This window comes from Schistocerca serialis, chromosome 4 (assembly GCF_023864345.2).
Source record: "Schistocerca serialis cubense isolate TAMUIC-IGC-003099 chromosome 4, iqSchSeri2.2, whole genome shotgun sequence".
NCBI classification, from domain to species: Eukaryota; Metazoa; Arthropoda; class Insecta; order Orthoptera; family Acrididae; genus Schistocerca; species Schistocerca serialis.
Window position 1 is genome coordinate 690,875,922 of NC_064641.1, and position 117,283 is coordinate 690,993,204.

The 117,283-nt window shown below is 41.8% G+C and overlaps 1 protein-coding gene across 1 annotated transcript; it reads right to left on the minus strand.

The window, feature by feature from the left end:
- Positions 1–15,968: 15,968 nt before the first annotated feature.
- On the minus strand, positions 15,969–116,605 carry LOC126473189 (probable cytochrome P450 6a13). Its single transcript, XM_050100083.1, has 6 exons — positions 115,967–116,605; positions 84,989–85,313; positions 36,164–36,404; positions 32,473–32,694; positions 21,643–21,891; positions 15,969–17,483 (listed from the first exon to the last, which is right to left on the minus strand). The coding sequence occupies exons 1-6, from the start codon at positions 116,287–116,289 to the stop codon at positions 17,299–17,301; spliced, it is 1,545 nt and encodes a 514-aa protein (XP_049956040.1). The 5' UTR covers positions 116,290–116,605; the 3' UTR covers positions 15,969–17,298.
- Between the last annotated feature and the right edge of the window lie 678 nt (positions 116,606–117,283).

The window sequence follows — 117,283 nt, forward strand, 5'->3', positions numbered from 1 at the left end:
ACATTTCCATACATTTGTTGGTTAGTGTCTCTATTATGCCCATCGATCGCGTCACGTCGCTCTTTTCAGACCTGAGCGCAGAGTGAGAACGTAAAGATGCTTAGAAAACAGTGTCTCCCGCCAGGTACGAGTGCCTGTGAGAGATTTCGCCTGATTTCATGCAACCCACGCAACATGACTGTCGTGCATTTCCGTCTTCATAGCAGTTCTCGGCCGCACACTGCAGGGGCTATGAGGACACTCCTGCAACGTTTTCGATGGGAAGTGTTTGATCACCCACCATACAGTCCGGACTTGACTCCCTCTGATTTTCGTCTCTACTCACATGAACCACTGGCTATGAAGACAACATTCTGGCACAGACAACAAGCTGCAGCCAGGGTAGAGAATCGGCAGAAACTACATGCGGCTGCCTTATGTGACGAGGATATTGGAAAATTGGTAAAATGTCACGACCTACGTCGCAGTCGCAGCGGCAGGACAACTGAACTGCTTAATTATTCTAATGTTTCAGCGGTTGCACACCGCAATCGATACAACCGCTTACACTAATTAATATCTTCAGTAATTCTATATTTATATTCTGAACTTATATCTACGTTTTTGCAACATATCCACGTTCATCTTGCAAATGTGCCTTTAAAACGTCCTACTACCAGCACTGTCATCAGGTAAAATCAACCACTGAGCAAAACTGTACTGTTTAAATGCCTCCGGTCTCTTTATAATTTCGGATATCGAGACTTCAGACTGCGTGGATAAAATGTCACCAAAAACACGATCGCTGCGTGGAGTGGAAATAAACATGTAGCGCTGGTCGATGGGTGCCACATGACTGGATCATATGAAAACTGAACACATCAGAATACGGATGGGAGTGGCAGCAACCACCTATAAATTAAGAGAAACACACGTTAGGTAATATGGCCGTAACGCCAGAAACGACGGCAACGATTTAAAATGCATGCTATTCTGACTAGGGAAGAAGTAGTTCCGTGGACTTCCGAAAAAACAATGATTACCCAGAAGCAAGGAAGGCATAGCAGCGAAAGGCGTCAAACCGGAGGACGTGCAAAAGAACCAAGCCATCGTGTCCTGGATCACTGATTGATATCCATTATAAAGAAAGGACTAGAAACAGTGTAAACGTAAAGCAATCATTAATTTGAAAACTGTTTTGAACAGTGCAGTTAGAGGGGGGCCTACTGTTTAACGTGGATTCCGATCCACGGTGCGTCTCGGCATTTTTCACATCAGCAAATACTGCCAGAAGTGAAGGAACTGACAGTCAAAAATCCTGGGATTAACTGGAAATCGAACCTGTGACGTTTGGATCTGTAGTCTAGCACTGTACCATTTACTTTATTTTATTTCTATCATTGAGCTACCCTAGAGCTAACTGAAACGCTATGTTGCTGCAAGGAATTTTCAACACCAGCCTTCTAATCACTTATTTTCTACTGAGACCTACTCGATCAATTTTTACTGGAAACAATTTCCTCATAGGCAAATGTATAATATAGTATGTAACTGTTTCATTTGTTCCTTTGTTTGTATACCGATCCTATTCTCTTAACTTCCGTGTTTGTATGTATAGCAATGTGGACGTCCTGTCAACAGAACAATGCAACTGGTATGCTTGCAAAAACGCTATCTGGTGAAATGAGTTGTCAAATCCATCTGTAATTGTTTAACTGCGTTCCAGTTGACTCTAACTAAAAAATCTGAAAACCTAGAACTGTATACTAAAGAATCTATCATGTGAAGTCCTGCATTGGGCAGTGTAATAAACAGCGCTGCAATGTGTGATGTCATAGTAGGTGTCTTGCAGTTCCAACATACAAAGTTAACAGAGTAAAGAGCCTGCATAAAATTCCAAATCGAACTTTGAAAGAATAAATATTCAAACTCTGCTGTTAAAATAACCTGCAAATTTACGTACCCAAACTAAGAAAACTTCCCAATATTAAATGACACAAACGAACGTATATCACTGAACTGTAAGTGTAAGAATATGTGACAAAGGAAATGATATCTGAACTAAACTTTAACAGCACTGACCCTGCTGATAGTTTTGAAATCCAGTGCTCGATCGTAAACAATCTTACTATGTCCTAACCGTGATGTTAAACTGGCCCTAACAGATTTTCGTAACTTACCTTCTAGCAACGGGAACTCAGCATGTGATCGAAAGTGGTGAATGTTAGAATGCAGTGTAGCAGCAAACCAGCTAAAGCAAACCTCGCCCAGGTGCAATGTACCGAAAAGAAGCTATGCTGAACGCATCATACTTTTAATCCTTGAGTGCAATTCGGTGACACAGAATTACAAAATAAAACGTTAGTGAGGCGACGGTGAAAGAAACTGAAATTACTGAATAATATAGAAGAGACTTGCATTTAAAAACTTTACTATGAAACTGACTTTTATCAATTACAACAATCTTTACAAAATTCATTCATTATGAAAATACTACTCTGCCATGTAATTTGATAACTGAATGTTAAGGTGGTAATCTATAACTCTGAGTTCAAGCCATGTGAGCAGATAATTTTGCTTAATTTCGTCTCGACAGTCGAACTAACCGACCCGAGTCACTAAACAAAAAAATCACACAGGAAACTTACCTTTTTCAAACCCCTCATAAACTATGCGGGAGTAAACAATGCAGTGATGTTACTTCAGTATATTGACACTTCTAAAATCAATCTTTACAAAAAACATATTTCTAAAAATCAACGTCCTCTGCGTTTGTATCCCCCCCCCCCCCCCCCCCCCCACTGCAACAGCAGGGCGCCAAGGGGCCAGCAAGTGACACTTCCAAGATGAATGCGAATAGTATCGTTTATATTAATTTCTAATATGATTTTTCAAGAGAGAGCGTAAGTAGTGCCATAAAAACAGACAACAACTAAAAACTGACACCAAATTCGTCATTCTGTAGTTTCCTAAAGTCCCTGGGGGGTATGAAACGGTAGATTACAGGACATTTATTTATGATTTTCTTGTAAGGTACGGGTACCTACTGAGGAATGACTTTTTCTTTACCGACAAAAAATTGTCAGTAAACCCCAGAAGACTTACGTTTCGCATAAAGACGACGTATATCTATTCAACTACGTTAAGTTTTGTTCGCTATACTTCCAGCCAAATCAGTGAATGTGTGACGTCGGAAACCCATATGAAACATGATACCTACCTATGTGGAATGTAATACCTACATTATTTAACTTACCAAGTAAGCTACCACACCTATAACAAAAGGGTAAAAGGCACTGAAGTCGCAATAAAACGTCAAAAAACAATACAAGTGTTTCGCAACAGGAAAGATATCAATTCCACAATCGTTGCCACATCTGAGCCACAAACGGCAAGAGTATTCAACTTCTTCATTTTTGAAGCAATAGTAAGTACATTTACAAATATATTTGTTTATTAGAAAGTCGTAGACTCTCCACAAAACATTTTTTACATGTCAAGAAAACTGCCTATCATAATAAGAACAGACAACAACGGAAATAAATGCTTCTCACATGTGAAATGTGTATTTATATTCTGTTGCTGTCTACAGAGTAAGCTGCAATTATGTATACATTCGAAAGAATTTCTTCATAAATAAGATGTAGCTTATGTCATCGAATCAGTGAAATTCGGTTGTTTCGTTGATTAATCTCACTTGGTAATTTAGTAATTCATGGAACGCAAAAAACATAGCAGTTATTTTGTTAAATAATCATAAAAATAAAGAAAACATACATTATCCTTCCGACGCGTGCCACTGTGAGCTTTCTCACCGTTAGGAGCGCTAGTGTCACTCCGGCTGTCAGCTTTAACACCAGTGCTTAATACTTTCAAACGCTACACAGGCAACAATACAACTGACAACCAAAGATCAGATTAACAAGTTTCTATGGGTTTCCATCGCACTGCTTGTACTCAGAACGTCTGAGGCGTAACATATCTACTACTGAAGACTTCTGTCTTGCCCACTGTACAAGTATGAAATACGACTCATCGAATAAAAGAGCACTGACATCACTCCCATCGAATTCTGCCTCACCATCTACTGCCGTCCCACTGTCCTCACTCCCACCCTCAATTACCTTGGCATCATCCTCTACCGCTTCCTTTCCTGGACCCCCCATCTCTACGCAGTCAAAGCCAAGGCACGTAACCGTCTCCATCTCCTCAAACTCCTCTCCAGTCGAACATGGGGATTAGACCCATCCACTACCCTACATACCTATAAGTCCCTCATCCGCCCCATCCTGTGTTATGCCGTGCTTGGAATTCCGCCGCCCCCCCCCCCCCCCTACCTACTACAAATCCCTCCATCCTTGAACGCCATGCAATCTGCCTCGCTTATCACATCCATCTCCCATCCCCCACGCTGATCCTCTATGATTTGATCCCCTTCCCCCATCTCCTCCTGTTCCTTGAATGAATATGAATACTATACATCTCCTGTCAACTGGATTCTCCCCATTCTTTGGTTTCCCTCATCATCTCCCACCCCAGCTCGCTGTTGCACCTGTACCACAGTGTCCTGTCTGGTCTCCCTCTTCACACACTCCATACCCTCGCCCAAAGTGGCTCCCACCAACTCCCCCTCCCAGATAATGTCCTCGCACCCTCCATCTACCCCTCCTTCCAGATCTAGTCCCCCCTTCTTCCCCCCTCCTCCCTCCTCATGGCTCCTTCTCTTCCTCCCCCTCCCTCACCCCTTCCCTTCATCATCCTTTTCCTCTGCCACCCCTCTTCTTTCTCCTCCCCCCCCAGGCTTTTGGCTCCTTTCCTTCTCCTCTCCCCCACCCCCTCCTCCCCCCTCCAGGCTTCCCCTACTGTCTCTCTCTCTCCCCCCCCCCCCCCAACTCTTTCCTCCCCTACCCTTCACCCAGTGATAGCAGCCCCCCCCCTTTGGTGAAGTTATTTTTAACGTTTGTCGTTTTTGTTGTGGTGTTAGTGTTTTCCAAGTGATGCTCGTAGTGCTTCATTTCATCACCGCCAACAGTGCCGCCAGTATACTGCATTGTGTTGCCACAGTGGTGTTTCTTTGTTTTCTCGTCAACCTAAAGTGATCGCTCTCCACAAGTGTGTGTGTGTCTCTCATCTACGTTTTTTCAATCTACCTTTTTATAATCATCTGTTTTTATTCTCATTTTTTCACCAATTTTTACCGTTCTCTGATATATGTTCTTTTCCTCATGTTCTTATTTTTTTGTGCCTCTCTTGGCTGAAGAGCGGCATATTGTGCCGCTGCCAGCCCGCCCCAATTTGGGGAGTGAAATTACAATAAAGAAAAAAAAACTCTCATCGAAGCTACAGACTTTACAAATATTTGAACCCATTATGGGAACGTCAGCAATGTTGTATCGTAATGTAACAAAAACAACCAGTCCAGATCGAAAATGGTTTCTTTTTATGATATGTACTCGGTTTCAGTCATACACAGACCATCATCAGACCAGTGTATCTCCACTGGTGAAACATGGAGACGATGCACAGAGCCGTTGTTAAGTGCTAGAAGCTTCTGTCGTCAGAGATGCTTCTGGCATTTACACTGCACATAAGTATTGCTGTCACACGTACTTAAACTTTGGTGTACATTTCCAGTCACAGCGCCATTTCACTTCTACACTGTGACGCAGCTGTCGTCCACATCGCAGCAGAACTGTGTCTGCATGAGACGCAGAACATGTACACTCTTCTGACAACGCGTCAGCTTGTTATGCAATGGTCATCGCGTGGGACGACATGTGTAGCTTGCTGTATGAAGTCCCTTCGCTGAAAACCTGAACAGGAATAGTCTTATCAAATGTTCTTGAAATTGAAGGACGCTTCTTTCGCTTGTCAAAATATCTCCCCATCAGGAACGATGTAGCCTACCATATCGTTGCCTAAGAAGTTATTATGTTCCATGTTTCCCCGTCGAACTTACGTCATTGATATGGTTCAGTGTATCTATTCAACGAATATGAATTAAAGCTCAAGGAGAATAAATAACAACTTTGAGATTTGCCGATGACATTGTAGTGCTGTCAGAGACAGCAACAGACTCAGAAGAACAGTTGAACGGAATGGTCACTGTCTTTAAAGGAGGATGTAAGGTGAACATCAACAAAAGCAAAACGAAGATAACGCAATGTACTCGAATTAAATCAGTTGGTGCTAAGGGAGCTAAATTAGGAACGAGACACTCTAAGTAGTAGGTGAGTTTTGCTGTTTGGGCAGCAAAATAACTGATCATTCCGAAGTACAGAGGACATTAAATTTAGACTGGCAACGGCAAGAGAAGCATTTCTGAAGAAGAGAACTTTGTTAATATCGAGTGTAAATTTACGTGTCAGGAAGCCCTCTCTGAAAGTTTTTGTATGGAGTGTAGCCATACATGGGAGTGAAACATGAAGGATAAACATTTTAGATAAAAAGAGAATAGAAGCATCCGAAATATAATACTATAGAAGAATGCTAAAGATTAGATGAGTCAATCACGTAACTAATGAAGAGGTGCCGAACAGAATCAGGGAGTCAAGGAATTTGGGGCAAAACTTGAACTAAAGAAGAGATCGGTTGATAGGACACATTCTGAGTTATCAAGGGATCACCAGTTTAGTATTGGAGGATAGTGTGGGTGGTAAAAATGGTAGAGGTAGACCAAGAGATGAATACAGTAAGCAGGTACAGAAGGATGTAGGCTACAGTAGTTATTCGGAGATGACAAGGCTCTCACACGATAGAGTAGCGTGGAGGACTGTATCAAACCAGTCATCGGACTGAAGACCACAACAACAACATCCTACGAACCCTCAGAAATATTGTAACTGAATTTGACTTGCGACACTCATTTTGATGGTGACCCCTATTGCCAGAAAGTGTCCATATACTCGATTCATAATGAGCCTGTGACACTTGAGATGCTGTGTCCGCCGCACGACTACGTTAAATTCATTTGGCACTGTAGACTGTAGATGAGCAGCAGGTGAAAACCCTCTGTGATATATGACGTTTTGGCCAGTCAACACATGGTTCTGTGTCGCACAATACATACGAGAGACGCGAAGAGTGTAGTAATGCTCGTGTGCGGTGGCTTTTTCCGGTTTATAGAATTACTCGGTTGTTGAATGTTATATCAGTGATATGAAGGAATACTGTCAATTTTATGTAAGTTTATGTGGCAAACTTAAAAAGAAGGAAAGCCGACCTTCCCGACACGCTACCAAATTAAAAATATTAAGGAAAAGTGTCTACAGACAAAGATAGTACCGAGCGAGGTAGCGCAGTGGTTAACCCACTGGACTCGCATTCGGGAGGACGATGGTTCAAACCAACGTCCGGCCAACCTCATTTAGGTTTCTCGTGATTTCCCTAAATCGCTTCAGGCAAATCCGGGGATGGTTCCTTTGTTAGGGCACGGCCGTCTTCCTTCCCCATCCCCTACTCAGATGGGACCGATGACCTCACTGTTTGATCCCCTTCCCCCAATTTAACCAACCTCGCAACAACGACAGCACACACGCACGGATCTCATGAGAGCTCAACAACAATAAGAATCTCTCGTTAACAAAGTTAAGAAGACCTACACTCACCAACACTAAAGAAAAAATTTACCTAAAAAAAGTGGAGTTTCTCTTATTGTGAGCCATGGACGATATAGAACATCGCCGCTTATGAGATCAGAACGCTTTATAATACAGTAAAAGTCAAAGTTCCACATTCTGACCCTCGGCAGGCTAATCGGTCCTGACCGAACGCCGTGTCATCATCTGTCAATAGCGTCATCGGGTACGATATGGGGGGGCATGCCGTCAGGACACAGCCCTCGCGGTCGTTGTCGGGCTTCTCGACGTTTCCACCTCTACTAAGCGGTCGAGTAAATGTTGTGTTGGCCTCAGAAGGCTCAGGATACCCCGTACCAGTCCTCTCTCGAAGGAAAAATCCCGGACAGTACCAGATATCACACCCGGGTATCCAGCATAGCGGCAAGCTGCGCTGATCATTTCTTTCTTGTCATTCTTGACGTCATTTGACCTGGGCGGACGTCACATCACATCCCTGCAAGTTAACCGCTGAATACTTCACTCAGTTTACGTCATTTGACCTGGGCGGACGTCACATCACATCCCTGCAAGTTAACCGCTGAATACTTCACTCAGTTTTTTTTTTTTTTTTTTTTTTTTTTTTTTTTTTTTTTTTTTTTTTTATTACAAAGAGCAGCCAGCCTTCTGACCGAAGACGCTGAGCCTCCGTGCGGGGACCACTCAGCTACGGAGGTGGAAACATGTTATAATAAGATATAGTAAATACACATAAATACCACGTGTTTCTCACATACATCACACAAAGCAGAAAGCTTCACAACATGAACTACACTGTAAATATTTAAAAAAAAAATCCAGGAAAGGTGATGCTATTCCTGAAGTAGCGGAAAGCTACAAAACCGAGGGAAGCTCAATTCCTGTTACTGGGAAACCAGATCCGTCGACACATGAAAATACTCAGGATAAAAATATTCCTAGAAAAACAAAAAATATAAGTATCGTAAATAAATTTTTAGGTTTTCCTGCATCAAATTTCTGTCCAAAACCATTTAAATGGTGGCTAACACAGGGATCGTATGAATAAGGACCATAACTAAACTTTTAGGGTTTCATGCATGAATCTGTAAAAACGGAGCCCTTATGGGATCGCTTTTCTGCCCGTCTGTCTGTCTGTCCGACTGTTAGGAGCCCCTTTTCTTAGGAATGGGCAGACGTATCAAGTTCAAATTTATGTTACTTACTAAGGTCCATGATCCCTTGGTGGTGTAAGAAATTGAAGCTTATAAGTCAATGCAATCGAAAAATACGTCCATTTACGTTACATATTTTGATATTCGCAAACTCATCCATCAAAACCTATAGGATACTGCCCTTTGGCCTAGAGTCATGAAATTTGCCAACGTTTATTTCACATACGACTTGAAACGCCATATTTATACGCTGCAATCGCTCCTGGGTACCTGATGGTGGATAAATTCCGAAACGCGTCATGTCAGCAATAAAGTCATTCCTTGCCTCATGCTTGACTTTTACCATTAAGAATTAATGGTCGTCTGCCTCCTGCACGACTTTATGTCACATTTACATTAATGAAATTAAAACGTTCTTGAAAATCTTAGAATCCTTGGGACCAATATCCTGCCAGTATCAATGGCGTAAACAGGTAAAAATCGACGGAATTCTCGATTCCCGAAATCGATGGACTGTCTATATACGTAATTAATTTTGTACGGAAACCTCAGTGGGTGAGTCCTACTCATAGCTGCCCAGTTGTTTCTCTTAATGAACTATTTATGCGCTCCACCATTATTTAACAGAGTAAGACCATGTAAAATTAAAAAGAAGCATTAAAATATGCGAAACGAACGTAATTGATAAAACATGTCCCTAATCATCAAAAAGGGAAGATAATTCTATGTCGGTTTTGGTGCGAAATATCCTCAAGCACACCATTTGTATATTCAAGCTTTGTAACAAAGGAAAAACACTTTCAAATGCCACCAGTTGGCCCACATAAATACACAGTTCAAGAGTCTGAATAAAGTCCTAAAAAGGGAACGTCATAAATAACTGACTGAGCACAATGCATGAATGATAAATCTCGCACTCGTCAGGCTGGTCTAGCCGCAACTTCTGTTTACAACGGACACCAGAAGACTAGGTGGAGGATGGCGATTAATTGCAGTTAAGCGATTAATCGTAAGTATTCTGGTAATCACAGATGCGTCTGTATTCCCTTCAATCACTTTCTACATTACTCCTTGGCTTCCTTTACTGCTCACTTAACATATAGACTGAATAATATAGGAAAGAGGATACAACCATGTCTCACCTCCTCCGAAAATGCTGCCTCCCTTTCACGTCTTCGACACTTACAACTGCAATCTGATTTCTGTACAAACTGTAAATGACATTTCGCTCCCTGTATTTTCTCCCTGATACTTTCAGAATTTCTAACATTATCAAAGGCTTTCCCTACATCTACAAATGTTCTAAATGTAGGCTTGCCTTTCTTCAACCTACCTTGTAAGATAAGATGTAGGTCAGTATTGCCTCTTGCGTTTCTACATTTATCCAGAACCCAAATTGATCTTGCGGTGTTTGCCTTCTACCAGTGTTCCCATTCTTCTGCAAATTATTCGCGTCAATATTTTGCAACGATGACTTATAAAAATGATGGTTTTGTTGTTTTCACACCCGTCAGCAGGTATCTTCTTTGGATTGGAATTATTACATTCTTTCTGAAATCCGAGTTTATTTCTGCTGTATCATATGTCTTGCACACTTGGTGGAAAAGTTTTGTCCTCCAAGGTAATCAATAATTCTGAACGAATGACGTCTACTCCAGGCGCCGCGTTTCCACTTAACGCTCTGTCAAATTCTTCTCGCAATATCATATCTCCCATCTCATCATCAACTACTTCCCCTTCTTTCTCTGTTACATTGTTCTGAACTTTTTCCCCTTAAATAGACCCTCCAGACATTCCTTCCACATTTCATCTTTGATTTCTTTGGTTAGTACTGCCTTACCACCTGAGCTGCTAATAGTAATGTAAAAAATATCTATCCAATATCGACAAGTAACTCATTTAACCAGTAATAGTTAATTTCCTGAGTTAGCTTCCAACAACATCTTGCAAAAATACTTAGATATTAATTATGTACGTGGTTTATAGATCTTATTAACAGTTTCTCTATCTAAATGATATAGAATAAGTCAGTTTGGGGAACATGTATGCATTATTAGATTCAACAGTCACGAACATATTTCTTTCATTCATATTCATGCAACCACAATTAAAAACAATTTTTTATTACAGGCTACAAGTTTTTAAACAAAATTTCGTGTTTAGAATAGAATGAGTTATCCAGAAGAAATGATTTTAGGTTAGGTGTAAAACGTGCTTTGCTACCTTATAGACGCTTCATGTTATTGGGCAACTTATTAAAAAAATTTTTGTACTCTTTCCTGAGCCACTGACAGAATTTTGTGTAATAAAGCTAATTTTTCTTCTAATGTTGTAGGTATGAACATAACTATTGTTGTCAAATTGTGATGGATTGTTTATGCTCAATTTCATCAGGAGTTAAAATATACAGGGTGTTACAAAAAGGTACGGCCAGACTTTCAGGAAACATTCCTCACACACAAAGAAAGAAAATATGTTATGTGGACATGTGTCCGGAAACGATTACTTTCCATGTTAGAGGTCATTTTATTACTTCTCTTCAAATCACATTAATCATGGAATGGAAACACACAGCAACAGAACGTACCAGCGTGACTTCAAACACTTTGTTACAGGAAATGTTCAAAATGTCCTCCGTTAGCGAGAATACATGCATCCACCCTCCGTCGCATGGAATCCCTGATGCGCTGATGCAGTCCTGGAGAATGGCGTATTGTATCACAGCCGTCCACAATACGAGCACGAAGAGTCTCTACATTTGGTACCGGGGTTGCGTAGACAAGAGCTTTCAAATGCCCCATAAATGAAAGTCAAGAGGGTTGAGGTCAGGAGAGCGTGGAGGCCCTGGAATTGGTCCGCCTCTACCAATCCATCGGTCACCGAATCTGTTGTTGAGAACCGTACGAACACTTCGACTGAAATGTGCAGGAGCTCCATCGTGCATGAACCACATGTTGTCTCGTACTTGTAATGGCACATGTTCTAGCAGCACAGGTAGAGTATCCCGTATGAAATCATGGTAACGTGCTCCATTGAGCGTAGGTGGAAGAACATGGGGCCCAATCAAGACATCACCAACAATGCCTGCCCAAACGTTCACAGAAAATCTGTGTTGATGACTTGATTGCACAATTGCGTGCGGATTCTCGTCAGCCCACACATGTTGATTGTGAAAATTTAAATTTGATCACGTTGGAATGAAGCTTCATCCGTAAAGAGAACATTTGCACTGAAATGAGGATTGACACATTGTTGGATGAACCATTCGCAGAAGTGTACCCGTGGAGGCCAATCAGCTGCTGATAGTGCCTGCACACGCTGTACATGGGAAGGAAACAACTGGTTCTCCCGTAGCACTCTCTATACAGTGACATGGTCAACGTTACCTTGTACAGCAGCAACTTTTCTGACACTGACATTAGGGTTATCGTCAACTGCACGAAGAATTGCCTCGTTCGTTGCAGGTGTCCTCGTCATTCTAGGTCTTTCCCAGTCGCGAGTCATAGGCTGGAATGTTCCGTGCTCCCTAAGACGCCGATCAATTGCTTCGAACGTCTTCTTGTCGGGACACCTTCGTTCTGGAAATTTGTCTCGATACAAACGTACCGCGCCACGGCTATTGCCCCGTGCTAATCCATACATCAAATGGGCATCTGCCAACTCCGCATCTGTAAACATTGCACTGACTGCAAAACCACGTGAACACTAACCTGTTGATGCTACGTACTGATGTGTTTGATGCTAGTTCTGTAGAGCATTGAGTCGCATGACAACACAAGCACCGAAGTCAACATTACCTTCCTTCAATTGGCCAACTGGCGGTGAATCGAGGAAGTACAGTACATACTGGCGAAACTAAAATGAGCTCTAACATGGAAATTAAGCGTTTCCGGACACATGTCCACATAACATCTTTTCTTTATTTGTGTGTGAGGAATGTTTCCTGAAAGTTTGGCCGTACCTTTTTGTAACACCCTGTATATCTCCTTGAAGAGATTTCTACAAGGTGCCAGCAGGTGAACAACATATACTATTCTTACTTCTCGCTTTCGTTTACGTAATACTTTCTTTCTAAGTGATGAGCTGCACCAATATTCCATAAGACATTACCGAGCGGATATCTGCGACTGATTCGTTTCTTTCCAAGACTAACAATTATACTAAAATCAAAAGCAGATGAACTTATAGATTGAGCAGCTCAGCAAAATGCTCCTTCTAGTTCAAGTTTCCATCACTATGTCTACCCGACAATTTGGAAAATTCTACTCTGTTTGCGGACTCCTACTCATGTCCTGCAACAATTGTTCATGAGACTATTTGTTGTATAGAACGGAAAATAGCGTATTTCCTCAAATTTATGGATAGCCTGTTTTCAGGGAACCACTTAATAACATTTCTTCTGTTGCTTTCTCTCTACTGGAACATATTATAATACTAGTATCATCTGCAAGAAGTAGCATTTCTACTTGAAGAAAGTTAAGTTTAAGGTTACTCACAAATAAGAAAAATAGGAATGGTTCCAAAATTGAACCCTGTGGGGTTCGCTTCGTGATTTCTCCCTAATCACATTGTGTGAATCATTCAGCACAACTCTTTGCATTATGTTTGTTAAGGACGCTTTTTCAAACCAGCTGTTTGTGAAGCCATCAGTTCCATAAAAACATATTTTTGCTTAGAGAGTAATATGATCTACAAATCAAAATCCGTGTAAAGATCACAAAAACTACCAGCTGGCGATATTTCGGTATTCAGGGCTTACAATAGTTGGTGAGTGGATATATAAATAGCGTTCACATTCGAGCAACCCTTGTGATGTCCAAACTGTGACGTTCAAAGTAAATTGCTCCTTATTAAATATGGGACTGCACTTTATAATACTGCTTTTCCGAATTTCTTAGAGAAAGCCGTCAGTTTGTGATATTGCTGGCTTTAAAGCCATCATATTCAGCTAGAAGAACCTCTTCTCAGAGCAGTTGAGATGGCAGCAGTGGGAAGATGACGTAATGTGGTGTGAGGTACCGGTGACTGATAGTTTATTCGGCACGTGTATCGGGAGAAGGCCTCCTAAATTGTGCTTCTTGTCCGTGATTGGCTGCTGAGTTCGTAAGTGGCACACCAAAATAATAAACTTCCGTTATTAATATTAGAAAAACTAAACAGTGAATTTACTTGCATTTCATATAGAAGCATCTCTCAACAGCAGGCTATTATTCCATTACTTCAAAAGAGTTAATTGCCAGCAGAATAATAAACAATTGCTGAACGAAAAGGTAATCGAAGTTCTTCGGAGATGAAACTTCCCTGGCAGATTGAAACTGTGTGCCGGATCGAGACTCGAACTCGGGACCTTCGGAGACCTTCGGGTCGCGCCTAACTTGGATGGCGCCGGCACGGTAGCTCGGCGTGCTCGGTCAGAGGGTTAGCTACCCTCTGTAATCAAAAACCGAGTGAACGGATCGACAAATAACCTGAACAGCTGTCATCGGACGTCCTCCACGAACAAATTCATCGACCAATATAGAGCAAAATGAGATAAAAAAAAAGATGGCCGGCGAAGTGGTTTGGCCGACCGGAGTGGCCGTGCGGTTCTAGGCGCTACAGGCGCTACAGTCTGGCTACAGTCTGGACAGGCGCTACAGTCTACAGTCAGTCAGTCGCTACGATTGAGACATCCTTTAATTAAAATCATTAATAACTCTTTAGTTGATTTACCTGCACCAACAAATATTTCATTTTGATGGAATTTTGGGTCCCTACTAGGGTTATGTTTGGTAATTAAAATTGTAACTGGACTGTTTTTAGCTATACATTATACATCAAATATTGAAATAGCATTTAGTAGTGTAGTACACATCTGCCGAGACGTAAATAATGGCTGAATTATTCGAACCTTACATGCAAATGCAGCTTCTATATTTTTTGTTTGTATTTATTTACATGTAGGACGAGGAATTTACTACGGATCTTACCGCTACGGATCTACGGATCTACGGATCTACCGCTACGGTCGCAGGTTCGAATTCTGCCTCGGGCATGGATGTGTGTGGTGTCCTTAGGTTAGTTAGGTTTAATTAGTTCTAAGTTCTAGGCGACTGATGACCTCAGAAGTTAAGTCGCATAGTGCTCAGAGCCATTTGAACCATTTTGCAATCGGTATTGGTTAAGAACTTATTTACCAATCTCTGGTTTTCGAGCATGTAATTAAGAACTAGTTTGATAGTAATTACGTAAACACGCAGGTCGTTATTTTGTTTATGCTCTGTGATAGTGTGAAGAATGGAAATTATTTGTGATTCATAAATTGTACTTTCATTGAGCAGTTTCTCGTATTCTGCTAATAAAAAGCGAGTGGCATCCCGTTGAAGCAAAGCAATACAAAATTTAATTATTTAAAGAATGATAGTTCGTCGCTAACAGTTTATTACAGCTTCAAGATGACGTATTCAGGACCTACGCGCTATTTTATGCGCATGGGACAGCTACTATAGAAGACTGCAGATTGGTGAACATTATTCAGAACTTATGCATTCCATTTAGGTCAGTGGCAGCAACTAGACACCTCGTGTGTACTGCAGTCTTAGTACAAGGGAGACTAGTGACACGTCATCAGTGGTAACACAGAGGAGGTATGAAGGAAGGGAATTTTCAGCGACGGCATTTATGATACCTCTTTCTTTCACTTGCTGTAAGTTAGAAAACTGGAATAACTATTTTAGTATTTCTTGTCACATTTCTTATAAGGAGGTTGAACCACGAAATTTTTAAGCTGTGTGAACAAACGTTCCTGTTCCTGTGATGCACTGCATACGTCACTTGGAACATAACTTATTCAGTTGAAACAACTAGTAATTCTTTTTGAAATTCTATGAATACCATATAACCCTTGAGTTTTAGAACTTTTATGATTTTAGTAATTTCAGTGAGGAATGCTGCTGCTACTTCTCGTTGCTTAATGTGTTGTGAATGATATTTTTCAAATACTCTCTTGCTTCTTCAACTCAACCAATTAATTATGTTTTTGCTGCTACCGTGAGAAAGTGGCTGTTAAAAGTACTCGTAACTTGCTGTCAGCCACAACATTGCCATTTATTGTATCATAATCGTCGTTCTTCGCAGCTGCAAAATACCTTGCTTGTAATACTGTAGTTGAAATAACTAGACCGATTATCTTAGATACATAGTTAGGAGATAATAATCAGCTATTTATTTGGAACAATGGATGTTTGTCAAGCTAAGCAAATGTTTCTTTGCTTTTTTATTTTAAAAGACAACAGACAAGTAAAGAAATCTCAAAGTTCGATTTCATAACATGTTTGGTATACAGTAATTTGTACATTTTTCCTGGAAGTGAATGAGTGTTAGCGTGGAACTTTTATCTGCTGTATTTTGTGCTGTCTGCTTACCGTCTACTTCGGCTGACTATAGAAATCTAAATTTAGAACATCTTAATCGTGTATGGTTCTGTCATCACAAAATATGTTTATTTTTCTGCTTCTCAAGTTTCTTTAGCAGTAGCTAATATACCATGCAACGTACCGTGGGCCTATGAGAGCGGTTCTACAAGTACCCGTGTTTTAAGATCGTGTACCGCCATCTGTTATATGGTGGTAAAGCAAATTACATTGATTCATGGGATAGTACGGATTTGGCACACGTTGCGCTACGTGGTTCCCACCAAGATGGAACATTGTAATATCGTTTAATCCTCAGCTTTTTATTTTTGCATGGCAAAAGACGTGCGAGATTAAAGCGAAAATGGATTATGTTTACGGTAGCAGTTGCCATAGGTGAATCGAAGGGAACGGCAATGTCGCGTGACAAGCTGGCGATCGGTACCGCGACTGCTGACGGTGGACAACAAACGGCTGCCGCTTTCAGTTTCGAAGCTGTGTTTCGAGCAGTTTTTGCGTCGAGCTGTCGCCGTCTCTATGAGGCCAGGATTTATCATTATACCTCGTAAATATAACAACCATCAAAACAATGCGTTGCTTCCGATCAATATGTTCCGAAGAAAGAGAAGAAGGCCCAGTCGGTCGAAAAAGTGACAGACGATTTTTTTGGGGATACGAAGGGCGTCATGCTCACATGTTTATTCGAAAAGGGAAAAAATGATCACTGTAAAATACTACAGTGAGAAATTCGAGCAGTTCTATATTGAAGGATATGTGGCCTTGTTTGGTGATGAAGAAAGTGCTGTATCGCCACGACAAAGCGCCAACACATTCATGTAAAAGAATTGCGTCACGAATTGCCAACTGTGCCCCGTCGACTGCATCCTTCAACCCTCTTCCCTGCGCCTCCTCCACGAATTCTCACGACCTGGATCCCGGCGATTTTGTCTTGTCCTCATACATCAAAAAACGACTCAGGGGGATTTCTTCACACGAGTTCTAAATAGGTGAGACCTTGGGAAACGTATACATTTGTAACAGGAGCTAAACTCAAAGACATTCTTAGAAAAAATGGTGTCTGTGTTCCTAACACGGGTTCTTATTGCACCGCTGTCGTAACTCGTGGTTCCGCAAGAGAGGTTCGAAGGCCCCTGTAACGCTCTGGGCCATGTTCCGCATTCACTGGAGAGGAAGCCACGGTCGGAGGCTGACGCGGACCCACAGTCCCCCTGCGGGTCTCGCCAGGAGACTGTGAGGCTCGAAGTCAGCTGGCCTCCCAGAAGACCGGAGGCACGGCCGGAACTCGAAGCGAGACAGCAGCGCCACCAGCCCTGCTTTCACAACCATCAGTGCGAACTTTTGCCCTGCGAACACAAGGAGTGCGCCCATTATTATAGCATTCCCTAAAAATCAGAAACCTGCAATCAGAAAAAAATGCAAAACCAGTGAGAAGTAAGAGTACTGCTGTTCTAAATGTCAAAGAACATGAAACGAAGGCATTAATTGGTAATAAGATGGGGTTTCAGCCTATCGTTCATGTTATTCAGTCTGTACACCGTGCAACCAGTAAGGGGGGAAAGAAAGGAGAAATTCTAGAAAAAGTTCAGAGTGGAGAATAATTGAAATTTTTAGGTTTGCCAATGGCGCAACGTACTCGGCAGATCAACTGAACGGAATTAACAGTGTCTTTAAATACGTTTGTCAGTTGAGCACAAATAAAAATAAAACAAGAATAATGGAATGCAATGGGATTTAGTCAGGTGAAGGTGAGGGAATTAGACTGGGAAATAAGACATTAAAAGTAATAGAGAAGTTTTACTGTCTGGAGCCAGAAGTAAAGAGGATACAGTTAGTATTCTGCCATTAGCACGAAAAATGCTTTCATGAAACAGAAAACATATATTAATATTTACACTAATGGTCATGAATTGAAGATAATGCTGATACGTGGTGAAACAACGCTCTGGAGGGCGGTTTGCGGGTTTAAATCATCTCGGAGTATGACCATACGTTGCCTTTGACCTGCGGTCGTCCCACGGTGGCGCTTGGAGCATGTTCATGTCAGAGTATGGTGCAGCGAGTAAGTGTGCAGAATTTTTCAGACGTGCTAATGGTGACTGTTGTTGAAAATGGCTCAAAGAACACATATTGATGACATTATGAGGGGTAGAATACTAGGGTGACTGGAGGCTAGAAACGGGCCCTCCCTGTGCCACAAAGTGTGATCACAAGATCATGGCAACGATTCCAGCAGACAGGAATCGTCTCCAGGCGCTACAGTGCGGATCATCCACCGATATCTCACCATCAGTGCCCACAGACGGCCACGGAGTACTGCAGGTAGCCTTGCTCGGGACTTTACCGCAGCCACTGGAACAGTTGTCTCCAGACACACAGTCTACAGACGACTGAACAGACATGGTTTATTCGCCCGGAGACCTGCAAGGTGCATTCCACTGACCCCTGGTCACAGGAGAGCCCGTAAAGCCTGGTGTCAAGAACACAGGACATGGTCATTGGAACAGTGGTCCCAGGTTATGTTCACGGACGAGTCCAGGTACAGTCTGAACAGTGAGGCTCGCCGGGTTTTCATCTGGCGTGAACGAGCAACCAGATACCAACCCCTTAATGTCCTTGAAAAGGATCTGTATGGAGGTCGTGGTTTGATGGTGTGGGGTGGGATTTTGATTGGTGCATGTATACCCCTGCATGTCTTTGGCAGAGGAACTGTAACGGGTCAGGTGTATCGGGACGTCATTTTGCACCAGTATGTCCACCTTTATAGGGGTGCAGTTGGTCCCACCTTCCTCCTGATGGATGATAACGCAAGGCCCCACCGAACTGCCATCGTGGAGGAGTACCTTGAAACAGAAGATATCAGGTGAATGGAGTGGCCTGCCTGTTCTCCAGACCTAAACCCCATCGAGCACGTCTGGAATGCTCTCGGTCGACGTATCGCTGCACGTCTTCAAACCCCTAGGACACTTCAGGAGCTCCGACAGGCACTGGTGCAAGAATGGAAGGCTATACCCCAGCAGCTGCTCGACCACCTGATCCAGAGTATGCCAACCCGTTTTGCGGTCTGTGTACGTGTGCATGGTGATCATACCCCATATTGATGTCAGGATACATGCGCAGGGAGCAGTGGGGTTTTGTAGCACATGTGTTTCGGGACGGTTTTCTCAACTTATCACCAATACCATGGACTTAAAAGATGTGTGTCGTGTGTGTTCCCTATGTGCCTATGCTATTTGCGCCAGTTTTGCGTAGTGCCACGTTGTGTGGCACCACATTCTGCAATTATCCTTAATTTATGAGTATGAGTGTAATACGCATTTTTAATGTGGTGAAGTTTTTGGTACCAACAACACCAGCGCTACACAACAAGGACACGACATTAAAATTCAACAGACAAGTTGGTACACACTTACATATGGAAACGAACTAGCACAGAATTCGTAACATTCTTAACAATCGAGGACTAAATTTAGCTTATCAAAGTAATGACTCAATATAGTAATGTTTAAAGAAGTAGGAAGACACTAATGTACAACAAAGATCTGGCATTTATCAACTCCATTGTAACACCTGTGATGCTCTATACTTAGTACGTACCAACAGAAATTAGAAATAAGGTATAAAGAGCATGTATGTATATGGCACCAGCCATTCAATATTTGCAGAACACCATAGACAAGAAAACCACCACTTTGCCACGATAGAAACAGGCATGAAAATTATCAGATTCAGTACTGGTAACAAAAAATTTTTTTTCTAACACTACAAGAAAACGCCGAAATTCAAAAGGAACTCACGAAAGAGAAGCATATGACCAAACAAACTTTAGCAAACAAACGTTACTTAAACCATTATACATACAGTAGGTAAACAACAATCCCTCTGGCTACCACAAATGCAGTATCGCATAAACTAGGCGAGGTACCCACTCACCATCACCCACCATAGTGTCACAGTGAAGAAGATTTACGAGTGTAATAACTTTTAGACAGAAGTTAGGAAGATCATCTCCCCTTTTACACACACCACATACAGTCCGCCCCCGCCCCCCCCCCCCCCTCCGGTTTCACCCAAAAAACCTCTCACTCACATGATTTATGACATATCACCTCGGCCCCTAGCCCTTACAAAAATAAGTAATACGTATATTCACATGCATGCACGCGTACACACACACACACACACACACACACACACACACACACACACACACACACACATTCGCGCGCGCACACACCAGTCAAACAACACACAGTACTCACACACAGAGCAATAACAGACGCTTCCGCGACCACAAAACCTACAACCTCAAAACAAAGTATTTGACGCTAAAATAGATCCATACGGCACGAAAAGCCAGAATTTATTAATTTTTTGTGAAGTTCAGGGTACTAAAATCCAAACCTTGTGTGTAGAAGAACATCAAGTATGAAACATGAAACAAAAATATCGTGACTAATAATAATAATGATTTAATAGTGTTTAATAGTAGTAATTTAAAACATGAGAACTGTTTACGTTCTTAGCAAGCAGATTTGTAAGGAAAGCTACATTGTTGAAATACCACAGAGGATACTTTGAAATAAATTGAAACACGTGTGCTCCAAATAAGACGTTTGCTACAATCGCAAAAGACGATATATTACATGTAACTGGAGACTGTTTCCTCTTCATGTCCTTCGTCCCTTATAACTGCAGACTGTTTTCTGTACAAGTTGCAAATAACCTGTTGTTATCCATATTTCATCGCTCACATCTTCACAATTCCAAAGAATATATTATGGTCAACATTTCTGGACACATTATTCTCTTGCAACACAACATTTGCAAAGGAAACGTGACTAATAAGTTCCAATACAGATGACTTAACTGTTTTAGGAAGCGACGTTAACATTTGCATTTGTCTACTTGTAACCTTCATGTAACTTATTTAGTGAGATCCAATGTAGGAGCAAGGGGAACTCTTTGTTTTCTGTAATGGGAACGCGGTACCATGTGAGAGTTTATTTACGATGAGCCATCACGACTTGGATGTAACTGCGCTGAAGACAGCTGCAGAGTAGGTGAAATCGATCTGTATTAAACACGCTGCCCTTCCCCCAATCTTGGATCTCACTAATACGTTCGTGGAACACGCAGTTCCTGATGGAAAGAAACCTAAACTCATTTAGTGGTATTTGCATAACTTACGTGAGTTGCTCAAAAGAACTTTTTGCACTACGCTTATACCATGCATAATTGGTGTTTCTTCATCAAAAGCCTCTCTCTGCTTATTATTTCGATCATAGCAAACTGCCGTGTACCCGCTTAATGAATGTAAAAGTAAACTGTCAGTTGACATCACAGCAGCTGAGATGAGTGCTCCACCTACGATCTTCGAAGGATCCCATGGGTCTGATGATGGTCATGTGATGTGGCCGAAACCGGTCATCTATGTTCTTGTAACATGCGTGGTGTAATCAAGACTGATTATTATGATTATTATCATCATCTATATACACTCACCCAGACAGGCCCGCGGCCCCTCACCAAACGGCCAGTAGGGGGCGTCGACGACGTCGCCCTTGCAGTTAGCGAAGCGCTGCGGGTCGAAGCGCAGCGGGTCCGGGTAGAAGCGGGGGTCTCTCTGGAGAGACAGCACTGGCAGGTACACCATGGTGCCCTTCTGCAGCACCAGGTCGCTACCCGGCACCTGGTACGTCTTGGTACACTGCCGCATCATGTACATCTGCATCGGGTACAGCCGCAGCGTCTCTGGAAACATTTCGCAATCTCACCGGCAAGAAATTGACGCTGTCGGCGTCATCATCATACATACTTTCTTCTCGACTTTCTCTGCAAAACATATTTCTAGTGATCTGTGACACCATCAGTAGTTTCTTTGCCTTTATTTCATAAGGATACAAGAAAACAGTTTCCGTCAGAAAACATCACACCATCACTGCGTGATACCGCGATGTCTTGATAGTGGCCTGAATTCGGCAGGGCAAAGAGTCCGTAACTTTCGCTCAAACTCGTTAACGAACGAGAATTGCGTAAAGATGGGAGGCTTTCAACTGGAAAAGAGAAATTCTCGGTGGGATTTGTAACTTTCTCGCACTGGCACCACTACCTAGACTGTGTAATAAATCTTGTTAGTAATGTTCATTCTCCCTCGCGAGTGAGACTGAATACCACATACTAATATTCTGATCTGCTGCTGTTATTATGTGTAATCCGGCAAATGGACTGTCCAGTCACTTTAACGCTTTCAGGCTCAATGGATACAATTGTGTACAATAACATATACTGTGTCTTAGCTGGGACAGGAATAATTTTCCTCCAATGGAAGCCTCAGTTATATATTTGTGAATGTTCTATTTCTTCATCATGCACAAGTGCTGCCAACTGTTGAGCATCACTATAAAAATACCAAATGTCAATGTAGCACAACTTGTGACCTCCAGGAAAAACGTAAGTGGTTGCTTAGTTATATTCCACTGAATAACTGAGTATTGTTATTTTGCATGGTAATTAGTGAGTGACCACTTCGTTTATTACATCAGTGAATATTTGTAAATTAGTTATTTTAGTCCATAAGAAGAAGCCGTGTAAAAATTATATTCTGAAAACGGGTACATATTTATGTGCAAATTTTGCATCTAAAATGATCAAAAAATCAACTAAAAGTTTTCTTTCGCCTAAAAGAAGTTCAGGTCTAAAGTGTTAATGTGACCACCGCCTATGATCAACGTCATCGTGCAACATCCACTCACAGACAGCAGGTGGCAACACTGGCCGTGGAGATCATATGGAAGCGCGTTGGGAGGAGGCAGGAAAGTGCAGTCGTTGTCGTTACACGGTAGTGGAGTGATTTATTTGACGTTCAAAAAGGGCATGATCATTGGCTTTCGGGCCCCGGGTGGAAGCATTTCCGAAAAGGTGACGTCTGTAAAATGTTTGCGTGCCGGCCAGGTTATAGTATACTGTGCGGCAAAATGGCGCTCTCCAAAATTTGTTGGGTTTAGATTAGATTAGATTAGATTAGATTAATACTTGTTCCATATATCCTGAATACGACACTTCGTAATGATGTGGAACCTGTCAGGTTAATAAAAGATGTCGGTACAAGATATTACATTACACAAAATATTGCATGACACTAATATTTAAGTTGTTTTTTTCCCTTAATTTATATCTAAAAATTCAGCCAATGAGTAGAAGGAGTTGTCCTCTAGAAATTCTTTTAATTTATGTTTAAATGTTAGTTGGCTATCTGTCAGGCTTTTGATGCTGTTTGCTAGGTGACCAAAGACTTTTGTGGCAGCATAATTTACCCCTTTCTGTGCCAAAGTCAGATTTAACCCTGCATAGTGAAGATCATCCTTTCTCCTGGTGTTATAGGTACGCACACTGCTATTACGTTTGAAACGGGTTGGATTATTAACAACAAATTTGGGTTGTTTTGGGGCAGGAGACCATACAGCAAGGTCATCGATCTCATCGGATTAGGGAAGGAAGTCGTCCGTGCCCTTTTCAAAGGAACAATCCCGGTATTTGCCTGAAGAGATTTAGGAAAATCACGGAAAACCTAAATCAGGATGGCAGAAGACAGGACTGAACCGTCGTCCTCCGGAATGCGAGTCCAGTGCGCTAACCACAGCGCCACCTCGCTCGGTTCAAAATTCGTACCGAGGTAACTGCGGTGCGCAACGGGCCGTAGGTGAAAGAGGTGAACGACGGCCGCGGAGATGTGCAACTGTTGAGCAACTGACCTCTCGGGTGAGCCAATGGGCTACCAACAATGTCTTCTCAACAGTAGCTGAGTGACGTTACTGCATATGGCCTCCGCAGCAGATGCCTGCATTCACAAGTGTCGACACTTGCTCATCGGCGATGAAGGCTGGAATTTGCACACCAATACCAAAAATGGACGTCCACTGAATTGTGACGGGTGGCCTTTTTAGATAAATCACGTTTTGTGCTCCATCGGTCAGATGGCAGCGTGTTCTGCCCTGCAACGATCGTCAAAAAATCCAGGCCGGAGGAGGGGCGTTATGGTCCGGGGATTGTTTTCGTGACATTCATTGAGTGATCTCGTCATTCTGGAAGGCACAACGGATCAACACAAGTACGCATCTCTCCTTGGGGACCATGTCTACCCCTATATGCAGTTTGTTTTTCCTCGGCACGATAGCATCTAGCAGAGGAACAGTGCACTGTGTCACACAGCTCGCAGTTTACTTGTGTGGTTCTAAGAGCATCAGGATGGGTTTATCGTATCTGACTGGCTATCAGACTCCCTGGATTGGAATCCAGTAGAGAATCTGTGGGACCTCATCTATCAGGCTTTTCGCGCGATCTCTCCAAGGCATTTGACTGTGTGGATGATGTCACAGTCTTAGAAAAACTAAGGTTTTATGGAATTGAAGGCTATACACACAGCTGGTTTGAATCACATTTAATGAATAGAAAGCAAAACGTTGTGCTGAATAGCACAAATAATGTTGGGAGGGTGGTAAATTCTAGTGAATGGGAAGCTATCGCAAAGGGAGTCCCACAGGGTTCAATTTTAGGTCCTCTGCTGTTCCTTATTCATGTGATGACTTCACACTTAACGTTCGGCAAGCAGAACTTGTACTTTTTGCAGATGACACGAGTGTTATAATAAATCCCATTCCAGAAAAAGCAGCTGAAGATATTGTTAAGGATGTGTTTCAAAGAATTATGAAGTGGTTCTCAGAAAACGGACTCTCCGTTAATTTTGAAAAAAACTAACTATATCCAGTTCTGTACACCGAATAAAGTAATAACGACAATTGGTGTAGCATATGAACAGGGCTCAGTTAACAGAGTAGATTTCTCCAAATTTTTGGGAGTTCACATTGATGACAACTTGAACTGGAAGAAGCATATTACTGAGCTTCTCAAACAACTAAGTTCAGCTTCTTTCGCTCTTCGTATAATCGCTAGTCTTGGTGATAAACAGATCAGCCTCCTACCGTACTTCGCATATTTCCACTCAATAATGTCTTATGGAATAGTTTTCTGGGGTAACTCACCACTTAGACATAAAGTATTGATTGCACAAAAGAGAGCAGTGAGAATAATTAGTGGTATTCACCCAAGGACGTCATGTAAGCACCTTTTCAAGGAGTTAGGTATTTTAACTGCACCATCAGAGTGCATATATTCGCTAATGAATTTCGTTAAAAATAATCCATCTCAATTCGCGAAGAACAGTGATGTTCATACGTACAACACCAGAGGGAGAAATGACCTTTCCTATCCGTTATTGAAACTGTCAGTTGCTCAAAAAGGAGTACATTATTCAGCAACAAAAACCTTTGATCGTTTGCCCAACAACATAAAGTGTCTGGCAGGTAGCAGATCAAGTTTTAAATCTAACTTAATATCACTTCTTTTGGACAATTTCTTCTACTGGACGAGTTTCCGTTTCAGAAATGGTAAAAAAAGTACCTCTAAATGTAGTTGCATGTGTATAACGAAAAACTTCAATAATATTAATATTAGCACTATTCATATGTGTATATATATATATATATCTTGTAGTTTGACTTGTTCCACGTCATATCGATAAAATAATCGGGAAAATAATCTACGGAACATGACATAACTAAAACTAAACCGGGAAGCGTAGTTCAGCGGGCCTTGGGACTGGAGTTGGCATGGCTCCACATTCTTATCAGTATCTTCCAGAATCTCAGTGACTCTCTCCCTGCACCTCTTGCAGCGACTCACGCTGCAAAAGGTGGTTATTCTAGCTTTTCACAGGCGGCCACAATAATGAAACTGGACAGTATATTATTGTAATGAACCGTTCAGATTAGTAGTAGCGTGACGCCGGTAGCAGTTTCGAATGTTTAATAAACACCATCATGTGGTAGTACTGCATATTGTAAGCGAATATTTCGGAAGTTGTAAGAATTTGTGGTGGTGGTGGCAAGTTCCTATGGGACCAAACTGCTGAGGTCATCGGTCCCTAGGCTTATACACTATTTAATGTAACTTAAACTAGCTTAAGCTAAGGACAACACACGTACCCATGCCCGAGGGAGGACTCGAATCTCCGACGGGGGGAGCCACGCGAACCGTGGCAAGGCGGCCTACACCGCGCAGAAGCAGTGAGTACATGGAACTGGCATTACGTCATAGGCAGCATTACTGTATACTGGGCGAAGGCTATTTCAGCTTTCTCAAGAGTTTAATAGCTATTTAATATGCGACTGGAGTTTTTCAAGTTTCAGAAATACGAACAAAAACGCTAAAGTGACTTAAACAGTAGGGGAGGAACGTTTTAAGAAGAAATTGTTGGTCTTTTTGGAGAAAGCACAATAACATAACAGAAGGATATAAATCAATATATGTGCGGAAGTGGTTTGTATTGTAGCAAACACATTTTTGCATCATAAAGATATACATAAATACACATGGGAAGAACCTACGAGGTATCGTAAATCGATTACAGACTTTTAGTGGGGAAAAGAAGGAAGACAGTACTGGCTGACGTAAGGGTATATAGACAGCCACAGAGCGCCCCTAATCGTCATATGCTAGCGGGGAAAATATGCCAGAAAGGTAAGACCAACTATCACGAAACTGAAGGATGAACTCACAGAATATAAAGAAGGGATGTTTAAGGTAGACCTTCTTAGACAATATATCGTCCAAATGCCATACTAAACTAGGCTCCACGGTAAATGTAACATGGAAATGACAGAAGATCTCGCAACTATGTACTGACTATTGGAAGAAAGTATTTTGGAAGCAGCAAGATACAACCTCGGAGGGGATGGAAGAAGAAATTTGTAGGAGAGTTTGTCAATGACGTAGAAGGCATGAATCAAGAAAAGAAAAAAAAAAAGCATGTGTTAAGCGGTTAAGTGAGAAGACGTCAGAATCAAGAGATTATATGTCAAGATCAGATAATAGGTTAAAATGAGGATCAGGATTTAGAGGAATGAACATCGGAACAGTATGTGCGGGAAAAACAGTAAACGATATAATAAGTCTACTGAAGCATGGAAGCATAAGGAGTTTAAGAACATTATATAAAATTTGCTGCTCAAGAATAGATAAGACATCATTCAACGTCATTGCAGGAAAATAGTTTGGACTAAAAGAGAGAAGAAGTGAAGGTCTTAGAAGAAAATAATATAGAAATAGAGGGGGAGGATGCGAAAGCAGCACGGTCTAAAACAAAAGTAAATAAAGGCCCAGGACCAGCAAATATACGCACGGAATTTCTGAAGTACGGAGGAAATGTAGAGGTAAGACATCTGCAGAAACGTTTTGGGTAAATTGAGGGGGGAACAGATGCACTTAGGGAGGGGAATTTATCGTATATCTCCTAAATATATATATATAAAAAGGTGGCAAGAGGGTACGTACAAATTATAGAGGAATAGGTGTCCCAGCAGCAGCTAGGCTTTTCTCCAGTATTGTAAGTAAAAAAATAGAAAAAGTTGCGTCGGCTTTAAGTGAACAGCAAAATGTTTTTACGAAAGGACGATCGTGTCTTGATGACATTCACTGTGTCAGACAGTTATTGGAAAAATACAGAAATAAAAAGAAAAGCATGTGACTGTGACCCTAGGGTGAAATTATGGGAAACAACGAGACGTATTAACGTGAGAGAAAAATGGATTAACCTGGTTAAAAAGGTATGCAAGAACACAAAAGGTGTGATTAAAAAGGGGAAACAAGTTTACCCGAATTATTGTCGTTGACAAAGGCCTAAAACAAGGTTGTGGAATGTCACCTATTTTGCTTGATATTTATTTGGAACAGACACTGAACGGCTGAAGCAGGAAATGCTCAGGCACGGGTATAATGACTGGTGATGATACCCTTCACTCTCTTTTATTTGCGAACGGCCAGGTAATATTCTCTCAAGTTGAAGAGGACATAGAATACAAGCTGAGAAGCTTAAAAAGGAGTATAGCAAATGGTGTTTGGTAATAAATATCGACAGTATTTGGTGGGATCTGATACAGAGGAAGAACAAAGAAAATACAGTATTCGGCACGAAACTAAGAAATATTTCATAGTGTGATAGAGAACATAGTTCTATATGAAGCTGGGATGAGGTCTCAAACAAGGGAAGTTAGGGAAAAAATTGCTACAGCGGTGCTGGACTGTCTACAGTTGACAAGGCAAGATAGGATACGAAATGAGCAGGCATGAAGGCGAGAGGAGACAACGTGTTCCATAGTAAACACTTGGAGAATAGAGAGATTCAGCGGTACGGCCAAGCAGTGAAAGCCTTAAATATTAGACTCTCTTAGTGAAACTGAAGTTTTATGGAACTGATGACTTTGCACACAGCTGGTTTGAATCACACTTAGAAAAAAAAAAAAAAAAAAAAAAAACAGAATGCAACGTTTGTGCTGAATAATTTAGACAATATCGGAAAGCTAGTAAATATTACTGACTGGGACAAAAAACAATCGCAAAGGTAGTCCCAGGGGGTTTAATTTTGGATTCATTCCTATTCCTTGTATAAGTGAATGACCTTCCACTTAACATTCAACAAGCAAAATTTGTACTTCTTGCAGACAATACGAGTGTTATAATAAATCGCTTTAAAGAGGAAGCAACAGAAGAGTTCGTAATGGTATTTTCCAAAGATTCTCTAAAACTGGACTCTCCCTAACTTTTAAAAGAAGACACATTACATTCAGTTCCATACAACAAATAGAGTCATATCAAAAATTGATTATCACTTGATCACGAGTCAGCAAATAAGGCAGAATGCTCCAAATATCTATTTTTCATGAAAACATGAACTGGACGAAGCATATTAGTGAGCTTCTCAATAATTTGGTTCAGCTACTTTTTCTCTTCGCATAATTGCTGATCTTGGAAACAAACGAATCAACTTCCTGACATATTTTTCAATTTACATTCAATAATGTCATACGGAATAATTTTCTGCGATAAATCATCACCTAGAAAGAAAGTATTGATTGTACAAAAGCGAGCAGTAACAATAATATGCGGTGTTCACCCACGGACTTCATGTAGATACCTAAGCATTTTCATTGCGCCATCACACTACATACTCGTATATTAGCTAATGACATTCTTCGTAAATAATACATCCATAATTTGAGAAGAATAACGATGTACATACCTACCACACTAGGGGGAAAATGAGCTATATTACCCACGGTTAAAGCCCCACTGTTAAAGCTGTCAGTGGCTAAGAGAGGAGTTTAATAAAATTTTTGATCATTGGCCCAACAACGTAAAAGCTGAGAGCTAGGGAAGCAAGTTTTAAATATAATTTAAAATTATTCCCCCTGGATAAGTCCTTATATTCCATTGTTGAATTTTTACTTACAAACTGGTAGCCAGGAAGAAATTAAAAATTAAATTTCAGGTGTAGCTGGATGAGTAGGTCTAAAAAGAATAGTGTTTTCATATATATTAACATTAATCATGTACGCACATCTTGTAAACTGACTCGTTCCTCGTCATTTCAAGAAAAGAATCATTCAAATGATCTATGGAACGCGTAACTAACTAACTAACTAGGTCGCCAAGAAAGATTTGAAACTGGGAGCCACCCGGAAGAAGAATGGGAGAAAAGAGGACGCTAAGATGCGGAAAATACACACAGGAAGAAATGGAAGACAGAAATATAGTGCCGGATGATTGGAACAAATAAGGCATGTGGAGACTGAAAACAGCTAACTCCTAGGGGGAAACGGCGAAGAAGAAAAAAAGAGTCCAAACCGGATAGGGAACACAAGTCGGACTTAACTAGTAGTGAGTGAATCCGTCGGAGAGAACATGTAACTCCGTCAAAAGGAATGTTAGCAAATCCTACACATACATTTACACGTGTACTCTGTAAGCCAACATACGGTGCATGGCGAAGGGTACTTTGTACCAATACAAGTCATTTCCTTTCGCACTCTACGCACAAATGTGGCCAAGGAAAAAAATGAAATGATCGTATGGCATTGTTGGCCAAGATGCCCCATTCGGGTTCGGCTGCCAAGTGCAAGTCTTATTTCATTTGGCGCCACATTGGGCGACTTGCGGCCGATGATGAAGATGAAATGACGGTGAGGACAACACAACACCCAGTCCACGAGCGGGCCTAGTGCCGCAAGCACGTTACCACCCAGCTAAGCAGGCGGACGCGACCAAGGAAAAACGACTACATTGAGGTGACAAAAGTCATGGCAATGTGATAGACACATATACAGATGGCAGCAGTACCACGTACACAAGCTATGAAAGGGCAGTGCACTGGGTGTGCACTCTACTCAGGTAATTCATGAGGAAAGGTTTCCGAGGTGATTCTGGACGCACGCCTTCGAACGCAGAATGGTAGTTGGAGCTTGACGGATGGGGCAATCCATTTCGGAAATCGTTAGGGAATTCGATATTCCGACATCCACAGTGTCAAGATCGTGACGAGTATAACAAATTTCGGACATTACCTCTCACCGCGGCCATCGTAGTGGCCAAGGGCCTTCACTGAACGACCGAGAGCAGTGGCGTTTGCATGGAGTGTCAGTGCTAACAGACATGCAACACTGCGTGAAATAACCGCAGAAATCAATGTGGGACGGACGACAGACGTACCCGTTAGGATAGTGCGGCTTAATTTGGCCCGGACTATGGCTAACAGCACGACATCGACTGCTGCTCCTTCGTTACCACATCGGTTGGATCCTAGATGACTGGAAAGTAGTGGCCTAGTCAGATGAGTTCCGATGTCAGTTGGTGGTATGGTTCGAGGGTGGCACAGGCCCCGCGAAACCATGGACCCAAGTTGTCAGCAAGGCACAGTGCAAACTGTTGGCGGCTCCATAATACTGTGAGCTGTGTTTACATGGAGTAGACTGTATCCTCTGGACCAACTGAACCGTTCATAGACTGAAAATGGTTATGTTCGGCTACTTGGAGACCATCTGTGGTCGCTCAGATGGAATTTCCGTGGATGACAACGCACCATGACACCGTGCCACAGTTGTTCACGATTTGTTCAAAGAACATTCTGGACAATTCGAGCAAGTGATTTGGCTACCCAGGTCCCCTGACATGAATACCATCTAACATTCATGGGACGTAGTTGAGAGGTCAGTTCGTGCACAAAATCCTGCACAGGCAACATTTCCGCAGTTATGGACGGCTACAGAGGCAGTAAGGCTCAATGTTTCTGAAGGGACTTCCAACGACTTGTTGAGTCCATGTCACGTCGAACTGCTACACTATGCCAGGCCAAAGGAGGTCCGACACGACGTTAGGTGGTGCATCGTTTCGTAGGAGCCCTAATTTCTTTTATCTTGTATGTTGGTGGCGGTAGCACCGTTCGGCAGTCTTTTGCCAATGTTCATTCTCTAAACTTTCTCAATAGTATTTCGCGGAAAGAACGTGTTCTTGAGTTCACGGGAAGTTCTGTAACTCTCGTGTCTTGATGTAATACACCATAACAAACATTGCAGTACACCTTAGAATGCTTCAAGTCTTCCTTTAACCTTACCTGATTGGAGCCCCAAACACTCGATCAATACTCAAGAATTGGTCGCACAAGTGTTCTGTACGCAGTCTTCTTTATAGAGGATTGCACGTTCTTAGAACCCTCCCAATAAACTGAAGAGAACAATTGGCCTTCCCTAAGAGCAACCTTACGTACTCGTTCCACTTCATGGTTCTGTCCAGTGTTACGCTTAGTTATTTAATCGACGTGACTGTGTCAAGTAAAACACCGTTACTACTGTATTCGAACATTTTAGAATTGTTTTTCCTACTCGACACATTAACATACATTTTCTCATATTTAGACCAAACTTCCATCCATAACAAAAAATCGAAATTTTATCCAACTCATCCAACGTGCTCCTAGGCTAAACGACGACACTTTGCCGTACACAACAGCGTCATCTGTAAACAGACACAAATTGCTGGTTTCCCTGCCCGTCAGGTCGTCTTTTACATGGAGAACAAGAGCAGTCTTATCACACTTGCTTCCCTGGGTCTATCGTGACGATACCTGTGTTTCCGAAGAATACACGCTGCTCTGGACAACGAACTGGGTACTCTTACTTTAAATCGTATATCGTATATCTGACAATATATTCCGTATGCTCAGACCTTTGTTAATAGTCTGCAGTGAGGCACTGTGTCAAACGGTGTCCAGAAATTAAGACTTTATACACTCTGAACGTTGCCCTTCACGCAAAGTTCGAACGATATCGTAAATGAATTCAGTTTATTTTAGGTACCTTTATTATTTTCAAGCGCCTCATTAACAAGTAAGACTTTCAGCCCCAGCACATTTATGTAGATCGAGGTTGGTAGAGAACAGCCACTGACCTGCAATCAGCATGTCCAAGTAGGTCATCTCCTGAATCGCCTCGTAGGTCACCTCTCCCCCGTGGCGGGTGAGCACCGCGTCCACCTCCTTGCGGGCAAGCGTCTGCATAGCTGGATTGAGGGACAGCTCGTGCAGACAGAAGCTCATGGCCGACGAAGTCATCTCGAAGCCCATCGTGAACGCCATCATCATCTGCGACACCACCAGGTTGTCTGTCACCTCTGCAACAACAGCATAATCTCTAGTGACCTCTTGCATCACACATGAGACGTCGGTTGAAATTACATTCATATGTTGTATTTCGTACAAACGTCGACTGTATCTTATTTGTAACACCTTACATAAAGATCATGTTAGCTATTTATCATTCTCATAATAACTGCTAGTTGTGAGAAGCAACCAGGAAAAAAGTCATCTCCTTGCACTCTAGTAAGACTTCAAAAACGAAATATATTTTATTTGTTCAAAAATCAGTGCTTCAATCCGGTTAACAATTCCCTTATACCAGTCCTACTGGATAAAATAATCTGCAAGTAATATTTAATTCCTTAAAGTCGTGTGTTCTTAGGTGTACGACGATGTACAGAAAAGTAATTCCTCCGAATTTTTTACGTGAAAACTCTTAAAGCTTTTTAAATAAAACAAACGTTATGAACGTTCTAAATCTTTATTCTTCATGTCTACATATTTATTTCTCAAATTAGCTTAGCGCCCGCTGATTCGTTCGCGTAGGCTGCATGGGCTGCAGAGATTTTTTTATTATTATGTAATCGAATTTTTATGTTGTTCACAAACTGCAACGCCTTCTAACCTTTTCACTCCATGTACGCATGGACTTTTCCGAATGTCTGACCAAAAAGCGGTTTTGATAACTGGAGTCTAAAGTTTTTGTTAATCATGCCTTTTGCGTTCTTGAGTAGGTATTTCTATAGCAGCTTTCATCCCCTAAAAATATTTCTTTATCTCTAACCGAGGAGTAAAATTCTAATTTTCATAAATTTAGCTTTAAAATTTCCAGAAAAACTGAAACACATATTTTTAATTTCTAACCAATTGTCATAGATGTAGCCTCAAAAATTCTTTAGAAGTTCTTTGGTAATTATTTATTTTCAAAACAACTTCCACCCACTATTTTACCACCATTGTGGTTGAATTTCCAGAAAATGCTGAAACACGTATTTTTTGTAGTGCTTTGGTAATTATTTAGTTTCAAAACAACTTCCACCCACTATTTTACCACCGATAAAAATTCTGACACGTATTTTTTCATTTTCTGACTGAGAAACCAGTTTTCGTATTTCTAGCTTCAAAATTCCCTTAATAGCCTTTTATCCCTTATTTCACCATCTTAGGAGTGGAATTTCGGACAATCCGTTCTTAAACGATGCCTATAGTATAAGATCCACAACCTCTCCAAACTTCAAGTTTATATCCTTAGCCCCGGCCGGAGTGGCTGAGCGGTTCTAAGCGCTTCAGTCTGGAACCGCGTGACCGCTACGGTCACAGGCTCGAATACTGCCTCGGGCATGGATGTGTGTGATGTCCTTAGGTTAGTTAGGTTTAAGTAGTTCTAAGTTCTAGGGGAGTGATGACCTCAGATGTTAAGTCCCATAGTGCTTAGAGCCATTTGAACCATTTTATATCCTTAGCGGTTTGGGCTGGGCGATGATGGGTCGGTCAGTCAGTCAGTCAGGACACTGCCTTTTATACGAGAGAAGAAGAAGAAGACACCGCTTCATTACTATCTAAGTGAGGTGCCGGAAGGTGCTCTTTAAATTTCGGAAACAGGTGAAAATCGGATGGGGCCATGTCGGGACCGTATGGAGGATGATGATAGAAGACAGTGAACCCAAGGTGTGTGATTGTTGTAGATGCCGCAGCACTCGTATGTGGTCTGGTATGTCACGTATAGGGAGAGTGTGCTCCGCGTATGGGACGAACTCTGAATTCGAAACTCGATTACAGCACGCTGTTAATCACACACCTACGTAGTTACGTTACACACTGCCATGTCACACGCTACAAGTCGAAGCTTTCGACCGCCAAAGAGCTGCAAATACGCAGGCATGAAGAATGAAGAGGAAGAATCTTAATAGCGTTTGTTCTATTTAGAAATTTTTAAAAGTTTTCACATAAAACATTCGGAGGCATTATTTTTCAACACGCGCTCGCGAATTTGATCTGCTGAATCTCAGTGACCACACTCATCTCGTACACCAGTGAGCAAATAAAAGACAGTACCATCTGAGCCTGTCAATTCGTGTATCTCTCCTTTAATAATCTATTCAAAATGACCAACATATTGTGCACAATTAAAATTTTCGGGAAGTATGTAAAAAAGTAAATTGATTTACTGCTCTCAAGTCTATTTGATGCAGAAACCGCACTGCTCTTCGGAGTGCTATCTCATGCTAACAGTTCCAACAGTAGTGTCAACAGGAAAGAAAAAGAGAACAAAAAAACACTCAAAATCATAATGACCATAGGCCATGCCTTTCTTCCAAGAGAGCTAGTCTCGTCAAGTGTTCTGTGAAGTTTGGAAGATACTAGATGAGGTACCGGCGGAAAAAAATCTAGTCCAGATCGTGAGCCACCCTTCGATTGGTCAGTCGGTAGGGCACTTACCCGCAGAAGACGAAGGTCCCACTTTCGAGTCTCGGTATAGCACACAGTTTCAACTCGCCACGAAGTTTAAAATCAGCACGCATACAGCTGCAGAGTGAAAATTCAGTCTGGAAACAATTCCTCGGCCTTCCAGAGGTGCTACGCCCGCGAAGTGTTGCAGTAAACTTCAGTGAAGTTTGGAAAGTAGGAGGTGAGGTAGTGGCGAAAGCAAAACTTTCAGGGTGGGTTTTTAGTCGTGCTAGAATAGCTCAGTGGCTAGTGGACTTTCCCGCGAAAGGCAGACGTTCCAAGTTCGAGTTCCGGTCCGGCATACAGTTTAAATCTGCCAGGTAATTTTATATCAGCACACATTTCGCTGCAGAGTAAAAGTTCGTTTTGGATTATCATGCCGGCCGTGGTGGCCGTGCGGTTCTGGCGCTGCAGTCCGGAACCGCGGGACTGCTACGGTCGCAGGTTCGAATCCTGCCTCGGTCATGGATGTGTGTGGTGTCCTTAGGTTAGTTAGGTTTAAGTAGTTCTAAGTTCTAGGAGACTGATGACTTAAGATGTTAAGTCACATAGTGCTTAGAGCCATTTGAACTATTTTGGATTATCATACCTTTACTAAGACACCTTTAAACACCTGTAGTCATTAACACTGTAACAGCCTTGTTGTCACTAGTCGCTCAAAGCATTTGTGTTTTCTGCAACCGAATATTCCTACCATGTCTGAACAGTTCATCCCACAAGAGGGAACCTGATGTCATCGTGGACGAAACATGCCACATAACGCCTGGATGTATGAAAACCCCGACTTAGGTCTACTAACGGATTGATTTGGAAGTAATCAGGTAATGTGTTATACAAGCAAAGTTCTAAGAAATATGTGAAGCAACAGGTTTAATTGTCAGCTTCATCGATTGGAGACCTGCGTTTCCGGAACCCCGTTGACATGAATTTTTATTTTTGTTACTACATGAAGAACCCAGTTCAAAAGTATTGCCCTGTATTTTCGATATACATAGTTAGCCAATTCCCTTATACACAGTCAGAACCCTAAAAACTATCTCCGCTGCATGTACTCACCTATCGCCTCGCCGTTTTTTCCAGATATGATACCGCCGTCTTTCAGTTCCAGCATTAGTTGTACCAAATCTTCCCGATGGATGTTGTTCTTCTTCCTGTAATCTATAGTTTCCATGACTATCCGGTCGAAAAACTCTCTCACTGTGGTGCTGAAGAATTTAACGCCAAAGAAAGATCCGATTCTCGGTAACGTCAAGACTAACAGTGCACTGGAAGCCTTTTTCTTCGTATTCGGAACAATCTGCGAAGAAGAGAAATGTAATGTGAGTGTCCCAGAATAAAGAACGAACACGATCATCTGTGGCGGGTTTCAGGAACCATAGGGATGTACAACTGTCACTTTTATGTATGAAGAATATATTAGAAATAGATGCTTTTTGGCAAGTGGTGTACTTACAGAACTAGCTGCAACTGTTAACGACATGCAGGAGAAAATAAAAATCGAACTTCCCCAGTCAGTGATTCGCATAAATTAGGTTACACATCCTTATGTTACAGGGTATGTTTCTTTATACAGGATGAAGGAAACTGTTCCCACTTCGATTTCACAGCGCGATTCCTAGCACACTAGCAATGCAAAAGCAAGTCCCGTAAAAAGTTTAATCCTGTGCATGTTTCCGGCAGAAAACTGACATAAAAATGGCAGTTTGGTAGGGCCATAATCAGATGCATTACGAGCGGGTTCATTTAAAACGGCGTAGCAGAGCTGCCAGTCAATATTAGAGTCGCACCATAGGAGGGTCATTACAAGAGTTCTGCGTATTGAGCATGCGCGAATGTTACGGTGGTGTGATTAAGTTGAAATTCATATCAGTCGTGAGCGAGACGTCAGGCGTGATCGTCACAAATATGTTTGCTGGTTGGCGTGGCCGTGACGCGAGTGGTTCAGTTTTTAAACGCAAGCTGAAACCGAGTCAGATCGGATTACACAAGGTAACCATCGTTCCTACTTCAAAATCGAATACCAACGTGGAAAGAAACCAACGGACACTTAAACACCGCTTTGAGACGGATATGTGAGAATAAGGGTATCACAGTGGTATGACTGTTTTCGTGAAGGTCGGGTAAGCACTGAGGACGACTCAAGAAGTGGAAGGGCATCAACTGCAACAGACTGCCCCTCTCAACTTATTGTTAATGACACTTTGAGAGAGGATTTGACGAGAAACATGTGAGGAAATTGCATATAGGCCTGAATGTCTGTTGCTTCAGCATACATAATGATAACTGAAAAGTTATAGATGAGAGAAGTTGCTGCCAGATGGGTTCCGCATGATGTGAGTGAAGAGAAGAAAGCAGGTCGTAAAAGAATTGCTTCAACATTATCGAACAGAAGGAGAACAGTTTCTGCAAAGGACTGCTGCACTTGATGAAACCTGGATACGAAATTTTGAGCCAGGACTGAAGTTTCTTAAATGGAAAAGTTAGATTCCCCACGACCAAAAAAATTCCGCCTCCAACAATCAAAGGTGAAACTGATGATGTTCTATGCCTTTGACACGAATAGAGTCAAAGCTACAATTAATCTGCCCTAGGGGGCATCTGTAAAAGGCGCGTACTACAAGCTGCTTCTACAAAATGTTCTGCGGCCGAAAATTCGTCAAAGAATCACCAGCCTTCTCCTCCGAATGCGAAAACATTTTGTTGACACCGACCTACATAGGGAGGAACGATCACCACTATAAAATAAGAGAAATCAGAGCTCGTACGGAAAGATATAGGTGTTCATTCTTTACGCGCGCTATACGAGATTGGAATAATAAAGAACTGTGAAGGTGATTCGATGAACGCTCTGCCAGGCACTTGAATCTGATTTGCAGAGTATCCATGTAGATGTAGATGTAGAAGGCCTGACAAGCTTGCAGCTGGGTCCTTTTGCACAATAATGCAGGACCGCATATTGCCATACCACTGAGAGAAACGCTCGGCAAATATGGATGGGAAATACTTCCCCACCCACCATACATCCTGATATGAACCCCTCCAGACTTTGATTTGTTTTCCAAATTAAAGGAGCATCTCCGTATAAAAAGCTTTGTTGCAGTTGAAGCTTCCAGTGAGGTGAGCCGAGTAATCTGACACCTCAAGAATGAAGGTGCCCTGCATGGAATATAGGAGTTGATAAAAGTTTGAGAAGCTCTCATAAGCTAGAATGGAGATTATTTTGAAGGCCTGTAAAGGTATTTTATAAAAAAAAATATTTTCTTCAATTCTATCTTACAGTATGCAGAACTTATGAAATAACCTCCGTACAATCAAGATGATATCGAAACCGCGAGTCAGATACTTCTAGAAAACGTACAACCTATGAAACGTCCCCTTTTAAACAATTATACATGACTGTGCTTAAACTGACACACAATATTTTGTTAGCGCAACGCAATCTGACTTTCAAAATTCTCTACAAAAGAATGGCCCTGACTAACATTAAACTATACCTTTCACAAATCACTTACCTCACAAAAATCTTCGCTGCTCAAGCTACTGCAATACAGCGAGCGCCACTACTGCCAGCTAAATAAAAGATTCAAACTATGGAAGGCACTAACTACTGATAGGGATAGTTAGCAAATGAAAGATATTAATAGAGAACAAACAATGTATTTACCTTGATATCATCATATATAAATATAGCAGTTCATGACAAATTTCAAATCTCCGCCATCTCTCTCCCCACATCCACCACTGCTGGCGGCTCACCTCCAACATACTTCTTATTTCTCATATACGGTAGCATCATCTTATTGATCATAAACATATCTCAACAGCATAGTACACATCATCGTCGTAATAATATCATAACATCTCAGTCAATTCTCAAAATCGTCGTAGCTTCCTCCAATAATTTCAACTGCGCAACGCTACGCGCTGTTCACAGCCAGCTGCCTAACACTACAATGGCGAGTATTACAACAATGCAAAGCAGACACAGACTGCACACAGCACAGCCAGTGATTTTCATACAGAGGTGGCGTTACCAATAAAAAAACCTAAACAGCCTACTTACACATAAAGCAGAGCAATCAGGCTATACTCTCATGACAGCAATGGGACTTGATTGAGAAGGCCGAGATACGGAAGTAACGGCAATTTTGGATCACTGCAAATCCGAGCGATGTAGTGTCATTCAACTTGGAAAAATATGTCGCGCCATTCGTGCGGCCTTCAGAACGCAAAACACGAAAGCCTTCGATAGGTCGCAAGAGACAACAAGACTCCAGAATGTTGCAGCGATCTTACCGTTCGCGAAAAGTTTAGCGAGAGGATTTTTGGTTCAAATGGATCAAATGGCTCTAAGCACCATGAGACTTAACATCTGAGGTCATCAGTCCCCTAGACTTAGAACTACTTAAACCTAACCTAAGGACATCACACACATCCAGGCAGGATTCGAACCTGCGACCGTAGCAGCAGCGCGGTTCCAGACTGAAGCGCCTAGAACCGCTCGGCCACAACGCCCGGCGGGATTTTTGGCAGAGGTGGGTTCGCACATTAACCATATAAACCTTCTTAAAGCATCATTTGTTGTTCTCGCTACACCGCAGAGCTGTAGGAGGCTAGGACTAACTACCCAGAGCACACATTGCAAGGCGATCTACCTAAGATAACAGAAATCACCGATGACTTTATAACTAAGCAACTATTCAAGATGCTCCATCCATAATACGTGTCACCAACCACTTTTACAGCTTTGCAGTAGGATGTCCCGTCCCGTATACGACACTATCTCGAGATTACACTGAGTTTACAAAAGTCATGGGATAGATCCTAACATCGTGCCGGACCTCCTTTTGTCCGTCGTAGGGCAGAAACCCGACGTGGCGTGGTCTCCACAAGTCGTTGCAAGTATCCTGCAGAATCACTGAGCCATGCTGCTCTGTAGCGATCCATAACTACGGAAATGTTGCCTGTGCAGGATTTTGTGCACGAACTGACCTCTCGACTATGACCCGTAAATGTTAGATGGGATTCATGTCGGGGGATCAAGGTGGCCATACAATTCGCTCGAATCGTCCCGAATGTTCTTCAAGCCATTCAGGAACAATTGTGGTCCGGTGGCATAGCGCATTGTCATCCACAAAAATTTCATCGTTGAATGGCTACAGATGTTTTCCATGTAGCCAAACACAACCATTTCTAGTCAATGATCGGTTCAGTTGGACCAGAGGACCCAGTCTATTCCATGCAAACACAGCCCGCACCATTATGGAGCCACCACCGGCTTGCACAGTGCCTTGTTGACAACTTGGTTTCATAGCTATGTGCGTCTGCCCTCACTCGAACCTTACCATCAGTTCTTACCAACTGATCCCGGGCTCAACCGACCAGGCCAGTCGCCTAGAGTCCAACCGATACGGTGACGAGCCCTGGAGAGGCGCTGCAGGCGATATCGTACTGTTAGAAAAGGCACTCGCATCGATCATCTGCTGCCATAGCCCATTATCGCTAAACTTTGCCGCACTGTCCAAACGGATACCTTCGCTGTACGTCCCACATTGATTTCTGCGATTATTTTACGCAATGTTGCTTCTCTTTTGCATTGATAATGCTATGCGACCGCCGCTGCTCTCGGTCGTTAAGTGAAGGCCGTCGGCCACTGCGTCGTCCCTGGTGAGAGCTAACGCCTGAAATTTGTTATTTTCGGCACACTCTTGACACTGTGTAACTCGGAATATCGAATTCTCTAACGATTTTTGAAATGGAATGATCTGTGTGTCTAGCTCCAAATAACATTCCACAATCAAAGTCTGTTAAATCCCGTCGTGCGGCAACAATCATGTCGGACACCTTCTTGACATGCATCACCTGACTACAAATGATAGCTCCGCCAATGCACTGCTTTTTTATACTTTGTGTACTCGATACTACCGCCATCTGTATACAGGGTGGTCCATTGATCGTGACAGGGCCGAATACCTCACGAAATAGCATCAAACTAAAAAACTACAAAGAACGAAACTTGTCTAGCTTGAAGGAGGAAACCAGATGGCGCTATGGTTGTGCCGCTAGATGACGCTGCCATAGGTCAAACGGATATCAAATGCATTTTTTTAAATAGGAACTCCCATTTTTTATTACATAATCGTGTAGTACGTAAAGAAATATGAATGTTTTAGTTGGATCACTTTTTTCGCTTTGTGATACATGGTGCTGTAATAGTCACAAACATATGACTCACAATTTTCGACGAACAGTTGGTAATAGGTAGGTTTTTTAAATTAAAATACAGAACGCAGGTACGTTTGAACATATTATTTCGGTTGTTCCAATGTGATACACGTATCTTTGTAAACTTACCATTTCTGAGAACGTTACAACGTGATTACCTGTAAATACCACATTAATGCAATAAAAGCTTAAAATGATGTCCATCAACCTCAATGCATTTGGCAATACGTGTAACGACATTCCTCTCAACAGGGAGTAGTTCGCCTTCCGTAATGTTCGCACATGCATTGGCAATGCGCTGACACATGTTGTCAGGCGTTGTCGGTGGATCACGATAGCAAATATCCTTCAACTTTCCCCACAGAAAGAAATCTGGGGACGTCAGATCCGGTGAATGTGCGGGCCGTAGTATGGTGCTTCGACGACCAATCCACCTGTCATGAAATATGCTATTCAATACCGCTTCAACCGCACGCGAGCTATGTGCCGGACATCCATTATGTTGGAAGTACATCACCATTCTGTCACGCAGCGAAACCTCTTGTAGTAACATCGGTAGAACATTACGTACGAAATCAGCATACATTGCACCATTAAGATTGCCATCGATAAAATGGGGGCCAATTATCCTTCCTCCCATAATGCCGCACCATACATTAACCCGCCAAGGTCGCTGATGTTCCACTTGTCGCAGCCATCGTGGATTTTCCGTTGCCCAATAGTGCATATTATGTTGGTTTACCTTACCGCTGTTGGTGAATGACGCTTCGTCGCTAAATAGAACGCGTGCAAAAAATCTGTCATCGTCCCGTAATTTCTCTTGTGCCCAGTGGCAGAACTGTACACGACGTTCAAAGTCGCCACCATGCAATTCCTGGTGCATAGATATACGGTACGGGTGCAAACGATGTTGATGTAGCATTTCAACACCGACGTTTTTGAGATTCCCGATTCTCGCGCAATTTGTCTGCTATTGATGTGCGGATTAGCCGCGACAGCAGCTAAAACACCTACTTGGGCATCATCATTTGTTGCAGGTCGTGGTTGACGTTTCACAGGTGGCTGAACACTTCCTGTTTCCTTAAATAACGTAGTTATCCGGCGAACCTTCCTGACACTTGGATGATGACGTCCAGGATACCGAGCAGCCATACATCAACACGATATCGACCTTTCCCGCAATTGGTAAACGGTCCATTTTAACACGGGTAATGTATCACTAAGCAAATACCGTCCGCACTGGTGGAATGTTACGTGATACCACGTACTTACAAGTTTGTGACTATTACAGTGCCATCTATCACAAAGCGAAAAAAGTGGTCCAACAAAAACATTCATATTTCTTTACATACTACACGAATATGTAATAAAAAATGGGGGTTCATATCAAAAAAACAAAAAAACGCAGTTGATATCCGTTTGACCTATGGCAGCGCCATCTAGCGGGCCCCCTTCAAGCTAGACGAGTTTCGTTCTTTGTAGTTTTTTCGTTTAAAGCTTATTTCGTGAGATATTTGGCCTGGTCACTATCAATGGACCACCGTGTATACGCATATCTCTACCCCATGAATTCTGTCACTTCAGTGTACGTTCCAGAAAGAGATTTTCACTCTGCAGCGGAGTGTGCGCTGATATGAAACTTTCTGGCAGATTAAAACTGTGCGCCGGACCGAGACTCGAACTCGGGACATTTGCCAGTGTACATTCCTTATATGAGGCCGCCAGACTTTCACTTGTTTCCCAAATCGAAGGAAGAACTCCGTGGAAAACGTTTGATGCAACTGATGAACGCGAATAATTAGACAGCTGAACAATGAAGGTGCCTTATCGGGAATACAGAAGTTGTTAAAATGTTGGGATGCTCTGCCAAGCAAGAATGGAGATTTTATTGAAAGGCTGCAAAAGTGTTTTATAAAACAAATTATTTTCTTAAATTCTATCTTACCGTGTGCTGAACTTTTGAAATGACCCTCGTCTGAGGTCCAGAGTCATATTATTCTAGAGTACGTACAACATAAAGTGGAGCATGAATGAATCAGCAGTTTTAACAGTTAGGCGGCACTCTAATGATAGCAAAAGGCGGACATATAGAAGCAGCTGCACTTTCCGATTGCGCAAATCCGGGCGATATACAGTATCATCATTCAACCGGGAAAAAGATGTTGCGCAATTCGTTCGGCCGCAAAACGAGAGAGGCTTCCTCAGGTTGCAACAGAGAACAACTATACATTCACTAGATTAGAATATTGCAGCGGTCCTCCCGTTAGCGAAAAGTCTTGCGAGAGAGTTTTTGGCAGCGGCGAGTAAGCACATTAAGCGTATGAACATCTTGAGGGTAGCATTCGCTGTCATCGCTACAACTGTGAGCCGTACAAGATTACTACTAAATAAATACCCACAGTACCCACTGCCAGGCGTCGTCGGCTGATACTCGTATCCGAGTTTTCATTTCTCTCCTGAGATTTCCTTTGTCACGGTTCAGGCGTGGAAGTGTCGTTGATGGCTTAGCAATCCAATCCTAGCGTGGAACAGGCGGCCACAGACATTACAGCTGATGGAAGGTGGAGGACGTGGCTGAGCCTGGAGGAGTTTACGTCTCCGGCGTTTGTCATTCTCCATTCTTCGACGTTCCAGCTCAAAGTTTTGAAGAGCATTTGAGGTAACTGAGCGCCAGTCACTTCGGTCTTCTGCTATTGTGGACCAGTTACTCGGATCGATGTTCAAGTTTTTCAGATTTTTCTTGTACTGATCCTTATAACGTTTGAGAGGGGCACCTCGTGGCCTTTTACCCGTGCTCACTTCGCTGTACAGCATTTGGCGTGGAAGTCTGTCATTTTTCATCCGCTGGCCATGTACGACCCATCTGAGTTGATGGCCAATGATAAGAGCTTCCATGCTACACATTTTTGCTTTCTCTAGAACAGCTGTGTTGGATATGAAGTCATCCCATTTCAGGTTCATGATATATCTTAGCTTCTGTTGGTTGAAGCGTTCTAGTTTCTTCAGATCGCAGCGATATAACGTACAGGTTTCGCAACCATATAGCAGGGTGGAAATGACTACAGCTTTGTACACCATCAGTTTGGTGTACAGTGTTAGGTCTTTATTCAGGAAGACACGCTTTGTAAGACGTCCAAATGCTACATGGGCAGCACGTAATCTATTCTCCACACCTTTTCCAGATGAGCAGTTAGATGACAGTATGCTTCCCAGGTAATGGTCCACTTGCTCCAAGGGTGTATCATAAATGGATATGCTGAAGTCAGGAACGGAGGAGCCAGGAGTTGGCTGCGCCATCACCTTTGTCTTTGGAATATTGATGGAGAAGCCAAATCGTTCATACGCCCTGCTGAAGGAATCTAGGCGACTACCTAACATATCAGAAACCACAGAGGATTTTATAACTAAGCAACGAGACAAAAACGGATTCACGTAGGTGCTCCTTCGTTGGAGTAAAGGAGTGAAAATCACTTGAAGCTAGATCAGTAGTGTGCGGTGAGCGCTTCATCAGCTTTAAGCCAATATTCTGAATGCACTGCATCGTTTTCTGCTGTATGATGCTGGAAATTATCCTCAAGCAAAATTATTGCTTTTCTCTACCTTGCGATGTCAGATTTCATTTCTCACAGCAGCTATTACTATTTTTATTTGACTTTTAGGCTCGTAATTGGCTTGTAAAACTACGGTACGCTACTGTAGACTATCGTAAATGAACTTAGACTTAAATAGTTTCCCCTTGTAGCCTTGGTCAGTTAAGATCATAACTGTGTTACCTATCGTTAGGTGTGTTGCATACCTATCGGATGATACACAATTTCCATCGATTTTTTTTAATGCGATCAGTCTCTCACTACATTACCCTAGGAACCGGAAGTGGTGAATCGTATACAAATTGAACAAGTATAAATATAAAGAGCCACTTAACCTATGACACATTTTTGTTCTACATTCCACCTGTTCGTTACTTATAAATAAACGGTATTTATAACAAAATTGAAATTTTCAGTGTTTATATTCTGGTTTTATTCGTAAATTGTTGATTTCTAACACGAAATAGTGATGTTGCAGAAAACCAAGTACAAACAAAAAAATTACTACAGATTTATCGTAGAACGCTATAAAATGCGATGTTCTCAAAAAAAATGTATTATTAACAAAACGCAAAACAAAAACATATCAATCATTGCTTCAATACTTCGTGTAGCTTACATGAAACAAGTTTCTGTTATCCATAAACAACATTAACACTTATCAATAACAACAGGAAACTCTTGCCTTTGATCATGAACGTACTACTGACAAGGGGAGGCCGCCAATTGTGAAATTCAGATTCGATTCATACTGCGCGTAATAAAAGCTCATGGCCAGAGGTGTAATGTGGCAAAGCACCAAGATGCACTTCTCAGCCGTTGTCGAGAAAATCGACAGTTAAAAGAAACCGTTCCGGTGAAATACTCTCTACGATTAACAATTTTCTACAATGTCGTAGCGCAGCGGTAAGCGCTCTGGTTCGTAATCCAAAGGTCGCCGGATCGAATTTCGCGCCATGCAACTTTTTTTTATTATTAGTTTTTTGTAATTCAAATATATATATATATTATATATATATATATATATATATATATACTATTAATGAATTGCTTATGCATGTTGGTGAAGGCGGATCGCTCTCCAATTGTACCATGGGTAAAAGTATGGTTAATGTCAATGCTAAAATTAAGTCTACAACGACAGAAAACACATGGTCCATCGACAAGTGCAGTAGCAGCAATATTCTTCACAGTATTCTTCTTCTTGTCTGCAGCTGATGTAGAAAATTCGATGTTCTCGATTGTTTTGTAAATTGTCTGTTTAGAACGGCGACGTATTCTCCTGTAAGGCATCGGGTTCGTAATCCGAAGGTCGCCGGATCGAATCTCGCGCCATGCAACTTTCTTTTATTATTAGTTTTTTGTAATTCAAATATATATATATATATATATATATATATATATATGCTATTAATGAATTGCTTATGCATGTTGGTGAAGGCGGATCGCTCTCCAATTGTACCGCCTCCATTTTTCCCTTTTTTTTTTAACAGGGTGTACCAAAGCTCTCCCGTCCGCACTGATTTTTGACGATGTTATAAGCTGCGCTAGGGACCGCATCTACCTTCTTTCGAAGTTAGCACGCAACTACGCTGTTATGCGGCGGCTCGTTTCGGCCCATTCAACATCTGTCCTTCAAGTGTAACGAGCGAGTAACGGAGTTTATATTTCATACCTGCCACAGTAAATTTGTGTTCGTGGTGTCTCTATTCTAATTCGAACTTTTGACTTAACGCTATACGTATTCGTTTCAGAATATCGTTTCTACGCCTTCCGTTAACTATACGTGGATAACAGTATGAAGATATTAATAACATTTGTGAAATACAACTTTGTTTGCGGAAAACATAATGATGTTCGAAGTCGCCAGTTTTTCCACGACAAACGACTTTCAACAACTTATTATATGCATAATTGTTGCAACTGATTGCCGGGAATTCATTTGAATTACAAAAAACAAATACTAAAAAAAAAATTGCATGGCGCGAGTTTCGATCCGGCGACCTTCGGATTACAAACCCCAGCGCTTACCGCTGCGCTACGACATTGTAGAAAGTTATTAATCGTAGAGAGTATTTCACCGGAACGGTTTCTTTTAACTGTCGATTTTCTCGACAACGGCTGAGAAGTGCATCTTGGTGCTTTGCCACATTACACCTCTGGCCATGAGTTTTTATTATGCGCAGTATGAATCGAATCTGAATTTCACAATTGGCGGCCTCCCCTTCTGAGTATAAAATAACAATAATTACTCAACTTTTTTAATATTTCAACTGTACTTGCACAAAAAGTGATTGCTTAGGTAAAAGCGTAGAAGTTACGTGATCAACTAATTTTTATTGCTTATAAAGTGGAACTTTTTTCAGGGCTATGCACAGAAGACTAACACTGAACGAGTTGTGGTTCTAATTTATTATGTACAGAATAAAAAAAAAACATCAGGCAAACTAAGAGAAGTCGTTGGCTCCCAGTTTCTCTCACACACATTCATTTATGTTTCTTTCCCTGCCAATAGTACAAATAATCCTACCATTTACCACGTCATTTCTGCAGCTTTGGTGGAGCACAATCCTACTTGTAATAAATCAGCAGTGCGGTCTTTATCGCTTAGTCTGTGATCTGTAGTAATGAACCCGTACCTCAATGGTTACTACGTCACTGAAAAAGTTCTTTTCTTTCATCTTCAAAAAATCTGAAATTTGATTTAACAACTCCAAACGCTCCTGTATTTGGTTGTGTCGAGTAGAGAGCTCAGAGGTACACAGAAATACCACAAGAGGCCACCAACATACGGGCACAGCCATAGACCTGGTACCCTCCCAGTCCCAAGCAGCCAGCTCCAGAATGCGCTCACTAATAGGGACTACACTCTGTTTCCGCCCCAAGGCCACCAGCGTTTCAAATCCATCCCCTGATAATTTTGCCAGCCGCCAGATAGAGCGCCGTAATCCGTGAACTACTTTGCTTCCGCTTAGCATTGGCGTGAATCGAGCCAACAGGAACAAAAGGCGATGCGCCACTATCATTCAGTTCTTGCAATTACACAGTACCACGAATTTTGGGAGTTCAGTTCAGAAGACTACAGTTCCGACTTAGCAGTTGCTATTTACGAACGAGTAGGAATAGTTAACTCCGAGTGTCTGCGTAATACTTTCAGTCTTCGTGACTAAATCGTAAACTACCAAGAGACAGGAAAGTTATATAGTTTCATTTTATTAGGTATTAAGTGCCACACATCAAACATACTAATATTTAACAAAACTGTGTATCATCAGTGTTAATAAATGCTATTAGTACTTATTCTTATTAGTCGCAAAGCTCCCAAAGTGGAAGACGCTAAGTAAAGATGGTTCATTTTCCGTCCTTCTTGTTCTTCTGGTTCTTTTTATTTACGCGCTAGTTTTTCATTGTTTGCGAGAATTAAGACCTTCTTTCTTCGCTCCATTTTGTTCCGATTCTTCGGGCTTTTGTCTCTGGTTTAACCTCCCATTTTTCTACTTTTATTCTAAAATTGTTCCTTACGTCTATTTCTTCTTTGGTGATTTTGGCTACTTCCAAGTCCTTTTTAACATTTTGGATCCATTCTCCTCCATTAGCGAGGGCATCTACGTATTTTTACTATTCTTTTTGTTAGTCTGTGTTCGGGAAGCCTCATTACGTGGCCACAGAATTTGAGGCGCCTTTTCCTGATGTCTGTCTCTGTTAGAATATTCTTCAATTTTGGACGTTTTCTGTAATCTGTATCAATTCTCGGTCCATCTTGGTCCCAAAATATTCCTAATTATTTTTCTTTATTTTTTCTTTAGATTTTCTATATCAGTTTTCCTGTTTAGTGCCAAGGTTTTAGTGACATATCATCGATGGTTTAATTATTGTTTTGTAATGCCTAATTTTGGGATTTAAAGATAAGCTTTTTTTATTATAGAGGTTTTGCACTAATCCAAAACATTTACGAACTCTTTATATTCTTTCTTGTTGTGCATATTTTTCAAAAATAATTTCTCCTGGATATTTAAAGTGTGATACTCTCTTAATTTCTCCATATTTGGTTTGTAATTTGAAAATTTCTAAATTTGTTGTTGTAAACACGGTCTTTTCAAATGATATCTGCAGTCCGAGTTTCTCTGCACATTCTTTTAGAGTTTCTAGCTGTTTTATAGGCACCTCACAAGAATCTGCCATTATTGTGAAATTGTCCTCAAAAGCTAAGTAGGGGATTCGTAGGTTTTTTTTGTTCCTAATAAAATTACTTTCCAGCAATTTTCTTCTTCAGATTTCTTTTCCCATTCTTCCATGACTCTATCTAGAACTACACTGAACAAAAAATGCTATAACCCATGACCTTGTATAACCCCAGTTTTTATCTCGAATGGTTTTGAGAAAATTTCCCATAAATTTCACTTTGGATGTTCTATTTGTTAATGTCTGCTGCATGATTTTCTGTATTTTGCGATCTAATCCTTTTTCTTCAAGAATCTCAACTAGTGTGAGGCTGTGGATGGAGTCACAGGCCTTTTCGAAGTCGACAAAGACATATACTGTAGGTTTGCCTCGCCGCATCTTCCTTATTCTTGTGATTAATTTTAGGTTCAAAGTTTGCTCTGGGCACGATCTGTTTGGCCTGAAACCAGCTTGGCAATCTGAGATTTTAGGTTCTAGCAGCTGTTGTGCTCTTTCAGGAATACAAGCTGGCAGTATCTTTCTTGTATGTGACAGGGAGTAGAGAGATTCCTCTGTAATTATTCACATCATGTTTGTCCCCGTTTTTATGTAATGGGTGTATTAAGGCACACTTCCAATATTCTGGGATTTCTTCGGTAACCCATATATTTTGAATAATTCTTACTAGCTCCTTTCTTTAATTAGGCCCTAGGCTTTTGAGAAATTCGGCTACAATTCCATCCTCCCCAGAGGCTTTGTTATTTTTGAGTTTGTTTATGTGTTTGATAATTTCTTCTTCTGTTGGCGGTGTAGAATCGTTTTGTTGCGGGGCTTTGTTGTTGGATATTGGGAGGGTTTCTGTTGGTTCTGGACAGTTTAGTAGTTTTTCAAAATATTCGGCAGGTGCTTCACAATTTTCTTCATCGCTTAGTGCTGAATTCCCATCTGGTTTTCAGAAGCAAAGATTGAGGGTTATACCCTTTAATGTGGTTTGCGAATGTCTTGTAGAATCCATGTTTATTATAATTTTTAAAATCTCTTTCTATTGATTCTAGTTGCTGGATTACATATTTTCTCTTCTCGTGTCTGATAATTTTATTCGAAACCTTTCGTGTTTCTGGAAAGTTTTGGTGATTCTCCTCGTTCTTATTCGAGTTGTATTTTGCGAAGGCTTTTTTGCGTAGTTAAACTGCATTTTCACTTTCTATATTCCATCATGGATGTTTGGGTCTGTTTTGTAACGGTATTTGTTCCTTGGATATTTCTGTGATTTTTGTCTTGAATTTTACCAGTTGTTTGCAGGAGAATATTCCCATTATCCTATTGTTTCTGATTCTGTTAGTTTTTGTAGATTAAATTTTGGAACCACCGGTTGTGTACGTGGTGTTTTTCGTCTTGTGGTGAACTGTACTCGAACCCTCGTGGGTAGTGATCAGAGTCGATATTTGTGTGTTTCTTAACTTGGATATCACTGATCTCTTTTCGGAAGTCACAATATATGGCTACATGGTCTATCTGAAATTCTCGAAGCTGGCTTATAAGGAATTTCCTCGTTTCCTGTTTACTAAATTTCTTATTGAAGGAAGATGAGCTGATTTTCATGTTAAACTGTTGGCAGAGTTGGATTAGTCTCATACCGTTTTTGTTGGTCATTCTGTGCGCTGGGTAGAGGCGAACTGTCTTCCTATTTTTTTTTTTCTAATGACAATCTGTGCGTTGAAATCTCCAATAAGTATATTCGTGTCATTTCTTGGTATTTTAGAGATTCCCAGTTCTAATCGATCCCAGAATTTATCTACATCTTCTTGGTTCTTCCTATTTTCAATGTTGCAAGATGCATGAACATTAATTAGAATATAGTTTTTATTCTGATTTTTAAATCTAAGAAACATTAGTCCTTTGTTAATGGTTCTTACAGACTTTTTAGATTTAACAGCGGATTATTCAACAATAAAGGCCATATCAAGCATGTTTACCCTTCTGCCAATTTTCGTATCAGTTCTACTTTTGAAGAATCCAAAGATTTTGTAAAAGCCTTGTCTCTTGTAATGCTAGGATTTGGATTTTCAGTCTCTTTGATTCTTCTGTTACTGTATGTAATTTTCCTGGTTGTATCACTGTCTGTACGTTTATTGTTCCAAATAAATTTTTGTTTTTGTTTTTGGAAAGTTTTCCAGAGTGCCCCGCCTCACTCACAAATAGTGTAGGCCCGGTCTCCCCAGGATCCGAACGACCGGTTGCCACCTTTTCACTAGATTGGTGGATTTTACCACCTGGGGTAATTTTGTTGTTTCGTACACGAACCACGATTTTATTTGTAATTCATATTTTTGTCTGGCATGTGCCAGTTGATAGGACCGAAGTTTTGTAGCCCTGAAACATGACCCAGCCGCCACTGACATGTGAAACAGACACTGTTGGGCACCGCCACTGACGTGTGGAGCCGTCGTGCCCTTTGGTACTAGTTTTGGTCCACCCCGGGTTTTTTATTTCCCCGGTACGCACCAAATTTGCTGAGCATCCCCCTGTCCGACACCTGGGGAGGCGCCCGGTAGGAGTCTAGTAACTCCCGCGGTTCTAGACGGCATCATGCTGAGAGCTAGTCGCCCTTCAAGCGTTTTAATACAAGTGCTGTACGTACTATGAAAATGAACAGGCTCCGATTGTTTTCGTGCAATGTGCTCTCCTCCTAGCTCAGTGCTTGGATATTTGTTATAACAATTTTTTTGGCCAAAAGTATCCAAATAATCTTATGATGCCACACTTGTGTTACACATATGTGACACATCACTGTAATGTCGGTACCTCACATGCAAGATACACATCATCATCACATCACATCAATGTTTATAATTTCTCACACATCATCATCACATCACATCAATGTTTATAATTTCTGAATGCTCAGATACAACAAATTATTTCTTGCTGAATAGTATCTGAATGATCTGACGTAACGCAATTGTCATGTCGGTGTAACATCGATGTCTCACATGCAACACACACATTGGTACAATGTGATTCCACTGTCCATAATTAATTTAGTGCTCAAAAGTGCCTGTATTGTTTGTCAGTCATGTGCTGTTGCTCTCCATTTGAAACTTCAGCTCTGTAGTGAGGGGATCAAGTGCTGTAGTGAGAAGCAGAGTAAAACAATGGCAATGGTGGATGGGGGGATGGGTGGGTAAGATACTTTTACAGTATAAAATAAGGACGTCATAGCCTAGTCTGCAAAATGTTAGTTGAGTGGCACTAAAGCCAGAAATTGGTAGTATTGGCTGTACAACAGACAAATTGATAAAAAAAATTTAAATTTTGGTAGGAGGTCAAATCCAAAACTTGGTAAATTGGCTGCATAATTGGTGAACTGGCGTCACGGTACTGCAACTATACCACATTTACACTAAAACTGTGTCACAAATGCGCCTCATATGTACCACACATACATCGTACGTACTCTGTGGTAAGTATTTCGACAGTGTAAAAAATAAAGACGTCATACTGTAGTTCGTAAAAGATGTTAGTTGAGTGGTGCCACATCTGGCAATTGGTAAAATTGGAGACTTGTAGGTTGCCAAGTCGTAAATTGGTAGGAAAGACCAAAAATTCAGACGTACCGTCCAAGAAAATAATTGCCATATGTGTAAATACATGCAGTCGAGCTGAACTTAAAGACGCAAATTACGCATTATCAACTGCAACAGATAGATTGCGCCTCTGGCGTCTATAAGTTAAGAGGAATGTACTATGAATCTACACAACTATGTATTTGCACAACAGCGTAAATATAGAGCAAGTGCATCACTGCCTGTAACCTTCCTGTACGTAAGTGTGCAAGTGTTAAATCTATCAAGTCCGTAGTGGCTGAGTTTACGAACGGTATTCCAATATATGTGTTCACACGTGTTGGACTCCCTGCAATACAGGTTGATTTTAAAGGCTTATGGAAGACAGCTGTTTATGAAATACTGTGCTACAATACAATTTTTGTAAATAAATGTATATACAGGGTGTTTCGCAATTCATGTTAAACACATCTAGAGTTTGTAGAGGGGACTTAGTATTTCAAGTTGTACGTAAGAAACCACGTCCAGAAACGTCATCCAATGGCGCTACAGAGTGTCAAAGTTATAGGCGCCGGCACCGGTAAATGTAGGTACAGGGTGGTCGACTTGAAGTTTCGGATGAGATTATCTTGAAAACTACTCATCGGGTAAAAATAGTGGGTAAGACAAGTTGGTGATCTCAAAGGGGGACACCAAATGATACTACACGTGACCTCCAGCCCCCTGTCTCCTTGGGTGCGGCGGGAGGCAGCTTTTAAATTTTAAATGGAAACACCCATTTTTTTAATGCAGATTCGGATTCTCCATAAAAAAAAGGAATCAAATTTTGTCTGAAACATGTTTTTAAACCATTGACATATGGCGCTGAAATCGAGAAGAAAGTAAAATTGGGGAAGAACTCTGATTTATTTAGAATTATCCGAGAAGGACGCATCAGATCGATAAAAAATGTGCACCAATTCTTTCGTTACGCCAAAGTAAGCTATTTTTGTACAAAATGTACTGTGTCCTACTTTTAGCGTTACCCAGGAACAACGACATAAACGTAGTAGAATGATGTTCCCATTGGGTGCTTCGTTAGTGTGAGTCCCATTGCCTCCCACAATTTGGGGTGCTTAATTAATGAAATTAGCCACGAAGAAATTGTTCAAAATTATCCCCATTTGCTTCAATGCATAAAGTCAAAGTTGTCCACAGTTTTGAGCAGCACATCCCGTGGTATGGCCGCACACGCTCTTCGAATGCGTTGCTCCATATCGTTTCTGGTTGTGTACCGTCTTTAATAAACAATATTTTTAAATAACCCCACAAGAGAAAATCAGGAGATGTTAGGTCTTGTGAACGTGGAGGCCACTGAACTGGTCCCCCGCGTCCTATTCACCGACCAGGGTACGGTAATTTGAAAACGTTCCGCACATTTTTAGCATAATGGGGAGCTGCTCCGTCCTGTCTCTAAATCAGCATCTCCCATTAGCTCCAACAAATCATCACAGAGAAGTTATAAATAACATTTCGGTCAAAAAATACGGTCCTACCAAGAAACCGTTTAAAATTCCACACCAGTCCATTAACCATCATTTTTGTTGATTGTCAACGTGTCTGTGACAGTGTGGATTGACAGGGGACCAATAATGACAATCATGACGATGTAACTCACCATTGTTTTTGAATGTGGCTTCATCGGTGAACATAACGTATCTAAAAAGAATCATTGTTACCTCTTATCATTTCCAATGCCAACTGGCGGAAATGCACGCGTATTTGCATATCTTTCGGCTGTGCCTGTGTCAGTAAGATATGATAGATATGATATTTATGTTCCTTCAAAATCCTCAAAACAGTTGGTTTCGGTATTCAAGTTTGTCTCTGAATCGCACGACCACTAATTTCGGGATCCAGTTGAACACAGGCGAGAACGGTAAGGGTACGAGCGTCATTTTCATTGTATTCGCGATGACGAGGTGGACGGTGCATGTATCCATTTCGAGCTCGTTGAGTGCAATTTCGAATAATGTTTTCGCTTCGATGTCGTCTGTTTGGGAAATGATCCGCATACAATTACGCAGCTGCAGCGTAATTGTTACGGCATTCACCTAAAATTAACATCATATCAACAATCTCTGTAGTAGGATAGTGAGCCATGTTTCGCTAAGGAATAATTTACTTTCATCAGTTGATGTTTACGGTTCACAATCTGAAAATGAAGTGACGTCTGATCGTGTTGCACCAGCCTTTATACTGAGCCATAGTTCGCAGTTTGGCCACAGTAACGCCACAGTCGGGTGTGTAATGCAACTGTGAAGAGTTCCCTAACGAGAATTTAATACCATTCCGCCTCCCTCCCTCAAAAACTGTGGCGGGTAGGATACATTTTGAAAAAAAAAAGAAAAAGAAAAGCTTAATTTGGCATAATCAAAGAATCAGTGTACATTTTATATCGATTTGATGCATCCTTCTCGGATCATTCTAAATAAATCGGAGTTCTTCCCCAATTTTAATTTTTCTCGATTTCAGCGCCATCTTTCAATGGTTTAATAAATGTTTCAGACAAAACTTGATTACTTTTTTATGGAGAATCCGAATCTGTCCCCCGCCCCACCCAAGGGAGCGGGGGCTGGGGGTCACATGTACTATCATTTGATGTCCCCCTTTGAGCTTACTAACTTGTCTTACCCACTACTTTTACCCAATGTATATAGTTTTCGAGATAATCTCATGGGAAACATCAGATAGACCACACTGTGTATACAGGGTGATTCCGTAATGATGTTAAAAACTTTCTAGGATGTTGGAGAAGAACAAATGTATCAGTCTGAGTTAACGGTCCCTACACCAGAAGCGAACGAGTCGAAAATTACAAGTGAAAACCGTTTTGATACCTCTGACAGTGTGATACATGTACTGGTACTGTCGGTGCTAATATTGCCGGGTAGGCAACTTTCAGACGTGATAATATAGAACAAAACAAGAAAAAACGCCCAATAAAGATGAACTGTAAAATGCATACCTCAAGATCATGAGCACTTGGTCAATAGAGAAGATGTGTTTCACAGTAGCGAAGATGAAGAAATGCTTATAGCTCTTAAGGTACGCATTTTAGAACCCATGTTTACTGGGCGTTTTTTCTTGTTTTGTTCCATATTATCACGTCTGAAAGTTGCCTACCGGACAATCTTAGCACCGACAGTAGCAGTACATGTATCACACAGTCAGAGGTATCAAAACGGTTTTCGCTTTGAACTTTCGACTCGTTCGTTTTCTGATACAGGAACTCTTACCTCAAACTGATACATTTATCCTTCTCTATCATCCTAGCAAGTCTGTAACATACATCATCAAGGAATCACACTGTGTATACTTACATTTATAGGCGTCAGCCCCTGTAACTTTGACACCCTATAGTGTAGTTGGATGATGTTTCCAGACAAGGGTTCCTATGTAAAATGTGAGCCGGCCGGAGTGGCCGTGCGGTTCTGGGCGCTACAGTCTGGAGCCGAGCGACCGCTACGGTCGCAGGTTCGAATTCTGCCTCGGGCATGGATGCGTGTGATGTCCTTACGTTAGTTAGGTTTCATTAGTTCTAAGTTCTAGGCGACCTATGACCTCAGAAGTTAAGTCGCATAGTGCTCAGAGCCATTTGAACCATTTTTGTAAAATGTGATCCCAGCTGTGCTTGTTACCAATGAACCTGTGTGCCAGCAGTTGAACTGTAGCTTAACAAATTAACTTTTTAGTTATTAGCAGTAAGACACAGTTTACAAAAGAAGCTCTTTCTTTAAACATACACTACATGTAGTTTCAACACGGTAATTGCTGCCTGTACTCCTGTTCACCTCTATTGGAGTCTGGATTATAATTTAAACTAACGCATGCAGGTAAATGGTACAGAACACAGCGTGCATATTGTGAAAATTGATGTTGTTACCATTCGGACATGCATAGTCACAACTCACAGCTTCTGTTGTTCTTGTAGTAATCGAATTAGATGACGTTGTGTGTCCACACACACACACACACACACACACACACACACACACACACACACACACACACACACACCATCAGGATCGGCTTCTATGACCTACACAAGTATTAAACACATATAAGCCGAATTTGCAGGGTGGAATTTAAATGTATGTCTTTACTATAATATTGTCCTATTTTGGCAAACCCAGGAATTCATGTGTGATGGTAGGGAAAATGCACCTACTGCTTTTAAAAGCCAACAGGAAGCAAGAGACTTTTACCCAACTACGGCTCCTATTGGCCCACTCCTGCATAGACTCTAGATGTATCCACCTTTCCAACTACAATTAACATCAGTCTTATATGAGCATTGTTAGCAGCAGCATGAGTGTTAGTATGGAAACTGAAGTCAGATGCAGAGCCATGTACGATGTCCTCTTTGATTATCAAGGATTCCGCATCGCAGACAATCGATTTGTTACAAAGACACTAACGTTTCTGATGTTGGATGACGCTCGAAGTAACGTTATTGCATCTGATGATTTTATTTTGGAGTTGACTAGGCCCTTCTATGAATTGGATTAAGTTCTGTAAACCTGTTAATGGAGAATAACAAAAAATGGGTCAAATGGCTATGAGTACTATGGGACTTAACATCTATGGTCATCAGTCCCCTAGAACTTAGAACTACTTAAACCTAACTAACCTAAGGACATCGCACAACACCCAGCCATCACGAGGCAGAGAAAATCCCTGACCCCGCCGGGAATCGAACCCGGGAGAATAACCACGAGCACAATATGGGCTGGTATGCCACTGGAGACGGGGCAGAATTGCATATGCTCGATCGAGTCGCGTGTCTTCGTGAAGGTCTTGGAGAAAGTGAAGTGAGTTGCGGATTTGTTACCGGAATACTTTGTCTACAATATTGAGGATAAGAGTGTCCCTCACTCCCTGTGTTTTGGCAAATATGAAAAAGTGACTAATGAATTAAATTTGAAATTGTTGGAACGTTGGTGATGTGATCATCACTCGTAATATTTCTCATATGATGGAAATGTAATGTTTCATTGTTTTAAAATGAACGTGAACGAAACAAAATTTGTAATGGTTCAAATGGCTCTGAGCACTATGGGACTTAACAGCTATGGTCATCAGTCCCCTAGAACTTAGAACTACTTTAACCAAACTAGCCTAAGGACATCACAAAACAAAAACTTGTAATGGAAATGGAACACAACGGCCATATTTTCATAGTATTTTTTTTACTCAGACATAATTTCAACGTAACATTTGTGTCATTTTCAGGTCCTGTTTAGCAAAAAAAACGACTTATATATTTATACTGCCTTTGTCTAATAACTTAACTGACGTAAAAAGATTACTACAATTGCTTTAAAATCGTAAAAGGGACAAAACCAAAGTACCCTGTCAGTGAACTGTAAGATGGACAAAACTACATAAGTACATGAACGTACACTGAAGAGACAAAGAAACTGGTATACCTATCTAACGTCGTGTAGGGCCCTCGCGACCACGCAGAAGTGCCACAACATGACATGGCATGGACTCGACCAATGTCTGAAGTAGTGCTGGAGGGAGTTGACTCCATGAATCCTGCAGGGCTGTCCATAAATCCGTAAGAGTACGAGGAGGTGGAGATATCTTCCGAACAGCACGTTACAAGGCATCACAGATATGCTCAATACTGTTCATGTCTTTGGAGTTTGGTAGCCAGCGGAAGTGTTTAAACTCAAAAGAGTGTACCTGGAGCCATTCTGTAACAATTTTGGAAGTCTGGTCCCATTGTCCTGCTAGAACTGCCCAAGTACGTCGGAATGCACAGTGGACATGAATGGATGCATGTGATCAGATAGGATACTTACGCTCGTTTTACCTGTCAGAGGCCGGCCGCGGTGGACGAGCGGTTCTAGGCGCTTCAGTCCGGAACCGCGCGACTGCTACGGTCGCAGGTTAGAATCCTGCCTCGGGCATGGATGTGTGTGATGTCCTTAGGTTAATTAGGTTTAAGTAGTTCTAAGTTCTAGGGGACTGATGACCTCAGATGTTAAGTCCCATAGTGCTCAGAGCCATTTGAACCATTTTTTTGAACCTGTCAGAGTTGTATCTAGACGTATCAGCGGTCACATATCACTCCAACTGCACACGCCCCACAGAGCCTCCACCAGCTTAAACAGTCCCCTTCTGACATGCACGGTCCATGGATTCAAAAGGTTTTCTCCATACCCGTACACGTCCATCTGCTCGATACAATTTTAGAGGAGACTCGTCTGACCAGGCAACAATCATCAACAGTCCAATGTCAGTGTTCACGGGCCCAGGCGAGGCAAAAGCTTTTGTCGTGCAATCATCAAGGATACACGAGTGAACCTTCGGCACCGAAAGCGCAAATCGATTATGTTGCGTTGAATGGTTCGCACACTGACATTTGTTGATGGCCGAGCGTTGAAATTTGCAGCAATTGGCGGAAGGGGTGCACTTCTGTCACGTTGAAAGGTATTCTTCAGTCCTCTTTCGGCCCGTTTGCAGGATCTTTTTCCGGCCACAGCGATGTCGGAAATTTGATGTTTTACTGGATTCCTGATGTTCACGATACACTCGTGTAACGGTCGTACTAGAAAATCCCAACTTCAGCGCTACCGCAGAGATGCTGTGTCCCATCGCTCCAGCGCCGACTATAACACCACGTTCAAACTCACTTAAATCTTTATAACCTTCCATTGCAGCAGCAGTAACCAATATAACAACTGCGCCAGATACTTGTCATATATAGGCGTTGCCGACCGTAGCGCCATATTCTGCCTGTTTACATATCTCTGCATTTGAATACGCATGTCTAGACCACTTTATTTTGCGCTTCAGTGTAAAAACATACGTTAGAAAAATGTATCATAGCAATCATATGTGTGGTTACTAGTATATGCGGAAAAGGTGGAACCTGCTAAGGTAATTACTGGCTTACTTTAAAACTATGACAGTGTAAAACAACATAGTGTCTAACAACAGTAAATTTTGAAAAGGGAAAAATATCAATGTTCATATACTTTTATCCATTTTATGATTCAAGTATCTGAAAAAAAAAATGTGTACTTAAAACCTTTCCATGTATTGATATGTACACTCACAGGGTACGTTGTTTGAGTTTTTTCCTTTTGCGGCGTTAAAGCAGTTGTGGTATTTTATTTTTCCACCGATTAATTTATTAGACTGAGGAAATGCAACAGTATAAGTTGTTTTTTGATACACAGAACCTAAAGATGACCCAACTGTACCGTTGAAACTAGTAGTCTGAGTAATAAATATTTTGAAAATACAGCTGTGGTCTTCCAATTCCATTACTTACACTGTGTGATCAAAAGTATCCGGACATCTGTCTGAAAGTGACTTACGAGTTCGTGGCGCCCTCCATCGGTAATGCTGGAATTCAATATGGTGTTGGCCAACCATTAGATTGATGACAGCTTCCAGTCTCGCAGGTATACGTTCAATCAGATGCTGGAAGATTTCTTGGAGAATTGCAGCCCATTCTTCACGGAGTGCTACACTGAGGAGAGGTATCGATGTCGGTCGGTGAGGCCTAGCACGAAGTCGGCGTTCCAAAACATCCCAGAAGTGTTCTGTACGAGTCAGGTCAGGACACTGTGCAGGCCAGTCTATTACAGGGATGTTATTGTCGTGTAACCATTCCTCCACAGGCCGTGCATTATGAACAGGTGCTCGATCGTGTTGAGAAATGCAATCGCCATCCCCAAATTTCTCTTCAACAGTAGGAAGCAAGAAGGTGCTTAAAACATTACTGTAGGCCTGTGCTGTGATATTGCCACGCAAAACAAAAAGGGGTGCAAGCCCCCTCCATGAAAAACAGGACCACACCGTAACACCACCGCCTCCGAATTTTACTGTTGGCACTACACACGCTGACAGATGACGTTCACCGGTCATTCGATATATCCACACCATGCCATTGGATCGCCACATTGTGTACCGTGATTTTCACTCGACACGACGTTTTTCCACTGTTCAGTCGACAATTTTTAGGTCCCTTACACCTTACACCGGCTTATGATCAGCCGCTCGACAATGAAATCCAAGTTTTCTCACCTCCCGCCTAACTGTCATAGCACTTGCAGTGGATCCTGATGCAGTTTGGAATTCCTGTGCGATGGTCTGAATAGATGGCTGCCTACTACATATTACGACCCTGTTCAAGTGTCGGCGGTCTCTTGTCAGTCAACAGACGAGGTCGGCCTGTACGCTTTTGTGCTGTAAGCGTCCCTTCACGGTTCCACGTCACTATTACATCGAAAACAGTGAACCTAGGGATGGTTAGGAGTGTGGAAATCTCACGTACAGAAGTATGACACAAGTGACATTCAATCAACTGACCATGTTCAAAGTCCGTGGGATCCGCGGAGCGCTCCATTCTGCTCTCTCACGATGTCTAATGACTAATGAGGTCGCTGATATTGCGTACCTGGCAGTAGGTGGCAGCACAATGCACCTAACATGAAAAACGTATGTTTCTGTGGGTGTTCAGATACTTTTGATCACATAGTGTATATGGTGAGCCACTATTGCACTTCCACAAGAAGGATAACTTTCACAAGTTGAATAAAAATGGAGCCGAAAAATGAAATGCTATCTTTCTTTTTATGTAAAGTCACTTCTAGAATGTATATTTTTGCAGAACAGTGCAATCCGACATACACATGACTACTGGTACTTTAAACATCTAGGAAGCTTGTGGCTACGAAAAGAAAGCCTCAACTTGTTATGTAATAACACGATCATATCTGCGAGTCGGGCCACCAACAGTGGTAGTCTATGGAAATTCCTACTGGAGCTGTAACAGTCAATTTCTAGCGGTTAATACAGTGCAATCAATAGCATAAAACCCCTAACAAGAGGCAGTTGTTGTAGTATGTTCCAATAATAATAATAATAACTTTGTAACCCAGCCCTTTGAGATTAAGATACATACGAGTAAAACTGCTTTGAAAGCCACAGCACGAAGTGAGCTCTGCATGCAGCTGGCTGGCACTGCTACTCAGCCCCCTCCCCCCCCCCCTCCCTCCATATCAAGCGAAGAAACACACACAGACGGATAGCACGCATGTCAAGATGACACTCGCCATGGAGTTGGCCAGCTGGTTCTTGCATAAAGCACTCGCAATGTATTCAGGCACGCCGTGGCAAATTTTTTTCACTATACGAATTGTTGCCGGGAATGTAGCCAGACGTGCATGGAGATCTCCTATACCACAAGAGCCTGTTAATGAAATCAGAAAAGCAATAGAAAGCCAGCCAACTGTATCAACTCTTAAGTGTACCACAATCAGGTGCTTCACAAATTAGACCACAAAGATTATGCAACTTGGCAATTTGTGTGATACGATTTCACAGGAGCTGCACACAGTGAACAACTTATGCATCACATTTTGTTTATTGAAGAACAAACATCCCATATCTGCAGAAAAGTTAACAAGCATAACTGCCTCATACGGCGGAACAAGCCACCTCACGCTAGCACTGAATGTCAAAGAGCAATTTATGGTATCTAAGCTTCAGTAAGAAGGCATAGATGACACTGTTGAGTTCCATCAGGATGGAGCACCCTCTCATTTAACCCCTCATAATAAGACTGTTTGTAAATCTCACACTCGCCAACAGGAACAAGTGGGTAGTAGACGTTCAGCAACACTGTGGTCATCATATTCACATGATACTTTTTCTTTATTCAAAGCATAGTTGCGAGTGAATAACCATTAATAATAGTGGTAATAATAACAGTGATACACATGTTACACATAATTTTGACTCTAGGGCAATATCGAACCCCGGTAACTTAACTGATGAATCGATTTCCACTCACTCGCACCATTAATAAGCACTGTATTAAAAAAGTCAGATATGTTACATGTTGATTTAGAAATGACGAACAGCACCCTAACCATATCAGTATTGCTGTTTGATAGTTTGTGTAACCAATTATCTGTCGTAATTGCTTGGAAGCTGGTGGTTTCGGCCCACATCAGTGTGTCCTTAGTATCTCTATAAAAGGAAGTCTCACTTATATTACGTTATTGACTAGTAAAACAAAAACTAATCAGTTTGCAGCGTTTTCGATGACCATGTGTGTCTAAAGTCTTTTATGCACACTCCTATCCTCTGACACTAAACATCTACTGTATATAGGGAGGCAACTTAGCTGCATGCTGTGGTACTTATGTGTTCTTGTGTTTTAATCTGGCGTGGAGTCTTCCTCCAAATATTGCCTCTGATGATTGATTACAAAGTTTTATTTTATGTTTGCTTCCTATGACTGCAGCACGGTTTTATCGCTTAGTGTCATGGGGAAACACTGTATGTGAATTCCTTATGTGATGTGTATAACCTAATAATGTCATAGCATATTCCACAAAATTGTGACGAATATTAACGCTACAGAATAATTTAATGATAAATTCCTAGAAATTATGGGAAAAAAAATGTTTGTTAGTCCTCTCGGCGAATTGTGTGTGACACTGTGCCAACTCACAACAGACATTGTGCCGCTGGCAGTATTGTGAAGAACAACGTTTACCCTCTTTTTATATACAGTGATCTGACAAAAGTTATGTGATAGCAATATGTACATATACAGATGGTGGTAGAATCGCGTACGCAAGGTATAATAGGACTGTGCACTGGCGTAATTCTCATTTGTGCTCAAGGTGAGTCATGCGAAAAGGGTTCCGAGGTGATTATGGCAGCACAGTCGGAATTAGCAGGCTTTGAACGTGGAATGATAGTTGGAATGCGTAGGATATTGCATTTCGGAAATTGTTGGGGAATTCAATATTCCCAGATGCATGTGGTCAAGAATGTGCCAAGAATAACAAATTTCATGCTTTACCTCTCACCACGGACAACGCAGTGGCCATCAATTTATGACAGAAAGCAGCAGCGTTTGTGTAGAGCTGTCAGTGCTAACGGACAAGCAACACCGCGTGAAATAACCGCAAAAGTCAATACGGGACGTACTACGCACGTATCCGTTAAGACAGTGCGGTGGAATTTTGCGTTAATAGTTTATCGCAGCAGACGACGGCCGCGAGTACCTTTGCTAACAGCACCACGTTGCATGCAGTGCCTCTCCTGGGGTCGTGACCACATTAGTTGTACCCTACGCGACTGGAAAACCGTGGCCTAGTCAGATGAGTCCCGATTTCAGTTGGTAAGAGCTGATAGTAGGGTTCGAATGAGGGGCAGGCCCCAAGAAGCCATGGATCCAAGTTGTCAACAAGGCACTGTCCAAGTTGGTGATGGCTCCACAATGGTATAGGCTGTGTTTCCAAGAAATTCACTAGGTCCTCTGGTCCAACTGAACCGATCATTTACTGTAAATGGTTATGTTCGACTACTTCGAGGCCATTTATAGCCATTCAGGGACTTAAATTGTGGATGACAATGCGCGTTTCCACCGGGTCACAATTGTTCACGATTGGTTTGGAGAATAATCTGGACAACTCGAGCGAATGATTTGGCCACTCGGATCCTCAACATGAATTCCATCGAACATTTATGGGACACAACTGAATGGTCACGTCATGCACAAAATCCTGCAGCGGCAACGTTTTCGCTATTAGAGGCAGCATGGTTCAGTATTTCTGCAGGGGACTTCCAACGACTTGTTGAGTCTATGCCATGTCGAGCTGCTGCAATACGCCGTGTAAAAGGAGGCGCACCACTATATCCCATGACTTTTGTCACCTCAGTGTACCACTTCTGTCTCATGCTTATTAGGGTCAGCATAGTTTACTAACTGCACTTCCTTAACTAGAACATAGTTTCCCTGTACACTAGTAGAAGAACTGACACCACCAGCATGTTGTAAACACCTTTTACACTACTGGCCATTAATATTGCTAAACCAAGAAGAAATGCAGATGATAAACGGGTATTCATTGGACAAATATGTTATACTAGAAATGACATGTGATTACATTTCCACACAATTTGGGTGCATAGCTTCTGAGAAATCAGTACCCAGAACAACCACCTCTGACCGTAATAACGGCCTTGATACGCCTGGGCATTGAGGAAAACAAAGCTCGGATGGCGTGTACAGCTATATCTGCCCAAGCAGCTTCAACACGATACCACAGTTCATCAAGAGTAGTGACTGGCGTATTGTGACGAGCCAGTTGCTCGGCCACCATTGACCAGACGTTTTCAATTGGTGAGAGATCTTGAGAATGTGCTGGCCAGGGCAGGAGTCGACATTTTCTGTATCCAGAAAGGCCCTTACAGGACCTGTAACATGCGGTCGTGCATTATTCTGCTGAAATGTAGAATTTCGCAGGGATCGAATGAAGCGTATAGCAACAGGTCGTAACACATCTGAAATGTAACGTCCACTGTTCAGAGTGCTCTGAATGCGAACAAGAGGTGACCGAGACGTGTAACCAATGGCACCCCATACCATCACGCCGAATGATACGCCAGTATGGCGATAACGAATGCACGCTTCCAATGTGCGTTCACCGCGATGCCGCCAAACACGGATGCGACCATCATGATGCTGTAAACTGAACCTGGATTCATCTGAAAAAATGACGTTTAGCCATTCGTGCACCCAGGTTTGTGTTGAGTACACCATCGCAGGCGCTCCTGTCTGTGATGCAACGTCAAGGGTAACCGCAGCCATGGTCTCCGAGTCGATAGTTCATGCTGCTGCAAGTGTCGTCGAACTGTTCGTGCAGATGGTTGTTGTCTTGCAAACGTCCCCATCTGTTGACTCAGGGATCGAGACGTGGCTGCACGAATCGTTACAGCCATGCGAATAAGATGCCTGTCACATCGACTGCTAGTGATACGAGACCGTTTGGATCAAGCACGGCGTTCCGTATTACCTTCCTGAACCCACCGATTCCATATTCTGCTAACAGCCATTGGATCTCGACCAACGCGATCAGCAATGTCGCGATTCGCGATAGGCTACAATCCGACCTTTAGCAAAGTCGGAAACGTAATGGTACGAATTTCACCTCCTTACACGAGGTATCACAACAACGTTTCACCAGGCAACGCCGGTCAACTGCTGTTTGTGCATGAGATATCGGTTGCAAACTTTCCTCATGTCAGCACGTTGTAGGTGTCGCCACCGGCGCCAACCTTGTATGAATGCTGTGAAAAGCTAATCATTTGCATATCACAGCATCTTTTTCCTGTCGGTTAAATTTCGCGTCCGTAGCACGTCATCTTCGTGGTGTAGCAATTTTAATGGCCAGTAGTGTATTAACGTTTGAAATACTTACAGCCAAGAGTCAAACACATGCCTACAGATAACTTGTTCACTACTGGACTTGTAATTTGACGTACAAATACATTATATAGTTTTATTCTACAGCTGGTGGTCATCCATGTTAAACAGTCAATCACAACCGTCTTATCGCAACATATAACCCTAGGTGTCTTTATTTGCGATATGTCACTTCCAAGTGAATATTACGTGAAAGCTGTTTACTATAAGGTATGCCATCGTACTGCAGTTTTGTTGTAACATGATGATGCATGGAGCAACCCATAATACATGCTCCACCATAACTATTATACAGAGGTATTACAACGATTGACTGTACAGAAATGGGTTCTGATTTCCTAAAGACTGAAGAAGTGTTCTTAAGATTTCAGAACATATACAGTTTTCGAAAAGTAGGAAATACCTCGAAAAATATACCACTACTATTGAATTGGTTTACTAACAAATATTTTTTTTTTAACTTTGTATTTATGCACTTCACATTTTTCACCTCCTCATTTATAGGCTTCAGGTAAGTATTTAACAAACGTTACGTGTGCTCCTCATGAAGACAAGAGGCTTTCTCTACATTGTAAAGTATCAGTCATCCAATACATAAATTGATGTACACGCATCATCCATGTCTTTGGCCAGTAGATATGGTACGGTTGTGCCTGGAGCAACCTTGGCTCATAGCCGGGAGGACTTGCTGAGTCACCCTGCGTTCGGGTTGTACTGCAGCAGTGTAGTTGCACCTGGCGCACCTCGTGTTCCACTGCGGCGGTGCGCTCTTTGATTTAAGTTAGCGTATATGGCGACAGTTGCGGAAACGTATGATATCAATTTTTTTACCAGTCTGTTTTCACACAATCATGCGAATGCATGACATCTCCTGGTGACACTTGTATAGCAACACGTGTGCAGAAAGAAGCACCGCACAGTGATTTCCATGGAAATAAGCTGGCGCAAGTGGCAGCTTGCCTAATGATGATGAAATTATTTCTCTTGATACATTTGTATCCGCAGTCGGATGTGTGCACATCCTAGCTACAGCCTATGTATAGCCAGTGCTGACCAGCTCCTACCCATTTCAGCCTGACTGGCTCTAGTCATGAAATGGTCAGTATATGCTGATAGTGGTGCAGCTAATAAGCGCTCCCACTTTAAGGATGATAGGAACCCACCATCACCTCCTCTCGATGATACATTACATGAACATGACTGATAGTGGCAACTAAATGTTCAGAATATACATTCCTGATGAATAGCTATCCATAGCAGCTAGTTATTGTATGGGTCCTTATTGTTGAAATTTGGGGGGAAGGATGACGTGATATCATGGGGTGATTCAACTGCAAAGTGGTACAGAACTTTTAACGAAACCATCATACTGAGCCATTTTTCTGATATGCAGAAAAGAGAGTCTGATAAGGCATTCAGTGGCATAATCCTTCTTCATTTGTGTAGTCACATGTTTGATCCAGTTACTGGAGGGGTGGCACTGGGAGGGGGGGGCCACTTTCACTGATCTCCCAAAAGATATAGCGACTAAACAGGCATGTATTAATGTCCAGAATCTAGATGAGAAAAGTGAATGCTGCTTTGCATGGTCGCTTCTGGCTTGCAGTAGAAATTACTCGAAACATGCACATCGTACAGACACATGTAAAACATCCAATGTCTATAGGTATTATAACTTTGAAGGCATCTCATTCCCCTACACAATCACAGACCTGCCAAAATTCGAGAGGCAGAATTCTAATTACTTGGTTCATGTTTGAGATCTTAAGTGGGCCAAAGTCCTCAATGAACAGCTAGTCACTGTAGAGATGGCTAAGGTTTCATTGGAGTTGACAAAGCCTATGTTTTGGACCTCTTGAAATCCCACATGTAATGATTCCATTATGAGTTTGTAAAACCATACTTCGCTGATGTCAAGTTACTTCATATGGATACAGATAGTTTCATCTACTGAGTGAAACGCAATGATCCATTTGAAGTAATTAGGTACAATCCTGAGGAATTCGACACATCTGGATATGTGGCCGATAATCCTTAGGGGATAGGCCCTCGGAACAAGAAGATTATTGGTCTGACCAAAGACGATATGAATGGCTAGCGGTTTGTTGAGTCTGTAGGGCTCAGATCAAAGATGTATGCAAATCATATAGATGTAGGTGTCACCCAGAAATGGGCTAAAGTTATGTATCGCATTACCTTGCATTCTCTTACAAGTGAAGACTATAAGGAGATTCTTCTCAGTGATGATGTATCTCTGCATATGGTGCAGTAAGTAGTCACTTGGTTGCGAGACTATGAGGTGTATACTCCACTGGAACTGTTAGTTGACCTGTTGTGCCACGATGACAAATACTTCGTCTCTGTGGATGGGATGGGGACCTTCGCATTCTCACACTGCTCGCTTGAGTGACTGTGTGTGCGTGTGTGTGTGTGTGTGTGTGTGTGTGTGTGTGTGTGTGTGGTAGCCCTCTATTCTCATTCATGAAGAAGGTTCCCATTTTTACCTGAAGGGCGTGCTTTTGAAGATATACGCGTTGAGAAGTTTCGCTCTCAATAAATTTCTAGGACATTCCAGGACATTCTAGAGTATTCGAGAGCATTCGAAAACATACCTGAATGTTCTGAAATGTTCCACAATGATCTGGGATGTTCTGGAACATTCGGGAAGTTTCCAGAATGTTCAGGAACATCCCAGAACATCCATATCATTGCGGAACATTCCAGGACCCACTTGTGGGACTACCTATTGGTTGTGGTATATAAGGTAAGGCCTGTCGAAGTTCGAACGTCAGTTTCTTACCAGTGACGAAAGGAGCAACCGAAAAAGTAGTGCACTGAGTGAATAAAATCAAACAGTGGAGTGTGAGTAGTCAAAGTGATACATTGCCTGAATATAAACTGAAAGTAAAGTGTGAAAAGTGTACCTGTTAATAAAAAGTTGATTTTATTTAGTAGACAATATCCAAACTTAAAAGGGAAGGAGATCTTGCCAGTTCTGAAGCAAAACAACGAAAACAAAAAGAAAGCGAAAAAATGAAACAGACGAAGAGCACGAAGCACGTTTAAGTTCCCAACGAACGGCAATAAGCGCCGTGAGAAGCAGAGAAACCGAAGAGCAATGAAATAAACAGATTAAAGAGTCAAGAATTGCTACACAATCTTATAATAAAAGACTGCCAAGTCAAGCCAGCCATGAAAATATCACCATACGAGAAGCGTGGATGATGACAAGTAAACAGCAGAACCTAACAAATGAAGCACTCCACTAAGACCCGACGAAAGTATATAACAAACGCAAACACTTCGTAATCAGAAAAATGGATAACATCAGCCAGACCTGCAATGCGAAAAAATTCAGTAGAGGAACATCAGGATTCTGTTGCATGAATGAAAAAATTCGATTACCATCACTGGGAGCACCTCCGCAGGAATTTTTACATTACATGACCGGGGAAATTCCAGAATCAAAACAATTTCTTCAGAATGTGAAAGCGTACAGCGCCTGTTTCCGAATGACTACTTCCGGTGTCACTACGATCAACACTAAGAAATATGGAATCGATTATGTTTTTTTTCCGTCCAAGGACAAATCTATCAGAGCATGAGATCATTACCACCATACGAAGACTATAAATTTCTGCAAGTATATTTCATCGGAAACGAAGAAACAGAAATTGATCAATGATGCGCAAATATCAATAGATTGGGACGAGAAGTAGGCCAAGATGTACAGAGGATCTTTCACAAACAGGAATTGTAAATTTGTGGTAAGGTCTTATGAGACCAAACTGCTGAGGTCAGCGGTCTCTAAGCTCAGACACTACTTAATCTAACTTAAACTAACATACGCCGAGGACAACGCACACACAATGCCCGAGGGAGGACTCGCCCTAGAACGCGCGGCTACCCCGCGCGGCCTTTCTCAAATACAATGAACTGACTCACATATTCAAATCAGCTCTAGATCGAATGATTTCTAATGACTAAAGTTACAATTCGAGCTGACAAAAGATATGTGGTAGATACGCATGCATGAATGCAAAAATAGAAGCGGAACGGGTGATTTACAAAACGTTGAATCAGAAGAAACTTCGCACGGAAGAATATATCCACCATCGAGATGCAGTCATAAATTACGGAAACGTTAACGACATTGGATCAATGATAATCTCACCCTCACACACATCGGGAGCCCGAGACACTTGTAGGAATACACTCAAGATGCCATGACCTACATACGAAAATAGGGACGACCTGATCTCTTCATAACATTCACATGTAGCTCCTCGTAGCCAGAAAGGGAAGAATAACTAATATACGGACAAGCCTCCATGCATCGACACGATATAATAGCCCGAGTTTTCCGACGAAAACGAATGAGATTTATTCAAGTCATCACAAAATACCACATGTACACAATCGAAAGGCAAAAACGAGGCCTGCCTCACTGACATAATCTCGTATGGCTACAGAATTCATCCCACGGAAATCGACAAAATCATCCAAGCTGAATTTCTCAATCCGGAAGAAGATCCGGAACTGTACGACATAGTGGTGAAAAACCTTATTCACGGACCATGCTGGTCGTTAAACCCCAATTCGCCATGTATGAGTGATGGAAAATGTACAAAGAGATACCAAAAATCAGACGACACACAAACCAGAGTTGATGGCTATCCCAATTACAGAAGACGATCATTAAAAAACTGTGTCTTCTCGGCAAAAATACGAATACAATGCAGCATCGAACTGGAAATAGATAAACAATGGGTAGTGCCATATAACACACTACTTTTGAAAATGTTTCAGGCACACATAAACGTAGAACAATGCAATTCAGTGAAATCCATAAAATATGTCTGTAAGTATGTGAACAATGGCAGTGACATGGCAGTATTTCAAATAGCCAAAAACAGCAAAAAACAAAACATAAACGACGAGATCCTCATGTACCACACAGGAACATTCAACAACAGTTACGAAACAGTGTGACAGATTTTCATTTTCCCACACATGAACGTGAACCAACCAGCAGTACATTTGGAGAATGGACAGAGAGTTCGCTTCACAAAAGACAGCGCCAGAAAAGTTTCAAGTGAACCACCGAAGAACACAGCACTAACAGCTTTTTACCAACTGTGCCAGGCGGATCCATTCACGAAAATATTATCATAGTCGACGTCCTCACCTGTTATATGTGGAACACAACAAGAAAAAAAAATCTTTCAACGACGAAAACAAGGAACTCCAGTAGAAGCTCATCAAGGAATCATGAAAACTGGGGCACTAGACCAGGATCAGAATAACAAAGTGAGCTGCACCATAGTAACAGCCAATCAGATAACGTGCTTGGCCGCAGCTCCTGTTTCGTTCACCGTTGTCAAATCCCTCTGCTGCTGCAGGTAGTGGCTGCTGTAGCCAGCTGCAGACGATGCTCGCCGCCAGTAACGTAAACACTTATGGCCGTTTCGTTGTTATGTCTCAGTGCGGAGAGTTTACACTACTGGCCATTAAAATTGCTACACCAAGGAGAAATGCAGATGATTAACGGGTATTCATTACACAAATATATTATACTAGAACTGACATGTGATTACATTTACGCAATTTGGGTGCATAGATCCTGAGAAATCAGTACCCAGAACAACCACCTCTGCCCGTAATAAAGGCCTTGATACGCCTGGGCATTGAGTCAGACAGAGCTTGGATGGCGTGTACAGGTACAGCAGCCCGTGCAGCTTCAACACGATACCACAGTTTATCAAGAGTAGTAACTGGCGTATTGTGACGAGCCAGTTGCTCGGCCACAATTGACCAGACGTTTTCAGTTGGTGAGAGATCTGGAGAATGTGCTGGCAAGGGCAGCAGTCGAACATTTTCTGCATCCAGAAAGGCCTGTACAGGAACTGCAACATGCGGTTGTGCATTATCCTGCTGAAATGTAGGGTTTTGCAGGGTTCAAATGGTTCAAATAGCTCTGAGCACTATGGGACTTAACATCTTAGGTCATCAGTCCCCTAGTACTTAGAACTACTTAAACCTAACAAGCCTAAAAACATCACACACATCCATGCCCGAGGCAGGATTCGAACCTGCGACCGTAGCAGTCCCGCGGTTCCGGACTGCAGCGGTTTTGCAGGGATCGAATGAAGGGTACAGCCACGGGTCGTCACACATCTGAAATGCAACGTCCAGGGTTCAAAGTGCCGTCAATGCGACCAATAGGTGACCGAGACGTGTAACCAATGCACGCCATACCATCACGCCGGATGATACGCCAGTATGGCGATGACGAATACACGCTTCCAATGTGCGTTCACCACGATGTCGCCAAACACGGATGCGACCATCATGATGCTGTAAACAGAACCTGGATTCATCCGAGAAAATGACGTTTAGCCATTCGTGCACCCAGGTTCGTCGTTGAGTACATCATCGCAGGCGCTCCTGACTATGATGCAGCGTCAAGGGTAACCGCCGCCATGGTCTCCATGCTGCTGCAAATGTCGTCGAACTGTTCGTGCAAATGGTTGTTGTCTTGCAAACGTCCCCATCTGTTGACTCAGGTATCGAGACGTGGCTGCACGATCCGTTACAGCCATGCGGATAAGATGCCTGTCATCTGGACTGATAGTGATACGAGGCCGTTGGGATCCAGCACGGCGTTCCGTATTACCCAACTGAAACGTGATGGTACGCATTTCTCCTCCTTACACGAGGCATCACAACAACGTTTCACCAGGCAACGCCGATAAACTGCTGTTTGTATATGAGAAATCGGTTGGAAACTTTCCTTATGTCAGCACGTTCTAGGTGTCGCCACCGGCGCCAACCTTGTGTGAATGCTCTGAAAAGCTAATCATTTGCATATCACAGCATCTTCTTCCTGTCGGTTATATTTCGCGTCTGTAGCACGTCATCTTCGTAGTGCACCAATTTTAATGGCCAGTAGTGTATTTTGCACTACAGAATGTCTGAAGCTTGTAGTGGAAGAGTGCAAGAAAGTGTGGCCGTTAAACGAAAAGTTCAGCGATCTACCCATGTTTTGTGTGGTCAGACAAATTAGTCTGTATGCTCGGTGCGAAAACATTTCAAGAAAGAGAGAGACAATGGTGTAACTCTATTGCCTCTAACGAAGGTAGTCGAAAGAACTGCAGACGCGTTGAAGATACACAAGAATAGTGTCGTCAACACTTGTAAGGAGAAATACTGGGCAGAAGGAAAAGAGCCTGGTTCATCCAAACTGCAGACACCTGAAAAGAAGAGAAGGGCAGAACCACATGTAACAAACTTGAACTCTTTTCAACAAGATGCTGTTCGTCACCACAAATATGGTTATTACGAGAGAAAATAACACCTAACTATCAAAAAACTGTGCTTTGCTCTTTCGTGAAGCAGAGTATTCATTGGCAGCAAAACGTCTTTGTCAGAGCCCCCGGTTTTCGGTATAAAAATATTAACGGACGGAAAATTATAATGGAGAGAGGTGACATCGTAGCGTGGCGTTGTCGATTTTTAAGAATTATCGTTAAAGTGCATTTGAAGACATTGTGTGGCTCAACGAAACCTGGATAAACGCCAGTCATTCTGTCAGAAGAGACTGGACAGATGTGGGAGTTCTGCTGTTCCGGTGGAAAAGGGCGCAAGAATTGTCTTGCATGCTGGAACTGCTTCTAGTTTCGTGCCTAACTGTCTCCTCGCTTACAGATCAAGGAAAATAAACGACTACCATGAGGAGATGAATCACGATAGTTTTCTGACATTGGGAATTAACACTACAAGAACCTCATCCACAACATCAACTGAACAAATGACTTATTCGTCAGCTATGGGACTACTTCAAAGAGAGTATGAGTGATGACATACTGTACCAAATCCGACATGCTCATCCTGAATTGACCACCGAATTCAACGACGACATCTTCAGTTTCTCATTCGCCTAGAAGATAAATGTTTAGCAATAAACAACCAGACATTAGTACAGCTTGGGATGCAAGCACCACGAAAAGTTGCAGTCAGTGTGCTAAACTTCGAAATTACAAGGGAAAAAGCTACATCAACGAACTATTTCAGTACATTGTTCACAACAAATTACTCCTCAATGAAAACCAAAAGTAAATTTACAACGTACAAAGAAACATGGCAACGCTAAGGACTGCTGTGACACGACTACCACTGGGAATTAACACTACAAGAAGCCTAATCCACAATATCAGCTGAACAAATGACTTTTTCGCCAGCTACGGGACTACTTCAATGAGAGTATGAGTGATGACACACTCTACCAAATCCTGACAAGTAATCCAGAATTGACCACGGAATTCAATGACAACATCTTCAATTTCTCATTCGACTAGAAGATAAATGTTTAGCAATAAACAACCAGACATTAGTACAGCTTGGGATACAAGCACCACGAAAAGATGCTGTCAGTGTCCTAAACTTCGAAATTACAAAGCAAAAAAGCTACAACATCAACGAACTATTTCGATACATGGTTCAAAAGACATCACTTCTCAATGAAAATCAAAATGAAATTTACAACGTTATCACGAACCAGATCGACAACAACACTGGCGGAATTATTTACTTGGACGTACCAAGCGGCACTGGGAAAACGTTTCCAATAAATCTATTGCTGGCGGAAATACGTGCTAAACAAAACATCGCCCTTGCACTAGCATCATCCAGCGTTTCAGGAACAGTTATGGAAAGAGAACGAACGGTCCATTCCGTCCTACAACCACCATTGAATATAGCCGAGGAACAATGCCTGGTATTTAAAATCTCAAGGGCATCTGGACGGGGAGAACTTCTAAAGCCAGCTAAAATTATCTTCTGGGACGAATCCACAATGGCACATAAAAAGTCACTCGAAGCCATGGACAGAACAGTACAAGACTTCGAGAAAACTCTCAAATGACGAGAGGAGCTCTGCTGTTACTCTCAGGAGATTTTCGACAAACACTTCTGGTTATCCCTAAGTCAGCACCAGCAGACGAGATCACTTCTTGCTTAAAAACCATCATATCTCTGGCCACACATTCAAATATTGTGAATAACAAAAAAATGAGAGTTGAACTATCGAAACATAAAGCATCAGCACATTAACAGCTTCTACAAATAGGTGAAGGCATATATCCTACTCACCAGACGACCTGCTTCATTAAACTCAACAGTTATTTCTGCGCCGTAGCCACTGCTAAAGACGATGTCATCGACCAATTGTATCCAAATATTGTTAATAAGAATACCAGTCCAGACTGGCTATTTGAAAGGGAAATTTTGGCAACTAAACATAATATTGTCGTCGATGTCAACTTTAATATTCAGAAGTAAATTCCCGGTGAAGAGAGAATATACAGATCAATTGACTTGACGGTAAACAATGAAGAAAGTTGAACTTCAGTACAGAATTTCTAAACTCTTTAGAAGTACCAGATACCCCATTACACTGCCTTTGACTTGAAAGTGGATTCCCTATCATACTACTCAGAAATCTCAATTCACCAACACTATGTAATGAAACAACGATGTTCGTCAAACACATATAGAATAACATCATCAAAGCCGAACTTATGACTGGAAAGTATAAAGGACACACACAATTTATCCCCAGAATGCCACAGATCTCTACTGAACTGCCATTCCAATTTAAAAGACTGCAATTTACAATCAAATTAGCCTACAGTTTTACAATTAACAAAACACAAGGACAAACTTTAAAATATTGCGACATCAAAGGCAAAGAACCAACAGATCCCAAAATCTACCGACCGATCTGTCTCTTAAACACTCTTGCCAAGGTATGGGAAGTAAAGACTCCTGTGTGAGCGCCTACTATCGCTCAGACGCCTCTTCGGCCTAAGATCCCATCAATTCAGGTTAGGGGAAATGCGGCTATCAGCTTCGCTCTACAATAGCCTCCTCGGCTACTGCAGAGGCAGAGTGGCAGAGTGGAGGGCTGGTACATGCTACGCTGTCAAGAGAATAACAAAGGGATGTCCACAGGGCTCGATCTGTGGACCAGTATTTTGGGATATCGCAATCTAGCGGTGACGACAGGGTAAGAGTTGTGATGGCGCACGCAGGTGACCTGCTTTCAGTGGTGTCAGCCAACTCGAGAGCATCACTAGAGACAAAAGGCATGCAACCGCCTCAGAAAATGAAAAAATGGTGGAAAAAAAAGAAAATATAGCATCCAAAAAAAACTGTATACTTACTGCTCAGAAGGACGCTACAGAGGAACCCAGTTCTAAACCTAGACAATACATTAGAAGCGGGCCACACGCTATCTAGGACTGCGTCTTGACGAAAAACAGATTTCCATCGAACATATCAAACTGACAATTGACAAAGCCTTCAACACTATGCACGAACTAGCAAGACTCAACACAACACAGTACAAGATATCTATCAACACGATGAGGATCTGCTACATTCTGATATTCGAATCCATAGCATGCTTTGCCGCAGGTGCTTGGGGTCACTGACTGAACGGACAGACGAACAAGACAACTGCAAGACGAGGTCAACGTAGTGTACTCCTGAGAATGAGCGGAGCCTTCAACACCACATCACTAGAGGCATTTTTCGTTGTGATGGGAACTTGCCCCATAGATATAACAAATCGTTATAGAACTGCACCTTAATGGCTTGAGATGGGCAGGTTCGATAAAGACACAAAGATTACAGGGACCAACATTATAAACAAAAGACGAATGAAACAATGGCGGATTCAAACATGGCAGAGAGAGTGGGAGGCATCCAATAAGGTAATGTCGCTTGGGAGGAGAAGGCTCGAAGAACTTTTATTCCAAGGCTCCTCCTCCCCAACGACACATTGCATAGTGTTTGTAGTATACTGTACAGGAGCAGTATGTATTATTCGTCTTATTATGTGTGGGCAGAAGTATATTCTCTTTTTTATGTACAGTTACAATCAATGTAATTTATATATCAAATGTATAAAACTAATAATGTAATGTATTTATTTAAGGAATATCGCACTCAAGTAGCAATGAACTGCATTCTATTTCTACTAATATAAATTTACAACCATAGGTTTATTCTTCATGTAAAGGTCAAATTCATTTATTCAAATTGTCAAGTGCTCAATCAGTATATAATCTGTATAACAGTAGGTGTATGCATCTAAGGCATCACACAGAATATACAACTATCAACAACTAGAGAAACAAACAACTACTGAATATCATGTAGTGTCCTGACTTGCGATACTCCAAGTAATAGATCAATACACAGAAACACAACAAACCTGCATAAAAACACACAATTTCAGATGACAAGAGCTCGAGGTTCTACCGAGACCTTCTCACATGAACTAAGTAGAAATAGGCTATTATCAAGCAACAATTTACTTAGTATATATTACACATCCAAATGAGCCTGTCACTTCCATCTGTATATTGCAACTTATTTTTACCACATTATTGTATTACTTTTTTGACATTCGCGTTATATAAATTATAACCTTTTCAACTAGGCAGAAATTTTTATATATAATGTTCTTTATAGAATTTAAATAGCATTAATAACTAAGAATGAAAAATCTTTTCTATTCGATTTAGTAGCATCCATACCACCTAAAATTTCGAGACTGTGGGCTACTCTGTATCACTAAGGAAATAAATAGATAAGTAAAACTCTATAAAAACAATCTCATGAGAGCCCCTTGCCAGGATAATGGTGAAGATGTCAGTGGCAGAGAAGACGGAGATGAAGATCACCGGTATGGTGGAACTCGCGGAAGAGGAAACACTGTTTAAAGGATAATACAGAAGTTACAAACTAAAATCCAAATGCGTTTGTTTCCATATTGGACTGCGTTTGATCAGCGTCTGAACCCCATGTGAAGTGCAGCCGAAATAACAATCTGGGATTTACAATCTCAGTTTTAAATGTGAATTGCCACATGCCATTTCCGCAACAAGAATATCAGATAGTTTATGCATGATGGAAATTTCCCCAAATGGAACTACCCCCGGAGGTAACCTAAAAAGGAAATCCTCCGTCGCTGAAAACGGCGCAAGCGGACCTTCGTATTCCAGTCAGATCGGAATAACGTGCAAAGTGATGAAGTGACAATCTTCTGGAAGCCCTACACGTTAATTAATAACAAAAAGGAAATACTTCTTGGGCATCCTAAACATAAGCTCACTCATGAAAAACGGGGAATTACAATAACTAATTAAAGTATTAGCCAAATACTAAGTACAACTTTTAGCTCTTCAAGAAATTAGATTCACTGATGAGGACCCTATAGCATCAGAGGTGTATAGGATTCTTAAAGGAGGGAAAGGCTTAAACCCAATGGGAAAAGGCATTCCACATCTGGGGGAACGGAATCGTGGAAGCAGAGCAGTACTAAATTCGGTCATAAATTTTAATTCTCCAAGTGAAAGGCTCTGAGTTCCTACTCTGCGATATGCATATAAGTCTTAAACCGTAACAAACTATCATATTCCAATAAATGAGGAAAATAAAAGGAATACAGGAAAAGTTGAAAACTTCTGGAATCACGGGACCACGAAATACCAAAGGTTTAATTGAATAATGTTGGAACTTTTACATAACATAATCAATAATACTGGGGAAAGACTAACAGAACCATGCAGAGGCTTCAGTCTTAAATTAATGTTCGCAACATTTTAAGGAATTACCATGGAAAACTTGGAAGTCAACAAACGCAAACCTAGGAGAACCCCAGATAGCTCTACCTTTTAACAATCAAAAATAAATCATGAACATAAAAGAATGTGTGCAAATATAGCAATCAGTGTCTAATCACAATAAAAATGAAATTTATTCCACAAAAAAGGATCCCGAAACAAGGGCATACGATTCATAAAATTGACACAGAAGTTCTGAAACCGAAGAAACTAAAATTTTAGGAACGGATTACACAAACTGCAAATATATTAAAACAAAATTAGTCAAAACTGTCTTTGAAATAGCATGACTCAAAAGACACGAAAGGCAGAGATCGTGGTATGAACAGTGTGAAAAATCATTACTGCTCAGAAGACAGCCCTGGCAGAAATGGTATTCCACCAGAAAAAGCGAAGACTTCATTAGCTTTAACCAACACAGATGCCAAAGGTCAAAACCGATAGGGGCAGTCAAAAGGAATTTTGAAAGGAATCGTCTATCACTAACTGAGGAAGACTTCCAAAGGAACAACACCAGGAGATTCGACAAAAACGTGATGTGAGCACTTCCCGACATTAGGACCAAGCAAATCCTTTAGGTACTTTAATACCAATAGGGTGAAGAGAGATACCATGACGCTTCTCAAAGAATGGCTTGCCAGACGATGTTGTTAAAAGGCTAAGACAGATAGCATTAGTTCCACCAAGACTTTATGGACTGCCGAAGGTTCACAAGGATGGGGTTCCTTTACTCCTCATTATCAGCAATATTGGTGCTCTGACATACTTATCCACTAAGTACCTAAAGGATTTGCTTAGTGGCGGTCCCCCATCTCTCGCGGGGGTGTTGCCTCCCTCCCCTTCCCTCCCGCCGCAGTGGCAGAAGTTGAGAAGTTGGTGGGGTGTCGAGGGGGGGGGGGGGGAGGAAGTGTGGCGAAGTCCGGCGACGTGCCATAGAGTGGGGACAATCAACGTCTGACCACCGAGAGGTACAAGACCCCGTAGAGGCAGTAGACAGCCCAACATTAGGCCAACAAGAAAACAACTCGCACGCGGAGGCTAACGCCGTCCTGGAAGAACCAGAAGCGCGTTTCCATGCAGAGATGGAGGCACACCTGCAGCGACCTCAAATGGAGCCCAAAGACGTGCAGACCAGTTCACCAATGGGTACCTCGACGGCGTCCCAAACCAGCAACAATTCGGAATACAGACACAATCGCAAATGGGTGGTAAGAATGGAGGTCAACTGTGGAACACAATCAGAGGCAGCCAGAGAAGTCAAAGATCGACTAACCCAATGAGAGATGGTCGACCAAGTTATCGTGACTGAGGAGATCCTCGACTTCTACGATTGGCCTCTGACGCCAGACAATTACGAACGACTGAAGCAGTCATTTGAACCAGACAAAGCGACAAGGAAAGTTAACACTAACCTTCTCTCTGGAGCCCTAATGAAAGAGTGAAAAATACCGACCGTGGCCATGGGGCCAGGGACCCCCACAGCAATTCAGGAAGGGGGAAGAATACAGTCAAGAAGAAGAAGACCCAACGAGATCGGACAAGGATAATGGACAAAAGGAGTGCACTACCAAAAACGTGGTAAACCACCAGCGGCTCTGGCCGAGATTTGCAGGTTTTCCTTAGACCGTAAGGTGAATACCAGGGCTGTATCCAAATTTTCTGCAAATTAATTCCCAGCAGGGACATATTACAAATTCACAATTTTCTTTTTTTCCTTAGCTTGTAGTGTGAAATCTTTCTTCTTGCCAAATTTCATGATTACAGCCGAACGGGAACTACCCTAAAGGTTTTGATGAGTGAGTTTGCAAGTATCAAAATATGTGGCATAAATGGCTGTATCTTTTGATTGAAGTTAACGTTTATTATACAGCCAAACGAACATAGATCTCAGTATGTGACATAAATTTCAACTTGATACGTCTGTCTTTCACTGAGAGAACCGTGTCTTAACACACAGATAGACAGATAGGCAGTCTGGTAACAAATGAAAACATCATGTAATATAAATTAACCGTTTTCGGATTTTCTCCCCTGCCTGAAGTGCGAAGCCTTGCTTCTTGACAAAATTCATGATTCTAGCACAACAGGAAGTGTCCTGTAGGTTTTGATGTGTGAGTTTGCGAACATCAAAATATGACATAAATGACCGTGTATTTTGGCTGCATTGGCTACGAAGCTTACATTTATTACTCCATTAAGTAACTAACGACCTTAGTATATGACATAAATTTCAACTTGATACGTCGACCCGTTCCTTAGAAAAACGGTTCTGAACTGACAGATAGATGGACAAGTGTTCCTATAAGGATTCCGTTTTTATCGATTGATGTACGAAACCTTAAGAAACACATTAGTAAATACAAAATGCACAATTAAAATTTTAGGTGAAACCTCCAAGGCTTTTGAGATCAGAATACGTGTAAGACAAGTAGATGAGTTGTCCCCGCTGCTGTTCAACTGTGTACTAGAAATGGTAATCAGGGAATGGAGGAAAAGAACAGAAGAAGAAGGAATAAAGACAATCACAATTGGGAGAAACGGGGATAATTTTTTGCGAACGACTTTGCTATCTTTGATGAATCTACAGAAGATGCAACAATGCAGATGAATCTCGTACAAGAGATAGCTTCAAAATCAGACCCGTGTATTGTATATCTTTGGTAAAAACGGGAATGTGACGGATGTGAAGGAGATATCGAAATACCTGGAAACTGGTTACACAAGAATAAAAAAATTACAAAATTTAAACCTCCGGGTGAAATAATACAACCAAATTCTTTAGATAAAGAAGCTAACTTAGCAAGGACAAGGAAAATTTAAGTGGTTTTCCAATTAGCAAAAGATCTGTATAACAAGAAATACATTTCCATAAATTCAAAATTCCGGCAGTACAACATTGTCATTAGACCATAGAGCCTTTATGCTCCATAAAATCTTTGGTTATATACAGCCAGACGATTCGGCGAAAGAAAAGAAATAAGGGAAACAATCAAGAATATCTTGGTACCAAAATACGACAATTGGAAATGGAATTACAGAAGTAACAAGGAAGTTCATGAAAAAGTAGAACGAATATTAGACACAGTGAGGAAGATAAGAGCTGTATTCTACGTATACCTAACAAGGTTAGATTAAAACAGAATAACAAAAATAATTTTTAACTTTCTTTACGGAAGCTCAAAAATATCAATGATCTGGATCAAAGAAGTTAAAGCAGACCTGAAGGAAACGAAAATAACGGAGAAAGAAATAGGAGAATGACAGCAGTTCAGACCAAAAACAAAAAGCTTCAATGGAAAATAGAGAAAAAGGTAGGCACAATACAGGCAGAAGAAAGAAGTGAAGAACAAGGGAAAAGAATGAAAAACTACTGTAAAGAGAGAAAGGAGAAAGGAAAGAAGACTTTCATGTGGCCTTTGGCAGGCCAAACCAATTTTAAAAAAAAATCTTTGTAAATATGGGGATGAATCCTTGGAAATAATAAGACAGAAGAAGACCTGAAGTAGTGAAAATTGATTTTTTTTGAAGAAATTGTGGAGCTTCATGGCGATAGAAGATCCCAAATTCAGAAATCTGAAAGCGAATGAAAACTCCCCCGCACATCACTGAAGAGGTGGAGAAACGGGGTGCAAGATGGTACGGGTACGTGGTGAGATTACGGAATGAACAATTGCCAAAAAGTACTATAATGGCAGCCTCCATTCAAGAGAAAACAGGAAGACCCTACGCAGATTGAAAAAGAAATGAATTAGAGGACGATATGCCACGCAGGTTTTTGGAAGAAGGTCAGAGATCGAGAGGCTTGGATCTACATATACATGATTCCTCTGCAATTCACAGTTTAGTGCGTAGCAGCATGTTCATCGAACCAGCTTCAAAATATTTTCCTACCGTTCCACTGTCGTACAGCGCACGGGAAGAACGAACACGTAAGTCTTTTCGTGCGAGCTCTGATCCCTCTTATGTTACTATGATGATGGTTTCTCCCTAGTTGAGTGGGCGCCAACAAAATATTTTCACATTCTGAGGAGAAATTTGGTAATTGAAATTTGATGAAAATATACTGTCGCAACGAAAAAGGACTTTAGTTTCATGACTGGCAGCCTAATTCGGTTATCACATCCGTGGCAATCTCTCCCGTGTTTCACGACAGCACAAAACGCCGTGTCGTGGCACCCTCTCCCCTATTTCGCGACAACACAAAACGAGCTGCCCCTCTTTGCACTTTTTCGATGTCCTCCGTCAATCCTAGCTGATGTGGATCCCACACCGCACGGCAATACTCCAGAACATGGTAGACACACGTAACGTAAGCAGTCTCTCTAGCAGACCCGTTGCATTTTTTAAGTGCTCTGCCAATAAATCGCAGTCTTTGCTTTGCTCTCCCCACAACATTATCTACGTGACCGTTCAAATTTAAGTTATTCGTAATTGTGATTCCTAAGTATTTAGTTGAATTGAGAGGTTTTAGATTTGTGTTATTTATCGTGTAACCTAAATTTAGCCGATTCCTTTTAGTGCTCATGTGGATGACTTCACACTTTTCATTATTTAGTGTCAATTGTTACTATTCGCAGCATACTGGTGTCTTGTCAGTATCATTTTGCAATTGGTATTGATCATTATGACTATATAAAACAATAAATGGCAGCATCATCTGCAAACTAAGACGGCTATCCAGGTCGTCTCCTATATCGTTTAAGTAGATCAGGAACAACAGACGGCTGTAACACGTCCTTGGGGAACGCCAGATGTTGCTTCTGTTTTATCGATGGCTTCCGTCAGTTACTACGAACTGTGACCTTCCTGACAGGAAATCACGAAGCCAGTCGTGCATCTGAGACGATACTCAATATATAGACAATTTGATTAGAAGTCGCTTATGAAGAACGGTGTCAAAACCCTTCTGGAAATCTAGAAATAAGGAATCAATTTGACATCCCCTGTCGATAGCACTCATAACTTCTTCAGAATAAAGAGCTAGTTGTGCTTCATGAGAACGGTATTTTCCGAATTTGTGTTGGCTGACTTATCTTAGAAGAAAGATTAAGGAAAGTCAAACCTACGTTTCTAGCATTTGTAGACTTAGAGAAAGCTTTTGACGATGTTGATTGGAATACTCTCTTTCAAATTCTGAAGGTGGCAGTGGTGAAATACAGGGAGCGAAAAGCTATTTACAATTTGTACAGAAACCAGATGGCAGTTATAAGAGTCGAGGGGTATGAAAGGGAAGCAGTGGTTGGGAAGGGAGTGAGACAGGGCTGTAGCCTATCCTCGATGTTATTCAATCAGTATATTGAGCAAGCAATTAAGGAAACAAAAGAAAAGTTCGGAGTAGGTATTAAAATCCATGGAGAAGAAATAAACACTTTGAGGTTCGTCGATGACATTGTAATTCTATCAGAGACAACAAAGGACATGGAAGAGCAGTTGAACGGAATGGACATTGTCTTGAAAGGAGGGTATAAGCTGAACATCAACAAAAGCAAAACGAGGATAATGGAATGTAGTCGAATTAAGTCAGGTGATGCTGAGGGAATTAGATTAGGAAATGAAACACTTAAAGTAGTAAATGAGTTTTGCTATTTTGGGAGAAAAATAACTGATGATGGTCGAAGTAGAGAGGATATAAAATGTAGGCTGGCAATGGCAAGGAAAGCGTTTCTGAAGAAGAAAAATTCGTTAACAGCGAGTATAGATTTAAATGCCAGGAAGTCGTTTCTGAAAGTATTTGTATGGAGTGTAGCCATGTATGGAAGTGAAACGTGGACGATAAATAGTTTAGATAAGAAGAGAATAGAAGCTTTCGAAATGTGGTGCTACAGAAGAATGCTGAAGATTAGATGGGTAGATCACATAACTAATGAGGAGGTATTGAATAGAATTGGGGAGAAGAGGAGTCTGTGGCACAACTTGACTAGAAGGAGGGATCGGTTGGTAGGACATGCTCTGAGACATCGAGGGATCACCAATTTAGTATTGGAGGGCAGCGTGGAGGGTAAAAATCGTAAAGGGGGACCAAGAGATGAATATACTAAGCAGATTCAGAAGGATGTAGGCTGCAGTAGGCACTGGGAGATGAAGAAGCTTGCACAGGATAGAGTAGTACGGAGAGCTGCATCAAACCAGTCTCAGGACTGAAGACCACAATAACAACATGTGTCAATACATTGACTGGAATACAATCTGGATCGGAGACCATGCCTTTATTAAACGAGTTAAGCTGCTTCGCTAAACCGAGGATATCTATTTGTAAGTTACTCGTCTTTGCTGTTGTTCTTGATACGAATTCTGGATACGAGGTTGTGAGAAACTGCCCAAAGAGCTTAAACGACGCGCAACGAGAAAGGACTTACCATACTTCCAATACGTCGGAACTGCGAGTTAGGATCGTCGATGGCTCCGCACTCGATACCGAAGGCGCACATGCCGATGACGTCAGTGGTAAAGGAGGCGAGCAGATCCCTGAGGGCCAAGTCGCGGCTGTGGCGGCCCTGGAAGGCCGTGTGAACGCTCTGCTGCAGCCGGTCGCAGCACAGCTTCACCAGGCAGAAGTCGCGCCGGCAGCTGCTGTCTGAGAAGGCGGAGGACATGTACAGCCGCATCTCCCTCCAGAGGTCGCCGCCCAGGCAGAACAGATGCTTCGCCAACGGCTCCATCTTGGTGCTCAGAGGGCTGAACCTGCAACACAAGCACTAAGTAAAACTTCTCCTAGGTTTGTTTGAATGGTTTCTAGCTAATCTTTGTATTCAAGTAAAGTCGATGTGTCATATTTCATATCTGTATACTGGATATTTTTTTTTCAGACAGAAGTTTACAATAGTAGATATTATAACATCTATATATATATATATATATATATATATATATATATATATATATATATATATATTATTACGAGTGGAATATGAACGTGTGGAAAATTATGTAACTCAATAATATTCACTCAATTATGTAATTATTTCTTAAAAAGATGATAATTATGTAAAACGGAGACAATATTTGTCCCACACTTCGACCATAGATACTAGTAGACTGGCCTTGCTGTGCAGAAGCTATAGGGCTGGTGTGGCTCCAACATAAACCACGTGACTGTTGGCAAAACGTGGCGGGATTTCAAATCAGCGGTCTGCCACCCTATGTTTGTATCGCATTTTACCCACATTTCTCAGTTGACTGCCAAACGCTTCCAACAAACATTACATTTTTATTTGCGAAAAATTATGTCAGAACTACTTTTGACCTGGATTTGTTCACAGTACCATTCATAAAATCTAACAAATACATCGAAAGCCCCTCTGGTGGGCAGCGGGACGAAATTACTATAAACTATCAATTAAAGTAAAATGTCGTTAAAATTCTTTTGAACAGTAAGAGTGGGCTCGTGTCAAAACTTTAATAATTGGATTCACAGCGTTTTGAGCTCTAGTCACTTATATACGAAAATGGGATATGGGAATTATGTCAACTATAGTTGCCAAAATTGTCGACTTTAAGAGCAGGTCCATTTTAGAGTATCAATTTTAGGTGCACTTCAAAGATTCAGTTCCTACTATTTTTACAAAAGTTTAAACTATCAGTGAAAAAAAAATGATATTTTAGATGAAAGGTGAGACATTGAAGTTCCAGAAAATAATTTTGGAGCCTACATTTATTTAATAGTATTAGAAGGTAGGAAAAAATTCTCTTCATTTGTCGACTATAGGTGCTCTTACCTTATTATAATTTCACTTGTATATACAAAAAGGCGCGTATGTGCAGATGGCTTAAAGTTTTCCGTTTCAGGGCCTGTGTCCAAAGCTGCCTTCGGTTTTCATCCTTAGTGAACCTATGAGTAGGAACGAGAAACAGTTATACTTACTTCTGTAACCGAATTATCACAGATACTTTCCAAAATGTAATATGAGTCTGACTTTACAGGCATCACTTTCAACACTTTAATTTACGTGATACTCTATTTCAAGTGTAAAAACCATATAAAAGTCACGTCAGCAGATTTCAATACACGCATCTGCACTATCATAGAAACACTTCCACTTGAAATGTAATGCCATTTCCCCCGACAAAACGCTGAGTACAACCATAAGCGCAACATGAAACAACCATGTTTTGCCAACATTCACGTGACTTTAGCCCAGAGATGTTGGAGCCACGAAAATAACGTCAGGGCTAGTCTATTATATTTATGGTCGAAGGTCTCACATTCTTTCTTAATCTATGTCATTCTTTTCTTTTGTTTTGTACCCTTTTGTCGTCTTCTTCTGTCGTACGTCGTCGACGCAAGACGCGAATCGATTTGAGGTCTGTTGAATGAAAAACATTTAATGTAAAATTATTGTACTTTTATGTTAATTTGCTGGTAAAAAACAAACAGAGCCAAATGCGTTAAAACTATTTATGATTAATTATTGTAAAATCACTTCCTCTCTTAATTATAATTTTGTATTAATTGTTTTATCATAGCTGCAAGAAGCGCAGCCATTGTTAGTTGCGATTATATAGCAACTTCGTCTGTACTTCTAGTTGAAAATAGCATGGGTTTGTGTTAAACTAATTTACAAAACAATTTAATAATTTTTTTATTGGTGGCATCAATTTAAATGATTAATTATTTATTGAGCAAAGGAAAATCTTAATTAAAAAAGAAATCCTCTATCTTTTGCTGGCCGCCATCTTAACTTTTATCATAGCGTCAAATTTAAATTACTTGAAGCTGCAAACAATATTCCGATGTGTAAGAAATAAATGTGCACCGGTGGTACTGAACTCTATTTATAAAAGAAAAAATTTATCGAATCAGACTGCATTTTCTAAGAACAGTGCTGATGGTATTTATTGTTGGACAAGATTTCATTGCTGATGTATGAGGCCAAAATTAAACTACGCACGAATCACGGAGAAAAATATTTCTGGTAGCATACGTCAGTGTTGTGTGCGAGTGGTATTCTGTGGTTCCCTTTCATGATCAATTTGCTAAGAATAATTAAATCCATCGAAGACAAAAATTACAAAAGCTCTGATGTACGATCTGTAATTTTAGTGATATGAACACAACTTACAGTCAACATTATTACACTACGTCAGGTGGAATTCTTGTGGAATTTGAACAAAATAATTATCCGGGAGAAGTTGTAGTATGAATAATGCGTTATACATGTATATAATATTGTCAGTATCATTTACAAAATCAAATCAATGCAACTGCTAAAAAAACAGAGTGAATTCAAACCGCAGAATGCCATAGAGTATCATATCATCCATATTCATTGCGTTTGTCCATGTTGATGATACGCAAAAACCGCCACAATATGCTGCACCACAGAGGTTCTAAGAGCGAGTAATGTGATCTTTGGTTGCTAGTAGCATTGTCGTTGCTGTAGTATTCTACACCTATGAGCCAAAACATTAAGACCGCCTGCTTAATAGCTTATTTGTTTGTTTTTACAACAAAGTACATCCCCGATTTTGCGTATCAGAAATCCGACAGTTTGTTGATAGGTTTGTGGAGGTATATGGCATTTGATGTTTACACACAGGTCATGCAATTCGCATGAATAATGGGCTGCTGATTTGCATACGCGGTGATGCCTCCCGATAGCGACCCAGACGGGTTCCATAGGATTTACATCGGACGAATTTGGTAGCCGAGACATCAACGTGAGTTCACTTTAATCTTCCTCAAACCATCGTTTCACGGTTCTGGCTCCAAGGCACAGACAATTATACTTTAAATGCGAACAATTTAGGTTAGGCTTTACCGTGACTGTTATCGACATTAAATGAAACAACAAGTTTACTGTTACCAGTCACCGTATACATTTGTAAACAAATATGGCGTCTGCAGATTCCAGACGCCATATTTGTTTACAAATGTGACAGTATACATGAATGTGTTGCGACAGCGAAAGGAACCTGTGACCACTGGAGACAGTGCCACAAGTTCCTCCAAACAATCGTAACGCAACAAACACACAAATGTCATGCTAACTAATATAAATCCACCCGATGATGGAGGTTGAAACCTTTGAAACGCGTCGTGGAAATAATAAAACGGTGACTGGTAACAGTAAACTTGTTGTTTCATTTAATGACACTTATACTGCTGAAAGATGACATCACTGTTGGGGAAGACATCAAGCATGAAGATGGTTTACAGCTGGCGGTGTGTCTTCGATTACTACCAAAGATCCCATGCAAGCGCAGGAGAAGTCTCCCATAGCATAACAAGGCCCCCATTACACGATGCGCATAAACCCCTTATGCACCAGCGCCCCAAGCGTGTATATCTGTGTCTACCGACTGGTTCACGTAGATCTATTACCCCATTCACGCGTGATGTGCCCGGCGCGCATCCGCAGTAACCGGTAATAACGCTAGAAACGCAAATAGGACTGTCTGATCTCTCGTAAAGTTGTTCGTTCTGCCGCGCTAAACACAAGGGGGAACGTTTGACTTATTAGAACGTCATTCGTTCAAATTTTTTATGCGAGTTCAAGGTTCCTATTTAATAAGAAATTGTTTTTTTATCATTATTTACTAAGTAATTGTTGTTCTCTTACAGACTCAACAGTTAGTTTTATACACTCCTGGAAATGGAAAAAAGAACACATTGACACCGGTGTGTCAGACCCACCATACTTGCTCCGGACACTGCGAGAGGGCTGTACAAGCAGTGATCACACGCACGGCACAGCGGACACACCAGGAACCGCGGTGTTGGCCGTCGAATGGCGCTAGCTGCGCAGCATTTGTGCACCGCCGCCGTCAGTGTCAGCCAGTTTGCCGTGGCATACGGAGCTCCATCGCAGTCTTTAACACTGGTAGCATGCCGCGACAGCGTGGACGTGAACCGTATGTGCAGTTGACGGACTTTGAGCGAGGGCGTATAGTGGGCATGCGGGAGACCGGGTGGACGTACCGCCGAATTGCTCAACACGTGGAGCGTGAGGTCTCCACAGTACATCGATGTTGTCGCCAGTGGTCGGCGGAAGGTGCACGTGCCCGTCGACCTGGGACCGGACCGCAGCGAGGCACAGATGCACGCCAAGACCGTAGGATCCTACGCAGTGCCGTAGGGGACCGCACCGCCACTTCCCAGCAAATTAGGGACACTGTTGCTCCTGGGGTATCGGCGAGGACCATTCGCAACCGTCTCCATGAAGCTGGGCTACGGTCCCGCACACCGTTAGGCCGTCTTCCGCTCACGCCCCAACATCGTGCAGCCCGCCTCCAGTGGTGTCGCGACAGGCGTGAACGGAGGGACGAATGGAGACGTGTCGTCTTCAGCGATGAGAGTCGCTTCTGCCTTGGTGCCAATGATGGTCGTATGCGTGTTTGGCGCCGTGCAGGTGAGCGCCACAATCAGGACTGCATACGACCGAGGCACACAGGGCCAACACCCGGCATCATGGTGTGGGGAGCGATCTCCTACACTGGCCGTACACCACTGGTGATCGTCGAGGTTCAAATGGTTCAAATGGCTCTGAGCACTATGGGACTCAACTGCTGAGGTCATTAGTCCCCTAGAACTTAGAACTAGTTAAACCTAACTAACCTAAGGACATCACAAACATCCATGCCCGAGGCAGGATTCGAACCTGCGACCGTAGCGGTCTTGCGGTTCCAGACTGCAGCGCCTTTAACCGCACGGCCACTTCGGCCGGCTATGATCGTCGAGGGGACACTGAATAGTGCACGGTACATCCAAACCGTCATCGAACCCATCGTTCTACCATTCCTAGACCGGCAAGGGAACTTGCTGTTCCAACAGGACAATGCACGTCCGCATGTATCCCGTGCCACCCAACGTGCTCTAGAAGGTGTAAGTCAACTACCCTGGCCAGCAAGATCTCCGGATCTGTCCCCCATTGAGCATGTTTGGGACTGGATGAAGCGTCGTCTCACGCGGTCTGCACGTCCAGCACGAACGCTGGTCCAACTGAGGCGCCAGGTGGAAATGGCATGGCAAGCCGTTCCACAGGACTACATCCAGCATGTCTACGATCGTCTCCATGGGAGAATAGCAGCCTGCATTGCTGCGAAAGGTGGATATACACTGTACTAGTGCCGACATTGTGCATGCTCTGTTGCCTGTGTCTATGTGCCTGTGGTTCTGTCAGTGTGATCATGTGATGTATCTGACCCCAGGAATGTGTCAATAAAGTTTCCTCTTCCTGGGACAATGAATTCACGGTGTTCTTATTTCAATTTCCAGGAGTGTATTACGACACTTGATTACACAGGTATATGTATACCTAAATTTGTGTGAAGGCAGCATTTGGCTTTTTAATGCGGTTTTTCGCGTCATCTCCAGCTCCACCATCTTCCGTCACTATACTACTCAGATACAGGAATGAGTTGACAGTCTCCGCCCGCTGCTCCCCTAGTAACACTGCCAACTGAATTTACTCTCATTTCCTTTGTTTTGCCTATATTTATCTTGAGGCCAGCAGTCTCTGCTTCTCCTTTCAGCAAGTTTAATTTAGCTTGCGTATCAGTCAGCCCTTGAGCTAATAAAACATCGTCTGCAAAATCCAAATCCTCCAGACGTTCATGGATCCCCCATCGGAATCCTCGTCTCCTGATAGCTGAGTCTAGAACAAGTAGATAAAGTGTTGGTGATAAAATGCAAACCTTGGAAGACGGGAGTGTCCACAGTAAACTCATCAATAAGATGTAGAGGAAAGGACATCACTTGGTCACTTATGTGTATCCTGGTTCATGTTCGTGTTAACGTGAATGAGTGGACCCACGTCATGGTGCGAAAAAACCCTGAACGTCACAGAACCACTAGACCCTTCACAATATGCGAGTTAATCGTCTCATTGGTAAGTCGGTGCAGTCGATGTTTTTAGTCATTCGGAAAACACACAATCGCGATGCGTCAGACGACATTAGATGGCTTCAGTCCGCTACCGTCCAGCTTCCGTGTTATTGACCCATTGAACACCTGCATATTTATTTTTGTAGGATACTGTCCTTTGCATGCAATTCTCAACGCAGCGTTCGCTCGGATACTGATTGAGATGAATCTACATTCACTGATAGCAGCAATTCCTGTCGTGCTTAAAACCGATGGGCACTATCAAGGCATCCGGTCTTTGTCGGTTACTGTCTTTTTACGACCATTATTCTTAAACCATGTTACATGGCTGCGAGTGGTACAGCATCCTTTATAAACATGATGGACGGTCAGCGTTTCAAAGAGACCAGTGTGTTCTTTCAAGATGGTGACTATTATTTTTCCCGTTGAGCTTATTACCTAGCGTATCTGATCTAAACTTCTCGCAATGTAACTTTACAACTTCATATTTTTTTATGCCATTAGGCCCCGACACAATTTAAAAACAAACTGCACACGTGCATTATCAACTCAAACCATAAAACGTAAAACATCACCAGCCTGTGTACCCACCGTATCCGAGGTATAGTTGCAAACTGAAAGTCGCAACTCTCACCTACCAACGATAATACACACATTAAATATGTTTTGCATCACCCCAGTTCCCAGAACTCTTGAAGACAGACGTTGACAGTGGATATCGTGTAACAGACACAGTCCCTTTGACTGTTGAGAAATGTCACTAAATCCCTCCAAAGATGTAAACAACCAACCATGAGCAGCGCCTATGAGACGGGGGGGGGGGGGGGGGGGGGTTTGACTGCCGATCGGTTCCAGTCATTCCACCAGGAAGGAGGTACACGGCTCGTGTTGGCTGTAATTCAACCATGCCTAGACGGTTAATACCGCGGTTCGATCGCGTCCGCATTATTACTTTGTGCTAGGAAGGGCTCTCAACAAGGGAAGTGTCCAGGCGTCTCGGAGTGACCCCAAAAGATGTTGTTCGGACATGGAGGACATACAGAGAGACAGGACCTTTCGATGACGTGCCTCGCTCAGGCCGCCTAAAGGGTACAACTGCAGTGGATGACCGCTACCTACGGATCATGGCTCGGAGGAACCCTGACAGCAACACCACCATGTACAATAATGCTTTTCGTGCAGCCACAGAACGTCGTGTTTAGACTCAAACAGTGCGCAATAGGCTGCATGATGCGCAGCTTCACTCCCGAGGTTCATAGTGAGGTCCATCATTGCAGCCACAACACCATGAGGCACGGTACAGATGGGCTGTACGATATGTGAATGCCATCCTCCGATAGATAGTGCAACCATATCGGCAGCATATTGGCGAGGTATTCGTATCCATGGACGACAGTTCGAGGCCCCATCTTGCACATCTTGTGAATGACTTCCTTCAGGACGACTAGAGTTGCCAGCATTTTCTCCAGACATGAACCCTATCGAACATGCCTGGGAGAGACTGAAAGGGGCTGTTTATGGAAGGCGTGACCCACCAACCACTCTGAGGGATCTACACCGAATCGCCGTTGAGGAGTGGGACAATCTGGACTAACAGTGCCTTGATGAACTTGTGGACAGTATGCCACGATGAATACAGGCATGCATCAATGCAAGAGGACCTGCTACTGGGTATAAGAGGTACCGGCGTGTACAGCGATCTGGACCACCACCTCTGAAGGTCTCGCTGTATGGTAGTGCAACGTCCAATGTGTGGTTTTCATGAACAATGAAACGGGCGGAAATGATGCTTACGTCCATCCCTGTTCCAATTTTCTGTACAGGTTCCGGACCTCTCGGAACCGAGGTGACGCAACACTTGTTTTGATGTGTGTATTTACTTATAGCCTAATGCTGAGCGCCAACAATACTACCGTCTGTCACAAAATCTTTGAGAAATTCCTGCCTGGTCCTAGCCCATTCTAACTTAAAACTACATCTACGCTGCAATCTGAGCGGAAATAGCAATGCATGTGAGCAGCTTATTTTGAAGTTGTGACGAGCCCTAATGGCATAACAAAATTTTTATGAATGGTTCTAATTCAGGACGTCTCTAATCCTTACATGTCTGTCGGTATAGGGTGGATTTTTTTTATCTGGTTTCCTTGCTTCTAGCACTGTCCCGAAACATGTTGTGACAAGAATCACACGATTGAGAACTGGACTGAATAACCTTAGGATATGCCTGATATAGAGGCACAATTGTCAAAATTCTGACCACGGTATTTAGTTAGCAAGAGTACCTTTCCATCTATTACAATTGTAACCTCCCCACAAAAATTTAAAAGAAAATATTTTAAATGAGAATAGACAGAGCTAAGTGTAACCTCCCCAGAGAAATGTGAAAAGGCAATAATTAAAAAAAAATGTTAATGGGAATAGAGCTTAATGTAACCTCCCAGCAAATAAATTTAATGACAATGACAATTAAATGACAAATAGCAATCTGACCCACAAAAAAATGTAACAGTTCAATGATAATGAAAACGCAAATAGACCGAAATGTCGATCTTGGGCTCTGATTAAACTTAAATTCTTACCTCAGTAAAACTGCATCTGCTCTTATTTTTCGCCATAGCTTGGAGGAAATGCATCGCAAAATATTTTTATTTGAAGTTAAAGGGAACTTTTCTGTATGGAAATGTAAGGCAAATATTCTTTCAAAAAAAGGATTCTTTGTTAAAAATGGTTGGTTTAAAAACAAAATTATTATTGGGGCGATTCCTGAACAAATTAGTTACAGTTAATTTACATTACATTATCAAATGTGCGCAATGCTGCTTCGTGACCTTATTTAAAAATATACCTCGTCCTGAATCTTGACCAGAGTGCCATGTCGACGCCCGCCGACTCCTCACACACAACAGCTAACTCCCTACATGCAACTGAACTCTACTGCGACTCGACCGCAACAGCACGATCGCGCGGTCAAGCGCAGACTAGGAACGATAAAAGGCTCTCTGGTCAGAGACTCTGCAATGCCTCGCCATCGCCGCCACACAACATACGTGTTTCACAATTAATATTCTCTTTTCTCTTCCTAATGCACTTTGATCTTTCATTTCGTGGAAGACTAAAAAGCTTTCATTTATCCTCAAGTCACAAGTCTTTCCAGTAACATCGTACGAAACTGTAACATAGCTAAATATTTGAGTTAATTGATCTGTTTTTGTAATGTCCTGTGTGGTATCTGTAATAATAGAAAAGAATGGGGTAGCTTTAATATAACTTATTTTTCAATTGCACTAGATAGTTTTCAATTGCAGTAGATAGGACATTCATTAACTCGTGTTGAACTGAAAGGCTATGGCACTTGTGTTAAATAAGATCGCGTAAAACCGGATCGTCTATTGCGAAAGGTTCAGTAATTGCTAAAAAGCTTCCGCTGTTTGATTTTCCAGTTTCCACCCTATGTCCTCTGGTCCAACTGAACCGATCATTGACTGAAATCGGCTGTGTGCGGCTGCTTGGAGACCATTTGCAACCATTATGATGAAACTTTTATGGATGTCACCCGGCCACAATTGTTCACGATTGGTCTGAAGAGAATTTTGTACCCATTGAGCGAATGATTTGGCCACCCAGATCGCCCAATATGAATCCTATCGAACATTTAAGGGACGTAGTCGAAAAGTAGTTGGTGCACAAAACCCTGCAGCGGGAACACTTTCGCAATTATGGGCGCCTATAGAGGCAGCATGGATCAGTATTTCTGCAGGGTACCCCCAATGACTTGTTGAGCCCATACCACGTCTAGTTGCTTCACTATTCTGGGAAAAAGGAGGTCCGGCACGATATTAGGAGGAATCCCACGACTTTTTTCACCTCAGTGTATTGGATACTACTGTTAATGTCACATTCACAATACGCTCAACGATCTCTTTCCGTACGTTTACACTTTTCTTTAGTTATGATCCATATCCGCGTCAACTGTATATTGCTCAAGCCAAAAACTGAAAATGACTCTTGCGTTCAGATGTGCATAGCTAGTTTCGTGCGCACTATTTTTTTGATTAGTTACCTCCAATTTCAAACCCGTCTCCTTAAAGCTGGCGATTTCTGTCCTCCAAAGAGCCAACAAGGTTTACGGTAGACAGAGTCATTTTTAGATAAATGATACAACCATTCTCTCCAAATTCTTTGTCCTGTCAATGTGAACTTTCAATAATATGCAGTGAAGAAGGACCTGTTTGCCTGGTTAGCATATCTGAGGATATTAGCTCATAAGGATTTTGTCAAAAAAAAAAAGCTTTTTAGTTTCATGATCTGCATCTAACCGATAATCTGCACAATCATCTGAATAGTCTGTAATATAAATAGGCCTAATTATATATACAGAGCTACTTTGTTACAATCTTGTTTTTCGCTTTCACATTGCTGTTTATCGCTTTTCGATATAGAAGGGCTCTCACATGTGACACTGAAAACTTCGGTAGCCCTTAAGCTAGTACTATCACTACGAAGACAAAAAATTGCCAGTATTTCTAATTCCTGTTTCTTTATTTTTTTGCACCACTTACATGTTCGCACTTTAAAAGATTTCATTTTTCTGTGAAAGTGTGCAGATAAATACAGAAAAATGTTACGGCTTAAACTGTTCATGGCAAGTTTGAAAAATATCACCTCACTTAACAATACACCTATCACTAACTTACCATGAAGAGAACTCGTGTGGAACTGAGTTGGTGGTTTCGTTACCGCACCGTAACATCTTACTGGATAATTGACATCGCACTCAATTAAAGGTGTGACAAATGTGGCGGGACAAATGTGTTTGGAAAAAATTAGATAAGTGTGATTAGGACTCAAGCTCTGAGGGTTCCCTACAAACTTAATTGTGTATCCGAGGTGTTCGGAAACTCCCTTTACAAACTTCTAGAGCTTGTAGAAGGGAGTGAGTACATAATATTTTGAGCAGAAACCCGTGTCCGGAAACGTGCCATTACGGCTCTACGACAGTTTCAGTTCAGATGTCTTGAGTTATAACCATTCTAAAAATTTTGTTATGCCATTAGGGCTCGTCACAACTTCAAAATAAGCTGCACACATGCATTGCTATTTCCGCTCAGATTGCAGCGTAGATGTAGTTTTAAGTTGGAATGGGCTAGAACCAGGCAGGCATTTCTCGTCTGCTGAGGGAAAGAGAAAAGTCTCAGAGTTGTTTGTCCTGGTATGCAGTAAGGTACACAAGACGGCATGTACAAAATCTGCAGGAATGTTGGTTATCACCACATCGAACCGTTGTTATAACGTATCAATACTGTTCTGTACGTACAGTATGCTGGACTCTTTATTGTTTTGGAATAATGCAAACACGTAACGTTCAAGTGTTAATACAAACGAAAGCGCTTAAGTGATAAATGAATGTATCGTTATGTTTCCTTTTGAATTGTTACCTAATAATTGTATTGCATCACGCGTAATTCAGTTCCTCAAGCAAAAGTGGATGAGCTAAACACCTGAACTGAAACCGCCGTAGAACGGAAACGGTGCGTTTCCGGACATGGCTGTATTTTTCCATTACAATGACTTACGGCCTTAAATTTTTCACACCGCCAAGAGACCGTTGACTTTGGTATTTGGAATAAATTACAACTTGTTACCTCTACCCAGCCCTCAGATAAATGGTCTCAACAGACGAATGGACAACAGACGTACAACAAAGTGGACCCACAATATTCCGTTTCTACCGATGTTAGTATGGAACCCTAAAAATGTGGAAAATACTGGGTATTTCAAAATGAATATCAAGGATTTAAGACATTGTAGCATTTACTACATTCAACTACAAGTATAAATAATACATCAAATGAAAGAGCATTACGAACAGATTTGTTTGTATACTGTACCTATGTCCATGTGCATGCCCTTTTTCCTGCATCTTCCGTTAGAGAGCGCAAGTAGCAAAGATGGCGACTAGTGAACAGAAAGCTTTTTGTGTTTTACAGTTTTCAAGGACTGAATCTGTTGTTATAGTACAAAGTGCGTTTCGTATTAAGTTTCATTGTAATACTCCAAGTAATAAAAACACCTGTAGATGGCATCGTCAGTTTGAAGACAATGGCTGTCTTTGCGAAGGGAGGAGTATGGGACGACCAAGAGTAACTGAAGATCGTGTTGAATGACAGAGTGTCTTTCATGTGTAGCCCCAAGAAATCAGTTCGGAAGGCTTGTCATGAATTAGCAATTCTAGTGATGTATGTGCGGAGACTTTTAAGGAAAGGGTAACAGCTATGTCCTTACCGTTTGCAGTTGTTACAAGGTCTAAGGCCTAAAGACTATGGTTTACATGCCGACTTTGGAAGCAAAATGTTGCAGCATGATAATGAAGAATTTTTGAATGGTATCGTCTTCAACGATGATCGATATTTCAACAAGTGGAAATGTGAACACACGAAATGTGTACATCTGGGCAAAAGCAAATCCGCATGCGACGGTACAGATGCAACAAGGTCTCACCTAAATTGAAAGCTTTCTGTGGCATAACCCGGCGGGAAGTTTGTGGGCCTTCCTTTTCAGTGAAGCAACTGTAACTGGTGTATTTTATCTTCATTTCCTCAACTGGAAGAACTTTATTTCGGCAGCATAATAATGCGGCATAACTCAGCATACCATTGGTTAAACAACGTTGTACACAACCGCTGGACTGGCTGTATGGGGTCAGATGACAGACCTTGTTTCGCATGGCTTCCATATTTGCCCATTCACACGTCATGCCATTGTTTCATTAAGAATCATGTGTATGTGCCTCTGCTACCAGCCGATCTATCCAACTTAAGTAACAGAATTGAAGCACTTGTTACAGTAATTACTCAAGGCACAGTGATCAAGGTTTGGGAAGAACTCACCTGTCGACTTGATATATCGTACGCGATGAATTGCGCTTATGTTGAACATTTGTATGAAAAACTTTTTTGCTCTTTCATTTGATGTATTATTTACAATTGCAATTCAAATGTAATAAGTTCTACAAAGTCTTAAAACTTCGACTTTCATTTTGAAACACGCGGTACTGTCTCCTACACACTATTCATCAAGAAATAATAATTTTCTGTCAAAATGTGATATATTGCTACTCCTTTTTAATTGTTGTCATTGTGTCGTAGTAAATAATATGCACTGTCCTTTCATGACGACAGCGAGGAACATGCTGCAAAGGGAGACGGCAAGGACAAGAAATGATTACAAACAGTTACAGCTGCTCTAAACTCAAATCAACGTTCGCCGGTTCTACTAAAACTTTTTGAGCTGATCAAAGATGCAGATGGTATTTGACTTGAATATTTATACCATACTAGTTTCTGTATTGATATTGTAATATATTTTAACTTTATATATTTAGTTTTAGACATAAGAATAACAACAGTAACATTTAATTCGCTATTCTAAGGTTCCCAACAGAATGGGCCAGACCACAATGCAGGGCCTGCACGCTTTTACGTTACGCCCCTGAAATGAAATACATCAAACAATAAAGAATTTAAGGCTTGTGGTGGAGACCAGATATACATTGAGGTTTTAAAGACTGGAGGAGCACAACTGTAATTGCAATTACAGTCTTCGATACAAACAAATTGGAAGACAGAAACTGTACCTGCGAATTGGAAAACCGCAACTATAAGAAGAATGATCCCATTGTGTGCAATAACTAATCCACCATTCCTAGCGATGTGCCTGTTAAACAGACTGCAACCAGTTACTGAACAACTAACTGCTGACTACCATTGTGGTTTCCGCAGAAATAGATCCACTTTAGATTTTCCGGGGTGGGGGGCGCAGAAATAGATCCACTTTAGATCACTAGGGGGGGGGGGGGGTTGGTATTCAATGTACATGTTCACATATTATGTCTACATTTCAAAAAGGCATACAACAGTATACAATGATGGACACTCCTAAATATAATAAGAGAATTTTAAATACCATCAAAATTAGTCAGATTAGTTAAATGTGTATGGAAGAAACTTTACGTCATATGAAGACATCTGTAGAATAAACTAAAATTTTAAAGTGTTCACAGGACTGAGAAAAGGCGACGCCATTTCACCTATTTAATTTAACCTCTTCCTAGAGAAGATCTATAGAGAATTTACTAAAACTAATCCACAAAGGATCCAAATGCAGCAAGTGAAGATTACTAGACTTGCCTACGCATATAATGTAGCAGTAATAAGTAGTTCCAAAACATAATTAACCAGAATTATAAAAAAATTATTACAAAATCTTTGAGGAAACAGGATTATGTGTTAATGAAGAAAAGACAGGATTTCTAGTCATAAGAGCTGTTGTTGTTGCAGTCTTCAGTCTAAAGATTGGTTTGCTGCAGCTCTCCATGCTATTTTATCTGTGCGATCCTCTTCATCTCTGAATGATTATTGCAATTTACATCCTTCTGAATCTGCTTACTGTACTTATATCTTGGTTTGTCTCTACGATTTTTACCCCGGGGAAAACGAACACTAAAATCTTTCCGTGCGTGCTCTGATTTCTCTTATTTTATTATGACTGTCATTTCTCCGTGGATGTCAACAAAACTTGGAGACTAAAATTTCGTGAAAAGATTTCGCAGTAGCGAGGAACGCCTCTGTGTTAATAATTGACACCCCAAATCGCACATCGTATCTGTGACGCTCAGTTCCATGAATAAAAAAGAGATCTTTATCTGGAGAAGATTCTCAAAGCAAAAGAACATTCTCTGAGAAAGTTCTCAGTTTCGAATGAATAAAAAATCTGAAGCATATTCTCTGAGGACGGAGTTCTTCCTCACTACCTCCCCTCCTTCTTGAGAAGGTTCTCGGTGTGTGTCTTCTTCTTCATCCGGCGCGGAACACACGCCTAATCTTATATTTCATTCAAACCGGTCAAAAAGGCAGACTATTCGATGTATAAATATGTAACGCAGACTGTTCAATGTACAAATATGGAATAGACATCAATGTGTTCTAGAAGAGTTGCGCCACGTTTCGATTTTATTTGTAAGTGAAGCAACAAATTTTTAAGGAGATATACCAACAGTTTACGAAAGTGCATTTTCTGATGACTTTACAGAATTTTCGACATGCGGGATACATTTTTGTTACTGAAGTGAACACATTATGCGATCAAAATCTTAATGACACATCCCGCCTTCATCTACCCCAAAGAGGAACTCTGTCAGAGTTTTCTAACACGAGGTAATTTTGCTTGAATATGATGCACAATGGTTCGTTCGCGTGTCAAATATGTAAGCAGCAGCCGGTGCCAAAATCACACAAATCAGCGGGTGGCTATATGTACAGCTCTGCTTGCTCTTCGTCAATTGGCTCGTGTCCGCCCCCGGTAGCTGAGTGGTCAGCGGGACAGGATGTCAGTCATAAGGGCCCGGGTTCGATTCCCGGCTGGGTCGGAGATCAGGGACTGGGTGTTGTGTTGTCTTAATCATCATCATCATTTCATCTCCATCAATGCGCAAGTCGCCGAAGTGGCGTCAACTCGAAAGACACCAGCGAACGGACTACCCGACAGGAGGCCCTAGTCACAACGCCGACCATTCCTATCCCACATCATTACTGGTGACGACAAATGGTGCCTTTATGCTAACATAAGAAAAAGAAAGGAAAGGACGAGCCAAAACAAAGAAACAAAATAATGGTTCAAATGGCACTATGGGACTTAATATCTGAGGTCATCAGTCCCCTAGACTTAGAACTATTTAAACCTAACTAACCTAAGGACATCACACACATCCATGCCCGAGGCAGGATTCCAACCTGCGACCGTAGCGGCAGCGCGGTTCCAAACAAACCAACAACTCACTGTGCAAAGTCCTGCACGCATCCACAAAAGATAATGTTGTGTATTTGGTGGAACAGCGACGGTGTGGCATACTACAGATTGCTTCACCGAGGTCTAACCATTGCTTGTGTAGAATTTCTCGCTTACCACGACCATCAGCCATGACAGCTCGCAACAAATGGATGAAGAATTCACTAAATAACTCGCTACAATCTCGTTTAATGTTCGCATTCGGTACGCCATTCACAATAGAGCGCTCAGAACGTTGCTGAACTCTCATTGACTGTCGTAGAATGCGTGACGCAGCTGTGCAGAACGAGCCTAAAATCGACCGCCTTGGTTTGTGATTCCAACTATAGTGGTCGTCACTGTGCGAACTGGCGCAGTGGTTAGCACAATGGATTCGCATCCCAGAGGACGACGATTCAAACCTGCAGCTGGTAATCCTTATTTAGGTTTTCCGTGATTTTCCTGAATCGCTTCAGGCAAATGTCTGAGTGGTCCCTTTGAAAGGGCATGGCCGACATCCTTCCCTAATATGGACCGATGACCTTGTTGTTGGTCCCCTCCCCCAAATCAGCCAACCAACTAGTGGTCGTCAAACTGCGGCCCACGGGCCGCATGCGACATTCATCAAATGTTTGTGCGGTCCGCAGTTCTCAGCCGTATTCTAGCAATTGACAACAAAATCCAAAAAAGTCAACTAACGTTAAGAGCTTTTTAGGAGTGTATTTATCTTACTCAATAACAACCAAAATTACTTACATAGGCAGTAACATTTTAAGATGTGCTTGATTTTAATTCGTGTTGGTGAGGTAAGTAAAGTTTGCCCTTAGGCCAGGGGCAGAGTGATACGTAGCGCGGCCACTGCGGGATTAAAAGAGATGAGTGGGGTGATATTGTATTGTTTGTCTTTTAATGTTGACAACTCACAGGGGTGAGCAACTGACACTATGGTATGACAATGTACGGTACAAATATCAAATGGAAGTAGCATCGATTCGTGAGTGCGCATTATGGAGACGGCCATCTTCAAATGTGGTACATGTTTTGTAGCAAGTAATACGAAATCGTATTAAGACTGTTTTAATAAAAGAAAAATGACGTTCAAAATATTTAGTAAAGATTTGTGATCTTGTTTAATATTGCGGTTATTGCTATTAATTAATGTAATGTACTAATTTATGTAGGTTACCAACTAATAATAAGGGTTGGTAAAGTAGATAGTAAGGGAAAGGTGCCCACTTCGTCGTTTCTGCCCTGAAGAGCGCTGCTGTCTGCCGAGAAATGGTGACATTAGTTCTAACACGAGGGCTGTTCGGAAAGTAATGTACGATCGTTAGCGAAATGGAAGTCATTGTGGAAATCAAATTACTTGCAATAGTATGCTACATCTTTCAGCTACTTTTCTACATAGTCGCCGCTCCGGCTTAGACGTTTGTCGTAGCATTGTACCAAGTTTCCAATACCCTCCTCATAGAAGGCAGCCACCTGTGCTTTCCGCACTTCTCTACGATCGTCTAGAGCTCGTTGTCTGTACCAAATGTTGTCTTCATAGCCAGTGGTTCGTGTGAGCAGAGATGAAACTCTCAATTAGCTAATTATGTGCTGCGTTGTGGGTGATCGAATACTTACCATGGTAAATGCTGCAAGAGAATCTTCATTGCCCTTGGAGAGTGCAGCTGAGAACTGTCATGAAGAACGAAACGCATGACAGTTGTGTTATGCGGGCTGCACGACGTCAGGCGAAATCTCTCACTGGGCGCTCATACTTTGCAGGAGACACTATTTTCGAGGCATCTTTATGTGTTCGCTGTGCGCTCAGAGCTCAAAAGAGCTACGTGTCGCATTCGATGGGCATACTAGAGACACTACCCAACACATCTGTGCAAAACTTCATCGGATTTTGCAGTGGTTTCCATTTCACGAGCTATCGGAACTTACTTTCTGAATAGCCCTCGTATATATCGCCATAGTTGACAATGAGACTGACAAAGGAAACTGGTTTCCTTATGCTTAAGTAAATACTTTTTTTGAGTCATCTAATGTAAATCATGTATATCATGCTGCAGACCTCACTTGTATGATGAGCAATAATTTTTACAATATTAATGTTTAAACGTCTTTTAGCCTACCAATGTAATTACTTGTTATTTATTTCAGTTTGATAGTCTCTTCCTCCCCACCCCCATGAACTGTGGATCTTGCCATAGGTGGGGTGGCTTGTGTGCGTCAGCGATACAGATTGACTGATCTAGCCTTGTAACATCGACCAAAACGGCCTTGCTGTGCTGGTATCGCAACAGTGGAGGGGTATCTGTTGGAAAACCAGACAGACATGTGGCTCCTGAAGAGGGGCAGCAGACTTTTCAGTAGTTGCTAGGGCAGCAGTCATACATTTCTTCAACCTCCTCATTTGCAGAGCTAGTTCGCATATAAACTTGTACGACTGTGGTGAGTGTGGGCTTCGTGTCTGTGATTGACTGATCTAGCCTTGTAACATCGACCAAAACGGCCTTGCTGTTTTGGTACTGCAAACGGCTGAAAGCAAGGAGCAGCTACAGCCGTAATTCTTCCCGAGAGCATGCAGCTCTACTCTATTCTTAAATGATGATGGCATCTTCTTGGGTGAAATATTCCGGAGGTAAAATAGTCCCCCATTCGGATCTACAGGCGCGGACTACTCAGGAGGACGTCGTTATCAAGAGAAACAAAACTGGCGTTCTATGGATCAGAGACCAGATTGTTGGATACATTAATCAGGCAGATAGGATGGAAAATTTAGAAAGGGAAATGGGTCGGTTGGTTAGATATAGTGTGAATTAGTGAAATTCGATGGCAAGTCAGGTGAATACAGGGCTATAAATACAAAATCAGATAGGCGCAATGCAGGAGTAGGTTTAATAATGAATAAGAAAATAGGAATGCGGGTAAGCTACTACGAACAGCATAGTGAAAGCATTATTGTAGCCAAGATAGACACGAAGCCCACACCCGCCACAGTCATACAAGTTTATATGCCAACTAGCTCCGCAGATGAGAAGATTGAAGAAATTTATGGCGATATAAAATAAATTATTCCGATATTTAAGGGAGACGAAAATTTAGTAGTTACGGGGGCCGAAATTCGAGAGGAAAAGGAAGAGAAGGAAATATAGTAGGTGAATATGGACTAGAGGAAACGAATGAATGAGGAAGCCGCTTGATAGAGTTTTGCACAGAGCATGATTTAACCATCGTTAACATTTGATTTAAAAATCATAAAAGAAGGATGTATACGTGCAAGAGAACTGGAGACACTGGGAGGTTCCAGATTGATACATAATGGTAAGACAGAGATTTGGGAACCAGGTTTTAAATTTTAAGACATTTCCAGGGCCAGATGTGGATTCTGACCACAATTTATTGGTTATGAACTGTAGATTAAAACTAAAGAAATTGGAAAAGGGTGGAAAATTAAGGAGATGGGACCTGAATTGGTTGAAAAAATCATAGGTCGCCCAGACTTTCAGAGGGAGCATTAGGCAACAGTTGCCTATAACAGGGGAAAGGAATACAGTAGAAGACGAGTGGGCAGCTTTAAGAAATCAAATAGTGATGGCAGCAGAGGGTCAAATTGGCAAAAAGACAAGGCCTAGTAGAAATCCTTGGATGATACAAAAGATATTATATTTAGTTGATGAAAGGAGAAAATACAAAAATTCATTAAGTGAAGCAGGCAAAAGGAAATACAAACGTTTAAAAAATCGTATTGACAGGAAGTGAAAAATGATTAAGCAGGAATGGCTAGAGGACAAATTCCTTACACAAGAATGCAAATACTGGTAGAAGTCGACCTCGGGGAAGATCATTTTGGATTCCGGAGAAACGTAGGTACATGCGAGGCATTACTAGCACTACGACTTATCATAGAAGATAGGTTAAGAAAAGCAAAACCTACGTTTATATCATTTGTCGACTTAGGGAAAGCTTTTGACTATGTTGACTGAAATACTCTCTTTGAAATTCTGAATGTGGCAGGGGTAAAATACAGGAAGCGAAAGGCTATTTACAGTTTGTACAGAAACCGGACGTCATTTATAATAGTCGAGGGCATGAAAAGGAAGCAACGTCTGAGAAGGGAGTGAGTCAGGGTTGTAGCCCATTCCCGATGTTATTCAATATGTACACTGAGCAAGCACTAAAGGAAACCATAGAATAAGTAGGAGAAGGAATTAAAGTTCAAGGGGGAGAAGTAAAGACTTTGAGATTTGCCCATGACATAGTAATTCTGTCAAAGACAGCAAAATACTTGGATAAGCAGTAAACTGAATGGATAGTATCTTGAAACGTGGGCATAAGATGAACATCAACAAAAGCAAAACAAGAATAATGGAATCTAGCCGAATTGCCATAGCAGTTGATAGGACAAATTCTGAGACACCAGGGGATCACTAATTTAGTATTGGAGGGAAGTGTGTGGAGTAAAAATGGTAGAGGGAGACCAGGAGATGAATACAGTAGACAGATTCAGACGGATGTAGGTTGCAGTAATTATACAGCGATGAAGAGGTTCGCACAGGATAGAGCAGCAGGAGAGCTGCATCAAAGCTGTTTTCGGACTGGAGACCACAACAACAACAGTCTCTCTTGCGAACCAGTATTGCCGATATGAAGCCGGTAGGGAAAAGTAGCCAAGTTGTTCACTCCAATGAGAGTTAGTTATAATCAGAAACACGCATAACGCAACGGATGAAACTGAATTCTATCATCCGCCATTATATCCCTTCATAACAATTATGCATTAGTTTAAGTGTATTAATTAATACGGTCTCTGTTCTGTTATATTTTGCATAATACAAAAGTCCTGTTAAAAAGGATATGCTGCAGCCGCTTGGTATAATTTCAGATACTAGGGTATCAAGACGGTTAGAAAATTTGTCCGCAAATCAGAACAACAAGCACGGCATCTTGTTGGCATGGCACTGACTACAGTATCAGCTTCGATGCGGAAAACCTGTCACTGTTTAATCCTTCAGAAAAATGTATGTACTTACATTTTTTAGTTCTTTTTCACTTATAAATATTTGGTGATACGTTACGATTCGTAGATTCAAATATGTAAACGGTAAGCTTCCGTCACTAACAATGGTTTAGTGAAAACTGAATTTCTCGTTGAGTAATTACTATTCCCGCCTCCCCCCCCCCCCTCTCCAATCTCCACCCTCCTTCCCATGCTGCTCTAGGTGTCGTCCTACAACGTCAATTTCGGCTCTTAAGCAGAAAAATTTGACTACAGCTGTGCTAGATTGACAAAAATCACTACACAGCTGTTGGGTGGAAAAGTCATTCCGCACCCATCTTATTCATTTGACCTTGTGCCGCCTAATTTTCCCCTTTTTCGCTCTCTATCGACGAATCTTGAACTTCCGTTCCAGATGAAAATGCGCTCCAAACATGAATCAACAAGTTCTTGACCACAAAACCACGTGATTTCAACAGCACAGTAATCGATAAGTTACCCCATCGTTGGCATACTGTTGTACATAGTGAAGGAGAACATGTTATTGATGACTAAAGTCTCCGTTACATGCATCTTTGGTGTTTATTAAATTTATGGAAAAACGCTACGAACTTATGCACCAACCCAATAACATTGCATCCATCTCAACCAAAAAAAAAGAAAACTAGGGTGTGTTAGTAGGAGAGCCTATTGTTGTCAACGCCAATTGAAGGAAATACACAATAAAGAAGGTAACCCACTCCAGAGCGCTAGCTGACGTACCGGCCACTGCTAGTGAGAAACAGTGTGTCTGTGCGCTGCACTCATGCTGACTGACACATGCTGTAGCATTGTTATTAGCATTGAACAAAAATGGTGACGAAACGTCTGCTGGTACACTTCTGTCTGTTTCTCCTTAATGAGTTTCCACGGTTAAATCGAATATAGATACATAACTGCATATTTTTAAATAAATCACTGGATTAGGTTGGAGCCTCCCAAAATACAGGGCCTCTCTCAGGGGGACCCGCCCCTCGGCCCATTTGCACAGCGGGGTCTGAGGGGACGTTATTTCCGCCAGTGAACCTGACAATGTTCTCAGGAATTCGGAAAATAAAGTACAGTCTCCATTTTATTTACACGACCCACTATTTCCCTATTTCACGTTAATACAAAACGAGTTGCCCGTTTTTCAACATTTTCGATGTTCTCCAGCAGTCCTGTCTGATGAGCCCCACACTCCACTGCAATACTCTGGCGTAGGACGGACAAGTGTAGTATAGGCAGTCTCTTTAGTAAACTTGTTGTATCTTGTAATTGTCCAAACAATAAATCGCATTCTTTGATAAGCTTTCCTCACAACATTATGTGTATGATAGTTCCAATTTCAGTTGTTCGTAGTTTTAATTCCTAGGTATTTAGCTGAATTGGCAGATTTTCGATTTGTGTGATCTGTAGTGCAAACGAAATTTAAGAGATTCCTTTTAGTACACATGATGACCTCATACTTTTCGCTGTTCAGGACCAATTGCCACTTTTCGTACTATACAGATACTTTGTTTAAATCATGTTGCAATTGGTTTTGATCTTCTAATGACTTCACTACACGGTAAATGACATCATCATCTACGAACAATCTAAGATAACAGCTCGGAATGGCTCCTAAATCATTTATATAGATTAGGAACAGCAGGCGGTTTATAGTATTTATTTGTGAAATTGATGCTATTTGTATAGGAACAACCCTACTGAATTCTACAACAAATGCGCTTGGAATGTCTTGAGAGAGTTACAACAGGGAATTATTTAGTTCTAGATATAAATTGATTGTTTCCTGAATCCTGTCTGCTCTGCATCGAATTCATCGAAAATCCTAGTAGTTTAAATGGCATGGACATATTAACAAGTTCACAAATTACAACAATAGTTTCTTTTGGTTCACGGCCTCGTGAAAGTAATAATATAGCTACTTGGCACTTGAATATTATTATGTTTCCGATAAGTCTGTCTGTCTAACATTTATCTTAACTCTGTTTTCATTTTATGGCTAAATAATAGGATCTGCTGTTCATGAAAGGAAAAGGAGTCGAAATAGCGGCAATGGAAGCTATGACGATCATAACAAGAGTGAAGTGTCACGATCAACATCCAAAGGTGACACTGAACAATAATCAAATTCAATGGTAATACCTCTAACTGTAGTAGTCACTGTTCCTAATTCTCAGCCAACATCCCAACTAGCTTGTATGTCCAAACACGTTTCGGAAATTGCAATAAAAAGTAACTGCGATGAAAACCATCTGGGTCGTTATATTCGGCTAATTACTGATATATCTGTGGACAAGAAGAAGGAGCTTTTACTAAAATCTTCAATCATTTCAAGGAATCATGCATTTGAAAGTGATGCAAGCCTTTAGTAAAGAAAATTTAATCGTGCTTGATTAAATGAATGTGCAGTGTTCCTAGTATACTCCAAGTTACTAAAAAGTAGTGATTCTCCAACAAAGAGGTTCCTACTCAATGATCTGAAGATGACCACAGTAGTGGTCGAAACCGGTCACCTTATTAAATAAATTGTGGTCAAGACTGTTTTTAATAGTAATTATTACTAAAAAGTGCCCAATGCGAGCACTGTGTTTTGTTCCCTCCTGTCACTGGCACTGTTGGAGGCATTTTTGGATCATTTATAACTAAGGTATCCACAAAATTCAAGAATATGCATGAAGATAGTCGTAAACCCGGCTTCACTTGACAGCGTTAACTTCAGCAAAAACTTCTCTTGAACATACATCTGTGGACGTGCAACTGCATAGCGTGTATCGAAAAGTGATCGATGAAAACAGGCAAATATTGTCATCGATTCTTTCTTGTATAGGTTTTTTGCTCTATATGCCTCTTAGATTAAAACAGGAACACGAAGGTGTTTTATTAGATTTACTGAATTTAAGAATCCATTCTGGCGGCGACAAGTTAAGGACTCATCTGGAAAAGTGTCGCAGGCATGCTGTTTACACATCACTGAAAATACAAAAAGAATTGATAAAGTCGATGTTATTAGGGAGAATATAGCCAATATGAAGAAAGCAAAGAGAAAATCGGGGAAGAATTTGTAGATTTTTTAGAACGAAAGTCACAGAATATCTCATCAATCGCCGAAGTATTAACAGTTTCTAGATCAGTAATAGTATGCCAGCAGAAGATTGTATAGGATTTGGCTCTGACGGCTGTTCTACGTTAGCATGCAGAGAGTGGTGTGCAAGCCATTTTAGCAAAGAAATATTATCGATCCTCGTATATTCATTGCTAAAATCACAAACTCAACCTTGCGGTGAATGTTGCAAATGCAGTGCCGGAAATTAGGAATACTGTTGACACTGTAGAAGACACTATCAACTTTTTTAGAGAATCGACTACACGCTGGAAAAATGCTCCCAATTCATCCCGAATGTGTGAGACGAGAGGGTTTGAAAAATATAAATCCTTTAGACTATATTCTTAACATTTACCAGAGGTTGCGAGAGCTCTGTCTACGGAGGGTAATTATACGAGGGTCAGTCAAAAAGTAATGCCTCCTATTTTTTTTCTACGTTTAATTGTCAGGAAATTTAAATGCAATTACATAGGTTGAAAACCACAACATTGAGGATCATTTTGTCATTTTTCAGTGTAATCTCCGCCCATCTCTACAGTTTTGGTCCATCTTTGAACAAGGGCATGTATCCCAGCACGGTAAAAATCACAGCTCTGCTTCCTAAGCCATTGACGCACGGATGTTTTGACGGCCTCCTCATCTTCAAAATGAATCCCACGATGAGCTTCTTTTAGTGGCCCGAACAGATGGAAGTCTGATGGTGCCAGGTCAGGGCTGTATGGGGGATGAGGCAAAACGTCCCATCCAATTTTGACAATCTCGTCAGAGGTGTGACGACTGGTGTGTGGTCTTGCATTGTCATGCAAAAGAAGAACATCTGCCATTGATTTTATTGGGCGAACTCGCTGAAGACGTGCTTTAAGTTTGTTGAGGGTTGTGACGTATTGAACAGAATTTATTGTGCATCCCTGCTCCAAAAAATCAACCAGAATCATACCCTCTGTATCCCAGAAAACTGTTGCCATAACTTTCCCTGCCGATCGCACAGTTTTGAATTTTTTCTTCCTCGGCGAGCTTGTGTGACGCCACTCCATTGACTGCCTCTTTGATTCGGGTTCAAAAAAATGCACCCATGTTTCGTCCCCGGTCACAGTTTTTTTCAGAAACTCATCTCCCTCCAAACGGAAGCGCTGCAAGTGTTGGGAGGCTATTGTTTTCCTTGCCTCTTTATTCTGATCGGTTAACATTCTTGGAACCCACCGTGCACAAACTTTTGAGTACCCCAATTGTTTAATAATCGTGATCACACTGCCTTTACTAAGAGAAATAATGCGACACACTTCATCTGCAGTCACCCGACGGTCACCACGAATGATGTCATCAACTTGCTGAATGTTGTGTGGAGTCACTGCACTCACCGGCCTGCCGCTCCGCTTTTCGTCAGTCAACGGTGTTTGCCCTTCAGCTGCCTTACAACGACGAACCCATCGTCTAACAGTGCTGACATCCACTGTCACAACACCATACACCTTCTTCAGTCTTTCATGAATGCGTATGGGCGTTTCACCTTCTGCATTCAAGAATTCAATCACACAACGCTGTCTCAAACGAACATCGATGTCGGCCATCTTACAAACTTCTGCTGTGCTGCCACCTGTTGACACAGAAAGTTACTACTGCAGTGGATTGCAGAAGAAGGTTTGAGGAATGGCGCCAAATTCAAATTTTTCACTTAACTTAATTTCTTTAAGTAGAAAAAAATGGGAGGCATTACTTTTTGACCGACCCTCGTACAACGAGAAAATCTGCCTATAATTTGCATTCAGCCATTACGAAACCAGTGCTCCTCTTAGCTCCAAAACAATAGCCAAATGCTCGGTAGTTTTGGAACCAGTAACCAATGTCCTGCAGTCTGAGTCTCTCACATGATCGTGGTGAATTCTTGACGTTGTCAGTAATAACCGAAAGAAAGCAGACAGAACAACTAGCGAATTACTCAGAAAAGCACAAGCCACTGCAGAGAAACTGAAAATAGAAATTACTGTTTCACATTTTGCTTGTAAAGAAAAATTCAGAAGTAATTTGCTCTAATTAAACTACAACCCTCGAATATGAGCAAAACTAATAAAACAGAATTTCATAAAAATACTGAACTGTTTTAAAAATTTATGGTTTGGATGATATTGCCGAAGAACTGGACCTATGATACAATTTATGGAGGAAAAGAAATACACCTACGGCTAAATTAAGGGACACAGAAGTCGTTGACCTGTTCATCGAGACCAATATCTCCCCCCCCCCCTTTCCACACACACACACACACACACACACACACACACTAGCACGAGGAAAGCTCTACTATTCTATGTACAACGGTGATTGTGGAAGTATTCTTCAGTACGCAGAGAGAAGATATGGCTTGGAAGTACTCTGGGAGAAAGGCTCACTGCTTTGCACCTGATGAGCGTACCAAGAAATTACGTAAAAGAAACCGGCGAGATGTTAGAAAAGATAGTAACTGACAAATTTGCGGCAAATCCAAGAAGATTAATACTAAATTAAGATATTGTGTTGATATGCAAGTTTAAATTGTTTATTAAAAGCAGTTTATCACTGCGTTTCTACTGTATTTATTGAGAAATGCTGCGTGTTCTGAGTACGAGTGACAAAGTCGAACGTGCATCTGGCATTCGTCTGAAATCGGAAACCGGACATATGTGGTGGAATATTTGTGTTACCTGACAAATTTACGAAAGTACTGTTAAGGATTTGATCACAGCTAAATATTTGTGACAAGCGAGACCATAAAACTGATTTCTGTTCGTTTCATATACGGCTATCTACGCTGTGCCCTTAGGTTCCTACCTAACGACACACTCGAAAATCGCCGACCGGAGTGGCCGAGCGGTTCTAGGCGCTTCAGTCTGGAACCGCCAGACCGCTACGGTCGCAGGTTCGAATCCTGCCTCGGGCATTGATGTGTGTGATGTCCTTAGGTTAGTTAGGTTTAAGTAGTTCTAAGTTCTAGGAGACTGATGACCTCAGATGGTTAAGTCCCATAGTGCTTAGGGCCCTCGAAAATCGCCACATATTAATAATATATAATACATATCAATAAACAGCAAAGTATTAGCGAGAAGTAAGATTATAAGCATGGGTGTCCCTCGTTTTACTCTCATCAGTTTAAGCTGCACTCTTAAGGTCCTGCCTAACCACACCACCAGAAATCGCGACGTATTCGAAAACACACAGCCATATACACACATCAAAAAAAGTTTTGCATCACCTCGGTTCCGAAAGTTCCGGAACCTGTACAGAAAATTGGAATATAGATCAAGATAAACATCATTTCCGCCATTGTTACTGCTCATGAAAACCAAGCATTGAATATTGTACTATCATACAGCGAGACTTTCCGAGGTGGTGGTCCAGATTTCTGTACACACCGGTACCTCTAATACCTCCTCTTGCAGTGATGCATGCGTGTATTCGTCGTGGCATAATATCCACAGGTACATCAAGGCACTGTTGGTCCAGATTGTCCCACTCCTCAACGGGGATTCGGCGTAGATCCCTCAGAATGGTTGGTGGGTCACGTCGTTCATATACAGGCCTTTTCAATCAATCCCAGGCATGTTCGATAGGGTTCATGTCTGGAGAACATGCTGGCCACTCTAGTCGAGCAGTGTCGTTATCCTGAAGGAAGTCATCCACAAGATGCGCACGGTGAGAGCACAAATTGTCGTCCATGAAGACGAATGTCTCGCCCATATGCTGCCAATATGGTTGCACTGGCGGTCGGAGGATGGCTTCCACGTATCGTACAGCCGTTACGGCGCCTTCCATGGCCATCAGCGGCGTACGTCGGCCTCACAAAATGCCACCCCAAAATAGCAGGGAACTCCCTTCTTGCTGCACTCGCTGGGCAGTGTGTCCAAGGCGTTCAGCCTGACCACGTTGCCTCCAGACACGTCTCCAACGATTGTCTGATTGAAGGCACATGCGACACTCATCGGTGAAGAGAACGTGATGCCATTCATGAGCCGTCCATTCGACATGTTGTTGGACCCATCTGTGCCGCTCTGCATTGTGTCGTGTTTGAAAAGATGGACCTCGCCATGGACGTCGGGAGTGAAGTTGCGCATCATGCAGCCCATTGTACACAGTTTGAGTCGTAACACGACGTCCTGTGGCTGCACGAAAAACATTATTCGACATGGTGGCGTTGCTGTCAGGGTTCCGCCGAGCCATAATCCGTAAGTAGCGGCCATCTATTGCACTAGTAGCCCTTGGGTGGCCTTAGTGAGGCATGTCATTCACAGTTCCTGTCTCTCTGTATCTTCTCCATGTCCGAACATCGCTTTGGTTCACTGCGAGACGCCTGGACACTTTCCTTGTTGAGAGTCCTTCCTGGCACAAAGTAACAACGCGAACGCAATCGAACCGCGGTACTGACTGTCTAGGCATGGTTGAATTACAGACAACACGAGCCATGTACCTCCTTCCTGGTGGAATGACTGGAACTGATCGGCTCTCGGACCCCCTCCGTCTAATAGGCGCTGCTCATGCGTCGTTGTTTATATCTTTGGGCGGGTTTAGTGACATCTCCGAACAGTCAAGGGGACTGTGTCTGTGATACAATATCCACAGTCAACATCTATCTCCAGGAGTTATGAGAACCAGAGTGATGCAAAACTTATTTTGATGTGTCTATATATAACAAGAAAGAAAATGCACATCGTTGCTGCTCATTTTACTTAAGAAAAGTTTAAGCTTTACACTTGGATTCCTGCCGATGCATACCCTCGTATAATCGCGATACGTATTCGGAAAAAAAGTCAAATATTTGAGACAAGCAGGAATATAACTGGCACTGTTAATTGTTTCGGTCGCAGCAACTTCATCTTTCGTTTTTTAGTCAATGTGAAGTCACAAACTGGAAGGAACTCATAACTTAGAGAGCACACGCTTTTACATCGAATACTGCAGAACATACTTTTGTTATGAAAATAAGAAACTCCCAGAATGGGTTGCAAACGTGAAGAAAGAAGAAAATCGTCATTCTTTCCGTTTTCCGTCGTCCTTAATAGCTTCAAAATTCATGGAGTTATGTTCCGTCTTTGCAACTATCCGCAGGGACTGATGATCTAGTAGTTTTGTCCCTTTAATTATTCAACCAACCAACCGTCCATACTACATTTTCTTAAAACTTTTACAAAAGATATGTTACTAAGAGTGAGGGGGCTACGGTAGCCCATGCAGTTGTGCAAAGCCATTGTGCCAGAGAGGCGTAGTTGTTAGCACACCTTGCCTACTGGGCAAGTGACGTGTGTTCGAATCCTGGCCGTGGTACAAATTTCCTTCCGTTACTTCGGTCTCCACATATACGACAGAGATGTTGGAGACTTGAAAAGGAGTCTGGAACCATATAGTTTCCTTTGCTTTTGAAGATTAGTTGAACAGAGAGGACAGTGTCTCGGGAAGAGGTTATAAGACGAACAGCGACAAAAGAAAACAGGAATAATTGTGTGTTGTCGATTAAAATCAGGTGATGCTGAGGAAACTAACTTAGGAAATGAGACGCTTTCTGCTATTCGGATAGAATAGTCACTGACGATGGCAGAAGTATCGAGGTTAGGAAATGCAGACTGACAACAGCATAAAAACATGCCTGGAGAGGAGAAACGTTTTAGCATTCATTATAAACGTGATTATTATGAAACCTTTTCTGAAAGTATTTATCTGGAGAGTAGTGTTGCATGAAAATCACACGTGGACGATAAAAACTACAGACAAGAAGTGAACAGAAGCTGTTGACATTTGATGCTACAGGAGAATGCAGAAGATAAAAACGGTTAGATGGAATAATTAGTGGAGGTATAACTTCGAAATGGGGAGAAAACAACTATTTGTTGAGGCAAGGTCTTTTCACGAAATTTCAAGTACAACTTTCTCCTCCGAATATGATAATATTTTGTTGATTCCAACCTCCAGAGAGAGCGTTATTCGGTCGAGTAGTAGCTTGAGAGTGGTTATATGAACCGTCTGGCAAGCACTTACGTGGGAATTGCAGAGTATTCATGTAGATGCCAAAGTAGGTGACGACTTCGCTAAAGGAACAGATAGACTGGTATGTCACATCGTGAAGCAGCGAGGAATAGTTAGTTGGGTAGTGAAGGGGAGTAGGGAAACGAGCCCGCATCTCGTGGTCGTGCGGTAGCGTTCTCGCTTCCCACGCCCGGGTTCCCGGGTTCGATTCCCGGCGGAGTCAGGAATTTTCTCTGCCTCGTGATGGCTGGGTGTTGTGTGCTGTCCTTAGGTTAGTTAGGTTTAAGTAGTTCTACGTTCTAGGGGACTGATGACCATAGATGTTAAGTCCCATAGTGCTCAGAGCCATTTGGGAAACAAGGAAGGGGGTGGGACAGGGCTTTAATACAAAAAACAGATAGGAATGGATAAAGCTGTAATAGTGACGCGATATGAAAAGCACAAGGTAGGCTGTCGTGGTCAACTACACCAAATCAGTCTCCATCTGACGGACTCAGATACAGCAGAAAGAGATAAAAACGGCATACAAATTTCGAAAAGTGAGAACATAAAGAAAGTAAGATGAATTGGAGGCTTACCTGTCAGTGAAATGCGCGAAGTCAGAGACAAGGATTTTATTGATGAGTCCGACATCTTTCACCATGAGACAAGGCGTCATCATAAGGTAGAATCCTCCGAAAGGCACGTCGCCGAGCTCCTGGTATATCCTCTGGATACATGTGGGCAGCGACTCCCGGGCGAAGAGGGCGCGACGAGCACTTCCGAAGAGGAGTTCACTTTTCACGCACGGAACGCCGAGTCTCTTCCAGTAGTTATTCACAGACGACAAGTACACGTACAACAGTGCAATAATTACTGTTAAAATCAAGAGCGTTGTCCACAAACTGTCTGACCACAACATCTTTACGAGTTTTGCAATAGACGACGAACTGTAGCACGCAAGACGTCGCAACTATTAGATCTGATGTGCACTTGCCCTCTCGCCAGTTACTTGACAGTAGAGGTACCGCTGCTGCATAAGCAACCCACTACATGGCAGCTGAGAGGTCACAGCTTTCTCGGTGTATCACAGATGCGGTCGGAGTACCAGTCTGTGTTGTCACCGATGCCCCAGAGAAGCCGTGCGGCCGCCAGCACGTGGTGTGTGTATCGTCGATGCTGGTGGGCTCCGCCATAGCAGACGGTATCTAGCCCTGCACCGCGTGTGCACTGCGCACCTCCTGGGCGGACACTGGCGCCTCTCGCTGCTAACTCGCAGATAACGACACATCATGTAATCCGACCTTGCTCTTACGCAACAGCTGTCTGTCTCCTGACAGGCAGGGCTGTTATTGTAGGCTTTACCCGACGACTGAAGCCTCTTCATTGCTGCATAACTGCTGCAACCTACATCCACTTGAACCAGCGTACCGAATTAAAGGCTCGGTGTCTCTCTATAGTTTTTTACCCCCACCCTAGACCTCCCTCCCCCCCCCCCCCCCCCCGCCCCCTCGTTTTCCTCCAGTAGAAACTGTCGCATCTGCTATGTCTCAGAATTTGACCTATCAACCAATCCCTTCTTTTATTCAAACTGAGCCATAACGATCCTTTCTCTCCATTTCATTTAGTACTTCTTATTTAGTTTTATTTATCTATTTATTTGCATATCAACAGTTTTAACCGCAGTATGAGTACGTCAAGAAATAATTTACAGAAAATACAATAGCATATAAATGGAGAGAAAATACAGTCGTATAAAGAAAAATATAGGAATATGTAAGACAAAACAAACGCTACAACAAAGTGAAAGCTTCATAAGTTAGGGAAAACCACTGTCAATTTGCCTCTTATAACTATATAACACTGAGTGAAAGTGGATATAACTTCTTGTGGGTATGAAAAATTGCTGTCGTTCT

Excerpts from the sequence above, each read along its gene's own strand:
- LOC126473189 (XM_050100083.1), bottom strand. The coding sequence starts at position 116,289 with ATGTTGTGGTCAGACAGTTTGTGGACAACGCTCTTGATTTTAACAGTA. Across the intron at positions 85,314-115,966 it reads TTCGCGCATTTCACTGACAG|GTTCAGCCCTCTGAGCACCA; the intron begins GTAAGCCTCCAA and ends CTTGTGTTGCAG. Across the intron at positions 17,484-21,642 it reads GGGGCCGCGGGCCTGTCTGG|GGCAAAAGTTCGCACTGATG; the intron begins GTGAGTGTATAT and ends TTGTGTTCGCAG.